General features: G+C 38.6%; 2 protein-coding genes across 2 annotated transcripts; one reads left to right on the plus strand and one right to left on the minus strand.

The window, feature by feature from the left end:
• The first annotated feature begins 9,431 nt into the window (after window positions 1–9,431).
• DHX9 (DExH-box helicase 9) lies at window positions 9,432–61,261 on the plus strand. The gene is made up of 27 exons (XM_065873680.1): window positions 9,432–9,542; window positions 10,846–10,986; window positions 23,288–23,402; window positions 26,427–26,539; window positions 27,142–27,290; window positions 29,687–29,733; window positions 31,486–31,622; window positions 31,908–31,997; window positions 32,103–32,264; window positions 32,403–32,480; window positions 33,022–33,213; window positions 41,182–41,323; window positions 41,768–41,850; window positions 45,988–46,144; window positions 48,249–48,349; window positions 49,659–49,872; window positions 50,054–50,148; window positions 50,452–50,525; window positions 51,729–51,881; window positions 54,174–54,334; window positions 55,158–55,269; window positions 55,859–56,020; window positions 56,135–56,262; window positions 58,369–58,598; window positions 58,772–58,887; window positions 59,627–59,827; window positions 60,964–61,261. The coding sequence occupies exons 1-27, from the start codon at window positions 9,432–9,434 to the stop codon at window positions 61,259–61,261; spliced, it is 3,762 nt and encodes a 1,253-aa protein (XP_065729752.1).
• A 9,222-nt stretch (window positions 61,262–70,483) lies between these two features.
• Window positions 70,484–114,772, minus strand: SHCBP1L (SHC binding and spindle associated 1 like). Its single transcript, XM_065890449.1, has 10 exons — window positions 114,329–114,772; window positions 112,638–112,787; window positions 104,175–104,389; window positions 103,186–103,272; window positions 102,898–103,116; window positions 93,210–93,315; window positions 74,061–74,214; window positions 72,588–72,838; window positions 71,625–71,747; window positions 70,484–70,776 (listed from the first exon to the last, which is right to left on the minus strand). Exons 1-10 carry the CDS (start codon window positions 114,734–114,736, stop codon window positions 70,525–70,527), a joined length of 1,965 nt encoding a protein of 654 aa, XP_065746521.1. The 5' UTR covers window positions 114,737–114,772; the 3' UTR covers window positions 70,484–70,524.
• Window positions 114,773–144,179: the final 29,407 nt, after the last annotated feature.

Below are 144,179 nucleotides of genomic sequence, written 5' to 3' on the forward strand. Positions count from 1 at the left end.
TAAAAGCTGATTTTTAACATCTTTTCCAAAGTGGAAATCTGAGATTAGTTCATTGGAGATGGTTGGAAGGTCAAAGTGATTTCAGGGACTGGTTTTGTTACTGAGTCCAACAGCACCTCTTAGCCAGTGTTATCCATAAGATTTCAGTCCAAGGAGTAGTAGAGAGTTGGGTTCAATATAGTATGAAATGGAAAACAGTATAACATGGTTTTGTGGGAGGCAGGGTTGGCCTTATGCTTCTATGTCTGACCTCAGGCTGTGTGGGTTCAAGTCCCAGCTCCACCACTTACTATCTGTGTGACTACAGCGTTATGTTTTTAAATATAAATTTATTAATTTTATTATTTTATTTCATTTACTTTGGGCTGAGTTGGGTCTTTGTTGCTGCTCGGGAGCTTTCTCTAGTTGTGTCGAGCGGGGGCTACTCTTCATTGCGGTGCACGGGCTTCTCATTGCCTTGGCTTCTCTTGTTGTGGAGCACGGGCTCTAGGCACGCAGGCTCAGTAGTTGTGGCACACGGGCTTAGTAGTCGTGGCTCACAGGCTTAGTTGCTCCGCAGCATGTGGGATCTTCCTGGACCAGGGCACGAACCCGTGTTCCCTGCATTGGCAGGTGGATTCTTAACCATTGCGCCACCAGGGAAGTCCCTACAACATGTTATTTAACTTCTCAGCCATTCATTTATCTCATTGATAGCATGAGAATTATAATATCTATCTTCTGGGGTTATTATGAGGATTACACATATGAAGAAGGTCTCAGAATAGTGTCTGGCACATCTTAGGCACAGTGAAGTGTTAGTTATTGTTAGTTTTTATAGCTATCCAAGGCATTCGGTGTATGTTCTTTATACAACAGAGAGAAGCATTACATTGCTGCTAAACCTTTTAACTCAATAGGTGCCAAAATAAAGTCGAAAATGATATGAAACCCAAGAATTGAAATTTGCATTTATTATTACTGGAGTCCAGATCATAGTGCCACCCTCAGATTTTTTCGTAGGTTGGGAATTTCTGACTGTGCTTCTAACAGCAGAGGATGGGGAATGGAAAATATCTGTGGGTTCTTGAATGATCCATGTATCACTATTTGGAACAAACAAAATGAGAGAATGACTTTTGCTAAGTGATTTCAGAGGAACAAGCAGGTCAAAGAGGCATAGATGAAAAAAGTCATCATCATTGAAAGATTTGAAGTATTTATGTGTGTATGGGATAGGAAGGTATGTGACATGACTTTTTGTTTTAAAAATGACACTCTTGAAGCAGTGTGATGAGTAGATTGGAAGACAGACTGGGAACAGGTAAACTGTTAGGTGGCCTATTGTGATAGGTAACCAATGGTGGAGCCACTAAGGAAGTGGCAGCAGGGATGGAGGGGAGGGAATGGAACGAAAAATATTTAGGAAGAATCAACAGAACCTAGATATGGAAGATACAGTTGGCCCTCTGTATGCGCGGGTTCCACATCCAAGGATTCAACCAACTACAGAAGGGAAATATTAAAAAAAAAAAAAAAAAAAAAAAATTCCAAAAGGTTCCAAAAAGCAAAACTTGAATATGCCTCATACTGGTAACTATTTACATAACATTTACATTGTAGGTATTATAAGAAATCTAGAGATGATTTAAAGTATACGGGAGGATATCCTATAGGTTATATGCAGACACTATAGGTTATATGCTCAAGGAACTTGAGCATCTGTGTATTTTGGTATCTGCAAGGGTCCTGGGACCAATCCACTGTGGATACTGAGGGACGATTGTACTTGCATTTGTTCTTTATTTCATGTAACAAATCACCCCTAAACTTAGCAGCTTAAACCTGGAAACATTTATGAATTCACACAATTTCTGAGGGTTGGGAACGAGGAGCAGCTTAACTGGGTGGTTGTGGCACAGAGGTTGTCAGAAGGTTGCAGTCAAGCTATCGGCTAGAGCTTTACTCATCTCAAGGTTCAATTGGAGCTGGAGAACCTGCTTCTAGATTCACTTACCTGTAGTTGTGGGCAGGCCTCTGTTCCTTGCTGGCTCTTGGCCAGAGGCTTCAGTTTCTCACAACATTATGGCAGCTTTCTTCGCCCAGAAAGGGAGATCTGAGAGAGAGATCCACGAGAGAGAGAGAGATGGCACACAAGTGAGCCAGAGCTCAAAATAGAAGCCACAGTCTTTTAAAGCAATCTCAGAAGTAGCCTACCATCCCCTTCTGTATGCTATTAGTCAAAAAGGACAACCCTAGGACAATGTAGGATGGGACTACACAGGGAATGAATTCCAGGAGGAGAGGATCATTGTTGGCCATGTTGAAGGTTGCCTACCACAATAATAAAAGAATCAGAATTGACACCCAGGAATCAAAGCCTGTGGGACATCATGTAGAGAGGCCCACCAAGCATTTATGTATATTGATCTGAAGTTCAAAAGGTTTGGATAGGAGATAGAGGTTTAGAGGGTATCAACACATAGATAGTAGTTGAAACCATGGGAAGAATAAGATTGTCCAGGCAGAGCATATATAGAGTGCTAAGAACAGCAACTGGGCATGATTGGCATTTGGTGTGCTTACAGAGGAAGTTGCATAGGAGTCTGAGATGGACTGATCGGAGACAAGAGAGCAGAGCTGTGCTCGGAAGAACTCCAAAGTCCTCAAATGTGAGGGGTGGTGATGCTCAGAGAAGATTTGCTTCAGGAGTCTTATCCTTAGAGGAGAAAGCAAAGTTCAGAGGAAAATGGGCAGCTGGCAAATGTCACCAGCCCCAAAGGACCAGGGTCTCCCAGCCACCGTTGAAGTCCTCTTTGAAGCGTGGAAAGCCCTGGAACCTCAGCAGTTGGGTACTATGTAGGTTCCATTCCCAACCACCTTGTTGCTCGGGACACAGACTATAGGGCAGCTCAGAAGCAGCACAACTCACCATTGACTTCCCAAGCTGCAGGGCAGGAGGCTGGAGCTGGAAGACTAGCATCCACCCCACCCCTGGCTCAAGGGAAGGGAAGACTAAACCCAGGGCAGCTGAAGGATCTGCCCAGACCAAGGCCAGTGGTGAGCTGGTAAATGGTTAATAATGCTCTGGCAGAGGATGCAGGGGAAAGGGCCCAGACTTGTAGCATTTGCCTATTTCTATGGGTAGATACTCCCACCATGGGATGAGGATCAAGATGGCAGAGTAAGAGGATGTGGAGCTTACCTCTCCCTATAAATACATCAAAAACACATCTATGTGTGGAAAAAGTCTCACAGAAAACTAACCGGAAACTGGCAGAAGAACTCCTGTGCAACTAAGGCTGCAAGAAAGATTCCCGTGTAATCAGGTAGTGTTACCGAGTCCAAGCTCGCTCTGCTTGTCGCACGACACGGCAATAAATCGGGAGCGAGGTGCTGAGGCAAGGTACATAAAGTCGGCAGACCAAGAAGATGGCAGACTAGTGTCTCAAAAAACCATCTTATCGGGGTCTGGATGCCAGTTTCTTTTATAGAACAGAGAGGGGGAGGAGGTGAGGAAGTAAAGTAAAAAGGCCACAAGTTCTGCAAATATCCCTTGGAATGCCCAGCCTAGGGGAGGGGATGTGTTAATTTCTTCTTTCTAGCAGCGATTCCCAGGTGGACAGGGTTGGGATGTTTCCCTGAACAAAGGCACTTTGGTTTAACATTCAGGCAGAGGGGCAGGGTTCCCTGGGGCAGGCCATTGTGTAGACAGTATCCTTTTAGTGAACAATTAGCAACAAAAAGCAAACGTTAAAGTAAAGAAGCAGGGCTTCCCTGGTGGCTCAGCCTGCTGAGGCAGGGGACACGGGTTCGAGCCCAGTCCGGGAGGATCCCACATGCTGCGGAGCGGCTGGGCCGTGAGCCATGGCCGCTGAGCCTGCGCGTCCGGAGCCTGTGCTCCGCAACGGGAGAGGCCACGACAGTGAGAGGCCCGCGTACTGCAAAAAATAAAATAGTAATAATCATAAATAAAGTAAAGAAACAGATCCAACATGGAGTCAGGGTTGGGTCTTCCCTGTTACAGTAGGTTGGGAAGAAAGGCATCGGGTGGAGACCTGTGACTTTGGGAGGGGACTAAGGAAAAGGGATATCGCACAGGTGGACACTAGCCCTGAGGAGTGATCAGGTCGAGCCACACACTGGGCATTCAAGTCCTGGGGTCCTACGCAGAAGGATAAGCCCCTTTGGCTGCTTGGAGGACCACTGGGACAGATAAAAAGGCTGGAGGAGCCTAGACTCCACTTGAGAAGAGTGCGCAGGTGCTGGTTTGCCATCAGACACGGTGGAGAGAGGTCTGCCCTAGCGGCTGCCTCCTTGCTATGCTCCCCAGTCTGAGCTAAGAGAACAAACACCCTGGCCCCACTTATTCCACACCACAGCTTGGCAATGGACCTAGGGCAGCCAGGACCTGGGAAAAGACTTGATCTAGGGATGCCTAGGTAACCCAGGGGTCTGGGGTGTGGTCCAGGAGGGGCAGCAGTGGCCATTGTTGGCACTCACTCAAACAGAACCACAGAAGCAGTCCAGACTTCTCATGGCAGCCCAGCCACTTAAACCACTATGACCCTCAGTCCCAGCCTGGTGAATGCGCTGGCCCCAACCACTCCATACCGTAACTTTGCATTAGATGTGGGATGGCCACAACTGGGGAAAAGACATGACTTTGGGCTGCTTCTGAGCAGAGCTGTAAATGCCTACAAAGGCAGCACATTGAACATCTGTAAGCACACGAGCCCCATTTACTTCACCACTCCCCTCCTTTGAGGCAAAGGCTTCAGTGCGGGGAGGAGTAAAAACATACACTTAAAGAGAACAAAGCCAGCCTGACTCCAACCCTCAGGGCTCTCGCTCCAGCAACTCGGAGCAGAGCCCACCCCTGACAGTGTGGTTACAGCCACTGAACAGAGAGGAAGTCCCACCTCACACCGTGCACAGGCTCTAGCTCCTACAGCACCAGTCACACCCCTTATCAAGGTGATAGTGGCCAGCACACCCTGAGAAAAGATGTGGCTGGTGTCCGCATGAAATCCAGTCCTCACACCAGAGACACTGGGCAAACAGTCTACATAGGGATGCTCCCACATAAAAACACCTATTCAAGACTACAACAGTTAACTGTTTTCACCTAAATTCATAAAGACAGAGAAAGTTAAGTAAAATGAAAAGATGGAGGAACTACTCTCTGTAAGGCCAACTGGCCCGAGGCAGGGGAACACAATCAGATTCACAGGTTGCATCAGACCGAATTCTCCGGACCACCCAGTTCCAGAAACTGACCTGGGGACTTTGAACCCGGCCCAGCCTTACCGCCTTTCGAGGGGCGGGACCAACGGTCCCCCAGGATACCCGAAAAGACCACCAAATAAGGAATACCCTGCGCCCTCCCAGATTCACCACAGCCCTTTCCCTTCTTCCCCTATAGAATCTTGCCCAACCCTCGCCCGGGTGCGACTTCTCTGGCCCCTTTCTCTTGGACCAGTGAACCTCGCCCGGGAGCGCTCCCTAATAAAGGTCACTTGAAGCTTTCCTCTGTTTCGCGGTGCCGTTTGTTAAGATCCGACCTTACACTCTCAATTGAAAAAGCAGCAGAAAACCCCAGAAAAAATAATGAAACATATAATCAGTCTATCAGACAATGAATTCAAAAAGTTGGTAATAAAAATGCTGTGTTCATTATCTGCTACAAAACACTGGCAATTCACTTATGCTAGTTGGGTTTCACTTATCATAAAAAAAAACCCTGCTGCTTTAAGCACCCTGGAAGGGGACAAAGAAACAAAAGATTAACGTGTTTCCCCGAATGATTTTGTTCCTATTTGAAGAGCGCAAACACATGGAGAAAATAAAAGAATGAGTAATGCTCGAGAATGCTGTGTTATTCTGATCATGGGAGCAACAGAGTTTTAAAGGGATTACTCACAGTAAGCTAGAAGAGTTGGGAAAAAACGTACTGAAAGAGGTGAAATATGAGGATGAGAGGTATGATGGGGCCTGATAATTGATTAGCCTGGATTCTGTGGAACAACCCCAGGTGAAATATTTTGTATTGTTGCCTCCGTGGGAAGCACTAGAGTTCAAAAACTTAAGTGACTACTACAATCGTTAAGAATCCAATTTATTCCAAAGACTCTGAAGACAAGAGGCTATCCAATGTGAGCAAAAACAACCTTGCAGTTTTTGTCTATTCATTAAACTAGTTTTTACTGAGCACTGGATGTACCAAGCACTGCTGCGAGCTAGCCAGGCAGGGTTCCTGCCTTCACTGAGCTTATGTCTTTCAGGAGACGTTCACGTTAGAGTATCTGACTCACTCCACCACCACCTACTGAACACCTATTGTGTGCCACATACACATGATAAGCTCCCTTCACATGTCACCCTGTTCAATTGCCTCAACAACCCTATAAAGTTAGCACCTGAGATTTCCAGTTCTGTCTTCGAAGGGCACCTCATCTACCACAGGTCCCTATGACAGAAGCTGCAAAACATTTTGCTGCATTAAAATGCTACAGGTCCCCAACTCGCAAAAAACTTTCAAAAGTAGGTATTGCACTACAGGAAGAAGCAGGGCTGGGGCGCCCGGAGCCAGGCGCAGCGGATCGCCCAGCCGACGAGACTCTACCAACCGCTTGGTAGCTGCAGCCCCGCCCCTCCCTCTGGGCGCCCTTTGTCCCAAGCTCGCTTTCTGCGCATGCTTAGCGTAGTGACCCCGCCCTCCTTGGCGCCGCGATCGGAGCCATTTCGCCGCCGCTGCTGCCTCTGACTCCGTGCGTGTGGGTTTGCGTTCGCTGTGTGTCCGTCGCTAAGGCCGAAGCCACGGACGGTCCTAAGAGGGCTGTGCTCTCGGGTACCAGGAAGCGGACGCCGGTAAGGGAAAGACGTCCCTGTCACCCGTTGGGCCCCGCGGCTGTGCCGCCTGGCTTTGTTGCCAGGCGCGGGCGGCGGGGGCGGGGAGGGGGAGGGGAGCCGCCCCGCCGGGTTCCCGGATTGCGCGTTGCGTGCTGCTGGCCGCGCCGCGCTTGCGCTGTTCGGGGCCGCGAGGTGGCCCCCGGTTCTCCGCGCAGCTGGTCACGGTCCCGGCTCCGGAGCAATCAGACCCCACTTCCTCCTCCTCCTTGCTCGCGGCAGTGGCGCTGTCGCCACAGAGTGAAAGGGGGTGAATCGTCTGAGGGTGAGCCCGTCGAGGCGCCATCCACGCCTAGGGCCCATGCCACAGATACTGGGTGCTGTCCTGCGGGTGCTGTGGACAGAGTAAACAGGTTAGGCACAGTCCTTGCCCTTCCCTCCCAGAGGTTGCGGTCGTGGCGCGGGGGTGGCAGTAGGGAAACAAATGTCTGCAGGTTTCGGTAAAAAGATCATGAGGAATTAGTGTAAAGGGAGGGAGCTACTTTAGATAGGGTGGCAAGGGCAGGCTTTTCGGAAGAGGTAGACTTCTGAGCCGATATCTCGGCCATCGGACGGAGAATGCGTCAGCTATGAAGACGCGGAGGAAGAGCAGAACTGCAGAGGCAGAAGGGATTAGTTAGTGTTTACTGGCAGGGATTGGAAAGAAACTGAAAGAAGGCCATGTGACTGGGGTGTGGTGAGAATTTAAGAGAAGAATGGATTTAGGGGTAGCTAGAGTGGAAATGGGAATTATTTAGGACGTTCTTGCCGTACTCCATGTGGGCAGTAGTGGTAGCAGGGAGAAGGGAGAGAAGCGAATGGATTGGAGACATGTTTTGGAGGCAGAAGTGCGCAGTAAATCAGTAGTAGATCAGGACTACCTGGCTTGGAATTCTGGGTCCCCCAGTTAGCTCTGTTTCCCGGGGCAGGTTATTCTTTGGCTCAGTTTACTCACCTGTAAAAAGGGAATAATAGTAATGTATCTATACAGTGTTGTAAGGGTTAAGTAAAATAGTTCACATAGATGCTCCTTTAAGGATACCGACTGGCACATAATAAGGGCTCTACAAGGGATAGCTATGGAGGATCTTGAGGGACTGGGAAATTCCCAAATGGTTACGTGAGTAACTTGGTGGATGGAGGTGCCATTTAGGGAGCTGGGAACACTGGGATTGGCGGGAAGAGGAACAGGTTTGGGAGGAAATTTAAAATTCTGTTTGAGATCCCAAGTTAGCATTCAGATGGGTCCGTTAGTGCTGCAGTTGGATGAGCTTCATTTTGGAGCTTAAAGAGAAAAGACTGAACTTTCAATATATATTTGGGCATCATTAGCATATAGTTGATATTTAATATTATGGAGTTAGAAGAGACTACCGAGGGAGGAAGGAATTTGATAGTGTAGTCCTTCATATTTCATGCTACTCATTCACGCTGAGGGCTTGTTTTTTAATTATTAATGGTTGGAATTTGTAGATAGACATCATCAGCGTTCCACAGCTTTTCATTAATAGAATGTCCCCAGGGTTAACCTATGACTACAGAATAAATTTTTTATACTAGGGTGAGGTTGGATGACACAAGGCTTAGGTGCTAACAAAATGCACTAAACATTAACAGAAGACAGAGACAATGCTCTAGCAGTGGGGTTTCTTCTCACATCACAGCAAACTAAATTCGTAGCATATTTTCTCTGGTTCTTAATTTACTCTCAGATACCTTGCTTGTAACTCAGACTCAGGCTCCATCTCTTTTGCTATCTTATAACCTGGAGTAGAGGGAGAATGCCAACAGGTATGGTATGTTGCACTTCAAAAAGACATAATATTCTCAAATTTTAATGAATAACAAGGCCTAAAGGAGAGATTTGGCACAGGATATTTAAGTTCATTGATTACTGTTTCCAGTTTAAGTGCTGTATTTGGACTTACTAACATAATATATTGCCTGCAACTTTGAGGGCAGTCTGTTACGAGGCATAATCCAAATGAGGATAAACTATTGGATTTATATATAAAATGATTGATGACCATTTCTTAATATAGTAGTTTGGGTTTGAATTTAGACCTCCACAGTGGATAACTTAGAAAAGTTACTAAAACTTTCTATGCCCTATTTTCTTCCTCTGTAAAAAGATGATATAGTAGGATCTACTGTGTATAATGTTATCTACCATTGTTGTAAGGATTAAATTAGTTAAAACACATAAAGTGCCTTTTGTAAAAAGTAGGACGTTCCATAAAATGTCTTGTAAAAACCACTTGTAGTTACCTGAAGATAACGCTTGGGGGGATATGTCTTTTCCAGTCTTGATTTACCTATGCATACTTTTTGTGTAGTTTAGATCATACTTTAGTATCCTGCTTTTTCTTATAACATGTCGTAGACTTTCCAGTTATGTCATTAAAATTTCTTCATAGGCAGTGTTAATAGCAGCGTGATAGAATATCCTGTACTTAGCCTAGTTTTTCAGTAAATTCCAGGTTGGTAATTTCCAGTGTTTGTTCTTATAAATAATGCTGTTTTTAACTAACTTGTTTCTTAGGTCTGAAGAAGACACTTGAATCATGGGTGATGTTAAAAATTTTCTGTATGCCTGGTGTGGCAAAAGGAAGATGACTCCAACCTATGAAATTAGAGCAGTGGGGAACAAAAACAGGCAGAAATTCATGTGTGAGGTACTAAAAAAATACAGTTTACATTTATGTGACTTTTGAGGCTTATTTTATTATTAAAAGAACAATGTTTTCTGTTTGAAAATGTTAATGTGTTGTACGTTGGGGAATCTTCTTTACTGTGACTTGCTTGTTATGTCTCCTTCATTGTGAATCATTTTCAAGTGAGCATAACTGTTTTTTTGGGTTTTTTTGTGGCTGCACCACACAGTTTGTGGGATCTTAGTTCCCCAAGCAGGGATTAAACCTGGGCCCCCTGGCAGTGATAGTGCAGAGTCTAACCACTGGACCTCCAGAGAATTCCCTGAGCATTACTTTTAAAACAATCTGATAGGTAAATTATTCTAATTAGAACGTGAATCTTCCACAGCTTCCACAGTACCAGTAGTGCAGATTAGAAAAGTTGGACCAACGGTTTGTAGTTTTACTAGTTCCAGTAGAAAGTATATCAATTCTTTTTTTTTTAAATTTAATTTTATTTTTTTATACAGCAGGTTCTTATTAGTTATCCATTTTATACACATCAGTGTATACACGTCAATCCCAATCTCCCAATTCATCCCACCGCCACCACGCCCCTCCCCACTTTCCCCCCTTGGTGTCCATACGTTTGTTCTCTACATCTGTGTCTCTGTTTCTGCCTGGCAAACCAGTTCATCTGTACCCTTTTTCTAGGTTCTGCATGTATGTGTTAATATGCGATATTTGTTTTTCTCTTTCTGACTTACTTCACTCTGTATCACAGTCTCTAGATCCATCCACGTCTCTACAAATGACCCAGTTTCATTCCTTTTTATGGCTGAGTAATATTCCATTGTATATATGTACCACAACTTTATCCATTCGTCTGTCAGTGGGCATTTAGGTTGCTTCCATGGAAAGTAGATCAATTCTTGATTGCTTCAAGTCAGAGTACTTTAAAATAAATACAAATAGAGAGCTTGTTCTTGGGTCTTATAAAGTCAGATTTTAATGTGGAACATTTCTGTTACATGAGACGAGATTGGGCGCATTCGGGGTGGTAATGGCCATAGACTGGAACATTCTGTTACGTGAGAAGAGAATATCTGAACCACATAAGTTAACATTCTTGTTTTTGGATTAGTTTATTACTAGACAACACGAATTAAGCTTTTTTAAATAAGACAACTGGTGAATTCTCTTGTGTGTTATTTTCAGTGTGTTTATAGAGTATATTTCCAACAGTTAACTGTAGTCTCTTAATGGACTAGTGAATTATGAATTTTTTAAATACCAGAATTACGCAGGTCAGTCTCTCAAGGTATTTTTTTCTTGACTGTTAAAGGTTCGAGTGGAAGGATATAATTACACTGGCATGGGTAATTCCACCAATAAAAAGGATGCACAGAGCAATGCTGCCAGAGACTTTGTTAACTATTTGGTTCGAATAAATGAAGTAAAGAGTGAAGAAGTCCCAGCTATTGGGGTAAGTATGGCCAAGCACTTAGACATATGTTATAAGGTTATGCTAATCCAGTATGTATGGAGGCCCAGGGTGATAATTTTTCAGTGTTGTTTTCAAATAGTATTTTAATGTGTTCCAGAGTGAACCTTGGCATTTTGTTTTCTCGGAGAACTAGGATGATTTCCTGAAGATTGGGATTTTATTCTCATTATGTACCTGACTTGTGGGCTTGGGAGATCCCTTTAATCTGTATGTCTTAAGGTTTTATATATTTCATTCATTCAAAACTGATTTTTCAGAGCCTGTTGTATTCTGTGTACTTACAAAGATAACATTTCAAACAGAATATAAAAATCAGTAACTTTAAAAAAAAAAAATCAGTAACTTTTAAAAAATATTTATTAATTGGCTGTGCGGGTCTTAGTTGCAGCACGTGGGATCTTTAGTTGCAACATGCAGGATCCTTAGTTGGGCATGTGGGATCTAGTTCCCTGACCAGGGATCGAACCCGGGCCCCCCCTGCATTGGGATTTTGGAGTCTTAACCACTGGACCACCAGGGAAGTCCCAAAGTCAGTAACATTTTAAGATACATTTCCTCCCATTGACATTCCCTTAGATAGTAGAGACAAAATAGTATTTGGTGCAATGGAATATCATTCTGGTGTTTTTGATACCATGATCATTTTAATTATATTGGAAGTATGCAGCAAAAACCCCTTTCCAGTAATGTTTTTAAGAAATAAAGTTTGTCAGTTAATTAAAAAATGAAAACTTGAATTTTCACAAAAATTCAGGTGGTGTTGATATTATAAAAAGATTCACATTATGATTTAAGTAGATGCCTTAGGTAGTACCCAGTTTTTATAAAACCTTTAGGAATAATCTATCAATTTTAACACTTTTCACTGAGTTTTTGTATTCTGACTTGCTTATAAAGGTAAAAATACATGGTTTTTTTCCTTCCATTGCTTTTACCCAGAAATTGAGTCTTACTTTCTAGTCTACTGTACCACTAGATAATTACAGGATTTTTAATTAGATTGGTTGAGCCGTCTATAAAATGAAGGGGTTGGACAAGATGACCTTGAAGACTCTTTCTGGCTATGAAAAGAATGTTGCAAATATCTTTCAAATGTTTGAAGCTATTGGCCTTTGCTCCATCTGTTATGACCTATTCTGTTTCTTTTAGCCTCTTCCTCCCTCTTGTAGTGTAGGTCTGCCTGTGGCAAATTCTTTTTAATTCTTTTATGGAAAACTATTTTTATTTTACCTTCTTTCTTGAATATTTTCGCTGGATATACAATTCTGAGGTGCCAGTTTTTTCTTTCAGCACTTTAAAGATAATGTTCTGTTGTCTGATGAGAAGTCAGCAGTAATCAAATCATTTCCGCCTATATGTAATGTTTTCTTTGGTTGCTTTCATTTTTTTATCTTTGGTTTCTAGCAGTTTCACTGTGATATAACTATGCATGGTTTTCTTTGTACTTATCCTGCTTGGGGTTTACTGAAATTCTTGAATCTGTAAATTTATGTCTTTCACCCAATTTGGGAAGCTTTGGGCTATTATTAAAAAAATTTTTTTTTCTGCCTCATTTTTTGGTCTTCTTTTTCTGGGACTCTTATGTTACGTGTATGTTAAACTTTCCGATATTATCCCAAAGGTCCTGGAGGCTCTCTTCTTTTTCTCCTCTCTCTACTCTTCAGATTAGATGATTTCATATATATATGTATGTTCAGTATATGTTGAAGATAATCAGTGTATTCAGGTTCACTGATTGCTTTCTCAGTTCCATTTTGCTGTTAAGTCCATCAGTGATTTTTTTTTCAGATTTTTTTTATTTCTAGAATTATCACTTTTTTTTAACAGATTTCATTTTTCTGATAGCATTTCTTACCTTTTCATTTATTATAAGCATATGTTCATAATATGACTGTGAATTTCCTTTATGTCACTGACCATAGTTATAATAGCTGCTTTAAAATCCTTGACTGCTAATTCTAACATCGGGCCATCTCAGCTTGGGCTCTGTTGATTGTGCTTTCTCTTGAGATTTCTCCTCTTTGTATGTCAAGTAATTTTGGATTATATCCTGGGCATTGTGAAAACTATGCTGTGGAGACTCTAAATAATGTTATTCCTCCAAAGAGTATTTATTTTGTTATTGTGTTGTTAAGCAATTAATTTAGTTGGACTCAAACTGCAAACACTGTCTTTTGAGTGATAGCTCAAATCTCACTTCAGTTTTCTGATCCTACGCTAGGAGGCTTGGAGTCTTTCCTGTATATATGTAGTTCAGGGGTTAGCCAGAGATTTGGGGAGAGTTTATACACAGAATTTGAGATTGCTCCTTTCCTTTCCAGGATTCCTTTCGCACTGTATAGCAGCTTTGGTTTCCCCAAATTCTTATCCTCTGATATGTCAGGCCAGGAAGACTGGGTTTTCTGTTGAGTTTTAGCTGCCTCACATGGTCTTCCCTAGAGCTAAAAGGCATAATAAACAGGAATTATACCCTTGCTATTTCTTGCTTTCTCATTTCAAGTTCCTTCCAGAATCTGCCAGCTTTTGTTTACTTTTTAGTGCCTGTGTATAGTCGAGGGGCTTTTAGGGGTGTTTTAGTTCTTGTTTTTATTTTCCTAGAGCTCATGTTATCTGCAGGAGTCAGTCTAGTAGGAGCTTACTTGGTCATACCATAAACAATATCCTACTTTCGGTTTTTTCTTGTTAGCATTTTAGCACATTCAGATTTTTCCCATTAAATGCTCTGAATATGCATTTTCTGCTTTCTCCCTCACTTCTTCCAGCTACACTGGCCTTCTTGCAGTTCCTCAAATATGCTGGCATCTTTTCCACCTCAAGACTTTTGTACTTAACTATTCTTTCTGCCTGTAGTGCTCTTCCTCAGCCATCCTGTTTAAAATTGCAAATCTGCTGTTACACTGGTACTTCTTATTTCCTTTTACTGTTGCATTTTTCTTCATAGCACTTACTAACTTCTAGCCTGCTGCTTCTCAACTGGAAGTCATCTTGTCCCACAGGGATGTTTGGCAATTTGTGGAGACATTTTTGTTGTTACAACTGGAAGGGAGTGGTGGTGACACTGACATCTAGTAGGTGGAGGCCAGGGGTGCTGCCAAATATCCTACAATGCACAGGACAGCATCCTACAACAAAGAATTATCCAGCCCAAAATGTCAGTTATACTAAGATTGAAAAACCCGCTTCTAACCTAGTTTTTCCCCCTAGATCCTCATATTAGAATTAAATTCATGAGAGCAGAGGATTTTTTTTGTCTGTTTTTAGTTCATTGCTGTGTCTCTAGCATCTAGAATAGTTCCTGGCCCATATAGCAGGCATTTAATATTTTTTGGTTAGATGAATGAATGGATGAATTTGGAAAAATATTATATCACAAGGCAGTCTTTACTTTTAGATACCATCTTTATTTCACCTCCCCATCCCTGCCAAACCCTGTTTGTGTCACTTCACTTGCGTTTTCACTCAACAGAATGCACTTGCCAAAAATGACCTGTTTCTAAATGCAAAGGATACTTAAATTTTTTTTATTTCTATTTTTTTTATTTTTTGTGGTATGCGGGCCTCTCACTGTTGTGGCCTCTCCCGTTGCAGAGCACAGGCTCCGGGCGCGCAGGCTCAGCGGCCATGGCTCACGGGCCTAGCCACTCCGCGGCATGTGGGATCTTCCCGGACCGGGGCAAGAACCTGTGTCCCCTGCATCGTCAGGCGGGCTCTCAACCACTGCACCACCAGGGAAGCCCTACTTAAATTTTTTATTGTGGAAAATGTCAAAAGTGTATCAAAGCAAGTATAGGTATGATATGAACCCCTGTGTTCCCATAATCCAGTTGCAACCCTTTTCAGCATGGCCAATCATGATTCATCTCTATAATTTCTATCTATATTCTTCCTTCTGGATTATTTTGTAGCAAATCCCAAACATCCTGTGATTCATCTGTTACTGTTTCAGTTTGTATCCCTAAAAGATAATCCTTTAAAAAACATAGCAATTCCATTATCAAACCTAAAAAAAAAAAAAATTGAAGAATAGTTTCTTAATATTCCCAAATACCCTCAGTATTCAGATTTTCCTGATTGTTTCATAAATCCATTTTTAATAGGTTATTTAAATCATGCTCCAAATGATGTCCATATACTACAATTGATTGATATCTAGTCTTTTAATCATTAGATTTTCTCTCCCTCTTCCTTTGTCTCTAATTTTTCTTTGGAATTTGTTGTTGAAGAAAGCATGTTATTTATTCTTTAGTTTCCCACAGTTTAGATTTTGCAGCTATATCCCTCTGGTATCATAAAACATGTTTCTCTGTTCCTCTATTTCCCATATTTAGTGGTTAGATTAGAGACTTGATCAGATTCAGATTTGTTTGGGGTAGAGGGGCAGGAGCAAGAAATTTCCAAAGGTGATGGTCTGTACTTCATCAGGAGGAGGTGCATGATGTGATGTTAGCAGCCATTGATATCACCGTGTAGATTTATTTCATTAGCACATTCCTTTGATTTCTGGCTGGAATACTTTTATAACAAGAAACCGCCTTAAAAAAATAAAAACAGAACCTCTCCTTATCAATAATTTAGTCACTCTGAGATATAATTTATACAGGAAAAGCAAGATAAATGTTTTGATTCTTTCCCTTTAACAATTAAAAGAGGGCTTCCCTGGTGGTGCAGTGGTTTAGAGTCCGTCTGCCGATGCAGGAGACACGGGTTCGTGCCCCAGTCCAGGAAGATCCCACATGCCGCGGAGCGGCTGGGCCCGTGAGCCATGGCCGCTGGGTCTGCGCGTCCGGAGCCTGTGCTCCGCAACGGGAGAGGCCACAACAGTGAGAGGCCGGCGTACCGCAAAAAAAAAAAAAAAAAAAAAAACAATTAAAAGAAATGTTTGTCCCTAGCATCTTCCAAAGGTTACCAGCTAGGTTTTTTCCCACAATTATTACGAACTCATTGATTCAAATATATAACATTTTAATCCATTATTTTTATTGTTGATGTTTATTTTAAGTTGTCCCATTTTGGACCAGTAGGACCCTCTTCACATTGATTTCTAAGTTCATTTAACCTTAGTCTTTGATCACTTTCATGCTTTGTGGCATACCATATGTTTGGCTCAACTTGAATTTTCCTATCTCAGATCTGGAATCAGCCATTTCTTAAGATCCCTGGTTCTTTTCACTGGGGGTTGATTTTTAGAGGCCACAAACTGAGTGCCAGAAGTTACTACTAAATTGGTCATTGTTTTAGCTTTTTCAGTGTACACAGCTTGGGAAAAATTTTTCCAAGACAAGATATATTTTGAGTTCAACCTGATGCTTCCAGTTTAAATTCAGAATTGCAGGGCTTTTGCTTAAGTCCAGTGTAGATCTGTATGTCCATTTTCCCCCAATCCAAAAACCATGGTTCCTTGCAGTGCCCCAACATAATTACTCTGTTGCTTTATTCAATATACATGTACAACAGTCTCCACTGTAAATTCCACTGCTGCCACCAATAATACGATTACTGAAAAGTTTAACATTTTTTGCAATTCTTTTCATATTTAGGGTGTATCCTACTATAGACATACAAATTACTGCACTTTAAAGTTTGAAATAATTCCTGTTCGTGATCATACTCTCCGCTCTATACTCAGGTTCATCTGTTTCATTTTGCTTTTGATTTTTAGGGATCACCTTTTTAAAATTGGAGAACTGAATTAAATAGTTACGTAGTTTTGATGTTAAATTAACAAAAGAAGCATATTTAGAAAAGTCTGGCTTCTGTTCCTGCCTCCTCCATCCTTTTTCCTGTCTTCCAGTTTTTTGTTTTTGTTATATAGTTTTGGGTCAACCTTTTTCTAACTATAAGCAAAAAAAGAAAAAACTGTATATGTATTACTATCCCTTATCCCAACTCTTTCTTAAATTAACACTATCTTATTGTGTACACTTCTCTTTTTCTTTACCTACCTGTTTTTCACTTCCATAGTACCATAGTTTATTCAACTAGCCTCTATTGATAGAGTTTTGTACTATCTTTTTACTGTTACTTACAATGCTGACATGAATAGCCTATATATTATATTATGCATATGTATGCATATGAATTTTTGTATTTTTGCTAATCTGTCTGTGGGACAGATTCCTTGAAATGGGATTGCTGGGTCAAAAGATACATGCCCATGTGATTTTGCAAGCTATTACAGTTTTCTCTCTCCATAGGATAGGAATTGTATTATTTTGCAATTTTCACCATTTCAGTCATTTCCAGTGGTTCTCAATAGGGGCAGCTGCCCCCCACCGGGGTGAGGTGTCAGTGGCAATATATAGATAACATTTTTGACCAAGGGGGCAGGGGTGGGCTGCTACTGACATCTAGTGGGTAGAGGCCAGGGACAGTCCCCCACAACAAAGAATTAACTGTCCAAAATGTCAGTAGTGTCAGGGTAGGGAAACCTCAGTCTACCACCTCACCACTGCTCTATTTTTGTCAGTCTGTGGTAGATATCTCAGTATACCTTTAATTTGCCTTCCTTTTATTTTGAGTGAAGTTGAAGATCTTTTGGCATTTAAGGGCCATTTGCATTTCTTTTTCAATGAACTTGTTCATATATTTTACTCATTTTTCTGTTATTTTTTAAGTTATTTGCATATTAGCAATAGTAATCCTTTATCTGTGATATGTTACAAATATTTTTTTTCCAGTTTGTCCTTTATATCTTTGTTTTTGCGTGTGGTATTTTCTGCCATACCAAAAAAAGATGTTCTTAATGTAAACTGAATACTCCCCCACCCCTCCCTTTTTTTACCTAATCGGTGTTCAGCTTTGTTTTTCACATCCTCCATCTCAACACACTCTTCCTTTGTCTCCTCTATTTCCCCATCTTCGTGATTTTCTTCCTGTCTCTCTGACTGCTCCTTAATTTTGTGTTCTGTCATTCCCTCACTTAGTAGGGTATGGTCCTATACCCTTAAGTATTCCATACCATAGTTATCTCATCCTTTGTTCAGTTCATACTACTCTGTAAGCTTTGCATTCTATCAGGTATTGGTACTTGAATCTTTTTTGTAATGAATGCATCAATCCTTAACTTCTACTTAGACTAAACCATAAGTAATTTTTTGATATCACTTGACATTGAGCTTATATTTCTTCATCTTGAACAAAACCGTTCACCTCAATAGATCAACTTTAAACAAACAGGCATTCCCCAAAAAAGTGACCGCAGTGAGAATTTATGAAACTTCCCTGTACAACTTGTATCTTTTCCTAAACTTGAATTTTTAAATTATGTACAGTGAACAGTTTTTCTGGCCTTGCTTCCTTCTGTTAGATGAAAATCTTTTTGGTTTTTGATGGGGATTTTGTTTGATTTATTCATAGGAACAGTATGCCCTCTGAAATAATGAACCTATTTTGTCATCTGTGTTGGGCGGGGGGGTTGGTCACATCAATCTGTAGGTGAGTCTACGTCGAATACTGTGTTGAATTCTTAATGTAATATTGCAAGATTATCAGAATGCTTGAACCATTGTACATTTCACTGTACCACCTATATCAACAGATTTAGTAGTTTTGGTAGTCTTTTTTAAAATTATTTAATTTAAGAGAGAAAAAGTGATAGTGTTTTAATTTGTGTTTCTTTCGTTATTAATAAGTAGACCATTTGTTCTAAATGTTAATTATTTCTAACTTCCTTCTTTGAATTGTCTGTTTGCTTATCTATTGGTAGTTCATGTTTTACTTTTAGTTTTCGAATTTAAAAAAATAACATTTTTTACAGTGTTTAATACATGTTCATTGCAGAAATTTTAGAAAGCATAAAGATTATTAAAAAGACAACATAAAAAGACAACATAAATAAACCATAGTATTGCCAGTGTCGCTAAAATCTGTATTTTTATTTAGATATTTAAATGTGTATTTTAACATGATAGGATACAAATTGCGTATACTATTTTATAACCTTGTTTTTTCGCTTATCTTAATATAATAAACATTTTCTCATGTCATTAAACCTTCCTTAGGGCAGAGCCAAGTTTATGCACGATGACACGCCTTTTAATACCCCTTTCTGCATCTTAATCTTAATAGATCAGTAAATGTAAAAAAGGAAATCCTTCCTGTCTTAGTGCTGCTATAACAAAGTACCATAGACTGAGTGGCTTACTTATCACACTTACTTAAGCTGCGAAGTGGTAAGATAAACGTTCTGTCCGATTCAATGTCTGGTGAAAGAGCTCGAAAGAGCTCTCTGCTTTGCTTTTTTTTTTTTTTTTTAGTAAGGGCACTGTACCCTTTCAGGTGGGCTCCGCTCTCATGGCCTTATCACCTCCCATAGGCCCTGACTTCTGGTACTATCACATTGGAGCTTAGGATTTCAATATATGAATTTTGGGGAGACACAGGCATTTAATCCATAATACTCCCCATCACTGGAAAGTAGGGGGTTGTCCCACTAACAAAACCTCAATCTTGAAGAAATTTTTTCTTAAGTTGATGTAGATAGAGAGTGAGGTAGAATGGAATTGTGGCCCTGGAGTGGCAAGGTGGTGGAAAGAGGAAAGACAAGTAAACATTGTGGCACCAGTGCTGCTCACTGGTTTTTTGCTGGGACCTGGCTATTAATGGTGTCCCAGGAGTAGGCTGTACTTTGCCTCAAGCCCTATGCTATCTGTATAAAGAAATCTTTCAGTCAAAAAGATTGAAAATAAAGACATAAATAAAGCTGTACCAGGCAAATGAAGTACAAAATAAAGTAGAAGTAGCAATATTAATATCAGAGCAAACTTTAAGGAAGGAAGCAGCAAAGACAACAAAGACAAAGAAACATCAATTCAGTGTGTCAGTCTGTCTAGCATTAGAAATACTAATGTTTGTATTGGCAAAACCAAGATGGTAATGGGAGACAGTGGCAAAGGGACCAAAAAATTACAAACACTTGGAAATTTGAATTCTTAGTTCTAAGTGAAAATATAAAATTACAATTACAGACTGTTTAGATAACATTTTCTATCAAAACTCTGGAGTGCCAGAGGAATATTCTATTCAAAGGAACATCATCGAATGCTTTTATTTTTATACAAGGAATAGTTTTTTAAATGAATGGGCTAATAAGTTTCAATTCAGGAAGATACACCAGATAAAACAGGAAGAAATTAATAAAGGCAAAATCAGAAATTGCTGAATTAGAAAGGAAAAAAGTATCAATAAAAGTGATAAGTAAAAATTTTTGATGTTCTTTGTAAAAGATAAATAGTCCATCCCAAGTCTAATTAAGAAAAAAGTAACTAGATTCACAGTCCTTTATCAAAAACTCACGTGGTTAGATGGGTTTGAGAATGCAGCATGTTTCGTAGTTGAGAAAAGTAATTTGTTGCACATACCATACCTTATGACACCTCTAGCAGATCTGAGTCAGAACTCTGTAATCCGACTTTTTTACTATATCACATTGATGAGTCTAGAAGAAATATCTACTCAGTGATCAACTTAATAGAGGTTTTAAAAAACACATGTGACAGGATTAAGTGCTTATTACCAATAAGGTACTTAGGAAATGGAGTAGAAAAATACTTCCTAGACATGCTAAGAGGTATCATCTAAAAATAATAGTGAACACTGTACTAAAAAAGTGCTGCTCAAAGTGTTTGTTACAGTTTGTGAGGAGGTAAATACAGAGATGAGTAAGAATTTAGAAATACTTAATGATGTTTTGACAGTAAACTTGTATTTGTTGAATCTAATCATTAGAAAACTTGGGCATGTATTTTATGTTTTTCTATTTCATATTTCCAGGAATTTATTTTTGGTATATTTTACAAAAATATTGTTCCCAGTGGATTAGGGGAAAAAACTCAAAGCCAGTTCTTCATTGCGGATAGTTGGAGATGCCCTGCTCTAGGGGAACTTCTGTAAAGTTAAAACAAGACCAAGGTGTCCACTGTCACCACCATTACTCAGTGTAATGCAGTAAATAAAAAGGAATATGTAAAAAGAAATGAGGTGTAAATATTATAAAGAATTTAATTGGACACATATCTTACTATAATAGTAAAAATTATAAAGAACTTGTGCATATGTAGTTTGTAGGACCTGTAAGAACAGTGCAATGGATTTTCACTGAAGGATAGCATCAAGAACTCTTGAGTCTGAGATTTTACCATACTTGTAAGCTAACAGTTCAGACTGCCACAGTTTCATAGATACTGACAGAAGACACAAGACTTCTGAGTCAGAGACAAAAGATGTTACTCATGGGATAGTAGGCACCATACTCTTCATGTTTGCCTCAGTTCCCCCTTGTCCCTGAACCCCTTGGGGGACGGTGTGGAGTAGGTCCAGGTGGATGCTGAGGACACAGTGGGTCTATATCACAGCTGAGGCACCTGAGCTTAAGGAAAGCCCCCAGTGTTGGGGGGCTGCTGGCAAACCTGCCGGCTATCTTTATCATACTTGTTAGGAAACAAACCTGCCTCCTATCTTGGAGGAAGATATTGTCTTCATCTTGCAAGTTTATTTGCTCTCCAAGCATCCTTGAAAAAATGTTTAAAACTTGAAAAAGCTTGAGATATCTGTGGGGAATTGTCTCAGCAGATAGAAAAGTGATGAAATGTAGAGCCACATATTTGGGCGCGCGTGTTACTGGAAGATGTCAGCCGGTGGGAGTGTTATTGTAAGACAGCAGCCAGCTCATTGTCAGGAAGTCCGTTCTCCCTGAGTAAGTTCTATAAATTTAACATAATATTTGGTAAATTAGATGAAAAGGGTAATTAGGAAAAATTGCTGAAGAATTTGAAGAAGTTAAAAGTATTAGCCATTCCTACTATATATTAATAAAGATTTTTAATTATTTTTAGTTTGCAGTAACTAAATTTGCATGATACTAGTTTCAAGATGGGGAGGGATGGTATATGCATACATGTGCCTATGTGTGTATGCAAATAACGTAGAACAGGTCTCAGGATAGGAAAGGCCATTTTACTGAGGTGTCACAGCAGAAACTAGATTTGACTGCGGAAACAAAAACAAAATAACGTTAAGCAGCGTTTAACAAAGTTAAAAGGAAAAGGACAAATTATTTTGCAACGTGTATGACACAGTGAATAGCACTGAAATATTAAATTCTTAGAAATTAGTGGGAATGATGAATTATCCAGATAGAGTATTGGGCAAATAAAATGTAAATGAAAATAACCGGTCACCATAACAACAAAACAAAACTAATACTGGTAAAGATGTAAGACGTATGCTGTAATTCCGAGGATTGGTGAGGCTGTGGGGAAGTAGGTTCTCATAGAGTGCAAGCTTGGAAGTCAGCCTTTCTGTAGAGCGCTATGGTGCTTTTTTAAATCTTGATGCCTTTTAACCCAGGAAGTTCCCTTTCGTGAATTTTTCCCAAAAGAAATAAGCCAAAGTACAAAGAGTTTATGGCAATGCCGTTTTATGATTTAAGATTGGCTACAATCTGAATGTCTGCTAACATGGAGACTGTGATCTCTAACAGTTCCTATTTTTCTTTTCTGGTAGTATTGTATTATACTTGACATACTGTGTATTTATTTGTTGTTTATTTAGCTCTGTAAGAATACAGAATTAGAATGTTTGCTGTTTGAATATAGCTCTGAAACTACAGAACATCTGGTTGGTTCATTATTTTATCCTCAGTACCCATAATAATGTCTACCACGTAGACGTCTCTTAACAGATGCTTCTTGGAAGTTGAACATATTTATAAAGGTATTAAGTGGAGGGACTTCCCTGGTGGTCCAGTTGTTCAGAATCTGCCTTCCAATGCAGGGGATGCGAGTTCGATCCCTAGTCGGGGAACTAAGATCCCTGTGCTGTGGGACAGCTAAGCCCATGCATTCCACAACTACTGAGCCTGCGCGCTCTAGAGCCCGAGCACCACAACTAGAGAGAAGCCCCTGTGCCGCAACTGAGACCTGACACAGCCAAATAAATAAATAAATAAATATTTTATTTTAAAAAAGATACTAAGTGGAAAAGGTAAATTAACTATACAGCATAAACTTTTTGTGGAAAAAAGATCCCACTTTTTGTGGAAAAACTGTATTCATCTACATAATTATATAATCTCCAGATGGAGAATTATGACTATTTTTACTGCCCTATCCTTTTCTGCCTGAAATGAGAGCATAATAGTTTTATAATACTGAAAAAACAAAGATGTTAATATTATGAGGAAAGGAGGGGTGACACGTGGACCTCCTTTAAGAATAAAAGAATTTAATAGTCTCTGAAGGCGAAATTACTGACACTGCCTTGACTTTTCAAACTCTTGCAGGTAGCACCCCCTCCGCCCCCAATTACTGATGCACCTGACAGCACAGCAGATACTGGTGGAGGTTTACCAACAACCATGGGAGGACCTCTTCCTCCACATCTGGCTCTCAAGGCAGGTAAGGGACTTGAATGTGTGCACATGACTGAGAATAAGATACACGATCTTGCATGGTCATCATCTTTCTTTCTCACTTGGATAGATAGAAATAACTATAGTAAACTCATAATTTTCAGAGAACCTAAGAACTACATAATACCACCAGATTATTTAATCTGTTTTATAAATTGGTACAGCTCAATTCCTTGCTGTCGTTAGCTTTTACTAGTTTTTGATCTCTGGATAGATTTTGCACAGGCTAGAACATTTGGTTAAAGGGGTCTTATTTACTGCCCTTTCTTGTTTGTAACTTATTTCTACCAAATATATTGTAGGCTTGTTTGTTTGCCTTTTGGATCCCAGTCATTGCTGAATTCTATATATACCAAAACTTTATTAGTGTGTCCGCTGTAGGGTAGATTAAGTGGAATATTTGTCAAATTGCCTAAGTCTCAGATCCAGTGTTTATGAAACAAGAATAGCAGTAGTATTTACTTATAAGATTATTATGAAGAGTAAACTTTTGAAAAGCATATAATAAACTTGATAGAGTTTCAGTCAATATTAACTACTATTTTTAGTTATTCTGCTTTCTCGTCAAGATTCATCACTTTTCAACACCTTTTAAGCTTCTCCTTATTTCCGTCTCTAGCACTAGTAGTTAGCTTTCTTTCAGGATCATACTTAGCAAAGAAACCATTTTATCATTTAATCAGCTATTATTGGGTTGGCCAAAAAAGTGCCTTTGGTTTTTAAGTAAAAATAAAAGGCACATTTTTCATTTTCACCAAGAACTTTATTGAACAACGTATCCACCCTTTTGTTCCACTACCTTCTACCATAGGCAACTTCATAATTCCATCTTCCCAAAACTTCAGCTTTTTGAGCAAAAAACTGTTCTAGGTGCCCTTTACAGTCTTCCAGGGAATTGAAATTTTTTCCATTAAGAGAATTTTATAAAGAGCTAAATAAATGGAAATCTGAAGGTGCAATGTCTAGTGAATACGGTGGATGAATCAGAACTTCCCAGCCAAGCTGTAGCAGTTTTTGCCTGGTCATCAAAGAAACATGTGGTCTTGCATTATCCTGATGGAAGGTTATGCGTTTTCTGTTGACTAATTCCAGACGCGTTTTGTCGAGTGCTGCTTTCAGTTGGTCTAATTGGGAGCAGTACTTGTTGGAATTAATGGTTTGGTTTTCTGGAAGGAGCTCATAATAGAGGACTCCCTTCCAGTCCCACCATATACACAACATCACCTTCTTTGGATGAAGACAGGCCTTTGTTGTGGTTGGTAGTGGTTCATTTCGCTTGCCCCATGATCTCTTCCGTCCCACATTATTGTACAGTACCCACTTTTCATCACCTGTCACAATTTGTTTTAAAAACAGAACGTTTGGGGGCTTCCCTGGTGGCGCAGTGGTTGGGAGTCCGCCTGCCGATGCAGGGGACGCGGGTTTGTGCCCCGGTCCGGGAGGACCCCGCATGCCGCGGAGCGGCTGGACCCGTGAGCCATGGCCGCTGAGCCTGCGCGTCCGGAGCCTGTGCTCCGCAACGGGAGAGGCCACACAGTGAGAGGCCCGCGTGCCGCAAAAAAAAAAAAAAAACAGAACGTTTGGGACTTCCCTGGTGGTACAGTGGTTAAGAATCCGTGTGCCAGTGCCGGGGACATGGGTTTGAGCCCTGGTCCGGGAAGATCCAACATGCCATGGAGCAACTAAGCCCATGCGCCATTACTGAGCCTGCACTCTAGAGCCCGCGAGCCACAACTACTGAAGCCCGTGCGCCTAGAGCCCACACAGTGCAGCTAAAGAGCAGCCCCCGCTCACCACAACTAGAGAAAGCAGCAACGAAGACCCAGTGCAGCCAAAAATAAATAAATAAAATAAATTTTAAAGTAATAATTAAAAAATAAATAAAACCGGAGCATTTTCATTATGTTTAAGTAGAGAATCACATGCGGGAAGTACAGTCAAGAAGCTTTTTCTGCTTAATTTACGTGGAACCCAAACATCAAAGTGATTAACATAACCAAGCTGGTGCAAATGATTTTCAGCAGTTGATTTGGATATTTTGAGCATGTCAGCTATTTCCCATGTGGTATAACATTGAATGTTCTCAATTAATGTCTCGATTTGATCTCTGTCAACTTCAACTCGTCTACCTGACCGTGGAGAGATCTCCAGCACGAAATTTCACAAACCGCTTCTGACACGTTCGAACAGTCACCGCACCTTTTCCATACACTGCACAAATCGTTTTTTGCATTTCGGTAGCGTTTTCACCTTTCTTGAAATAATAAAGCATAATATGCCGAAAATGTTGCTTTTTTTCCTTCCATCTTCAGTATTAAAATGGCTACACAGGGCTTCCCTGGTGGCGCAGTGGTTGAGAGTCCGCCTGCCAATGCAGGGGACGCGGGTTCGTGCCCCGGGCCGTGAAGATCCCACATGCCGCGGAGCGGCTGGGCCTGTGAGCCATGGCCGCTGAGCCTGCGCGTCCGGAGCCTGTGCTCCGCAACGGGAGAGGCCACAGCAGCGAGAGGCCCGCGTACCGCAAAAAAAAAAAAAATGGCTACACAAAAATTCACCAATTTTGATAAGTCTTTTATTAAATGCTCGCTGATATAACAGCTGTCACATACAGTCTAACAAAATTGTTTTAAATGAAGTTAAAGACAACTTTAAGTGCTCCTAGAGCCATCTTACAGGAAAAATCTGAATGAACCTTTTGGCCAACCCAATACATATGCAACAACTTAAAGCTACATTGATAACGTATGCTGGGTTATCAGTCACTTAGGATCATTACTTGTAGCACCCTCCTGTATACCATCTTTGGAATTAGCAATTTAGACCTGTATTCAGTCATGTAACACTTTTCAGGTAAGTCATAGAGATTTCAGGCCCATTTCCAAATAACTGAAACGTTGGATTTCTAATAATGGAGTGCTAAAATCTAAATTTAGGAGTATTTTTAAAAAATACGTAGGATCTTCATACAGTCTGATTTATCAAGGGAACAATCATTTTCTTCCCGTAATAGAAAATAATTCTGGAATTGGGGCCTCTGGCTATGGTGCTCCTGGGCCCACCTGGGATCGAGGAGCCAATTTGAAGGATTATTACTCAAGAAAAGAAGAGCAAGAAGTACAAGCGGTAAGGCTGTAACCCTGTGTTACACCTCCTGGAATGTGATTTAGGACTTGGTTCATGGCAAGGTTTAAGATATTTGCAACTTAATAAGTTGGTGATTGTTTTAAGTAGTTATTTGAGACTGATTGTTCACCCAAAACACCATAAACCTAAGCTGCCTGTTAAATCTGGTCATTAGAATTGCCTGTGAAATAAAACAATTTTTCATGGTGTTAATAAAAGATCTCTTCATCTGCTTTGTAGGAAATGTAGGTGCCTCAGTAAACGTCCTTTCATGAGCACTCATAGTAAAGGCGTTTTTGTAAGACAGAACACTTACTTTTCCACTTGATATATGTAAAGTGTTAAAACCAGCGTAAAAAATTTTGTCAAAGGTTTCTTTGGAACAGTTTAAATACAGTACATTAACTAATAGCTTGTTTATACAATAGGGCCATCACATGGAGTAAAAACTAAATTCTGGCTCAATTTTGACTAGGATTAGAAACTTAAAAAAACAACTTTTGCATTATAAAGCATGGTACAAAACAGTTATTAATTTATGTGCGTTAAGTGTACATAACTAAACTTAGTGGAGCCAAATTTAATTATCATTGATTCAACAGACCCTTGAATCCGAAGAAGTGGATTTAAATGCTGGGCTGCATGGAAACTGGACCTTGGAAAATGCTAAGGCTCGTCTGAACCAATATTTCCAAAAAGAAAAGATCCAAGGAGAATATAAGTACACCCAAGTGGGTCCTGATCACAACAGGTTTGCTTGTTTCACTCTTTGCCTTCTGTAGTAAGTTAGGGTTTTGTATAGTCATTCTATTTTTGTACGTGCTATCTGGTTCAGTTTGTGGATTAGCAGCAAATTGAGAAAAGATATGTTACTTTGCCCAAGAAAAATTGTTATTGATGTGTAATGCGCAGTTTACCATGGTTTTCACTTAGGAGTGTGATTTTAGCTGTGTAAGAAGTTCTGCAAAAATCTGCTGTTTGTGTTGCTAGACTTTCAGGTTCTCGTATGAATCTGAGAGGCAAAACTCGTAGCCACACGTAGTGGTTTGTCCATAATTGACTTAAAAATCAGCCAGAGGTAGTGAGTTTATTGTTCACTGTGGTATTAGAGGCAGTTATAATGTTTATTTCTTCAACGCGTCAAGTTAGACACTTAAGTTTAGAGTGTTCAGGGGTAGATGGCATTGCATCTAGATCCAAAGTTCCCATCAGCTTGGAAAGTTGCCAGCTCTTCAGTCCTATTATTGAAGTTTTAAGGGCTTATTGTAAAGCTGAAGGAGAGCCTCAATCTTTGTATGTGAGTTAAATTAGCACACTTTTATTCTGTTAAATTTATAAAACTGAACATAAGGGAGGAGGTTGTTCTAACAGTGACAGTATGTTTCTCAGCCTGCTTGCTGTTCTTCCTGAGAGCATTCCAGGGTGTAGTAATTATTACTCCCAGGAAGGCTCATATGGATTAGACTCTTCTGGGGGCACTATATTTTATTGGAAGGGAGGGAATGTTACAATGGAAATCTGGATGATTTAATTTGCTGTCCTTATATGAAATAAATTCAAAATACATCAAACTTTTTTCCCTTGAAAATCAAAGGGTTCTTTGGTTGCATCTAGCAGCCCTAAAATAATTATAACTAACAAAAAACTTTGACACTGGTCAAAATGACGTTCAGAGCATGGTTCCCCCTGCTTCGCACTGTTTTGTTCAATCCTGAATTCTCAAATACTTAAATTTAATGTCTGACTTTTTTAAACCCTCAAAGATCATAAAGGAAAAAGATTCATTTGTTGATGATTTTTTTAAAAAATATTTTGTTTTTCTGCACTGATTGGGCTTAGTAGCACTTGGTGACTTTAAGAACAGTTAGATAATTTAAGTATGCCTCAAGCTTATTATAAACTTTTTTTTTTAAGTGTCTTATTGGCTTCTGATACAAAGTTGAAGAATTCAGGCTATGATGAGGAAGGCAGAGAAGTTGGGGGAGCTAGGACAGCATTGCTCTTTATATGTCCTTTATTTAAAGGCATAACAGACAGCAACACCAGAGGTCTGTGTTCATACACACATGTGCTGCTGCTTAGGCTGAACTAAGCAATCACATGGGAAACTATTGTAAACTGATTTCTGGTGTTGCTGTTCCCCCTAGGTGGAGGAGAATGAGATTGAGTGCTGACTTTAAGCCTGGCTGAGAAACATACTGGCATCGGTGTCATTAATGAAAGGGTGGATGTTGTTCCCTTGAAAGCCAGTGGCCTTTGACCCCTGAAGCCGCTGTGCCTGAAGGTCAGTTCACATGAGGTATAGGAAGGAATCTAACATTTATTTTTTTTCTAAAGTCTCACCTAACCTTTTATTCACAGCACAAACTCAAGGTTAGAATGTACATGAGTAGTGGAAGGGATCAGAAAGCATAGTTTTCAAAGGGCATTTTTGCCCTTGTTAAAACCTAAATTTATTCCCTAGAATCTGCTAGCAATTTTAGCTATAATTTTGAAAAATATTTGGTTCTCCAGGACCTGATTTAAATAAAGTGTGATATAAGTAAGCTAAATTTTTTGTTATCAAGGGCTGCTTCCAACTGCAGGCAGATATCAGACACCCCCCCCACCCCCCCACCCCCGCCTCAGGAACCACTGACATGTGCACAGTGGTTGTACACCCATGTGTGTGTGTGCATACCTGCATATATTTAGCTTATCTTAGCAGATTGAAATCGTTAGTGGGTGGCCCATGCAAAGGAATCTTAAAACAATCACAACTATAATTTAAGGAGTTTTAGGCCTATTTTATTTCCCAGCCTCAAGCTGAGTGGAAAATTCCTTTTCACTGAATGTATTCTAGCTATTCAGACTGCAACCTGTGAAATAAGAGTTAAAAGTAAGTAAATATAGAACCAAAAACCCTAACATTTTCTTTTTGTGAACAGTTGGTTCATCAACTTTGATTACAGCTGTCTCGTGCCATGTTGTGCATTATTTGAAGTTTATGTACTTCATTTGTTCTAGGATTGAACAGGCATAAGTGTTTACAGTGGTTTTTTGCTTTGATTTGCCTAAGCAGTTGGAAAGCCTGCCTGATTGGGGAGTCCTGGATTTAATAATTTCTAAGAGTGAAATTTCTAACCTTGTTTATATATATTCTTACAGGAGCTTTATTGCAGAAATGACCATTTATATCAAGCAGCTGGGCAGAAGTAAGTGCTTCCCTGATACTCTGAGCCTTGTATAGTGGAGTAGTATTCGCTTTAAAGTCTTGAGCCACATATATGTAAGCTTTATTAATTTGATGGAGTCCATGATATAAGGTAGCATTTAGGGTATTTTAGAATATTAGAAGGCCCACTTTCCCATTTTTGCATGTGAAAAGAAAGATTGTGTTAGTTTACATTTCAAAGGGTAAGAGGTGGTAGGCTACTGAAGAATCTGCCACTGTCATAGAATTTTAAAATGTTTTTTTATCTTTCTACGTAAAAGATATAATTCCTTTGGGTAAGGCTAGCTAGGTGACATTTAGAAAGGAGTTAATCAGATGACAGGATTGGAGGCCTAAAAGTGAATGTGAGCATTTAAGAGTCACAGAGTCAAGAAGAAAAGGAGAGAAGGTTACCCTGAGGAAGCACTTAAGGAATAGGTTGGGGTTATTCATAAAGGAAGTAGAAAGGCAAAGATATATTATTGCCTTTATTCTTAGTAAGTTTAAAGCAAGCAGTGTGCCATGCTTGAAAGTATGGAATAGCCCTGTGTACCTGGTTTTGTTACTAGCGAGTATTGTGACTTTGAATAAATCACACCTACATTGCTGGGACTCAATTTACTTCACTAAAAATTGGGAGAAATGGCTGAAGATTCTTTCCAGCTTGAGAATTCTGCAGCTAACTCTGATGACTTAAATTTAGTATATCAAAGACTTCTAATAGAATCAAGCCTTTGAATGAATCACGAGGAGATGATGTTGAATTTTTTTATCCTAGACCTTAAATATAAATTACTCTGTGTGAATGGGAGTTTATTTTAAACTTATTGGAACACAGCTACAGACATTTGTTTATGTCAGGGAAGAGCAAACTTCTGTAAAAGTCCAGATAAATATTTTAAGCTTAGTGGGTCACATATATCACACATTATTTCTGTCTTATATTTATGACTCTTTAAAAATTTTACAATATTTTTAGTTCCTGGGCCCATAGGTTTGTCAAACCCTGGTTTAAGTATTGTCAGTGAATGCTTTCACACTTGAGAGACAGAGCTGAGTAATTGTGACAGAAACGATGTGGCCTGCAAAGCCTAAAATAATTATTTTCTGACCCTTTATAGAATAAGATTGGTGTCTCCTGGTCTAGCCACTTTGGGCCCATTTTCTTTCCTTTGATTTGCTTTTTTTTTTTTTTTTTTTTTTTTGTGGTACGTGGGCCTCTCACTGTTGTGGCCTCTCCCGTTGCGGAGCACAGGCTCCGGACGCGCAGGCTCAGCGGCCATGGCTCGCGGGCCCAGCCGCTCCGCGGCACGTGGGATCCTCCCAGACCGGGGCACGAACCCACGTCCCCTGCATCGGCAGGCGGACTCTCAACCACTGCGCCACCAGGGAAGCCCTGATTTGCTTTTTGATCCTTTACTTTTCAGAAGTTAAACTCTCTTTTCTTCCCCTGTTTTAATGCCAAATGATGTTAATAATAACAACTTTGTTGAAATAGGTTATTTGCTTTGATAATGATTTGTATGTGTCTTAGTGTGTGCCTGTAATCAAGATGGTTGGCTATTTAGTTGATAAGCTGTTAAAGTATGGCTTTTGGTTAACAGTTAGAATGAAAAGGAACTTAGAACTCATAACGTACTCTGTATTTTAGGGCAGCTTTTGTACCTTACCTCCTAGTTGCTTATGTTGAGATGTTTTCTTTACTTAGACGATTTATCCTTCTGTCGTTGGTAATCCTGACCTTAAATTATAGGGATTTTTGCACGCGAACATGGATCAAATAAAAAATTGGCAGCACAGTCCTGTGCGCTGTCACTTGTCAGACAACTCTACCACCTTGGAGTGATTGAAGCTTACTCTGGACTTACAAAGAAGAAAGAAGGAGAGACAGTGAGTCTTTAGACTTAGTAGCCCAAAGAGATATTGTAAGATTCAATTTAGCTTCTGTTTAATATTTGGCTAAAGAAGTTGGATAGTTCTGGGACTCTAGCCTCAAGAAATGGAAATGGCCCTACTAATCATCATTAAGTAATTCTTTCACGAGGGAACTGACTTGCTGGCTTTAGGACGATTGTAGACCTAATGTTGACTGCATACTCTTAACCCTACTGTAGTAGATTTGAGTAGTGTTTGTGTGTATGTTACATGATTTTCATGGCCATCCCTCTTCTGCAGGTGGAGCCTTACAAAGTTAACCTTTCTCAAGATTTGGAGCATCAGCTGCAGAACATCATTCAAGAGCTAAATCTTGAGATCGTGCCCCTAGTAAGCATACAGCTATTTAGTTTACCTTTGTATTGTACTTCTCTAGTCAGACAAACAACTAGTATTGTTTTTTGGTTTTGTTTTGTTTTCTCTTATTTTTAATAGCCTGATGATCCTTCTGTGCCTGTTGTACTCAACCTTGGCAAATTGGCTCATTTTGAGCCATCTCAGCGGCAGAACCAAGTGGGCGTGGTTCCTTGGTCACCTCCACAATCCAACTGGAATCCTTGGACTAGTAGCAACATTGATGAGGGGCCCCTGGCTTACGTGAGTGCAACATTATTTTTGAGATCAGACTCTCGTGTTTTACTTTTGAATATATTTCATTAGGATATCTAGATAAAAAATGATTCATTTTGAAGCTGAATTATGCTTTTGTGTGATTGTTGCCTTCTCATTTTACAGGCTACTCCAGAACAAATAAGCATGGACCTCAAGAGTGAATTAATGTATCAGCTGGAACAGGATCATGATTTGCAAGCAGTAAGTCTGTGAAGTATTTAGACATAAGGTGCTCGCAGTCTCAGAACTTTCTAGGTATGGGCAGAAGGACAGCGAATAATATGTTTTTGCCGTTTCTAGTAAGGTAGATCAAAGATACTAACCTAACTGCTAATCCTAGTTACCTCTGAGGGTAGTTGTGAGTTAAGGGCCTGTGATTCTTAAAGTGGAAGATGTGGGATAATAACTTTTTTTTTTTTTTGGTAGTTTTTTGGTATTTTCTGAATGAAACAACTTAAAATGTTAGAAGAAAGGGAATGTATATGTAATGTCTAGGGAGAAAAGGAGGAAAATAAGGGTGTGGATAAGGCCAAAAGATAGATTCTTCAGAAATTTAATGGAAAGATACCGTTCAACTAGAGGTATAAATATATACATTCTTTTATGAAAAAGTATATTTTGAATATGCAGCCAGTGGAAAGGAATAACTTTTTATAGAGATGGCAAATTTTTTTTAGAATTAAGATAGTTGTTTCTAATATGTATATTGGTAGAAATTTGAGGTGTAACTTTTCTAATACAGATCTTACAGGAGAGAGAGTTACTGCCTGTGAAGAAATTTGAAAGTGAAATCCTGGAAGAAATTAGTCAAAATCCAGTTGTTATTATCCGAGGCGCTACAGGATGTGGTAAAACCACACAAGTTCCCCAGTTTATTCTAGATGACTTTATCCAGAATGACCGAGCAGCAGAGTGTAATATTGTAGTAACTCAGGTAAGTAGCAAGCCAGCTTACGAGGTGTGTGCCTGGTGTGGATAGGGTTTGAGAGGTGGAAACACCTAGAAGCCTGACCATTCCTAATTCTTCGATCAACTCCCCTTTGTAGTGACATAAAATTCTGAAAGTGGTGTAGAGTGTTGGGCCCTTTTAAATTAAAAAAAGAAAAACAAAGGTGTGAAAGGAGTTTAAGTCTGTGTTAATCTCCAGTGTAACTCACGGATAAGCTAAACTGAACCATGTGAAGGATTCTTTTTGTCTGGGCTAGAGGGAGTCTTTGGGCCTAGAATTGAACAAAACAGAGTACTTTCTCCTTAAGTTTACATCCAAACCTTGGTTCTCTTTATCTTATCACCTTAGTGTTCAATAAAAACCAGTCAGAGACAAGATAGAAAAACAGAAAAATGGTTGGCTTTAGCTGACTGCTTACTCTACACCAGCTTCTGTTTTGTTTGTTTATTTGTTTGTTTTAACATCTTTATTGGAGTATAATTGCTTTACAATGGTGTGTTTGTTAGTTTCTGCTTTATAACAAAATGAATCAGTTATACATATACATATGTTCCCATATCTCTTCCCCTCTTGCGTCTCCCTTCCTTCCACCCTCCCTATCCCACCCCTCCAGGCGGTCACAAACCACCGAGCTGCTCTCCCTGTGCTATGTGGCTACTTCCCACTTGCTATCTATTTTACGTGTGGTAGTGTATATATGTCCATGCCACTCTCTCACTTTGTCACAGCTTACCCTTCCCCCCTCCCCATATCCTCAAGTCCATGCTCTAGTAGGTCTGTGTCTTTATTCCCGTCTTACCCCTAGGATCTTCATGACCTTTTTTTTTTCTCTTAGATTCCATATATATGTGTTAGCATACGGTATTTGTTTTTCTCTTTCTGACTTATTTCACTCTGTATGACAGACTCTAGGTCCATCCACCTCACTACAAATAACAATTTCGTGTCTTTTTATGGCTGAGTAATGTTCCATTGTATATATGTGCCACATCTTCTTTATCCATTCATCTGTTGATGGACACTTAGGTTGCCTCCATGTCCTGGCTATTGTAAATAGAGCTGCAGTGAACATTGTGGTACATGACTCTTTTTGAATTATGGTTTTCTCAGCATATATGCCCAGTAGTGGGATTGCTGGGTCGTATGGTAGTTCTATGCAGCTTCTCTTTTAAACAGTTGATATTTTTTTAACTCATTTAAAGTTTATGATGCTAAGATGTAAGTACTATATTATTTAATATTTCTCTTTTAGTAACTTAAGGCACAAAGAGATTTAAAATTGTCCAAGGTTAACACAGGAAGTTGTTGAAACTAGGATTCATAACCAGACAGTTGGCCTTCAGTATTCCCCCTTTTGACTGCTACATTCTGTTGTTACCTTGCTAGCAGTAAGCAGTGCCTGCAAGTTTATTGCAGTGCTTAGGGAAGAGCAGTCTTCTTAGGTTAAAGCAGTTCCTGTCAGCTCTAACCCTGTACTTCTGGCACTTGAAAGGAGAGCATTGCAAGTAGCCAGATACTACCTCTCAGGCTGGCTCAGACCTTGACTTAGGGATTCTTAACCTGGGAAGCTTAATTGATACTCAGGGGAGAGTCATGAATCTTGAAATAGCAAAAGATGTTTTTACACGTGCATTTACGTGGACGTGTACAAACCATATTTTTTTAACATGTCTGAAATGAAGTATGTCTTAAAATTGGCCTCTATATTTTACAGGAGAGTTGGGTTTGGCGGGGCCTTTAAAAGATGACTGAAGGAATGCATTTAAAATGGATGATATTATAAGCTTGAAAAAATATGATAGGTCTCCATTTTTCTGGGATAGGACCCTTAGCTTTCTTCTTCTCAAAATGTTCTTTGATTGCCCTTCTCACTCCCAAAACTGGTTATGATTTCTTTGCCTCACAGCCGAAGTTCCAACCTCAAGTACATCAATAAAATATACTTGCTCTTAATGCTTATCTGATTTTTCAGGAGGTGTATTGTTCAGGAGGGCGCCATTTTACAGAAGAACTTTGAGCTCTGCTCTGCCCTCCTTCCTTACTACCACTCTCCATTTTTAAATTCAAAACAATTCAGCCATATACACAGAAATGCTGAATTCACCAAATGAGCTGAACACCTATGGTCTCACTCAGAAGTTGTTTGCATGTCATGAGTATGAAAAAAACTAACTCCCGCCCAAGTGAGAAGTGATTTTTTTTTGCCTGCTGTCTGACTTATCAAATCCAAATTGTTCCAGACAAAAATGGCTTCTGTTTGTTCCAGACAAAAATAGTTTTTGTACTGTGGTCTTCAACTTTGTATAATTTGCTTACTAACTTGTGTCCCTTCCCAAATAATTTGGACATTTCTGGTGGTTTCATCTGTAAAATGAACAGATTTCTATATGTAGGCTGTAACAAATGTACTTCTTTTGCGTATAAAACAGCTTTCACTTACCCACTAGTTCTTTATTTATATTGCTTCATAAAGTGATCGATTTATGAAATTGAAAGATACTTCACAGAATTATTCCATCTTTCTACTCAGGGTGGAATGTTTATAATAGATGGTCACCTTACTTCTGCTTGAAAATTTCCAGTTGTGTGGAGATGTAGCCTGTGTCTTCTGATTTCGGACAAATGACTAACCTGTCACATGAAATTGACATTCTGTGGCTTCCATGTTTTTGTCCTAGTGCTTGTCCCCAAATCAGTCTCTGATTTCTCATACCTCTAGTAAGTCTTCAAAAGTTTGTATAGTGTCCTAGTATATCTCCTTTGTTTTATAAACAACTATAGTTCAGCCATGAAGGTAGAGTCTAAGGTTGTTAAGCACATTCGAAGCATCAGCATCCTGCCTGAGAAGGTAGGCCTGAACGTACTGATTGGTCATTGTAGAATACAGTTCTTCATAATTGTGGTATTATATAGTACTTCTGTTAAGGCAGTTTGAGACAGCATTAATAATTTTTGTAGTAATATCACTGTTGTATCATCTTTTGATTTATTTATTCATTCATTTGTTCATTTATGGTTGCATTGGGTCTTCGTTGCTGCCTGTGTGGGTTTTCTCTAGTTGCGGTGAGCGGGGGCTACTCTTCATTGCAGTGTGCGGGCTTCTTATTGTGGTGTCTTTTCTTGTTGCGGAGCGTGGGCTCTAGGTGCGCGGGCTTCAGTAGTTGTGGCACATGGAGTCAGTCGTTGTGGCTTGCGGGCTCTAGAGTACAGCCTCGGTAGTTGTGGCACACAGGCTTAGTTGCTCCACAGCATGTGGGATCTTCCTGGACCAGAGCTCGAACCCGTGTCCCCTGCATTGGCAGGCAGATTCTTAACCACTGCACCACCAGGGAAGCCCTCATTTTTCCTTTTTCCTCCACTTGCAGTCATATATAGGAAACCACATGAAGTCATTACCTAAGTTTTTTATGTGCTTGGTTAAATGTGTTATTTCAAGTCATAGAGCACAAGTTGAGAGATATTATGAACTAGAATAAAATAGAATGAGTAGCTCAAACCTTAACTCGTAACCTTACCACCAGCTTTAGTGTAAATTCTATACCAAACTCACTGTATCCTTTTTGTGCCTTCAGGCTATTCATACTCAAGCCACTTAAAACTTAGGATGTGAGTGTGCAACAGTTGAAAATAGGAAATAGTTATTTTCTGACCTTAAAGATGTTGAGAGAGGTGAATTAAAATTGCTAGGATGTTGGGCTTCCCTGGTGGCGCAGTGGTTGAGAGTCCGCCTGCCGATGCAGGAGACATGGGTTCGTGCCCTGGTCTGGGAGAATCCCACATGCCGTGAAGCGGCTGTGCCCGTGAGCCATGTCCGCTGAGCCTGGGCGTCCGGGAGCCTGTGCTCCGCAACAGGAGAGGCTATAACAGTGAGAGGCCCGCGTACCACAAAAGAAAAAAAAAATTGCTAGGATGCAAATCAAGTATGTTAAATTAACATCTGTGAATATTTTGGCAGTCCTGCACGTACCCCAAGGTACCATCATTTCAGGATACAGCTGTCTGTCATGTAAAATAAACTCAGAACTTAGAAAATAGAGAAAGTGGAGTCTGGTATATTTTGTGATATCTGATGCCTTAGAAATCTTGTATTTTATTGCAGCCTAGTTCTATTATCATGTATTTAAATACCTAGATGAGAAATAGAGGTGCAAAGTTCTGAAAGCAGTACTCTTTCAGTTACAGATTGCTAAGAAGAGAAATTACAGTTCTGGATAAATGTCAAGAGGGGTGTAAAGGATGCAGATTTTGAATACTGCAAAAGAACACTTTGAGACAGGTCTTTAGCTGCTTGTGGTATGGAAAGTTTTACCGGTAATATTAGCTGTTTTAATTAATTAAAGTGAACATAGAATTGTGAAGAAGAGGTAATCACTTAGAACTAACTACTGCTATGGCTGGTCTCCAGGCAAGAGTAATAAGATTGTACAGAGCAAATGAGAGCAGATAAATACGCAGTGAAAATGTAAAAAAAATCTCATATGCTGGAGGATAATTTGAAGTATTCTGTTGGAATGACTTAACATTATCCCTTGCTTTCATCACCACTACTTTTTACTAGTCTCACTTAAATGGGTTATTCTATTATTTAATCCAAATACAACATAAAATTATAACAAGAGGCAGAATAATTGGGAAAAGGCTTAGTTGGGAGTAAAGAAAATTTGTATTACATCTGAAGTCATGTATATGAATTTAGGCAAAATACCTTTACCTGTGAACTTGTGTTTTTATCTATTAGAATGGAAAAAAAATCTCACTGTTATTCTGAAGCACAAATAAAATAGTAAATGCAGTCGTGGTTTTTACTGTTGTTACACAGATGTTAATTATGATTGTTCTGGGGGGTCTCTGTAGTCTTGAATCTTTATTTATAGAATATAGAATATTTCTATATACTATAGAATATTTAAGAGAGGATAAGTTAAACCATATGTGGAAAGGTAGTTCTGCGGGTGTAGAAAGAAGGTGAACCTTGCTTTGTATTTATTCATTGTAGGACAGTATGTAAAACAGTTATTGAATATCCAAGGGAAAAGAGAGAAATTATTCAGGGGATAAATAGAGCAGCCTATTTATAGGTTATCAGGTAGCATGCAGTCTGAGAAGTGTTTAAACATTAAGTCTTTTACATTAAGCATTGTTCTCCCACACAAAATGCCTATCCTGTGGATATTTATAATGAGCTAAGAATTATACTGAGAATAAGATTTTATTTTTAGTTGCTTTTTTCTGACTCTAAAAGTATTATATACCCATTGGGGAAAAAATTAGAAAATAAAGTAAATTTTAAAAGAAACCAAAGCCCATGCAGAATCCCACCATCCAGAAGTAATCATTTTTACTTTTGGCCTTTATCCTTTCAGACTTCATGTACATATACTGTATGTACACCATCCTAACTTGTCCCCTTTATGTAACAGCACACCTGCTATTAAAGCAACAGAATAATTTTCTAATGACTTCATAATTTTCCATTTTATGCATAAACGTTTATTTTATTCTTAAATGATGGAGATACTTTAAGATTGTTTCTAATATTTTGATATTTATGTATGCTGGGATGAATATACTTGTACATACATTTTATACTCTCATTGGATTATTTCATTGGAATAAATTCCTAGACCTGGAACTGTTGGGTCAAAGGGTATGCATATTTTAAGTTTTATGCATTTTGCCATACTCCCCTCAGGAAGAATCATACTGATTTCCAGTTGGATCAGTTATGAATAAAAGAAGCACTTCTCTTTTTAATATGTATTTTAAATGTTTATTTTGAAGTTAGGGCTGTTGAAATTGGAAGGCGACAAGTTAGAGAAGCATACAAAACATGCAAAGGAGATTGTAGGGTCATTTGTTTCTTTGCTGTTTGAATAGTCACCTTGATATTGATGTTTTCTACTTTTACTCAAGGAAATTTGGCCAGTAGGGCTTCTGAAGATGGTTGTTTTAGCACTTCTTATGTTAATTTGTAACAGCCTCTGTCATGGATGTCTTGGGAGGTGAGGACTGTACCCATATTCACTTTAAAAGGCTGGAAACTACAAAGGTGATTGACCTGAAAGTAGCCTCAAGCTGGTAAAAGCAATCCTTGAGTATCCAGTAGCATAGAAATAAACCTCAGAAGAGTCCAATATCCTAATTGAGTTGAAGTTTTTCTAGAAGCCAGCTATTTAGTGGAAATGTTGAAAACTATAGGAAAGACAGAAGGAGAGAAAAGCGATAATAGTGTTGAGCATTTACCTATTCTTTGTAGAATGCAAAGAACTTCTTGAAAATGCCCAAAAAACTTTGTATTTTATACCTTCAGTGGAATATCATCTTCACATTCCCTGACATAAGTATATAGCAGAATGCTTCTCTTTATGGACAAATGCATAACTCAGTCCTTCATGTAACACTTTTATTCAGAGTTAGTGAGGTGCAGAGAACTGGTTGGCAATGGTCATTAAAAGCTAGCATTGTTCAGCAAAACAAGGCACATAAACCAGAAAGAATATAAGCTCAGGAAAATGTACGGTATGTTTGAGATGGCATCTTTTAATCCTTTACCTCGCTGAACAGGATAAATATGAACTAGGTGATTGTACACTTCACCTGTATGTGTTACTAGCCACATACCATAAGGGGCTCTTGTGTTAGGGGATATAGAAATTAATATATCGTGTTTTATATTAATTCAAAGGATGTTGAGGGCTTCCCTGGTGGCGCAGTGGTTGAGAGCCCACCTGCCGATGCAGGGGACACGGGTTCGTGCCCCGGTCTGGGAAGATCCCACATGACGCGGAGCGGCTGGGCCCGCGAGCCATGGCCGCTGAGCCTGCGCGTTGGAGCCTGTGTTCCACAGCGGGAGAGGCCACAACAGTGAGAGGCTCGCGTACCGCCAAAAAATAGCTCTAGTGAAGCTACTGGTTTTTTGGTTTGGGGTTTTTTTTGGTTTGGTTGGTTTTTGTTTTTTAAGATTGTATTAGCCTCTGATTTCCTAAATGGTCATGTCATATAGCCTGGGGTATAATCACATAGGTACTTAACTAAATATGGAACTTGGAAAAAACTTTCTCAGTCTAGGAACTAAAATACAGTCTATCATCAGGAACTTTTTGACAAAGTCAAATACAAGGCAACCTGGAAGCATTTAGTCTAAATCTGCATGTACCTCCATAGCTATACATTCAGGATATCATAATAGCCATGGTATCCACCAAGTAAATGCTGTTTTGTGTATTTAGAAGACAGGGGACACTTTGGAAGTTTTCATAAAAGTTAAGGTTGAGCACTTAAAATTTTAACCCATAATTGTCCTTAGGGTTCAGCATATTTATTGCTAACAGCATGTATATTGCTGGAAAAGGTAATATACTCAGTTTTCCCAGCTACATAAGCTCATCAAAACGAGGAGTGATTTCATTGAGGTGTTTTTTTATCTCTAGCACCTTTTGTGGCACGTGATATCAATACAGATAAGCTATGACTGCTTTATGAGTTAATAAGTGAATGAATTGTAGATATGGCAAAGGAGGTTGTTCACCTTCCTAATAACCCGTACATCTCAGTTAAATAGTTCTTTAAACACAGTGCAGTGTGCCTGCACTGTGGTAGGAAGTTATAAGAACAAGCTCTCCATGTGTGATCTGTTTCCCTACTGAAAATCACTTGATACCATTTAAGAGTTAGGGCCAATGGTGAAGAAATTTTATTTTCTATAAAACCTTGGAATCACTTTATATACAAAATGAAAAACAGCATTTTTAACTGTCTACAATAGAATTAAGTGGTATTTTTGTTTTTTTAATAAACTTTGGAGCTTCCTAAATGTTATCACTACTATTATTGTTTCTGTTGATTACTGAGCTGGCAGTGGGTCAGATTTACGACAGTGATTTAATAACCCTAATAAACAAGTGTAACTAATTTTGTATCTTTTAAATCACTTTTTTTTTTGTCTTGTCTCAGCCCAGGAGAATCAGTGCAGTTTCTGTGGCAGAGCGAGTTGCATATGAGAGAGGAGAAGAGCCTGGGAAAAGTTGTGGCTATAGTGTTCGATTTGAGTCTATACTTCCCCGCCCTCATGCCAGTATAATGTTTTGTACTGTGGGTCAGTAATCTGTTTTATTTTGGCCTTTCACTTGGGGTTTACATTGTGTTTGTGAAGAAAACTTGATAATAGCACAGAATGACTGGAAATAATAAATCAAGAACCCAGTTTCAGAATTCTTGTTTAAATAGAACTTTTGGCAATTTCTTTCTTCATGGAGGGTGTTATGTACCTGCTGGCTGTTGTAGTGCAGAGCAAATGAAATCAGCTTACGTTGCTGGGACTGTTAAATATGTTTTCATTAGACAAATGTGTTACAGACTACATGATCACTTCTTTAATAATTTAAATATACCAGTGATTATTTATTTCCTAAAACGCTGGGGTTATAGTAGTTGAAGCATAGTTGATTGTCTAGAAATTGGTTTCTTTGCACTTTTCCTTACCTCCCTACTTTAAACATAGAAACTCATCTCCAGTGTTTACTCTGATTTTCTTTTCAAGGTGTACTCCTGAGAAAATTAGAAGCAGGCATTCGAGGAATCAGTCATGTAATTGTAGATGAAATACACGAAAGAGACATAAATGTAAGTAACTTGAGAGTGATGGTAAGGTACCAGCGCTAAAATTCTGAATAAAGAGAAATGAAGTAGAATGTCTTTATTTTATTTCCATTTTCCCATAGCTTACAACTTCTATCAAAATTATGAACTTCAGTCACTAAGATATTGGGCACCTTTTTTAGCAAAGTCATTAAACCCTTTTTTTCCCTTTGTTAAAGCACAGAGTTCTAAAAGTAAAGACCTCTTCTTATTGTAAAGTAAGTATTATTGCAGTGATCATTAAGTTAGCATAATTCAGCAACTGAACTAATGATTTATCACTGAATAGCTGATGGAATTTTAATAATGTTTTTCTTTGAATTGAAAATTTTTCTGTTATAAACTTTACATTGTTTTCCCCCCTCCACCTGGCTTGTGGGATCTTAGTTCCCTGACCAGGGATCAAACCCGGGCCCATGGCAGTGAAAGCCCTGAGTCCAAACCACTGTACAGCCAGGGAATTTCCACAATTTTAAATTTAATATAGTTAATGGTGTGTTTTCGGATGTTTGCAGCTTTAGTCTTTTCCAACATTAATGATGATCATGCTAGAAATAAGAAAAAACTAGAATTTTTTTCACACCCTATCCTCTTTTGGTCCTTGGCAAAACTTGTATAGAATTAACTTATTATACAATTGTATAATTCAGAGATTGATACCATAAATCAGTGACTTGTTTTTATGGCACTGTTTTACATATCCACACAAAGGTATTAGTGGGTGGACAGTATGTCATTCAAACTGTTTCCCGGCTACTGTTACTTAAAACATTCATTGGAGCTCATCCTCTTTAGAAAATAATTCCATAGCTGTTGTTGTTCATCATACTTAGTTTTAGCAAAATTTTGATCTTTATGGTTGAGCTAAAGCAAGTAAGAAAGTTTGCATGGTCTTTCAGATGACCTTTTTAAATCAAATCTGTTCCGTAGGATAAAATTTTTGCTGCTTTTGTCATTCAGAATCTTTTGAAAACTAATGTTCCCCCCCCCCCCCAGTTAACTTAATCATAATAAATGTTTCAGTATTTTCTTTACTAGCATGGTAACATACCAATGTTCTTAGAGTTTAAATTATTCCAGGTCACACTAGAAACATCATGGATCATCATTACTATTTCCCCCCAAAATAAGTGGCTTTGGTCAACTTTCCTTGAAAGATTGTCTGTTTATATTAATGTATTATTCACAGTAAAAATGGAAAAACACCTTTGCAGAAACATGTTCTTTTTCAGATGAACCTTATCTAAACATCACTTTACGGGGAAAACCCAAGAGAACTTAAAAGACCAATTATTAGAAATAAAAGGGGACTTCCCTGGTGGTCCAGTGGTTGGGACTCTGCATTTCCACTGCAGGGGGCACGGGTTCAATCCCTGGTCGGGGAATAAGGATCCCACATGCCGCACGGCCATAAAAAAGAGAAACACTTAGCAATATGGCTGGGAAAAAAAGTTAATATACAAAAGTCTGTTGCATTGTGTACATTACAAACAGCTAGAAAACAACTAAAGATACCACTGCGCTAGTCAGAATGTCAAACACCTAAGACTAAGTCCAACAAAAAGATACGCAGAACCTATACAGGAAAAATAAAACTTCATTACAAGACATTAGAAAAGGCCAGATTGTGTTCACGACCAATATAATATAGATGTCAGTTTGCCTGAAGTTGATCCACATCTGAATGCAATTCTAATCCATTCCCAGTAGGTTTTGTTAATAGGCTGATTATAAATACCTATAGGGAAGATTTATGGCCAAAAATAACAAGGACTCCTGTAGAAGAGCAGAATGAAGGGTCTTGCTTTACAGATCTCAGGACTTAATTTGAACCTAAAATAATTAGACAGTATAGTAGATGAGATGACAGTTTGACCAACAACAATACAGAGTGTAGAAGCAGATTGTGTGTCGCATGCAGCTTCGGTATAATAGAGTGAGTGATACATGGCATGTCAGACCAGTGGAAAGGGAATGGACTGTTCAGTAAATGGAGCTGATAACAGTTGGTCATCCATAAGGAAATACTTGAACTTGGATCCTTACCTTATAACCAGATACAGAAATCAGCTCCAGATAAGGACTTAAATGCCAAAGCAGTTTTAAAACTCTTGAGTAGAATATATAAGTAGACATCTAGACAGCACTATCCAGTAGAAATATAATGTGGCCTACACATGCAGTTTTTAATTTTCTAGCATCATATTTTAAAAGGTGAAAAAAACAGGTAAAATTAACTCAGTATATCTAAAATATTTTCATCATGTAGTCAATATAAAAAATATATTGACTTTTTGGCGGGTTTTTTTCATATTAAGTCTTCAAAATCTGTCTGTGTATTTTACGCTTAGAACACATCTCAGTTTAGACCAGGCACATTTTATGTGCTCAGTAGCCACAACTATATTGGGCAACATAGTTCTATACCTTCTGGAAGAATTTCTTAGAACCTGAAATGCATTAACCATGAAACAAAAGACTGAGGTATTCATCTATATTAAGATTAAGATCATGTATTCATTCAAAAGATACTTTAAGGAAAACCACAAGCTAGAAGATTCCAATATAGCCAACAAAGGATTAGTATAGAAAATATAAACACCTCCTACAAATCAGTAAGCAAAGTACAGATGACTCAGTAGAAAAACAAGGAAATAGGCATTTTACAAAGAGGAATGATACTTGGCTAGTACATATGATGGGGTGTTCAGTCTCATTGGCGAATAGGAAAGTGCACACCAAGACCATAATAAGGTATATCTACTTTATATCCATTTGGTTAATAAAATTTTAAGTGATGATGCCAAGTATTGGAGAATATAAATATCAGCAGCATCTCTTATCCATTGCTCATAGTGGTTTATGAACTGGTGGAATGCCTTAGGAAAACAGTTGAGCATTATCTGCAAAAGTTCAACATTGACACATCCTATGAGTGCAGTTCCATACCTACACTTACCCACAGAAACTTGGCGTATGTACCGTAGGGGACATGAACTAGGATGTTCAGAGTAGCAAATGTTTGTAAGAGTAAAATCCCGGCAACAACCCACATACTTGGCAGTAGTTAGCACCAGAAATCTACTGGTGAATTAATGGGTACATACACACATTGGGATATTTAAATAGTCATCAGAAAGAATAACTCTGGTGATTCACACGTGGGTGAGTGTTAGCAGTGCTATAGGATGTGAAAAAGGAAATCCCCAAAGATTACATAAAATATCATACCTTCTCATAAAGTTAAGAATAGGTAAATCAGGGCTTTCCTGGTGGCGCAGTGGTTGGGGGTCTGCCTGCCGATGCAGGGGACGTGGGTTTGTGCCCCGGTCCGGGAAGATGCCGTGGAGCCTGCGCATCCGGAGCCTGTGCTCCGCAACGGGAGAGGCCACAACAGTGAGAGGCCTGCGTACCCCAAAAAAAAAAAAAAAAAAAAAAAAATAGAATAGGTAAATCTTAAAATATATGTATGCATGCATATATATGTATGTATGTCTCGTTAGATATGTATATAGTTCAGAGAAAAGGTATATGAAAAGGACTAAAAAGATTCAGGATGGTGGATTTCTCTATTTGGGGAGACAGAGTGACGGACTTGAAGACCCCATAGCTGGAGAAAGGTTTTATCAGAGTTCTAGCTTTCATGTTGTTGTTTGGTGGGTTGATGGAAACTTTACATTATTAAATAATAAATGTCTCGACCATTTTGTTTGAATGGACTAAATATAGCCTTTTCAGCATTTGTAAGATTCACTTTACAGGTGATTGGAAAACTGATTTTTGGCCCATCATGGCTTTCCCCTTTTCTCTAGTAGTTTGTGCAACTGAAAATATAAATTTCATTGAAAATTTCCTCTCGTTAATGTTTGTTTTTCTCTTCCCTTCCTTTCCCATACCCTAGTAGTGCTCATTTCTAATTCCCACGAGTAGGCTACAACTGTTCTTAAAAATACTGTTACCGTATCCCACTGTAATCCTTCATCTTACTTCTACAAGCCGCCCAAGAAACTGAATTTCACTGATATCTTGTGGCTTATTAACACAAGAAATCTTTTAGCTGTACCTTGTGAGCAAGGACTTTTCAATGCATTTATTTTTCCATTTGTGTTTGTGTTTTAATAGACTGACTTCCTTTTGGTAGTGTTGCGTGATGTCGTTCAGGCATATCCTGAAGTTCGCATTGTTCTCATGTCTGCTACTATTGATACGAGCATGTTCTGTGAATATTTCTTCAGTTGCCCAATCATTGAAGTTTATGGGAGGACTTACCCAGTTCAAGGTAAATATTGTGGGAGTGGGATGGGAGGGTGAACATTTTTTGTAGTGTGTGGATTTTCTTAATCCTAGAGATTGGAGTAATAGTTTAAAGGATATTTAAAATAAAATCCAAATCAGGGTATCAAATGCATCATAGCGTTCTTGGGGTTTTAGTCAAGCAGTAGTGAGTTTCATTTACAACTTGAGGACTTTGCATATCCAGTGAATTTCCTGTCCTTACAGCTAAAGTTAACTTGTAAGATTTTATAGTCAAGTGTAAATTAATATGCCTATAGATGTTCATGGGAAATAACTGTTTAAGTTTAAGCAGCCGGGGTCAGATTAACTAGAGAATCAATCTTTCCTAGAGCCAGAGCAGGCAGATTTTGAAGTGAGATTAAAATGAGAGTTTCAAGGTCAAATATTTCTGATTGTTAAGAGTTTATTTAGAAGATTTTGTCATCACCATTTTCTAGAATAGTCATCTAGTAGCTTGGTTTTAAAAATTAATTAGAGCACAGTTTAATTGAGGGCATGAAAATAAGCTAAAAATTTTTCAGTGTACATATGAAATGATGAATGGCTACGTTAGGATGCTAACTTGAAATTCAGAAGGTGAGGGTAGCTCTGAAATAAAAGTCAGTGCGCTCATATCTCACGAGGGTTAATAATGGTTAATAATGCTGCAACTGCTTTGCATGCGTACTGGCGTTGAAAAAATAATTAAATGGATGACAGATGGTGGGAACCAGGTTTACTGCTGGAGTGGGAGGTTACAGGTAAGTATGAAGGAAGGCTTGAGTGAACCCTGTGGTACTGGATTACAATTGGAGACATTAATGAGAACTCGTGTTTAGATAGAAATGGATAGATACAAAACTAAATATACATGTGTATGGATCCATGGATTAGCATACATAGATATATTTTCTAGCTCTGTCTGCTGAGCAGGCCTAGAAGTAATGATATCCCAGTAGCAAGGATCATGCCCAACACCCAGATCATGTTTCCAATACCACTCTCCAGTTAAAGGAACCAGATGCCCTTGAAGAAATGACTGATTTGAAGCTGAGGCAGGGAATATACAAGATGAGCCTGAAATATCTTATAGTGACAGAAAGTAAGGAAGTGCTTTAAAAAAATAAAAAAACAGTGAAGGGAACAAAGGGACATAGGAGTCAACATGAAAGCTCTCAGTGCCCAAAAATGGAATAGTTGGAACAAAAAAGTAGAAAACGTAGTATTGGATTATAACCTAAAGTATAGAATAGATACCCATGAATTTATATGGTGGTTGAATAAATAAGTGGGTAATAAAGACAAAGCTGTCATGTGGAAGAACTAGAAAAAAATTACGTAGATGCTCTCTCTTACCTCAGCAAAGTGATGCGTAACTCCTTCAGTGTGTGCTGTGCTTAATGACTTGCTTCCAAAGAGTAGAGTATGGAAAGGGGGAAACGAGTCACTCAACGATGGAGTTAACTTGGCAAACACTACCTCAGGTTGATCAAGTTTAATATCATCATTGATGAGTCATGTTGATAGTATGTACCTTTGATATAATGAGATGAGAATGGTACTTTGGGGCTCTAAGGGTATAAAGGGGAAGTGTTTAGATTATGAGATACTTCTGGAACACTTCAAAGAACCTCAGGAGCATAATTGATCAGTAGATGTTCCAACCTTCGCATTGAAATCCTTTTTTAAGAGTAATAACTAAAAGTAACCCATTTTTACCTGTACATCCTGATAGAGGAAGGATGGACTATGGTATATTATTGTATTGATAGTAATTTCTCTCTATATATAACACCCACACTGTGGGAGTATACAACATAGAGCATGCATTCCATGAGTGTTTGATTGAATATTGTGTATAGCGGATACCCTGACTGGCTTTGTGGGAACATGTGTAAGAGATACCTCACCCTCCTCCAAGGTCCAAGAGATGGAAACACTGAGTTTGATTGGAAAAAGAGTTTATTGACACTGAAGTTTCTTGGCAGTTGTGAAGAATCAGATGGAAGGGTATGAAGTAGTTTTGAATTATGAATTAGAAAATGAGTTTTAAAGACTGCTCCGTTCTGCAAGTTGATAGTACTTACCTGACTGCATTGTCCTGCCAGAATATTTTCTGGAAGACTGTATTCAGATGACCCACTTCATTCCTCCACCAAAGGACAAGAAGAAGAAGGATAAGGATGATGATAGTGGTGAAGATGATGATGTAAGTGAATTTCATGAAGAATTTTCATTGTGGGCAAAAGTGTTATTGCAGGGAGTGATTTTAGTAAAAACATGCAATGAGTTAGCATTACAAAAAACTTCTAAAAATTGACTGTAATGTCTATCTTTGAATTAATTGGTATATTTCACTCCAAAGAATTCCATGTTCAGTGAAAAGCGCTTTTCATACCATGAGTTAAATCATCTCTGGCATAAAGGTTAAAAAAAGAGAAAGGAGTAAGATATTTAATAACTCCCATTTTGTAAGGCTTTGCTGCTCAGAGTGTTTTCCATGAGCCACAGCACCTGGGAAACTGGAAGAGAGGTGGAATCTTGTGCCCCACCCCAGATCTCCTAAATCAGAATCCACACTTTAACAAGACCTTCAGGTGACCCATATGTACAATAAAGTTTAAGCAACAGCAGCTACAGTCCTAGGTTACAGAGACTGTATGGTAATGACATTAGCAGATGGAGAGAGTAAGTGGGGGATGATGAGGGATTTCCTAAGAAACGGGAAAGAAAAGTGACACTTATTTCGTAGTGCTTCAGAGTTGGACCAGTGATATTTAAAAATGCATCTTGAATCTGGAAACATGAACAGAATGAATGCTACAAGGCAGCCAGCAATGCAGAATATGATAAACATAACCTAGGATTGGGTATTTTTAATCAGATTTGAGGATATAAATGAATTATATTATGAATTATATCCTCAAATCCGATGAATTAAAAAGTTTCTTAGGGGGGGAAAATCAATTGTAACAACTTCATTTCCCGTTACTGAAGGTTTGGTTTATCACTGGTTCTCAGGCAGACTTTTTGGAAAATACAGACCACATTATTTCAGATGTAGATGAGGTGATCAAATACCCTGTCTGCCGGTATGAGTGAGCCTGGGAATTACACAGGAAGACATTGTGTATATATAATTACATGATAATTGATACAAAGAGAGGATCATAGGAGCAGTTTATTAATCAGTAAGGAAAATATTTTTGAAAAACCAAGAGTTTATAGTCATAAGATAGAAATAAGCTTGGTAGAAGGAGCCATTAGAATTTTTAGAGTCAAATTTAAGAGTTTGTGCTTGAATTTTAGTCATGTCCTATGGGAAGTATTGGTCAGTAGAAAAATTCAGTATGTCAACGTGCAGTAGTTTTTGAAAATTAAATTTCTTCTATATGCCAGATAAGACTAATCAGCTGGAATCAATAAGGACATTAGGTGTCATGTGAACATTAAGGAGACTTAACTCATGAACTGTACTGATGGAGACAGTCCAAAATATGTCTCCCTGTTTTTTGCAGGCAAATTGCAACCTGATCTGTGGTGATGAATATGGTCCAGAAACAAAGATGAGCATGGCTCAACTGAATGAGAAAGAAACTCCTTTTGAACTCATCGAGGCTCTACTTAAGTACATCGAGACCCTCAATGTTCCTGGAGCTGTGTTGGTTTTTCTGCCTGGCTGGAATTTGATTTATACTATGCAGAAGCATTTGGAAATGAATCCACATTTTGGTATGAGTCTTCTTTGAATTCTCAACTATTTGAGTGAAAAATGAATGATTTTGCTTGCACCCTAGCCAATATGTGAAAACAAAATTTAGTGTTGTATCAATTTTGATTAAAAACATGCATAATGTAGAAGTTTTAAACTCGGCTCCTATTTTTAGACCTTAACTTTTCCATATTTTTATAGGAAGCCATAGGTATCAGATTCTACCTCTGCATTCTCAGATTCCTCGAGAGGAACAGCGCAAAGTATTTGATCCAGTACCAGGTGGAGTGACCAAGGTAAGTAGTAAACATTACAGTTACGGGGTTGGAAGTAACGTAGATATTAGACAACTATTACAGACCTTCAAAGAGCTATCCAAAAAAATTGTAATCCATCTGAATTGAGGAAGAAAAAAGGGGTCCTTTCTTCATGAGCTTAGTAGGTTTTTCAATTATCCAGTCAGTGAATGAGTGATTTATTTGAAGATTTCTGTAATTCTGTTGTCATTTGTTACATAAGCAGACCATTCCTTTTAAGTACATAATAGGAAAATATTTTCTGAAGTGTAATTTTTCTTAATACCATTTCTTTCTTCACAGGTTATTTTGTCCACAAATATTGCTGAGACAAGCATTACCATAAATGATGTTGTTTATGTCATTGACTCCTGCAAGTAAGTTCCCAAGGAACCCATTGCCTTGAATACAGTAAATCTTTACAATGCTCCATGTAGTGTCTAGAATCAGTTAACAGAATCAAAAACACCTATTTTTAAAACTCTTGTGTTCTCTTACCATCAGAATTACTGTGCTGCATCTGTGTGTACTGAGTTATAGTGTAATTAATGATTCTTGGTGTTGATCATCATATCAGTTATGGTAGAAAGTGACGAAGCTTAACACTAACTTCTGACTGCTTCCCACTTATTCTTGTCTGCTGGTGTTTTGCTCATTTCCCATTGGGTGTTTCCATTGACCACTGCCACACAGTGGCATGCTCTTTGGTGTATAAAGATGTCCAATATTTAGCTCATGACAAGTGACCTATTTGTAGGACACTACTTAAGAATTAAGACTTCATATTTGGTATGAGATACCCTGGGAAATACACAGGGAGGCATTGTGTATAGGTAAAGTAATTACATGCTAATTGATAAACAGAGAGGACAAAAACGTCGAAACATTGTTCTGTCTAGCCAGTTTGTGCCTCATGTCTTCTCTCTGTAGCCCCTAAGCCTTTCCTGGCAATTGAAGAAGATTTGCCAGTGCCCACTTTAGGGAATGGTGAATAGCATGCCCCTCTTTTGTGCCAATCCCAGTCATTTAGTGCCAGCTGTCTATGTGTAACATTGACAAATTCTGAGGTTGCTTAGGCGTTCAAGAGGACCGTGCCAACACCACTTGGTGAGGTCATCAGAAGTGCTACATGTTCCAGTTTAGCACATAGCCTTTAGATCATAGATTGCCTAAAAGTTAAACTAAACTTGGGAATAGAGTTGGCTTTGGATAATTATCACTCACTTACCTGCACGTGCCAGATCCTGTTTAAGCGCTATATGTTCATTAATTCACATAATGTTCATAAATAAAAACACTGCAAGGTAGGTGGTAGTATTATACTCATTTTCAGATGAGGCACAGAAAGATTAGTAACTTGGCCGAGATCATCCAGCTGGTAAGTGGCACATGTATATTGTATTGCCTCCTAGCAGGTTGGCAGCCTGAAAGAGTGCAGAGTCAAATTCTTAGCGGTGCTGTTCACAGACAGACATCGCCAGTAGGCATGACTGGAAAGCGTCTGCCACTTAGTGGAAATGTAATAGTTATGTATTGATAGTACACGTGAGTTTTAGAATTAACTGCTCTTTCCTATTTAGGCAAAAAGTGAAGCTGTTCACTGCTCACAACAATATGACCAATTATGCTACAGTTTGGGCATCCAAAACAAACCTCGAGCAGCGGAAAGGACGAGCTGGCCGCGTACGGCCTGGCTTCTGCTTTCACCTCTGTAGCCGAGCTCGTTTTGAGAGGTAAGACCAATTCTTGAGTAAAGAATGAAGTTGGTTTTGGGGGGGCGGTTTTTTTTTAGCCTTTTACACACACACCCCTCCCCACACCTCTCTGCCCTTACATAAACTTAATGAACTCAGAACATAAGTGCTTCCAGTTAATTGGAGGAAACTTAGCTTAGGTAGTGAGATTGTGGTAAGGATGAAATCAGAAATTATCAATGGTGGCATGTTTGATAATAGTAATTAGTAAATTTACTATTTACTAATAACCTTTTAAAAGCATAACATGTTTTCCACACCACACATCTTTATCACTTTGGGATTACTGATATTTATGGAATGGTTAACTTTTCTGAAAAATAACTTCAAAATAACAATACTCTTGTATTTATAGACACCCTCCCCTACCCCCCCATTAGCACATCACCTCTGTCATATGATCCTCCTTATGTACCTGAGAAACAGAGGGCATTATTTAGGTAAGGAAGCCAAAGCTTAAGAAGCTTAGCTGACTTCTCCAGGACTGAAATCCAAGTCTGTTAATACGTTGTCCGTTTCCGTTTATACCACAGATCCTTTTGGAGAATGTTTGTGGATGAGACCAATTGGTTTAAAAAATACTTCTCTGGGGTGTCAGCTCACCGTCTTCTCAGTTTGCTAGCTTTCCAAATAAAGTCGTTATTCCTTGCCTCCCACCTCACCCCCCAATTTAAAAAATAAAAAAATAACTTCTCTCTGAATTATAGGCTTAAGTTATGTATTTAGTTGTATGTTTCTGGAAATCAGTGTGGTATACATTAGCTTTAACCAGTTGATAATAAAGGTAGAGTTAGGAGGTGTGTTTGTGTGTACCACAATGAAGAATTGTGGGACGGACTAATTTAGGTGACCAGATGTATATAGCACACTGAAGAAAGGTCAAAGCTTTGATTTGCTTTTATACTGGTAACATATGGCTCCCTAGTAATTACAAATGTTAGTTTATTTGAGCATCAGAAGTTGATGCAGGAGACTGGCTGCAACGTTTGGAAGACATTTAGTTCTTTTTAAAGGTTGGCTTGTCCCTTGACCTGAATAAACAAGTACTATACTCTAATATTAGAGTAAAACCAGCTCCGAATTAGTTAACAGCATGATTAGATCTGTAAGGGATTTTTGTTCTTTTCTCTGTAGGATGAGGAATAGATATGCTATATGCATCTATGTAAACCTGATTAAAGCTGATCTGGGTCTTACCAGCAATGTTGGAATTCACCTCTAAATGGTTCCTATGAATCTTCATTATAAATAGTTTATATAGAATAAGCCTGAATTGGAAACGTAGAGACTTGGATTTTATACTATTTGTGCCTAGTGTATCACATAATCTTAAACACTTACACTCTTTAGGCCTTTGTTTCCCCATTCTACAAAATGAGATTAAGTTACTTAACCTTTCTGTGTCTCTTTCCTCAGTTGAAAAAGGAAGGTAATACAATACTAATCCCGTAGGATTTGTGAATTAAGTGAGTCAGTAATGGAAAATACTGAGAACAATACTTGGCACGTAGTAAACTCTCAGTAAATGTTAGCTATTGTTATTATTGTTAATATTGATTTATATTAATAGTTTTTATTCTTAAAAATTTAAAGGGTTAGATAATCTGTAAGATCCTTTCCGGTGGCACTAAATTTATACAGACCAGGAAGTAGGGGAAGAGGTAGCAGGGAGATATTAAAATTAGCCTGCATCTCCCACAGAAGGTCTTGCTACCATTTTTTTTTTTTTTCTTTTTTTTGCGGTACGCGGGCCTTTCACTGCTGTGGCCTCTCCTGTTGCGGAGCACAGGCCCCGGACGCGCAGGCTCAGCGGCCACGGCTTACAGGCCCAGCCGCTCTGCGGCATGTGGGATCTTCCCGGACCGGGGCGCGAACCCGTGTCCCCTGCATCAGCAGGCGGACTCTCAACCACTGTGCCACCAGGGAAGCCCCTTGCTACCATTTTTAAGCCATGTTTGTCAGCAGCCAGACCTGAAGAAGCCATGGGTGGGGGTAATAACATTAGAGATTTGGGATAATTTTTCATCCTCCTTCACTCAGCTGAAAGTGCCTTCAAGCTATAAGGGTGAAGTCGTAAGTCACTACTCAACCACTTAAGAGGGTCTTGTCCAGAGAGTCTTTGTAGTAAATATAAAACGTTCTTTTGTAATTGTAAAACGATGAGGGAAGGGCAGCTCTATATATTCCTGATTATCTCTCTGCGAAGTTTTTGTTAAATAAACGTTTGTGTACACAAGTGAAGATGGTTATTTTATGCTTATTTTCTCTTAGACTCGAAACCCACATGACCCCGGAGATGTTCCGAACACCATTGCATGAAATTGCTTTGAGCATAAAACTTCTGCGTCTGGGAGGAATTGGCCAGTTCCTGGCCAAGGCAATTGAACCTCCGCCTTTGGATGCTGTGATTGAAGCAGAGCACACACTTAGAGGTACCTACAAATACAGACCTGCCTAACACCTGCTAACTATACCATCTGTCTTGTCCTGGCAAGTAACACTTAACAAATGAGTCAAGAAGAGGATATAGTCCACAGGGCTGTGATAACAAAACTTCCGGTGTTGCTTAATGTACTTAGTGTGGTCAGTATATAAAATGAGCAGCATAAGGTAAGAAAAGGATGATGTGAGTCTTATTTGGGGGAAAAAAATGGAGAAAAGGCACGCGTTATCTCTTAACCAGTGGTTAATGATCAGAATGTGAATTATTCATGATACCCACAGTGTTTTATGTACATTTCATAGACCATCTATTTATATTTTATCACACTTACAGAAGCAATGTAGTATAGTGGAAAAAAATAAGGACGTTGGAGTCCAGGGGGATCTGAATTTGAATTTTGAATCTCGTGCTCACCTGCTGTATGAACTTCAGACTTTTATTCTCCAGATTTCATTTCTTTCTAGAAATTATCAACAGATGCTATCAGACTTGTTAGAGCATGTAGCTGTTTATGCTGCTATTACAGTTATTACTGTATTTATAGACTTCTCATGGACGGTACTCAGCTTTACAGCCTACAGGGCCTAATTCTAGTACCTTCTTCATGTTAGGTGCTCTAGAATTTGGTTTTGTTCTGTTTCTGAGTGAAGAGAATTGTTGGCTATGAGCATGGTGCTGGCAGTTGGCTTGACAGTTGAGGAAAACTTAAGTGCAGTATCTGAACCTTAATCTATAAACAGATGTTTCATCTTTGCCTAGATTAAAGGGGTGTTCATTACTGTTTCTGCTCACAAAGAAATATCTCCCCACAGAGCTTGATGCATTAGATACCAATGATGAGTTGACTCCTCTGGGACGAATCCTGGCTAAGCTCCCCATTGAGCCTCGTCTTGGCAAAATGATGATAATGGGGTGTATTTTCTAGTAAGTGCTTTGTTTTATTGCTGATAGTTAAATGGTAAAACAGTTTTAGAATTTTATCCCCCTCCCAATAAAAACAGGATGGGCTCGAATAGAAGAAAAAACTAAATATTCTTCAGTAGAGAAGTGGCATACTTTAGGTACTGAGAAAAGTGTGAAATGAGAAGAACAAACAGTCAATGGATGGACACCTGGGTCCAACTTTTTTGGGGAAAGAGCACAGACTTCTCAAAAGAGAAGTGCAGTTAAGTAGATTAAGTAGTTTTCCTTCAAAGAGAAAGATTAGGAAAACAGGTATATGTTATTAGAAGGTTTTGAAGATTAAGAAATTTTGTAAGATGAGGGAGAATGGGAAAGGAAAAATATAATACTTGGTCAGTTTATGGTAAATATGCTTCCATTAATATCAGAACTCATTTTTTCCCCTTTTTGCAGCTGTTAAGAGAGCAGCTGTAAAATTCTTTTTGTTCAGCCAGTTTCAGTGCTATTAAAGCAATATCATAGCCAATAAAGACTGACCCGCAGTTGACAGTACTGCCCAAGTTGCTGGAACAAGAATGTGATCTAGACTGAATTTTCCTGTCTGTTTCAGTGTGGGAGATGCTGTTTGTACCATCTCTGCTGCCACCTGCTTTCCGGAGCCTTTCATCAGTGAAGGAAAGCGACTGGGTTATATCCATCGAAATTTTGCTGGAAACAGATTTTCTGATCATGTGGCCCTTTTATCAGTATTCCAAGCTTGGGATGATGCTAGGTATGGGCTTGAAAGAGGAGAATTACAAGATTTGGGTGAACTGTCTGTAGTTTTGTAATCTGTATCTAGTTCTTTAGGCTTTGGGAATGACTCTTAACAACCTGTTTGTTTTAGAATGGGTGGAGAAGAAGCAGAGATACGTTTTTGTGAGCACAAAAGACTAAATATGGCTACACTTAGAATGACCTGGGAAGCCAAAGTTCAGCTCAAAGAGATTCTGATTAATTCTGGATTTCCAGAAGGTAAGAGTCTCACATTCTTAAGACACATCTGAAGTGACCTTAATGTAATACATGCACATTGACAGTGCAGTATATTTTAGCTTCAAACATTAGACCCTTTGCTTTTTCTATGTTCCTGGCTATTTCTTATTTCTTTGAACTCTGGTGATAATCAGTTTTTCATATTAATTCAGTCTTTTACAGGATGCAAAAGGTTATAATGTTCAAATTGTAATTTAGTACAGAGATGATTAATAGACCTTTTGAGAATTGTGCTACTTTGGGAGGACTTTTTGTGTTTACTAATTTTTATTGGAGTATAGTTGATTTACAGTGTTGTGTTAGTTTCTGCTGTACAGCAGAGTGAATCAGTTGTACACATACCCACTCTTTTAGATGGGAGGATTTTTTAAATCCATCCACTTGTGAAGAACACAGGTCTAGCTTTTAGCACCTTTTGAATGAACAGTTTGTTGAAATACCTCAAGTAGTGGTTTGTGAGGTGATTTATTAATTTGCCCATCTGTTCAGTTTTAGATGTGAAGTAAACTCTACTGTGTTAAATTTTAATTGGCTTTAAATAAGGTTTTAGTGGACAATTACAGAGGACTTTGATACGTGATATAGGAATAGTAATCCGGCTGTTCATTTCTTGTGTGAATTTGAACTATTGTACTTTTCTCCAGTTAGATTGAGACAGTTACTTCCTGAAACATTGAAAACTGGAACACATAAACAGAAACAGCTGTTTAGTTGAGAGACAGAAGGTAGTTGGGCAGTATCTAGATAACTAAAGTAATTCTCTTCTGTTGTAAACTGACTAAAATTTTTAATTTTTTTTTTAAGTGTATTTATTTTGGCTGTTTTGCGTCTTCGTTGCTGCACGCAGGCTTTCTCTAGTTGTGGCGAGCGGGGGCTACTCTTCTTTGCGGTGCATGGGCTTCTCATTGCGGTGGCTTCTCTTGTTGCGGAGCACAGGCTCTAGGCGCACGGACTTCAGTAGTTGTGGCTCGCGGGCTCTAGAGCGCAGGCTCAGTAGTTGTGACGCACGGGCTTAGTTGCTCTGTGGCATGTGCGATCTTCCCGGATCAGGGCTCGAACCCGTGTCCCCTGCATTGGCAGGCGGATTTTTTTTTTTATTTTAATGGCTGTGTTGGGTCTTCGTTTCTGTGCGAGGGCTTTCTCTAGTTGCAGTGGGCGGCGGGGGCCACTCTTCACCACGGTGCGCAGTCCTCTCACTGTTGTGGCCTCTCTTGTTGCGGAGCACAAGCTCCAGACGCGCAGGCTCAGTAGTTTTGTGGCTCACGGGCCTAGTTGCTCCGCGGCATGTGGGATCTTCCCAGACCAGGGCTCAAACCTGTGTCCCCTGCATTGGCAGGCAGATTCTCAACCACTGTGCCACCAGGGAAGCCCAAGCAGGCGGATTCTTAACCATTGTGCCACCAGGGATTTCCCAATTCGTAGCTTTTTAATCAAAATCAAAGGAAAAGAGAAAAACATTTTTGTGTGATAGACCCTTCACAACAGTCCTGAGATGCATATATTACTACCCCATTTTATAGATGAGGAAACTGACACAGAAGCTTAAGTTACATGTCCAGACTCAATTAGGAAGTTTATAAGACTAGGATTCAAGTTTTTTAGAACAAAGTGTATCCGCTCTCTTACCATCGTACTTTCCATGTGCCTAAAGCATAGTTTGGGTGAAGATGTCCACCACCTTCTAGTGGGTTCCTCTTAAGTTGTCACTCCATTTTCTGTAGAAGGAACAGCTTTTTAAAAACAGCATATGGAACACTGTGGTCATATCAGTCTAGCTCTTATTCTGAGAGTAGATGGTTATTGGGGTTTTTTTAAAAATAGTTACTCCAAGCTTATATTTTATTGAGTCTATAAGAGAATACAGACATTTTAATTTTCTTATTGTGGCTACTCAGCAGAATTTCTCTTGCATTTCATCTGAGTGCAAGAGTTCTGAGAAGAGAGGAAGTTAGACAGGTTATTTGAAAAAGGAGGGTGGAGGAGGAGTTAATTCTTCTAATTGTCATCTAATTCTGGTAAATACATGCAATGTGAGGATTAGCCAGAGACCTGATTTTTTTTTTTTAATCTCCTTCCTCTTAACAGAGTGTTTATTGACACAAGTGTTTACTAACACTGGACCAGACAATAATCTGGATGTTGTTATCTCTCTCCTGGCCTTTGGCGTGTACCCCAATGTGTGCTATCATAAGGAAAAGAGAAAGATTCTCACCACTGAAGGGCGTAATGCGCTTATCCACAAGTCATCTGTTAATTGTCCTTTTAGCAGCCAAGACATGAAGTACCCATCTCCCTTCTTTGTTTTTGGTGAAAAGGTAAGAAAAGATTAGTTTAGAAAAGTTTACATTTAAAATCCAAATTATCTTATTAATGTGCAGTGGGAACATGAGTTTTAATTTTCAAAGCATAGTTCATTATCATTATATATGGTAGTTGATTGACAGTTGGAATGTCAACTATTTCCTCTTGCCTCTTTCTCTGTCTTCAGATTCGAACCCGGGCCATCTCTGCTAAAGGCATGACCTTAGTCACCCCCTTGCAGCTGCTTCTCTTTGCCTCCAAGAAAGTCCAGTCTGATGGACAGATTGTGCTTGTAGATGACTGGTATGGATTTTCATATGTGAACTCAACTGAATTCTTAAATTGAAATGTAATGGGATTCAGCTGCTAATCTAACTTAATTTGTGAAACATGGCAAAATTTGATGGCACAAGTGAGATGCTTTATAACACTGTCTTTTCTTGGCGAGTAGTATATCTTAGGAGTATGGTTCATAGTTGGTAGTAAAGTCAAGTCTTAAATTGACTGTACCAGCAGAAGCAGATGCTTTAGGCATTGGAGCCGCATCCACTACCATGAATACTACGCTAAGGAATTAGAGTCTGATTGGAGCTTGGGCACTTCTTTTTTCTGTATACTTTATAGTACTTAGAGACTAGTGGTGAGTGGGTAGTAAGCACTTGGCAGAAATTGATAGAATATAACGAATGGTTAGTAGGCTCAGTCATATTCTTGAAAACTTGCAAAACTAACAATCTTAGTGTCTTATTTCATTCTTCTGTTGGAGGCCGAGTGATCTGTATGGTAAGAGTGTTTGGCTCGATAGACTTTGTGGTTCACAACTCCTGCCAATAGCTAGCAGCGAATTTCAAGAAGTTACCTTAGATTATTATTCTTCCTACCGTGTTTGCCTAATTCTGGGGCCATTACATTAGTTGAAAGTATTGGTACTTGGAAAGAAGTTAAATTTATCCCATCACTTGCCATGTGTGAAATTGAAAGATAATAGTCTTTTTCTATGTGTACCACGTCTCTCATTTTTAATCATTTTTCTCTATTTTAGGATCAGACTGCAAATATCTCATGAAGCTGCTGCCTGTATCACTGCTCTCCGGGCAGCCATGGAGGCTCTGGTTGTTGAAGTAACCAAGCAGCCTGATATCATCAGCCAGTTGGACCCCGTTAATGAACGTATGCTAAACACAATCCGCCAAATCTCTAGGCCCTCAGCTGCTGGTATCAACCTTATGATTGGCAGTACACGGTGAGTACCACAGTAACTTCTCTTTGAACTAAGCAGAGTACAGTAATCTTATACTGGCCTAAAATTCCCACTGTTAGTTAATAGAGGCCTTGTTATTTGAGTTACAGTTCTAGACAAATGCTGAATATGAAGTCTAGTTCTGGTTAGCACACTCAGAAAAAAGGGTGTTACTTTTGTGTTAATGATTTATTACACCAGTGCGTGCTAGAGATAGAAGGAGATCTTTAAAGTACATATAGAGCCCAGGATAGGTCACATGACAGGAAAGTGAAAGACCCCAGACAGTCCTCTTCTCAGTACTGCTTTGCCATCTCCAAAGAAAAAATGATGAGGTGTTAAATTCATTCTTCAAATGAAAAGCATCAGGTTTATCTTAGGGAAATACAAGAACATAGCTATCTAAAAGTAAAGAAGTATGAAGTTTCTCTTAATTCTTAAAATGTTTTATCTGCTTCAGTTTTTTTCACCTTCAGAAAGTTTCTTTGCCCACAGCTTTTTCTTTGGAAATACTTGATGCCTGCAGGCAGAACAGCAGTACAGTCAACTCCCATATAGTCTCTTAGGTTTCACTCATTGTCAGCATTTTGTGACACTTGCTTTCATATAAATGTTACACACTTCTTTTGCTTAATCGTTTGTGATTAAGTTGCATTTTACGTCAGTATGCTTCATGTATCTTTTGAGAACATAGCATAAACAATACTAGTTCACACCCCAAAAATGTGTTACAATAACACGATCTAATATACAACCATTAAAAGTTTTTTAGTCACTCAAAAATATTCTTTAATCTCCCCAAGATTCGCTTACTGCGTTTGGTTATAAACTGTTATCTTAATGTATAGAAGTGCTGTGTGCTTTATGGATTCTGGCTTCTCGTTTTGCCTATAACTGAGTTAACTACTTCTTTAAACTAATGAAACATAGTACTTAGGGTGTGCCACACTGTGTTAAGTGCTTTTCTGATATTAACTCATTTTAATATTTAACCTCTCTGATGTATTCAGTATTTGTGCCTTTGGCTTCATTCCCTTTATGCATTAAATTTTTGAATGTGACTGAATGTTTATATTTTGTGACTAGTTGAGAAGTACTAAGGATGCTTTGCTAAAGTGGTGGTTTTGTGCTCTTGCTAGGTATGGAGATGGTCCACGTCCTCCCAAGATGGCTCGATATGACAATGGAAGTGGATATAGAAGGGGAGGTTCAAGTTATGGCGGTGGAGGCTATGGGGGTGGTGGAGGCTACGGTGGCAGTGGCTATGGGGCTGGCTCCAGCTCCTACCGGGGAGGCTACAGAGGGACTTCCCGAGGTGGCTATGGAGGTGGCCCAGGGGGAGGCTACAGAGGGTCTGGGGGGTCCCAGCGAGGAGCTGGCAGAGGGGGCTATGGGAGCGGCTACTTTGGACAAGGAAGAGGAGGCGGTGGCTATTAAAGCTTGCGAGTGTCAGTGCCTGTGCACAGACAGGTAAAATAATGCATGCTGCCCATTTTCCCAAGTTGTTTATGTGCTGCCAATAAGTAAACCCATTTTTCACCCGTTCTGTGGTTTGTCGTAGTTTAAGGAAACTAAACATTTAGGTATATTGGTGATTTTGTTTATATTATGTAAAATATCATGCTCTATTATAAAAGTACTACAGTTTGTATTTTTTCTTTAAGGAGTAAAGATTTGCCTTTAAAGTTAACTTGATATTTTCTTGACTTTAGTTTAATACAATAGAAATAAAATATTACATTGAATACTGGCCATGTAGTTAATTATTGATCTTATATACACATTAGAAAAATTTTACAATGGCACTTAATTACATCTGTTAGTTTTAAACATCAGAGGAAAAACTGTACTTCGTTTCACAAGTACACCAATTGATGTTATTTACTTACAGTAGTTAGAGTAAATAACCTTGAAATGCAGTTGTTATTCTTGCAGTAAATATGGCCAGTACACAATTGACATGGGCCTCTGTATCTGAATAAAACTTTTGACCTAGCTTTGTCTTTGAAAAATCTAAGACCAAGGTCAGCGTTCTCTTTTCTTAAGTTAGTTTCCAGTGTAAAAATTATTTTAAAATTTTAAGCAAAATTAAAAATTAATCTACGTAACCCTTGAATAAAGATTATATTTAGGAAAAGAAGCTTCACCAGTGCATAAAGTTTAGATATTTGACAAGTTACTCTACATTAACATGTATTTCAAAGGATATTTGTTAAGCTAGTCTATTTTAGTGGAGATGTTTATACGCTTATAACACTTTATAAGTTTCCAATGAATTTTCACATTTCTAATTTCATAATAGCACAGTATAGTAGAGATTACAAAGTTTTTGGATGAGACAGAACTGAGCTCACGTCTTAATGCTGCTGACACATGAATGACCTTGGGCAACTTATATTTTGTGTTAATGTCATTTTCAAAATCCTCTTCTCGTGATACATATGTTCTTTAGATCACCTTTAGCAGTTACTGTTGATAAGCTGATTAGTCCAGTTTAGAGACTCTCAAATCTGTATCTCCAACTGAGATGTTCTTTCTGAGCATCCAGACCTTGGTAAACAACTACTTACTGGACATACATTTCTGTCCAGAAATTTTTAAAAAGTACTTTACAAACTGAAGAAAACCCCCTAACTCATCCTAAGCTCTATACTCTGTTCACTGTTCAAATGGTTTTTCTTTGTTTAAACGCAGATAGGAGTTTCTGCCACAGATAGGAGTTTCTGCCAAAGCCATAAATATCACCACATCTAGTCAATTCTTCTTCCAGAACACCTTCCAGTTGTGATATTCTAAACTAGCTGCCTCTGTTCTATTCAGGCTATCATTAACTTGGATGTACACTGATGCAGCCTCTTAACTGATCTTCTTGCTTATTTAGTTCTGCCTGTCTACATACAGTCCATTCTCCACACTACAGTTAGATTAACATTCCCATACAAATCTAAGGTCACCACTGCACCCCTCTTTGCATAAGCCAGTGGTTCCTATTGCCTTTGGAGTAAAGGCTAAGCTCCCTTCTTATGCCCTCACTCCTGCCCTACACTCAGTTCCATTTAGTAGCCACACCGAAGTTCTAGCCTCAATCAATGGCTTTCTTGTGTCCTTTGCACATGTTGTGAAAACTCCCATAAAAGGTATAAATTTAGTAATGCCTCACCTGACTGGTACGTATTCCTCCAACTTCAGCTAGAAATGGGAAATCAGAAATGGCCAAAAGGGATATCAAATTACATTTTCTGAAGCTTGAAAGAACCACTCAGGCAGGCATAGTTCTCAGAATTTAGCTAGAAACATAAGGCAGTTGCTATGCAGATTTCTAGAACTCTTCTCTTTGCAGCTGTGTCCTGTATTCTGCCCCACAAATTTTAACTACCCTCCTCAAACTCCAGTGTATTAACTCAGTGAGACTGCTCTCCTCTGCTTGTTCCTTTCTCGCTTTGTCATGATCCAGAGTGCCTCCGCACAAAGTCAGGGTGGTCTTAGGCTCATCGAATTTTCCCCCTTATTTTGGGGGTCACAGTTCTACATTGCCTGTTGTCCAATGTCTGAAAGCAGTTGACTCTCATAATATTTTGTTGTCATTTCAACAATCTTCACAGCATCTTCACCAACCAGGCGTAGATTCCATCTTAAGAAATCACTTTCTTTGCTCATCCCTAAGAAGCAACTCCTCTGTTCAAGTTTTATCATGAGATGGCAGCAATCCAGTCACATCTTCAGACCCCACTTCTAGTTCTCTTGCTGTTTTCACCGCAGCTGCAGTTACTTCCTCCACTGAAGTCTTGAAGCCTTCAAAGTCATCCATGAGGGTTGGAATGAACTTCTCCCAAACTCTATTAATGTTGATATTTTGGCCTCTTCCCATGAATCACAACTGTTTTTTTAATATATATATAAATTTATTTATTTTTTTGGCTGCGTTGGATCTTTGTTGCTATACGTGGGCTTTCTCCAGTTGTGGTGAGTGGGGGCTCCTCTTTGTTGTGGAGCACAGGCTCTAGGCTCACAGGCTTAAATAGTTGTGGTTTGCAGGCTCTAGAGCACAGGCTCAGTAGTTGTGGCGCACGGGCTTAGTTGTTCCGTGGCATGTGGGATTTTACAGGACCAGGGCTTGAACCCACGTCCCCTGCATTGGCAGGCGGACTCTTAACCACCGCGCCACTAGGGAAGTCCTACAAATGTTCTTAATGGCATCTAGATTGGTGAATCCTTTCCAGAAGGATATCAACTTATTTTGCGCAGATCCGTCAGACGAATCACTATCTGTAAGACTTGAAAGTTGAAATTACTCCTTGATCTGTGGTCTGGATAATGGATGTTGTGTTAGCAGACATGAAAACAATACTAACTTTCGCACATCTCCATCAGAGATCTTGGGTGCCCAGGTGCATTGTCAGTGAGCAGTAGTATTTTGAAAGGAATCTTTTTCTGAGCAGTAGGTCTCAAAACATTCAGTAGACCATTGTAAACAGATGTGCTATCATCCAGGCTTTGTTCTGTTTTGAAAGTAGATTTAGCATAATTGTTAAGGGCCCTAGGATTTGCAGAATGGTAGATGAGCATTGTCTTCAACTGCATTATCCCCTAACAGGAGAGTTAGTCCTTTGAAGCCACACATTGGCTCCTCCTCCAGCATCTTCCTCCAACATAAGGCTGTTCTGTCTACATTGAAAGTCTTGTTCAGCGTAGCCACCCTCATTATCTTAGCTAGACTTCTGGATAACTTGCTGCAGCTTCTATGTCAGCAGTTGCTGCTTCACCTCGCACTCTGACAGAGACTGCTGCTTTTCTTAAACCTCATGAACCAACCTCTGCTAGATTCAAACTTTTCTTTAGCTTTTCACCTCTCTCAATCTTCGTAGAATTGAAGAGAGTTAGAACCTTGCTGTTGATTAGGCTTTAGTTTGAGGGAATGTGGCTGGTTTGATCTTCTATCAAGACCAGTAAACTCTCCTTATCAGCAGTGAGGCTGTTTCACGCATTCACTGGAGTAGCACTTTTAATTTCCTTCAAGAACTTTATCTTGGGGCTTCCCTGGTGGCACAGTGATTAAGAATCCACCTGCCAATGCAGGGGACACGGATTCAAGCCCTAGTCCTGGAAGATCCCACATGCTGCGGAGCACCTAAGCCCCTGCGCCACAACTACTGAAGCCACTGCAATGAGAAGCTCACGCACTGCAATGAAGAGTAGCCCCCGCTCGCCGCAACTAAAGAAAGCTCATGCGCAGCAACAAAGACCCAGCGCAGCCAAAGATTAATTTTAAAAATTAAAAAAAAAAAAAAAAAGCCTTCCCAGGCTTCCGTGGTGGCGCAGTGGTTGAGAGTCCGCCTGCCGATGCAGGGGACACGGGTTCGTGCCCTGGCCCGGGAAGATCCCACATGCTGTGGAGCAGCTGGGCCCGTGAGCCATGGCCGCTGAGCCTGTGCGTCCGGAGCCTGTGCTCTGCAACGGGAGAGGCCACAGCAGTGAGAAGCCTGTGTACAAGAAAAAAAAAAAAAGCCCCTCCCATTGAATACACTCATATGTTAAGTAATCTATTTTAAAAAAGAACTTTACATTCACAACTTGGCTAACTGGCGCTGGAGGCCTAGCTTTCAGCCTCTTTTGGTTTTTGACATGCCTTGTTCGCTAAGCTTAATCATTTCTAGCTTTTGATTTAAAGTGAGACATGTGACTCTTCCTTTCACTTGAACACTTAGAGGCAGGCCATTTTAGGCTTATTAATTGCCCGCATGTCAATATTGTGTTTAAGAGAATAGGTTAGGCCCAAGGAGAAGGGAAAGAGAGGGGTATGGCCCATCAGTGGAGCATTTATCAGTTCAGTTATTGAACTCATTTATCAGTTCACCATCTTTTATGGGCATGGTTTTTGGTGCTCTAAAACAATTAGAATAGAAACATAAAGATCACTTATCACAGGTCTCCATAACAAAATAATAATGAAAAAGTTTGAAGTATTTCGCGGCTTACCAAAATGTGACACAGACATGAAGTGAGCAAATGCTTTTGGAAAATGATGGCAGTAGACTTGTTTGATGCGGATTTGCCACAAACCTTCAATTTGTATAAAACCCATCTGTGGAGTGTGTTAAAGCTAAGCGCAATGAAAGGTATGCCCACACCATTAAATCTCTGATTGAGGTCACCTGAATTTATCAGACTACTTTAGTGATAATTTAACTTTTAAGAAAAGAATCTATTTCCTAGGAACTAATTAGGGTGACCAGATGTTCCCAGTTTACCCAGACTGGTTTTCTGAGACATGGGAAATGCTAAAACAAAGTTGTAGGCAAACTAGGATGAGTTGGTCACATTAACCTTAATGGGGGAATCTTTCAGAAATTTCAAGACTTTGAAATTGCATATTTCTTTCAAACAAATTTAAGGTAAAGGCAACAAAGGATTTGGCTACGAATCCAGTATTTTAATGTTTCTCAACTGGTAAACCTGTATAATACTTTTCATGTTAATATGTAAAAAATGTGAAATATATACTTGGTGGTTATTTTTAATACTATAGTAATTTTAACTTAAATAATTGAAAATTTTAGCTCTTTTTAAAATAACAGGAAGCATAAGAGGCTTAGGTTAACCTGCTGACCTAAACAGAACCTAAGTTATAGGGCATTAGTAGTAGTACTAAGCATTTCCAAATTAAGCTAGTATTCTTATGATACCTGCCCATGGCTTCAGAATTTTATTAGGAAATAAAGTGAATTTAGCTTGTGTAACTGCAAAATCTGAAAAATATCAAAATTACCGAAAAACACATGGCATAATGTTTAGTATTAAAATAATGATATAAAGTTGCCTGAATTTTCTACGGAACAAATCAGTATTCTGTAGACAAAGCAACACATTTTGTTAAAAGCTGTTTTAGGCCTCGGTTGAGTAATAATAAAGAATATGTAAAAGGAAACTTAAATACTACCTAGTTCAGTTGGCTTAAGCTTTTGGTGACTGAGAGGCTCCTTTGAGAGTATGAAAGTTATGGACTCTCTCCGGCAAAGAGCGTGTACACAAAGTTTTTAACTTAAAATTTCAGGTAGTTCACAGACTCTTGGCGCCTGTACTTCAGTTTAAGAATGGCTGATTTGATTCAATCACTGAAAATATAGTATATTTGTATAATTTTCTCATTTTCTACTTTAATACTTTGGAAGAATTAGACCCCTGTCCTCAAGTTTATTGCTTTCTGATTATAACTGTTAAATCTATAAGGTAACATGCATCTTGGGTGTCTCACAAAGAATAGTAACTTGCTCCTATTTTTTTTTTTTTTTTTTTGGCCATGCCGGGCAGCATGTGGGATCTTAGTTCCCTGACCAGGGATTGAACCCATGCCCCCTGCAGTGGAAGCATAGATTCTTAACCACTGAACCACCAGGGAAGTGCTCCTATTATATTAGCAACTTTTCTGTACCTTGTGCTGCTGAGGAGTGCCTCAGTCCCTTGGTTTGTAGCCACCTGCCACTTTTCACTGCTTCTAATAAACTGACAAGAGGCTCTAGCATTATAGTTCCCATTCTTTTCTTCAATTGAGAGTTTACGATAGCTGCTACTGGCATTGCAGCAGAGCAAAGGAAATCTCCACTCCTACTGCCAGCTCCTTACAAAAAGGCAGAAAGGGGTTCTAATTCATCCCCTTTCATTCCACACCAAGGCCACTCTTCTAATCTTGATTTGTCCAGTCCTCACCTCCAGAATCCTAACATTTCCATCCCCAGCAACTGTGATGAAATATCCTTAAAAGTCCTAGATTGTAAATCTCATTTCAGTCTTTTGCATAAGCAGAGACCCATTGGTAGCATTCTTTTTAAACTGTTAGCAGTTATTACTTGGAATGCACAGCACAGTGGGGAATATAATGGTTACTAAGACCCAATGCCTATACTACAAAATTAGTGTCCAGTAGGCCAGCCAGATATGTGCACGAATGAGGACAGAGCAGAAATATGGAACCACCTCTAGGTTCTAAATTAGAATCTCTTATTTTTATACATCTTTGTTGGAGTATAATTGCCTCACAATGGTGTTAGTTTCTGTTGTACAACAAAGTGAATCAGCCATATGCATACATACATCCCCATATCCCATCCCTCTTGCATCTCCCTCCCACCCTCCCTATCCCACCCCTCTAGGTCATCGCAAATCACCGAGCTGATCTCCCTGTGCTATGCTGCTGCTTCCCACCAGCTATCTGTTTTACATGTGGTAGTGTGTATATGTCCATGCCACTCTCACTTCACCCCAGCTCCCCCCCACCCCGCACCCCCCACCCCCGTCCTCACAAGTCCATTCTCTACGTCTGCGTCTTTATTCCTGCCCTGCCACCAGGTTCATCCGTACCACTTTTTTTTTTAATTCCATATGTATGCATTAGCATACAGTATTTGTTTTTCTCTTTTGACTTACTTCACTCTGTATGACAGAGGTCCATCCACCTCACTACAAATAACTCAATTTCGTTTCTTTTTATGGCTGAGTAATATTCCATTGTACATATGTGCCACATCTTTATCCATTCATCTGTCGATGGGACATTTAGGTTGCTTCCATGTCCTGGCTATTGTAAATCGTGCTGCAGTGAACATTGTGGTACATGTTTCTTTTTGAATTATGGTTTTCTCAGGGCATATGCCATTGTTCTAAATTAGAATCTCTTTTAAAATGTATAAGAGCTATGCATGGGTTGGTCCTGGTAGAGGAAACTTCTTAAATCCCATTTGAGGAGTAGAATTAGTATTTGTCTTCCCTTGACCTAGAAAATTGGTTAAGACAAGTGGTAAACAGAATAATGGCTCCTCAAAGATGTCCACATGCTAATTCCCAGAGCCTGTGAATGCATATCTTACATGGCAAAAGGGACTCTGCAGATGTAATTCAAGTTAAGGACCTTGAGATGGGGAAATTATCCTGGATTATCCGAGTGGGCTCAATCTGGGCTCAGTCTAATCATGAGTCCCTAAAAGTGGAAGGGAGGGAGCAGAAGAATTGGCTCAGAGAGATAAGATTGAAGACAAGGCAGAAGAAATTAAAAGCAGAAAAGGGACTCAGTCCATTGTTGCTGGCTTTGAAGATGGAGGAAGGAGGACGTAACCCAGATGCAGTTGGTCACCAGAAGCTGGGAACAGCCCTCAGCTGACAACCATCAAGAAAACAGTCCTACAACTGCAAGAAACTGAATTCTGCCGACAACCCAAATGAGCAAGGAAACAAATCCTCCCCTAAAGCCTCCAGAAAGAAACAAACCCCTGTCAACACTGATGTTAGGCCGGTGGGACCCATGCCAAAACTGCAACCTACAGAACTGTTTGATGATAAATTGGTGATGTTTAAACCTCTAAATTTGTGGTAGTTCGTTATGACGGAGAGAAAAATAATAAGGGTGGGAAGGTGAAGGAGGGAGAAAAATAACTATCAAAGTTCAGATTTCTTAGAAAATCTTAAAAATGCTTTGTGCATGCTTTAGAGATAGGAGAATAGGAGAAAAAAAACAAAACCCTGTATTCTGAAGTGGGCCTGGGGAAAAAAGTAATTGGTTGGAAACCAATGGCAGCAACAGAAAGGAGGCAAGTAACCAATGAGTGAGAAGTTTGCCCCTGTGAGGCTATTGCTTTCTGTTTACTCAAAAGAGCCTATCTTTGTCCATCACATACTCTTCCTAAAGCGAAAAACAGGGAAGTAGAGGAAGAGGATTGTGAAGGAAAATCCCCACTTTTACAGCTTATAAAATTCATTATAGAGAGATTGTTCTTGTTAAGGCCTCCTCCGTGGAATTATGTCACCTGGCTAAGAAGACCTTGTGTTTAAAAAAAAAAAAGCTATTCAATGAAACACTGAAGAACAGCTACTATACTTCATTCAACTCTCAGCCTCAAGAGATTCTCTATAGCAACACAGGGTCGCCTTTGCTAAGTTACAGATAACACAAAGTACTGAATAAAAGTCAAATTGTGGAAGGAAAGATTGGGGGCTGAAGCCTGAGTGCTTATTTTCTTTTATACCCTGAAGTCAATGTAAGCTGTGCTTTGTGAAAAAGACCAGTTTTTTCTTACAAAACAAACACCCTATTTTAGAGGACTCATGCCATCCAATTTAAAGATTATATTTCCTAGCTTCATTTGCAGTTAGATGCAGCCATGCAATCAGATTCTAGCTGGAGGGAGGCATGAAAGTTGAAATAATGTGTGTGACTTTGAGGGAGAAATACATTTCTTTGTTTTTTGCCTCTCTTATTTTGAATTTTCTTGTTTCCTATAGTTAAGCCTAAACATAGTGCTATCTTATCTTATTCCAGTTACCTGCACAGATAAATGGGAATGAATCAGATATTGTCCATAAACTTTTTTTATTTTTTCAATTCTCTACATAAAGCACCTAAAGCTTCTTATTGGACTCAGACTATATAAAACAATATTTAAAACCACAGTTGTTTTTGGAATTAATGATGATGGTATATACTAAAAATATACTAAATACCACTGAATTATATATTTTAAAAGTGAATTTTATGATATGTAAATTATATCTCAAAACTTATTTAAAAAACGTTAAAATGAATCATTCAATGAAAGCATTAAATATTTAAATTTTAAAATTAAGTTTCACATTTAATTAAAACTACCATTTCTGTGGGATACGAGAATTATTAAATATCTGAAACATAAAACTTTAACATAGATCCAGATGCTTTAACTTGTTACTATTCTGATAGCCCCCTTTAGGTTTGCTTCTATTTTATTATTATTCATTTCCAGATTCAGATTTTGCATTACTTTGGAGAGCATATTATCATCTTTTTTATCTCCTGAAGCAGTCCCTTTGCTGAGGGTTTCTTCTGCTACAATAAAAAACTGTTCAGTTGGTTGAAGAATGCTTACTCCGTAGCCATTGTTGTTGTAAATATGATTATTGGTCATCTTCAACTTGGGTGCTGGAAGAACCTGTTAAATTATTCAAGGAAATTAGTTTTTCAATTTCTATAAAAATAAAATATGAACTAATGAACATCTCATAAACTCTAGAACTTAAATTCTTGAGTTTACACATTTCTTTAGAACAACAATCTCAGTTTTGAACAAGTATTATTTTCCTCACTGGATTAATGTAATACTAACTACAAAAGGTTTTAATATTAAATGGAGTTTTCAATTTTATCCATTATTGATAAAGACAACTGATTCTAGATGGGGATACAGCAATATCCCATGAAGTTGACTTTTAATATAACATGATAAATATGAAAATAATTTCAGATAATGAAAATGCTAAAGATGAAAATAATTTAAAATAATGATATGTAAATTAGTGTTCTAGGGAAAACTTCATTAACTATACGAGTCTAGAGAGGGACCTAGAAAGGTAGAATTTATAGAAGTAGAAAGGAATGGGAAGGCATTTCACTTATAAATTATTGCTATTAATGTTTTAATTGGTTAGCTTAAATTATTTTACAAAGTTTGAAAGTAAGACTTAAAATATTTAATATATTTATCCTCTTAATTTGCTTTACCTTGGAAAATCTATTACAAGTCTGCTCAGTGAAAAATTAAAACATTTATAAGAGTACTTTCTCATATTCAAAGTTATTTACTAAGAATTTAAGTTGAAATTATTAAATAAGACTAAACTTGTTTCCTATCAACCATCATTTAAACCATATTTTAATTACTTGTACCATACTTTTCCAAATCAACAATAACATTTAGACTAAAATTTAAGACTGAAGGTATCTTTCTAATAATTATTTATAATTCTTACAACAATTCTATGTTAAAAAATGTGAAAATACCTTCATATTAACTCCACCTAAGGTGCTTTTTGAACTGTCAGTTGTTCTGAGGTTATTACAGTGATGAATTTCGTTCCTTTCCAAAATGGCTATGCTTCCAGGATACAGTTCAACACCAGCACCCTGTAAATTAAAAGCAAATAAAACAACCTATAAAACACATGCACCTCTCCAAAATTTTCTTTAGATTTGAAAGCTGTAATTCTGTATTAGCAATCTAAACACACTAAGTTACATGATAGTGCAAACAACAATTTTGTGGAGATAATGTTTAAAACATTTGTGTCAGAGAATCATTGGGCCTAGAAGGAAGGTTGAAGTCATATGGCGTATAACATTCTCTCCTACCCAAATCAAGTCTTAGAAGGGAGTCAAAGACCTCTTTAAGCAACTTTCAATAGTTACAAAAATTCATTTATATATACTCTAAATCCCTCATAATTCTACTTAAGTATTTCCTTATTTTAGTGGGAACTAAGAAAAAGTCATTCTATAAAAAGGTCTTATTTTTCTGCTTCCTTTAATCTTTTTTTCATTCAATTTTCTAGTCCTTTAATGGTCTTTGTGATTGTTATCTTTAGACTCAAGCTGTCAGAACTAATCACAATACCTTACAGCAATGTCTGATAGCTTATAAGTACTTACATCTTTTTAAGTAAACGATCAAGTAACTGACTCATGATCTGTTTTACAGCCACTGATACCTATATTTTTTTAAAAATCACACATAAACCAAAACTAGTAATTTCTTACTTTGGACTTAGGCAGTTTACTTTTCCTAAGTGTACTAAGTGTATAATGACACACATATACTTGTTCTCACTTTATTTACTTTTGTCAGTTTCTAAGTTTAATTATAATTCAATTAAAAGATAAAATAATTGTTACCCTTTGTTTCCATATTAAGATCAGTCAAAGTTATCAATAGCCAAATAAACCCATAAATTTTATAAAATAAAATACCTGGGCACCAGTTATTTCACAGTCTGTAATTGTCAAAGCAGCTCCTGTAAGAACACACACTCCTGTTCCTTCACATTTTAATACACAGTTTTCTAGAGTCATGTGACCAGACTCCACCACCACAATACCATCAACTGTCCCTTGTTGTATCAAAGATAGATGCATTAATTTCACATTATCAGCTTTGGACACCACAAAACTGTCATAAGAAGGTTCAGAAGTAATCATAATTTCCTCTCTCTTTCCAATTCCTGATGTATAAAGACAAAAATACATAATTAAATCAGTACTCCCAAAGCTTAAAGCCCTTTAGTCATTCAATAATACTTGTTCTTACTAAGTTTTTCTTTTCACACATTTTAAATAAGTAACATCTGTAATTATTCAGTCAACTAATTAGATACTTAACTATAATGTAGTCTTTTGTCCTTATTTTGATGCCATGATGGAAGAATCTGGGTTTATAATCAATCTAAATGTACCTATGGTACTTATTCAACATATTCCTTCCACTATATATTTCCCTATATTATATAGTGAGCAGTCATCTACAAAATGTGTAAGATACAAAAAGTATCTTACCAAAACCTGGTTTCAAAACCATTATAAATTACCGTAACAAAAAAGACTGGCAGAGACTTGAATTAGGTTACAAGATTAATGTAATCATATCCATAATTTTGTTCTAGAGTAGTCTGAGCAATCTTCTAAATTTAACATCAATCCAAAAATGGGTTGGATCTTTAAGAAGACTACCAATTTTTAAAATTACAAATATGATCCTTATTACCCATATAGTTCAGCAAAATATAACTGACTACAGTCATCAAAATCTAGTGAAAATTTTGCTCAATTTTTGAATTGATAGCAAAGTTTAAGTCATCTGTCTTTTCTTTTGGCTAGACAAGGGGAATAACCTTACTTTAATGTAAAAGGGCAAAATTAAATATGTTCACTAAATATGTTCAGAACCTAAAAGAAATTTAGTAAACTCTGCTTTTTTACTTCTTGAGTTTCCATGTGAATTAAACTTTTTGAGAAAATGCTGAGCATATTTTAATATAGCCTTACATTTAGCTTTCCCTACTAGAGTGCTATGAAGTGCTATGGAGACAGGAGAAAAAAGTAGTTTAGGTAAAAATATAGAGCTAATAGAAGATATTGTGAACTGATTTTTTTTCCTGATTTTGAGTATTTATTTAGAATCTCTGCTTGTAGTGCTACATTATCATGGGGAAAAAGTAGTCTCATTGATTGATTTGCTCTGGTACAGTATGTCCAAACGAGGTCACCTGTACAGATAATATACTACTGAACAGGTGAGAAAATCTTAATTGTAAAAAGCACATAAGGGATTTTTGTGAAACATAAAACCCTGTTCTAATTTCTAGTAATCTGATTAACCATGTTTATAAAATACAGATTCTCCAGCATACATTGCTGTTAAAAAATTGCAAAGGATGCCTTGCTAACCCTTTATAACGATGTCATCAGTCAATAAAGCAAGATTTACAGCTTGATATTCTCCTGGAAAAATAACTACTGTATCTCCACTATAACAACTATCCAAAGCCAAATCCAAATCATCATGCTGTTGGAGAAGTGTGTCTGAAGATAAGTCCTTCACCTGAAAAAAAGAAGTAAAACAATAGGTCAAACTGAAACAGGTCATTTTAATCAGTTAACTCATTGGTAACGTGTGCTTTTCCCGAAGACTTACTTTGTATAGGTAGTGCACTGTAAATACTCTAGGTATTTATGTTCATTAAATGCTCAAAGTATCAGTCCATCAATTAAGGAATGATGAAGAGATTTTCTCATTACAATTACATTCACTAGTGAATGATTACAATCACTAGTAATTTTACAGCTATTAAATACAGCCAGAAGTCATATTTTGACCTTTACATATTACCTCCTAAGCCTCACAACAGTTCTTTGAGGTAAAGTATTATTATACCCTTGTAATGTTAAGAAATTGAAACTCTGTGAGAGTAAATGATTTGCCCGCGGACACAGAGTTAGTGGGTGGTGAAGCTAAGTTTTAGATCTAGATGACACCAGATCTCTTTCCTACTGGAAACTACTACTTTGTTTTAACTCAAACTGACTCTAAAATTTTGGTAAACCAACAAAAATTTATATATTAAGGATTCTAGAACTAAAATCAAAAAAGTACCAGAAATTTGCACTGGGAGTAGGAAAGGGGAAAGAACTTCATTATTAGTGCCATGAAGAATGAGGAACTTTAAAAATAAAATCTGGTAACTAAAAATATACTCTGAAAAAATGCCTATTCTTTTATCCCAATAGAAATGGCATCATCATTCATATATCATTTTTCTTATTATATAAGAGGCACTTTTTGTAAAAAACAAAATGAAACAAAGCATAACAAAAATGGAAATTTTAACCTAAATAAAATATATAGATATTTCCTTGTCTTTCTCCCATGCATATATTCATTTATTCATAATACCAATATATCATACCATAGATGCATATGGTTTTGAATCCTGATTTTTCTCATTTCATTATATCACATTTCCCCATGTCTTTAAATATTTTTTCAAAGCCTAAATTTTTTTTTTTTAATTGGGGGTATAGTTGTTTTACAACGTTGTGTTAGTTTCTACTGTACAGCGAACTGAGGTGGAGTTCCCCATGCTACATAGCAGGTTCTCATTAGTTATCTATTTTATACATATTAGTGTATATATGTCAATCCCAATCTCCCAGTTCATCCCACCCACCCCCTTACCCTCTTGGTGTCCATATGTTTGTTCTCTACGTCTGTGTCTCCAAAGCCTAATTTTTATGATTTACATAATACATCATACAGATGTGTCATAATATGATTTTCTTACCCTCATTTAGATAGCTTACAATTTTTTTCAATATTACAAAAATACAACCACAAATAAATTATGCACATCTCTAGTTATTTCTTTAGGATAAACTAGATTGAGAATTACTAAGTCAAAAGGTATAAAACATTTTAAGCCTCTTGGATACATATTGCTAAACCACCCTCCAAGAAAGTTTAACCAATTGACACTTGGTCTGAGAACTCACTTTTCTGCAAGCTCATCAGCATGGGGTATCTTTTAAATGTATAAAAATATTTGCCATTTTAATAGGCTCACTGCCTCATTTTAATTTTCTTTGATAAGCAGGAGTGAACATTTTTTTCCCAGATATATATATGAAACTCTTAAAATCCTCACTAAATCAGCAAACCAATACAGTCATTTGTGCTTGTATTACATCTTACATACTCTAAATACTTCTGTAGCAGACATTACAAGGACTACCTCTGTAAATACTTTGGAAGAACTCTAGAATACATCTCATTTATATATATATATTAAAAAAAATTTTTTTTTGGCCATGCCATGTGTGCGGCTTGCAGGATATTTGTTCCCTGACCAAGGATCGAACCCATGCCCCCTGCAGTGGAAGCTCAGAGTCCTAACCACTGGACTGCCAGGGAATTCCCATCATTTATATTTGCCTTACTCACTGAAACAGGAAACATGAGAAAAATGTTTGATGGGGGAAGATAATGAGTTTAATTTTGGTGCCAGTTAATTTGAGGTACCAGTGGAGTCACTCAGAGATATCCGGTAGACCATCTATATAAGGATCTAGAATACAGGACTGAAATCTGACAAGGTATAAAGATCCTAGAATTGTTTACTTGTATGATAATTCAAGCATGGGAATGGGTGAGATTAGCCATAAGAATGTATAAAAAGGAAAAGGTAGCACCCTTGTACGGAACACTGAGGAATAACATTTAAAGGATAGGCAAAAACAAGATATTATAAAGAAAACGGAGGAGTGGCCCAAGAGGTGGTAAGAAAATCAGATCAAGATGTCATGAAAGGAGGAAGTAGTTGATCATGTCAAATGCTGCTGAAAGATTAAAAGAGATGGTAATCCCTACTGCATTTAGCCACAGCTTGGTCCCACATGACCACAAGAGCATTTTCACTGGTGTTCTGGAGGCAGAAACCAGATCACAGTGAGTAGAGGCATGAATGGGAAAGAAGTAAAGACAAGTGAAGCCAAATATTTCAAGAAGTTTGGCTCTGCAAGGGAAGAGACAAAGATGTGGTATTTAGGGTAGATATTGTTTTGTTATTTAAGATAAGATAGAACTGAGCATCTCTCAATGCATTCAGGAAGGAGCGAGCAGGGAGAAAGATACAAGAAAGAGGTGACATCCTGGAAATAGTGGAGTAAAGAGCTCCAAGAATTAGTTCTTCTTCTAAAGCAAACAAATTGGCAAAAAATGACAGAATGTTTTTTTGTAACTCTGAAATCTAATTAAACATAGCAGCCAAGGAAGTGCTAGATGAAGAGGTGGTTAAAATTCAGTAAGAAAGTGTTCTGGTGTCTTTACTTACTTGCCTACCATATCCCATTCTCCAGACTGGCAGCAGTTGAGTGAATAGCAACAGCCCGTATTTCTGATGTGGCTTGCTGGCACTGGGATGGGTGAGGGGTGGGGGAAATAGGGACCTTATTCTCAAAAAAATTGGACTGCATTTTGACCTGTCTGATGATCAGTATCTCAGGAGAGGGACTGGCAAAGAAACTGACCTTTGTTTCACCTCCCTCAGGATGGAGCAGCTTTATAAGTAGCATCTGATGAAAGCATTTAAAGACATGCTCTACCCAAAGCTACCTGGGACAAAGGATGAAGGAAGGGCAAGGAAAAGCCTACAAATGAGGAGGCTGAAGAGGAAGATTCTTGGGGAAATAAGAGCTACCTTATATACTGGGGAATCTACAGTAAAATGCACAATCTCAGGGATGGATGCATACTCAGAAGGGATCTGTAAAGACCTTAAGCTTGTGCTTCTGGCTGGTCACTGGGCCCTGTGCAAGCAGGAGGTGAAAACTAAGGCAGAGTTGTGGGCAGCCTGGCTTCGTTTGAAGGAGTGCCTCAGCTCAGAGCTAATCTGCAAAGACAAGGAGTTTTTTGGTTTTGTTTTTCTTTTTAGCTGCAGGTGTTTAGGGAAATTTCTGTCAGGTCACTGACTAACTGCTGAGATAACAGAGACTTCAGCAGCCACACACAAAAAAGAATACAGCCTTTGCAAAAACAGTTTGGAAAATTCACTAAACATATGGACAACTGCAGTCCTAAACAACCAGTACAGCAAACCCTGGGGATGGGGTAGAATCCAATTTCCAGAGTTACCACATTATAATATTAAAAATACCCAGTTTTCAACAAAAATTATAAGACATACAAAGAAACAGGAAGCTATGGCCCATTCACAGGAAAAAAAAAAAAAGAAAGAAATTGACAGAAACCATCTCTGAGGAAGTCCAGAAAAGACTTTGGACTTACCAGACAAAACTTTAAATCAATTGTCTTAAATAGCCTCAAAGAGCTCAAGGAAACCATGGATAAATAATTAAAGGAAACCAAGAGAACAACAGATGAATAAATAGAGACTATCCATAAAGGGATAAAACTTATAAAATTGAACCAAATAGAAATTCTATAGCTGTCCAGTAAAAGTACAAAAAGTACAATAGTTGAAATGAAAACCTCACTAGAGAGGTTCAATATCAGGTCTAAGCCGGCAGAAGAATAACAAACTTGAAGATAGGACAATTGCAATTATTGAATCTAAGGAGCAGGAAGAAAAATGAACAAAGTCGAAAGGACCAGTGGTATCCCATCAAGAACACCGATATTATGGGAATCCCAGAAGAAGAGAGAAAGAAAAGAGCAGAAAGAATATTTGAAAAAATAATGGTTGGAAACTTTCCAAATCCGTTGAAAGATGTGAATCAACACATCCAAGAAGTTTAATGGATGCAGAATAAATACAAAGGGATCCACACCAACATACATTATAATCAAACTGTTGAAAGCCAAAACAGAGAATCTTGAAAGCAGCAAGAGAGAAGCAATTCAATATGAACAAAGGACTGGCAATAAGATTAACATGATTTCTCATCAGAAACCATGGAAGCCAGAAACCAATGAGATGACATATTTAAAGTGCTGAAAGGGGGGAAAAAAACACTATCAACCAAGAATTCTATATCTGGCAAAACTATCCTTCAAAATAAAGAAAAACTTAAGACATTCCCAGATAAACAAAGGCTGGATCTTCCCTGTGCTAAAGGGAGTCCTTCAGACTGAAGGAAAAGAACACTAGTTAGTAACTCAAAGCCATATGAAGCAGTAACTCCAGCAAAGGCAGCAAATACATGGGTAAATATAAAGCCAGTATTATTATAATCTTTGTTTGTAACTCCTTTTCTTTGTTTCCTGTATGATTTAAAAGAGCAATGCATGAAACAGTTATAAATCCATGTTAATGGGCAGACGATGTATAAAGATGTAATTTGTGACAACAGCAACATAAAGTAGGAATGGAGCTGTAAAAGAACAGAGTGTTTGTGTGCTATTGAAGCTAAGTTGGTATCAATCCAGACTAGATTGTTATAAATTTAGAATGTTAATTGTAATCTCCATGGTAACCACTAAGATGATAACTAAAAATATACAGAAAGGAAATGAGGAATGAGTCAAACAAAACACTAGAAAAAACTCATCAAATACAAAAGAATATGACATACAGAAATCAAATGGCAAATGGCAGAAGTCCTTTCTTATCAGTAATCACTTCAAATGTAAATGGATTAAGATCACGAATTAAAAGACAGAGACTGGTAGAATGGATAAACATGATCCAATTATATAATGTCTACAAGGGACTCACTTTAGGTCCAAAGACACAAATAAATTAATAGTAAAAGGATAGAAAAAAACATTCCATACAAACAGTAACCAGAAGAGAACTGCAGTGACTATACTAATATTAAACAAAATAGACTTTAAGTCAAAACTTTTTACCAGAGACAAAGAAGGACATTATATATTGACCAAAAAGGATTTATTCATCAAGAAGATATAATAAGCACGTATACAGGAAACAATGAGGCTCCAGAATATATGAAGCAAACACTGGCAGAGCTGAGGGGAGAACTAGACAGTTCTACAATAATATAATAGTTGAAGATTTCCATACTCCATTTGCAATAATGACTAGTACATCTACAGAAGATCAATAAGGAAACAGGATTTGAACAACACTGTAATTCAGCTAGACCTAATACACACAGAACTCAATACAGAAGAATACATATTCTTCTTAATTGCACATGGAACATTCTCCAGGATATACCATATGATAAGCTACAAAACAAATTTCAATAAATGTATCCTCTCTGACCACAATGGAATTGATTTAGAAATGAATAACAGCAGGAAAAACTGGAAAATTCACAAATATGTGGAAATTAAACAACATTCTTAAACAACAAATGGGTCAAAGAAAACCCAAAGAAAAAATAAGAAAATGAGGTGAATGAAAACAAAATCACAACGTACCAAAACTTCTGGGATGCTCAGAGTGGAGTTCAGAGTGAAATTTATAGTTATAAATGCTTACATTAAAAAAGAAAGATCTTGGGGCTTCCCTGGTGGCGCAGTGGTTGAGAGTCCGCCTGCCGAGGCAGGGGACACGGGTTCGTGCCCCGGGCCGGGAGGATCCCACGTGCTGCGGAGCGGCTGGGCCCGTGAGCCATGGCCGCTGAGCCTGCACGTCTGGAGCCTGTGCTCTGCAGCGGGAGTAGGCCACAACGGTGAGAGGCCCACATACCGCAAGAAACAAACAAACAAAAAAGAAAGATCTTGGGGACTTCCCTGTTGGTGCAGTGGTTGGGAATCCACCTGCCAATGCAGTGGACACAGGTTCGAGCCCTGGTCTGGGAAGATCCCACATGCCGCGGACCAACTAGGCCCGTGCACCACAGCTGCTGAGCCTGCGCTCTACAGCCTGTGAGCCACAACTACTGAGCCCGTGTGCCACAACTACTGAAGGCCTCATGCCTAGAGCACATGCTCTGCAGCAAGAGAAGCCACGGCAATGAGAAGCCCGTGCACCGCAACGAAGAGCAGCCCCCGCTCACCACAACTAGAGAAAGCCTGCGCGCAGCAATGAAGACCCAATGCAGCCAAAAATAAAATAAATAAATTTAAAAAAAGAAAGATCTCAAATCAGTAACCTAACTTTATATCTTATGGAACTAGAAAAAGAAGAACAAACTAAATCCAAAGTCAGCAGAAGAAAGAAAATAATAAAGATTAGAGCAGAGATAAATGGAGAACAGAAAAACAACAGAATTAATGAAATCAAAAATTGATTCTTTGAAATGATCTATGAAATTGACAAACCTTTAGCTAAACTAAGAAAAAAGGGAGAAGGCAAAAAATAACATCAGAAATGAAAGTGGAGACACTACTACTGAACTTCTAGAAATAAAAAGGATTATAAGAGAATATTATGAACAAATGTACACCAACAAATGCTCCAACAAAATGAACAACAAAATGAAGTGTACAAATTTCTAGAAATATACAAATTACCAAAACTGAGTCAAAAAGAAATAGAAAATCTGAACAGACCTAGAACAAGTAAAGAGATTGAATCAGTAATCAAAAACCTCCCAACAAAGAAAAATCTAGGACCAGATGGCTCCATTAGTAACTACTACAAAACATTTAAAGAATTAACACCAATTCTTCTCTCCAATTCTTCCAAAAACAGGAGAGAACAACTCCTAACTCCTTCTATGACACCAGCATCCTCTGATAACAAAGCCAAAGAAACCAGAAGAAAACTACAGACCAATTTCGCTTATGAATATAAATGCAGAAATCCTCAACATATTCTAGCAAGCCAAACCAACAGTATTTTAAGAGTTATACACTATGACCAAATGGGATTTATCCCAGGAATTCAGGGGTAGTTTAACATATAAAAATCAATCAATGCTACATTAATAAAATAAAAGGGGGAAAGAAACTACAGGATCATCTCAGTTGATGTATAAAAAGCATTTGAGGGCTTCCCTGGTGGCGCAGTGGTTGAGAGCCCGCCTGCCGATGCAGGGGACATGGGTTCGTGCCCCAGTCCGGGGAGATCCCACATGCCGCGGAGTGGCTGGGCCCGTGAGCCATGGCCGCTGAGCCTGCGCGTCCGGAGCCTGTCCTGTGCTCTGCAACGGGAGAGGCCACAGCAGTGAGAGGCCCGTGTACCAAAAAAAAAAAAAAAAAAAAAAGCATTTGACAAAATCCAATACCTTTTCATTATAAAAACCACTCAAAAATTAGGAATAGAGGGGAACTTCCTCAACACAATAAATGTAATTTACGAAAAGCTCACAGTTAACATCATAATCATAAAAGACTGAAAACTTTCTCCCTGTATTAGTTTCCTAGGGTAACAAAATACCACAAATTTAGCTAAACAACAGAAATTTATTTTCTCACAGTTCTGGAGGCTGCAAATCCTAGATCAAGGTGTCAGTAAGTGTGGTTTCTTTTGAGACCTCTCTCCTTGGCTTGCACGTGGCCACCCTCTTGCTTCCTCTTCACGTGGTTGTCCCTCTGTGCACGTGCACCCTGGTACCTCTCTGTGTGTCCAAATTTTGTCTTCTTATAAGGACATCAGGCAGTTTGCGTTAGGACCCACCATAAGGACTTCATTTTAACTTAATCATTTCTTTAAATACCCATCTCCAAATACATGTAGTTATATTTTGAGGTATGGGGATTAAGACTTCAACATACGAATTATGGAGAGACACAGTTCATCCTGTAACACTTCCCTACAATCAGGAACAAAACAAAGACACCCATTTTTACCACTGCTATTCAACACTGTACTAGCCAGAAGAAGTTCTAGCCTGAGCAACTAGGTAAAAATAAATAAAAGGCATCTAGACTGGAAAGGAAGAAGTAAAACTATTTCTGTTTGCAGACAACCTGATTCTACATATCATATACATAGAAAATCCCAAAAGAATTCACCAAAAAAGTATGATAGCTATTAAATTCAGGAAAGTTGCAGGACACAAGATCAACACACCAGTCAGTTTTGTTTCTATATACCAGCAATGAACAATCTGAAAAGAAAATTAAGGAAATAATTCTATTTACAAGAGCATCCAAAATAATAAAATATCTAGGAATAATTTTTTACATACATATAAGGTGAAAGCCTTTATGTAAAAACTACAAAACTTTGCTGAAAGAAATTAAAGAATGCCTAAGTAAATTGGAAGTCTCCATGTTTATGGATTGGAAGCTTTTCATATTGCCAAGATGGCAATAATACCCTAATTGATCTACAGATTCAATGTAATTCCTGTCAAAATTCCAATAGCCTTTTTAGAAGAAACGGAAGATCTTATCCTCAAATTTATATGGAATTGCAAGGGACCCTGAATATCCAAGACAGTACTGAAAAAATTTGGAGAACTCACACCTCTGATTTCAAAACTTACTACAAAGCTATGGTAATTGAACTGTGTGATACTGTCATAAGGATAGACAGTATCTGAAACAGAACTGAAAGCCCAGAAATAAACCCATACAGCCAAGGCCAACTGATTTTCAACAAGGGTGCCAAGACTATTCAGTGAAGGAAAAAACAGTCTCTTCAACAATGGTGTTGGGACAACGGGATATCTACATGCAAAGAAATAGAATTGGACTCCTCACTCACACCATATACAAAAATTAACTCAAAATGGATCAATGACCTAAATATAAGAGCCAAAACTCTTAAGAGAAAACATAAGGTTAAATTTTTATGACCTTGGATTTGGCAGTGGATTCTTTGGTATGATACCAAAAGCATGAGTAAAAGAAATAGATAAACTGAACTTCACCAAACTTTAAAACGTCTGTGCATCAAAGAACATTATTAAGAAAGTGAACAGGCAACTATGAAATGGGAGAAAACATACATAAACATACATCTAATATGAATCTAGTATCCAGAATATACAAGAAATTCATAATCAGTAACAAAAAAACAACCCAATCAAAAATGGGCATAGGGGCTTCCCTGGTGGCGCAGTGGTTGAGAGTCCTCCTGCTGATGCAGGGGACGCGGGTTCGTGCCCCGGTCTGGGAAGATCCCACATGCCATGCGGAGCGGCTGGGCCCGTGAGCCATGGCCGCTGGGCCTGCGCGTCCGGGGCCTGTGCTCCGCAGCGGGAGAGGCCACAGCAGTGAGAGGCCCGCGTACCGCAAAAAAACAAAACAAAAAAACCCAAAAAACTTAAAAAAAAAAAAAAAAAAAAATGGGCATAGGACTTGGAAGAGATATCTCTCCAAACCAGAGATACAAATGGCCAACAAGCACATGAAAAGACGAAATGAAAATCAAAATCACAATGAGATACCACTTCATATACCATTAGGATGACTTTAATGAAAGAGACAGATAAGTGTTGATAAAGATGTGGAGAAATCAGAACCCTCAAACATTGCTGGTGGGAATGTAAAATGGTTCAGCTGCTGTGGAAAACAGTTTAGTGGTTCTTTAAAAAGTTAAACATGTATGGTTTAACATATGTAGTTGACTGGAAGGATATTTAGGACATTAATTCAATAGAGAATACAGGAGGACTAGGGATGGGATTAATTAATAAGTTAAAAAAAATTAATGAGTTCAGGTCAAGGAAACACACCATGGCAGAGTAGAAGGATGTGCTCTCACTCCCTCTTGTGAGAACACCAAAATCACAACTAGCTGCTGGACAGTCATCGACAGGAAGACACTGGAACTCACCAAAAAAGATACCCCACATCCAAAGACAAAGGAGAAGCCACAATGAGATGGTAGGAGGGGCGCAATCACAGTAAAATCAAATCCCATAACTGCTGGGTGGGTGACTCACAGGCTGGAGAACACATACCACAGAAGTCCACCCACTGGAGTGAAGGTTCTGAGCCCCATGTCAGGCTTCCCAACCTGAGGGTCCGGCAACAGGAGGAGGAATTCCTAGACAATCAGACTTTGAAGCCTAGTGGGAATTGATTTGACAGGACTGGGGAAAACAGAGACTCCACTCTTGGAGGGCACACACAAAGTAGTGTGCACATCAGGACCCAGGGGAAGGAGCAGTGACCCCAGGGGAGACTGAACCAGACCTACCTGCTAGTGTTGGAGGGTCACCTGCAGAGGTGGGGGGTGGCTGTGGCTCACGGTGGGGACAAGGACACTGGCAACAGAAGTTCTGGGAAGTACTCCTTGGCATGAGCCCTCCCGGAGTCCGCCATTAGTCCCATCAAAGAGCCTGTAGCCTCTAGTGCTGGGTCGCCTCAGGCCAAAAAACCAACAGGGAGGGAACCCAGCCCCACCCATCAACAGTCAAGTGGATTAAAGTTTTACTGAGCTCTGCCCACCAGAGCAACAGTCAGCTCTACCCACCACCAGTCCCTCCCACCAGGAAACTTACACAAGCCTCTTAAGATAGCCTTATCCACCAGAGGGCAGACAGCAGAAGCAAGAAGAACTACAATCCTGCAGCCTGCGGAACAAACCACATTCACAGAAAGACAGACAAGACGAAAAGGCAGAGGGCTATGTACCAGATGAAGCAACAAGATAAAACGCCAGAAAAACAACTAAATGAAGTGGAGATAGGCAACCTTCCAGAAAAAGAATTCAGAATAATGATAGTGAAGATGATCCAGGACCTCAGAAAAAGAATGGAGGCAGAGATTGAGAAGATGCAAGAAATGTTTAACAAAGACCTAGAAGAATCAAAGAACAAACAAACAGAGATGAATAATACAATAACTGAAATGAAAACTACACTAGAAGGAATCAATAGCAGAATAACTGAGGCAGAAGAACAGATAAGTGAAAGACAGAATGATGGAATTCACTGCTGCAGAACAGAATAAAGAAAAAAGAATGAAAAGAAATGAAGACAGCCTAAGAGACCTCTGGGACAACATTAAATGCAACAACATTTGCGTTATAGGGGTCCCAGAAGAAGAAGAGAGAGAGAAAGGACCAGAGAAAATATTTGAAGAGATTATAGTCGAAAACTTCCCTAACATGGGGGGCTTCCCTGGTGGCGCAGTGGTTGAGAGTCCGCCTGCCGATGCAGGGGACGCGGGTTCGTGCCCCAGTCTGGGAAGATCCCACATGCTGCGGATCAGCTAGACCTGTGAGCCATGGCCACTGAGCCTGCGCATCTGGAGCCTGCGCGTCCAGAGCCTGTGCTTCGCGGCAGGAGAGGCCACAATGGTGAGAGGCCTGTGTACCACAAAAAAAAAAAAAAAATTAACTTCCCTAACATGGGAAAGGAAATAGCCACCCAAGTCCAGGAAGCACAGCGAGTCCCAGGCAAGATAAACCCAAGGAGAAACACATCGAGACACATAGTAATCAAATTGGGAAAAATTAAAGACAAAGCAAAATTATTGAAAGCAGCAAGGGAAAAACGACAAATAACATACAAAGGAACTCCCATAAGGATAAAAGCTGATTTCTCAGCAGAAACTCTACAAGCCAGAAGGGAATGGCATGATATACTTAAAGTGATGAAAGGGAAGAAGCTACAACCAAGATTACTATACCCGGCAAGGATCTCATTCAGATTCAATGGAGAAATCAAAAGCTTTACAGACAAGCACAAGCTAAGAGAATTCAGCACCACCAAACTAGCTCTACAACAAATGCTAAAGGAACGTCTCTAGGTGGGAAACACAAGAGAAAAAAAGGACCTACAAAAACAAACCCAAAACAATTAATAGAGTAGTCATAGGAACATACATATCGATAATTACCTTAAACGTGAATGGATTAAATGCCCCAACCAAAAGACACAGGCTTGCTGAATGGATACAAAAACAAGACCCATCTATATGCTGTCTACAAGAGACCCACTTCAGACCTAGGGACACATACAGACTGAAAGTGAGGGGATGGAAAAAGATATTCCATGCAAATGGAAATCGAAAGAAAGCTGGAATAGCTATACTCATATCAGATAAAATAGACTTTAAAATAAAGAATGTTACAAGAGACAAGGAAGGACACTACATAATGATCAAGGGATCAATCCAAGAAGAAGAAATAACAATTATACATATATATGCACCCAACATAGGAGCACCTCAATACATAAGGCAACTGCTAACAGCTATAAAAGAGGAAATCAACAGTAACACAATAATAGTGGGAGACTTTAACACCTCACTTACACCAATGGACAGATCACCCAAAATGAAAATAAATAAGGAAACAGAAGCTTTAAATGACACAATAGACCAGATAGATTTAATTGATATTTATGGGACATTCCATCCAAAAACAGCAGATTACACTTTCTTCTCAAGTGTGCACGGAACATTCTCCAGGATAGATCACATCCTGGGTCACAAATGAAGCCTCAGTAAATTAAGAAAATCGAAAGCATATCAAACATCTTTTCTGACCACAACGCTATGAGATTAGAAATCAATTACAGGGGAAAAAAACCGAAAGAAACACAAACACGTGGAGGCTAAACAATACGATACTAAGTAACCAAGAGATCACTGAAGAAATCAAAGAAGAAATCAAAAAATACCTAGAGACAAATGACAATGAAAACACAACAATCCAAAACCTATGGGATGCAGCAAAAGCAGTTCTAAGAGGGAAGTTTAGAGCTATACAAGCCTATCTCAAGAAACAAGAAAAATCTCAAATAAACAATCTAAACTTACACCTAAAGCAACGAGAGAAAGAAGAACAAACAAAACCCAAAGTTAGCAGAAGGAAAGAAATCATAAAGATCAGAGCAGAAATAAATGAAATAGAAACAAAGAACACAATAGCAAAGATCAATAAAACTAAAAGCTGGCTCTTTGAGAAGATAAACAAAATTGATAAACCTTTAGCCAGACTCATCAAGAAAAAGAGGGAGAGGACTCAAATCAATAAAATTAGAAATGAAAAAGGAGACGTTACAAGAGACACCTCAGAAATACAAAGCATCCTAAGAGACTACTACAAGCAACTCTATGCCAACAAAATGGACAACCTAGAAGAAATGGACAAATTCTTAGAAAGGTATAACCTTCCAAGACTGAACCAGGAAGAAATAGAAAATATGAACAGACCAATCACAAGTAACGAAATTGAAAGTGTTATTAAAAATCTTCCAACAAACAAAAGTCCAGGACCAGATGGCTTCACAGGCAAATTCTATCAACCATTTAGAGAAGAGCTAACACCCAACCTTCTCAAACTCTTCCAAAAAATTGCAGAGGAAGGAACACTCCCAAACTCATTCTACAAGGCCACAATTACCCTGACACCAAAACCAGACAAAGATACTACAAAAAAAGAAAATTACAGACCAATATCACTGATGGATATAGATGCAAAAATCATCAGCAAAATACTAACAAACAGAATCCAAAAACACATTAAAAGGATCATACACCACGATCAAGTGGGATTTATCCCAGGGATGCAAGGATTCTTCAATATATGCAAATCAATCAATGTGATATACCATATTAACAAACTGAAGAATAAAAACCATATGATCATCTCAATAGATGTAGAAAATACTTTTGACAAAATTCAACACCCATTTATGATAAAAACTCTCCAAAAGGGGGCATAGAGGGAACCTACCTCAACGTAATAAAGGCCATATACGACTAACCCAGAGCAAACATCATTCTCAATGGTGAAAAACTGAAAGCATTTCCTCTGATCACGTACAAAACAAGGATGCCCACTCTCACCACTATTATTCAACATAGTTTTGGAAGTCCTAGCCACGGCAATCAGAGAAGAAAAAGAAATGAAAGGAATACAAATTGGAAAAGAAGAAGTAGAGCTGTGACTGTTTGCCGATGACATGATACTAAAAATAGATAATCTTAAAGATGCCACCAGAAAACTACTAGAGCTCTTCAATGAATTTGGTAAAGTTGCAGGATACAAAATTAATGCACAGAAATCTCTTGCATTCCTATACACAAATAATGAAAGATCAGAAAGAGAAATTAAGGAAACAATCCCATTCACCATTGCAACAAAAGGAATAAAATACCCAGGAATAAACCTACCTAAGGAGGTAAAAGACCTGTACTCAGAAAATTATAAGACACTGATGAAAGAAATCAAAGATGACACAAACAGATGGAGAGATATACCATGTTCTTGGATTGGAAGAATCAATATTGTGAAAATGACTATACTACCCAAAGCAATCTACAGATTCAATGCAATCCCTATCAAATTACCAGTGGTAGTTTAAACAGAACTAGAACGAAAACTCTTAAAATTTGTATGAAGGCACAAAAGACCCCGAATAGCCAAAGCAATCTTGAGAAAGAAAAACAGAGTTGCAGGAATTAGGCTCCCCGACTTCAGACTATACTACAAAGCTCCAGTAATCAAGACAATATGGTACTGGCACAAAAACAGAGATATAGATCAATGGAACAAGATAGAAAGCCCAGAGATGAACCCACGGACCTATGGTCAACTAATGTATGACAAAGGAGGTGAGGATACACAGTGGAGAAAAGACAGTACCTTCAGTAAGTGGTGCTGGGAAAACTGGACAGCTACATGTAAAAGAATGAAATTAGAACACTCCCTAACACCATACACAAAAGTAAACTCAAAATGGATTCGAGACCTAAATGTAAGACCGGACACTATAAAACTCTTAGAGGAAAACATAGGAAGAACACTCTTTGACATAAATCACAGCAAGATCTTTTTTGACCCACCTCCTAGAGTAATGGAAATAAAAACGAAAATAAACAAATGAGTCCTAATTAAACTTAAAAGCTTTTGCACAGCAAAGGAAACCATAAACAAGATGAAAAGACAACTCTCAGAATGGGAGAAAATATTTGCAAACGAATCAACGAACAAAGGATTAATCTCCAAAATATATAAACGGCTCATGCAGTTCAATATTAAAGAAACAAACAACCCAATCCAAAAATGGGCAGAAGACCTACATAGACATTTCTGCAAAGAAGGCATACGGATGGCCAAGAAGCACATGAAAAGCTGCTCAACATCACTAATCATAAGAGAAATGCAAATCAAAACTACAATGAGGTATCACCTCACACCAGTTAGAATGGGCATCTACAAACAACAAATGCTGGAGAGGGTGTGGAGAAAAGGGGACCCTCTTGCACTGTTGGTGGGAATGCAAACTGACACAGCAACTATGGAGAACAGTATGGAGGTTTCTTAAAAAACTAAATATAGAGGGTTTCCCTGGTGGCACAGCAGTTGAGAGTCCACCTGCCAATGCAGGGGACACGGGTTCGTGCCCCTTTCCGGGAAGATCCCACATGCCGCGGAGCAGCTAGGCCCGTGAGCCATGGCCGCTGAGCCTGCGCGTCCAGAGCCTGTGCTCCGCAGCGGGAGAGGCCACAGCAGGGAGAGGCCCGCGTACCGCAAAAACAAACAAACAAACAAACAAACAAAAAAACCTAAATATAGACTTACCATATGATCCAGCAATCCCACTACTGGGCATATACCCAGGGAAAACCATAATTCAAAAAGACACATGCCCCCCAATGTTCATTGCAGCACTATTTACAATAGCCAGGTCATGGAAACAACCTAAATGCCCATCGATAGACGAATGGATGAAGAAGATGTGGTACATATATACAATGGAATAATACTCAGCCATAAAAAGAAATGAAATTGAGTCATTTGTTGAGATGTGGATGGATCTAGAGACTGTCATACAGAGTGAAGTAAGTCAGAAAGAGAAAAACAAATGTATATTAACGCATGTATGTGGAACCTAGAAAAATGGTACAGATGAACCAGTTTGCAGGGCAGAAGTTGAGACACAAATGTAGAGAACATAGGTATGGACACCAAGGGGGGAAGGCCATGGGGGGATGGGGATGGTGGTGTGCTGAATTGGGTGATTGGGATTGACATGTATACACTGATGTGTATAAAATTGATGACTAATAAGAACCTGCTGTATAAAAAAATAAATAAAATAAAATTCAAAAAATTTTTAAAAATTAATAAGTTCAAATTTAGGATTGTTGTATGTTAGTGAGACATAAGGTAAAGATGCTGAGAAGAACTTGTAGTAATGTTGGTCAGCAAAGAATACAAGCAAGAAGGAAAAGAGAAAAGGGAATGAAATTACTGAAAAACCACTGTGTGCCAGACACTGCTAGGTATTTTATACATAGCATCTCATTTCATTCTCAAAAAACCCTATAAGGTGTCAGTGGTGGTGGTAGCCGTAATAGCAGTAATAAAATGTTTATTTAGTACTTACTATGTGCTGGCCATTATTCTAAGCACATCACATATATGAACTCATTTAATCTTCGTAGCTCTATAAATAAGGAACACTTATAGCTCTATAAATAAGGAAATAAGGTATTATCCCCATTTTACAAATGAGGGACTAAAGCACAAATGGGCAAATAACTTGTTGAAAATCACATAAGTAGTAAGTGCCAAAGCCAGAATCTGAATCCAGGCAGTTTGGCTCCAGAGATCATCATCCTCATCAGAACAGTACACAGTTTTTTCTCTTTTTAAAGCACTCTGCAAATAGAAATTGAGGTTCAGAGGTTAGGCAGCTTGCCCAAGACAGGCTATTTACCTGACTACAAAGTCCATGCCTTTTCGCTATACTACTTGTGAAGATCACCAGCATAAAGATGGTGGGCATGGATAAAACTGTTTAAGGAGAGAGTATAGAGGAGGAAAAACACCAAGTAAAGAATCTTCAAAGTTGAGAAAATTGTTAAAGGCTTATGTACATAGCTGCAACTACCGTCAAATTAAAATTTTTTGTCAACCTCAAAGGTAAATCTAAAATCAAAGATCCAAGCAAAGTGGAAGTTGATGATACTGCCTTCTCAGAGTAGCCTTCCTCTCATTATCCTGTCCTCTGAAGTTCATGGATATTTACTTACACAAATGAAGAAAGGGTTGCAAAGCACTGAATAAAAATCAAGTAAATTTCTTACTGCCATATAGGAAAATGAAGCCAAAAACAGATTTAAAAACAAAAAGAAAGATAAATAAAAATATTTTAAAAGGCTGGAGATAAAAGCAAAATCTATACCTTACTTTACAATGATGTTTTAAAAGATGTTTACAAATATAATTGGTGGAATAATGAATGTTATTGAAAATCTGATCTAATAAGCAAATCAAAGTAAAGTTAAATTTTGTTGAAAATAATAAAAATGGGTAGAATAGCAGATAAGACCAGTCTAATAGTCCAGCTTTATCTCTAACCACTCTCCTCCTAGGAATTAAACACCATCCTTGCTGGACTTCTTTTAGTTCTTCACATATACCCCATACTCTCTTGTCAAACATGCACTCATTTGCTAATTCAACAAAAACTGCTCAGCACCTACCTCGTGCTAAGCATCATGCTAGGTGATTGGATGAATGGTAAACATACACCCCTTGCTCTCAAGAAGCTCATATTCTAGTAAAAGAGACAGACATGCAATAGATAGCCACAAAAGTATTTAATACAGTCATGATAAGGAAAAGTGCCAATAAGAGAAAGTGCAGGGTACATGGGAATATGTAGTAAAATGTATTCTGGAAGGTTGAGAAAGCCTTTTTCTACGGAAATGACATTTAAATTGAGACCTAAAGGATGTGCAGTAGCTCTCTGAAACAACATGGTGTACACCAGGATATGGTATTAATGAGGAATAAAAGAGGGTACATGAAGGTGATGAGGGATAGGATTAGGCTAACTCTCAGAAGATTGTAATTAACAACTGGGTAGATAGTGGAGCCATTTACTGAAACAGAGAACTCTAGTATATAAACAAGTCAATGGATAAGATCATGAATTTAATTGTGGACATGTGAGTTGAAGTACTCATGAGGTAATCAAGGGGTGATGAGTAATAGGCAGCTAGACATATAGGTTTGGGGCTCAGAACGAAAATGTGGGCTGTGGATACACATTTTAGATTATCAGTGTATATAACTGAAGTCATGGGAAGAGATCAGATAAATCACTTAGGGACATTATAGTGCAGAAAAAAGATAAGTTCCAAGCATTTAGAGGACAGAAGGATAAAAAAAACTAGACAGACTGAAACCAGCAAAGTATTGTAACAGAAGACAGTGAAAAAGAGTATTCCAAGGAGAGAGCTGTGAAATGCTGAGAGATCAAATGAGATAGAAATATTTACTCTGACTTAGAACACTTTCCCCTCTTTGGCTGGTTAAATTTACACTCATCCTTCAGGTTTCATCTGGTGATTTCTTCCAGCCAGCACTGCCAGAATTCCTAACTCTGGCTTATGTACCCATCTTATATGCCTTCTGTACATACTCCTATCATAGCATTTATCATTTTGTGTTGTAATTGTAATAGCCTATTTACTTGTCCATATCTCCACCATAATTCAAACTTGTCAAATGTATGGAAGAAGCAAGACTGTGGGTCTGGTTCAAAACTGTATCTCCCTCAAATGCAGTATTTCTCATATTTGTCTCCCATAGCTACTAGCATAGCACCTGGCAACAAGACTAGTACTCTGTAAATAGTTGCTGACATATATTTATTTAGTACCTATTAATTGCCAATCTCTGAGCTGGACGTAATGGAGGAAATAAGGCATTACTGTCAGATAAGAATCCAACCTTCAAAGAGCTCCTTTTCTGATTATATGGAGCTATATAAATGAACAAATAATAATAGTGTATTTCTTACCATGTCAGTAGTCATCACTTTTGCTACGATATGTGTTATAGTCTTTCCAAAGTCTCTTTTTCCTTTCCTACGCCTCAGAATTCTTGGAAAGAAAGGCCCATGAACTCTGAAGTTGAAAACATTTATTTATGATTAAATTAACATGAAAAAGACAACATATACCTACTTAGAAAATTAAAACTTGGTACTAAGCATCTTTGAGAAATAGGTTTCACTAATTTTAAGCTTCTTGAGAGCAATGAGCAACTTGAGAGCAATGCAACAATTGAAATATTTTAGATAACTGAGTGTTTAAAGCTTTGAATTCTAAAATCTTTTCATTTTAATGAAAATCTGCGTGCAACCCACTACAATCATCTCAACTTTTCAATACAGTAGAAATTTTCTTGATCGTACTTTCATAATCCTCTGAATTGTAGACACTTGAAGCAGCGATAGGTTGTCTGTGATACTGAGGTATAAGAATGTTTTGGGACATGCCTAATTTGAGATACTATGTTCATTTAACAGAGTGTTTTTGTTTCAAAGGTTAAGTTCTCCATAGATATAGTTGGCTGCTGGCCTCCCAGCAGAACAATTCTAGCTTCCCTCTTCATTGCTTTTTAACTGTTTGATGTTCAGCACTCTTTCTCTTCTTTCTGCTTTTCTTTACAGTTCCTGTTTCCTATCAATCATTTAAATGTCATCAAAAGAAAGAAAGGAAAAAAAAATTGAGTATAACTTTTACCGTTACTGTCAGCCAAGAGGGATACTCCTTTTTCACCATATTTACCAGTAATCTCCTTAGGTGTAATCTTTTGGGTTCTCTGCAGCACTTTGATTATTGCTTGATGCTAATGGGATGCAGCATTAATACCAATATTTTTCAGCTTATATTTCAATTGTTAATATTTTTGTAAAGCTTAAAATTTCAGAAAACTGTTTCTAAGAATTTATGACACCAATTATTAAATTTTGAATTTTAAGATACTAGCAATGTCCTTCAAAGCAAAAGTTTCATTTAACATTTCAAAATCAAACCCATTCAGCATTTTTATACCTATTTAAGCAATTGGTTTTGATTTTGAGAGAAATACTCATATATTTTTTTCACTGTATAGCTAATTAGTAGTTGCTCAAAGAGTAAAGCATCTTACATGCAGGAAATAAGTAGTTTCTCATACAATCCTAGTTTTGAAATTAAAGGTATATGTGATTTTTAAAATTATACCTTTATTAAGGTATAATTTACATCACAGACACTCATTTTAAATGAACCATTCTATGAGGTTTCACAAATGTAAACACCCGTTTAACTCAATCATAATAATCAAGATATAGAACATTCCCATCACACTGATAAGTTCCTTCATGCATCTTTGCAGTCAATCCTCCACACCCACTCCCAGAAAACCACTGATCTGCTTTCTGTCATAGATTTCCCTTTCTTGGAAGTGTTTTTTTTGTGGTACGGGGGCTTCTCACTGTTGTGGCCTCTCCCGTTGCGGAGCACAGGCTCCGGACGCGCAGGCTCAGCGGCCATGGCTCACGGGCGCAGCCGCCTCGCGGCAGGCATGTGGGATCTTCCCGGACTGGGGCATGAACCCGTGTCCCCTGCATCGGCAGGCGGACTCTCAACCACTGCGCCACCAGGGAAGCCCCCTTTCTTGGAATTTTTAAATGGAATTTTAAAATGGAATATGCTATGTACTCTCTTGTATCTGGCTTTTTTCAGTCAGACTATTTTGAGATCCATCATGTTATTTTGTGTATCAGCAATTTATTTCTTTATAGCGCAGAGCAGTATTTCATTATAGGATTTTCTACATACAAGCATGTCATCTGCAAGTACAGATAATTTTACTTTTCCCTTTCTGATCTGGATGACTTTTATTTCTTTTTCTTGCCTACTGGTCTGGCTAGAAACTCTAGTACAATTGAATACAAGAACGGACATACTTGTCTTGTTCCTGATCTTAGGCAGGGAAATATCTATTCTTTCATCAGTAAGTATGATGTTAATTATAGGTTTTTCATAGATGGTCTCAAACAGGTTGGGAAAGATCCATGCTATTCCAAGCTTTTTGAGATTTTTTGTTGTGAAAGAGTGTTGAATTTTGTCAAATGATTTTTCTATAACAATTGAGATGATAATATGGTTTTATTGTGTATTACATTGATTTATTTTCATATTTTAAACCAACCTTGCATTCCTGGGATAAACTCCACTTGTCATAATGTATGATTCTTTTTATATGTTGCTAGACTCAGTTTGTTAAAGTATTACTGAGGATTTTGCATCTATATTTATACGGGATAGTTTATGTAGTTTTCTTGTTATGTCTTTCTATAGTTTTAGTATCAGGGTGATTGATAGTGGCCTCATAGAATGAGTTAGGGAGGTGTTCCCTTCTCTTTTTATTTTCTGGAAGAGTTTGTTAAAAAAAAAAAAAAAATTGGTGTTAATTCTTTAAATGTTTGGTAGAATTCACCAGTGAAGATATCTGGTCCTTGGCTTTTCTTTGTGGATAGTTTTTAAATTTGCTAATTCAATCTCCCTACTTGCTATAGGTCCATTCAAATTTTCTGTTTCTGTTTGAGTCAGTTTTGGTAGATTGTGTCCATTTGATCTAGGCTATCTAATGTGTTGGCATATAATTGCTCATACTATTCCTTAATTATCCTTTTTATTTCTGTTCATATTTTCAACTTATTTGGGTAAATACCAATGGTTTGAATAAGTTTAGCTTTTAAGAAACTATCAAACCATCTTCAAAAGAGGCTATACTACTCTGTATTCCCATAAATAATGAGCGTTCCTATTGCTCCACATCCTTGTCAGCAATTGGTATTGTCAGGTTTTTGCTTTGTTTTGTTTGTTTAGCCATTCTAATAGGTTATAATGAGATCTCATTTTAATTTGTAATTCCCCAATGACAAATGATGTTGAGCATCTTTTTTAAATTTATTGATTTATTTATTTTTGGCTGTGTTGGGTCTTCATTGCTGCGTGTGGGCTTTCTCTAGTTGCAGCGAGGGGAGTCTACTCTTTGCTGCGGTGCGCGGGCTTATCATGGTGGCTTCTCTTGTTGTGGAGCATGGGCTCTGGGCACGCAAGCTTCAGTAGTTGTGGCACGCGGGCTCTGGGCACGCAAGCTTCAGTAGTTGTGGCACGCGGGCTCAGTATTTGTGGCTCACAGGCTCTAGAGCGCAGGACCAGTAGTTGTGGCACACGGGCTTAGTTGCTCCATGGCATGTGGGATCTTCCCGGACCAGGGACTGAACCTGTGTCCCCTGCATTTGCAGGCAGATTCTTAACCACTGCGCCACCAGGGAAGTCCCTCGAGCATCTTTTTATATGCTTATTTACCATTTACCATCTATATATTTTCTTTGGTAAGGTGTCTGTTTAAGTCCTTTTCCCATTTTTAATTGGGTTATTTGCTACTTATGAATGAATTTTAAGAGATCTATCTATATCTATCTATCTGTATATCAGATATGTCTCTTTTTTTTTTTGGCCACACCACATGCCATGCAGGATCTTAGTTCCTGACCAGGTATTAAACTCGTGCCCACTGCAGTGGAAGCGCAGAGTCCTGACCACTGGACTGCCAGGGAATTCCCCTAGATACAAATCTTTTATAAGATATGTGCTTTGCAAATATTTTCTCCAAATCTATGGCTAATCTTTTCATTCCCTTAACAGTGTCTTTCACAGAGCAGAAGTTTTTCATTTTAATGAAGTCTAATTCATCATCTTTTTCTCTCATGGATCATACTTTTGGTGTTGTATATAAAAACTCATTGCCAAACCCAAAGTCACATAGATTTTCTTCTGTTTTATTCTAGAAGTCTTAGTTTGTTTACATTTAGGTCTACGGATCACTGTGAGTTAATTTTTTGTGAAAGGTGTAAGAGAAAATATTCTTGCCTTATTCCTAGAGGGAAAGCATATAGTTTCTCACCAGTGAGTATGATGTTAGCTGTAGAGTTTTTGTAATGTTCTTTTTCAATAAGAGGAATTCTCCTCTAGATCTATTATTATTATTGCTTGATCTATCAACTACTGAAAAAGGGATGCTGAAGTCTCCAACTATAATAGTGGATTTGTCTATTTGTCCTTGCATTTCTATCAGTTTTTGCCTCACATACTTTGATTCTCTGTTGTTGGGTGTATACACACATTAAGGATTGTCATGTCTTCTTGGAAAATCAAACCATTTATCATTATGCAATTCCTGATAATTTTACTGGTTCTGAAAGCCTACTTTGTCTGAAATTAATATAGCTACTCCAGCTTTTTAATGGTTGTGTTAGCATGAAGTATCTTTCTCTAACCTTTTCCTTTGAACATTTCTAAGCCTTTATGTTTAAAGTGGGTTTCTTGTAGATGACATATGGTTGAATCTTGTCTTTTTATCCACTTTGACAATCTCTTATCTTTTGATTTATGTATTTAGATCATTCACATTTAAAGTAATTATTGAGGGACTTCCCTGGTGATCCAGTGGCTAAGACTCCGTGCTCCCAATGCCAGGGGCCTGGGTTCAATGCCAGGTCTGGGAACTAGATCCCACACGCTGCAACTAAGAGGTCACATGCCACAACTAAAGACCCCACGTGCCACAACTAAAAAGATCCTGCGTGCCACAACTAGGACGCAGCACAGCCAAATAAATAAAAATAAATATTTTTTAAAATAAATTATTGATATCATTAAATTAATATCTACTACACTTGCAACAGTTTTCTATTTGTTGTACCTCCTTTTTGTCTCTAGTTTTAGCTGAGCATTTAGTAATTCCATTTTATCTTCCCTCTTAACATATCAATTATTTTAAAAAGTTTTTTTAGTGTTTGCCCTATAGATGGCAATATACATTTTAAACTAAGTCCACCATCAAATAACACTATACTACTTCATGTATAGTACAGGTACCTTTTAACAGAGTTTTCCCATTTTTTTCCCTCCTATCCCTATGATATTACTGTCACTTATTTAACCAATCCATAAACAATTACCACCCAATACCATCATAACTACTATTACTTTAAATAGTTATCTTTTAGATTGATAGAGATCTATTGAGAATAAGAAAAAGAAAAGATTTAATCTTCATTTATTCCTCCTCCAAAGCTCTTCTTTTGTATAAGTAGATCTGAGTTTCTGACCTTTAATAATTTTTCTTCTCCCTGAAGAACTTCCGTTAGCCTTTCTTGCAAGGCCAATCTACTGGTGACAAATTCCTTTGGTTTTTGTTAGTTTGCTCTTCTTTTTTTTTTTTTTTGGCCTAAGGAAGCTATTCCCCTTCACTTTTGAAGGATAATTTCACTAGACATAGAATTCTAGGATGGTGGTTTTCTTTTAACACTGAATATTTCACTCCACTATCATCTTGTTTACATGATTTCTTACAAGGAGCCCATTGAATTTCTCATTCTTGTTCACCTATAGTTAGGGTTTCCTTACCCCCCTAGGCTTCTTTCAAGATTTTTTCTTTATCTTTGGTTTTCTTCAGTTTAAATATAATATGCCTATTTATACAATTTTGGGGTATTTATCCTGCTTGGAGTTCTCTAAGCTTCCTGAATCTGTGGTTTGGTGTCTGCATTTAATTTGGAAATTTTTCACCATTATTTTTTTTTTTTTTTCCTGCGGTACGCGGGCCTCTCACTGCTGTGGCCTCTCCCGTTGTGGAGCACAGGCTCTGGACGCACAGGCTCAGCAGCCATGGCTCACGGGCCTAGCCGCTCCGTGGCATGTGGGATCTTCCCGGACTGGGGCGTGAACCCGTGTCCCTTGCATCGGCAGGCGGACTCTCAACCACTGCACCACCAGGGAAGCCCTTTCACCATTATTAATTTAAATTTTTTTTCTGCTGCATTTCCTTTTTCTCTTCTGGTATTCCAATTACACATATGCTACATTCTTTGAAACTGTTCCACAGTTTTTGTATGTTTTGTTGTTTTTTCATTATTTTTTCTCTTTGCATTTCAGTTTGAGACAATGCAATTGACATATCTTCAAGCTTTCTGATTCTTTCCTCAGTTGTGTCCCATCTACTGGTGAGCCCTTCAAAGGTATTCTTCATTTCTATTTACAGTGTCTTTGATTTCTAGCATGATTTTTTAATTTGTTCTTACAGATTCCATCTTCTGCTTACATTAGCCATCTGTTCTTGCAGGTTGTGTACTTTTTTCCCATTAAAGTCCTTAACAAATTAATTATAGCTTTTTTTTTTTCTTTTTGGCTGTACTGCACGGCATGCAGGATCTTAGTTCCCTGACCAGGGATTGAACCTGTGCCCCCTGCAGTGGAAGCACGCAGTCCTAACCACTGGACTGCCACGGAAGTCGCAATCATAGCTATTTTAAATTTCCTGTTTGGTTAATTCCAAAATCATACTTGAGTCTGGTTCTGATGCTTGCTTTCCCTCTTCAGACTTAGTTTTTTCTTGCCTTTTAGCATATCTTATAATTTTTTGTTGAAACCCACACATGATGTATTGGCTAATAGGAAGTGAGGGAGATAGGCTTTTAGTGTGAGGTTTTATATTAATCCAACCAGGAGGTAGCCTGTGTTTGTTTGTTGTAGCTTTAGGTGTCAGAGGCTTCAAATTCCTGTAGTTTCCTTATTTCTGTCTCCTCTCCTTTCCATATTTCTGTCTCCTCCTCTTGCTTTAAAACTACTCTTGGAAGAGTCTGTGTCTTACAGGTCTTTTAACTATAATCCAGTTATTATACTGGAATCCTGTTGGTGTGGTTTTAAGTTTCGGCAGACAGGAAATGTTCTATATTCTTATGATTGATTTTCAGGCTTTTACTGAGTCTATATCACCAAACTGTAACCCTCACAAGTGTTTCTTAGTCTGCTCTTTCCCCAGACAAGAAGGCTAGACGGGGCTAGAGTCTGGAAATGCCCTTCCTCTAGGTGGGAAAAAGCTCTGGTAAAGTCTCTTCCCCTGGAGAATAGATCTTTGTTATGGAAAATGCTCGGGGTATATTTCACAATGGTTACTTTTCCCTTCACCCTGCCACAGTCAGAATGGGATCTTTCTTGGCTCTTCACCTGAGAACCTAGTGAGACTCCTCCTGGAGGTTAAACCCCACAAAGGTATGAGGTCTCCATAAGAACTGCAGCTCCCCAGGAGTTTCTCTCATACTCTTTAACATTCAGCCTCCAGCAATCTATCAAAATTACCATTTAAGTCTTTTACAAGTTATGGCTCTAGTGGATTCTGTTCGAGGTAAGCAGATCTTAGCTGTGACTCTTATCTTTCTCCAGATTTCAGGGTGGCAGTTTGTCCTGTGACCTCAGTTCTCTGATAGTTCCAAGAAAGTAATTTTCAAGTTTGTTCAGCTTTTTTCTTGTTGTAAGGATAGGACTAATAGCTCACGAGCTCTTTGCATGTCAGAGATGAATCTGGAAATCCTTGGTTCTATTTTATAGTTTTCATTTCTCTGCTGAGATTCTCTGTATACTTATGCATTCCTTTAGTTCTCTGATATAGTTATAACAGCTGCTTTGAAGTCTTTGTCTGACAAATCTAACATCTGGGCCCACCCAAAATCAGATTCTATTAACTTCTTTTTTTCCTGAGGATAGATCTAAATTTCTGGTTTCTTTGCATATCTATTAATTTTGGGTTGAACACTGGAGATTTTGGATAATATACTCTGGTAACTCTGTGTTATGTTCTTCTGAGGATTGTTAGTCTTGTATTTTAGCAGGCAGTTAACTTGCCTGGCCTCAAAATGCAAAATGTTTTCCTTGAGGTATGTAGCAGCTGACATCTCTGCTCAGTTCTCTCACCTTCCATGTTTCGCTCTTATACTTCCTCATTTAGCAGAGTTCCCTGATTTCTCTCCCCTGCTGTTGCTAGCAAAGTTTACTGGACAGCCAAGGATCTGAGCAGAGTTTATGCTCAAATTTTGGGTCTCACTCCTTTTGCAGCTCTCTCACTTTCAGGCTATCCCAACTAAATTTCCAGCTGCTCTGCCAGCACTGTCCTTTGTCATCTTGAAACAGTAAGATGCCATTTTTTTTGCTGCCTGGGCTATGAGAACTGGTGATGACCCTCAGACCAGAATGCCGCAAGTTCCCATTTCTTACCCATTCCAAGGATAAACTTTTCTGGTTCCTGATGCTTTTGGTCATTTCATAGTGCCTTAAAATATTTGAAGACTTTTAACATATTTTGCCAGATATTATAATTGTTACCTATGGAAAGGTTTGACCAATTAACTCACTCCACCACCCATGGAATAAGATTCTCTGTGATTATAACTTTTAAGATGAGAGGACTCTGTGTTGCCCTATACCATTAGAATATAAAGTCTAGTGACGATAACTTGTATTAAAATTCAACTTTCATTGAATCTGGATTTCTAGATAGGTGGATTTCAAAAATCTTATCTATACTGATTCCCCAAAGTAATCCTAAGATTTTGTTACACAGGAATCCCACTAACAATGAAACATCAAAAATGGGCACTAGAATGAGATTCTTAGTGATTTTTAAAAAGGGCAAACTTGGGGACTTCCCTGGTGGTGCAGTGGTTGAGACTCCACACTCCCAATGCAGGGGCCTGGGTTCAATCCCTGGTCAGGGAACTAGATCCCACATGCGCACCACAACTAAGAGTTCGCATGCCGCAACTAAGACCCGGCACGACCAAATAAATAAACAAATAAGTAATTTTTTTTTTTTTTTAAAGGTCAAACTTGAGGGCTTCCCTGGTGGCGCAGTGGTTGAGAGTCTGCCTGCCGATGCAGGGGACACGGGTTTGTGCCCCGGTCTGGGAAGATCCCACATGCCGCGGAGCGGCTGGGCCTGTGAGCCATGGCCGCTGAGCCTTTGAGTCCGGAGCCTGTGCTCCGCAACGGGAGAGGCCACAACAGTGAGAGGCCCGCGTACCGCAAAAAATAAATAAATAAATAAAAATTTTAAAAAGTCAAACTTGAAAGAAAATAGAATAAGAAAATATTTAGGCTAATAATTAATTGTTAGACAAGTAAAATATGGCTCAGAATTCCTAAGGCAAACAATGAGTAAAGGTGGAACACAAAGGAAGGAGCTTAACAGCTTAGTATGAAAAAGCCAAAAGTCCTTTGGCTCCAATCAAGATTTTCCATTAATTTTGGGGTCATGAGCAAGAATTCCTCTTTCCCCTCTATTTCAAACAAAGACAGAAATATATACTTTACTGCACAGTAATGTAAAAATATTTTAATACATTTTGAAGTATTCTGGAGAATGATGCCAGTTAAATCTGCATTATTTTATTTAACATCAAAAAAACAACTTATTTTGGTTAGAAAAGAAATTATGAGGCAGTCAAATTAGTCAACTCTCTCTCTACTTTTCATTTTATATGTAGATGACATCTACTTACTCTTTTCTTATGCTTTGGCCAAAATTAAGAAGGTAAAGAAGAAAGGTAAGGAAAGGACTAGATTTATGAGATTTTTTTCATCAAAAAAACCCAAAACACTGATTTCAGTGAATTCAGCTAATATAAAAATAATTTTCCAATATTGGTAGTTGCACCTGTGCTTATAAATTGGACATCTACTTTTTTTTTTTTTTTTGGACATCTACTTTTATAATCTATTTCAATTAGGGTAACATATATGACAAGTGATATGATAAAAGAATGACCATGCAATCTTTTTGTTTCCATTTAAAATAGAACAAATTATTACCTGAGGCGTAAATCTTCCCACATTTTCAATAATCCACAGAGCATTACTATCTCATAGTACTTTTTCCAGCATTCAACAGCCTCTGCTGCAGATGGATCTTCTTTAATGTTGCTCTGATACTCAATGAGCTCGATTCGCTTGTTTTTATACTTCTCCAAAGTTTTTTTGAAACGTTGTGCAATAGGACCAGGTATTGTTCCATCTTGTATATCACACCACCTGAAAAGTATGAGTATAGTTACAATGTTTATCTTACATAATGTGATGAATGCTTTTAACTATACTTACAAATTAATTCTTTCTTCAATCAAAGCAGTATAATTCTCACAACTTTCTTCATCATCCCAGTCCCTCCAAAGAAAATCATAAAAAAACCTATGATAAATCAAATTGAGATGACAGTGATCAAAATCAGCCAGTACATGTTTAGAATTAAAAAGACATTCTGATGTCAGAAATCTTTATATGAATCTTAATTGTTAAGAAAAATATTTCAAAATGATCTTTCAGTGAACTAATATTAAAAGTAAAACTTTATACATTAGATGATCTGCATTCTATTTCAAGTTACTACAGATAAGATAATGTTTCTTGAAGTGGGATTGTAAAATTCATGTTCCACATTTCACAGATTGTGGCTATGGTTTTGTTTACCAAAGAAATAATACTTGAGATATCATCATATTTTTATATTGGGGGAGCATTAGGAAAACAAAAACATGCCCCCAATATTCTGTATTATGCTTACGTATAGCTTCTCTCAAATTATATCAACTTGTAAGAAGCAATCACAATGAGGATGAAGACATCAGGTATTTGTAATGCCTTTAAATGTGAAAAATGAAATCTAATATATTTAAGATGCTTAAATATGAACAGAATTTAGTGGGGTTTTTTTTGGACTTTGGGTTTTTTTGGCTGCGCCATGCAGCTTCCCAGAACTTAGTTCCTTGACCAGGGATTGAACCTGGGCCCCGGCAATGAAAGTGCTGAGTCCTAACCACTGAACTGCCAGGAAATTCCCTAGAATTTAGCATTACTTATCTCTAGAACTGTTCAAAATTCAATTTTTCTAAAATGCAAGATCAAAAAACAGCAAACTTCCACAAGAGAGAATATTTTAAGTAAAAGTTACAAGTATGTTCATTAAAAATAGAAAAATTGAATTCAGCAGTGAGTAAAAGTTAAATAAAGTGCCTATATGAACAAAACTTACATATTAAATTAACTTTTTGAATATGAGAATTTGAACTTTCAGAAGAAATAACCTCTAATACCTTACAGCTTCCAAGGCCAAAGCAATATCATGTAAATCAGAATCTTGTCCTTCAACAGGGTACACTTCCAAGAGAGGCACACTATGCTCTAGTTCTTCCAAAATCTCATCGACCAAATCCCTTGGAATATTTGCAATGTTAGAAGAAAAGGGCTCAGCAACAGAAACAGTAACTTTGAAACAAGATGATGCGCTTTGGCGTAGTTTACAAGTTACCTAAGATAAATATTATAAAATTTGTAATTATAAATGAAAGTAAACCACAAGAATTCTTTCTCAAATATGACCTACTTATAAAATTTCTTTTTAAATTTTTATGACTTCGCTAACAATCAACATACATAATAATAATAGATCAATATTGAATAAAATACAAACAATTTTTCAAACTAATTCTTAAACAACATTAATTTTAATGTTCATGAGAGGAATTGCCTATCTCCCACATTATTCTAAGTTTGAGTTGCCAGACTTTGGGATTTTATAAAATAGTAGTATTAAAAAAAGTTTTTGGACTAATTTTGCCATAAAAGTATGTTTTTTAAAATCCTACTATCTATATTACATTATTTTTAAAAGAAAGGCTAATAAAGTACCAAAAAAAGTAGAATGGACATAATCAAAAAATGAAGTCCTAAAAAAAAAAGGTAAAGTCCTTAGGTTGAATAAATTTAGCTTCATAAACAGCACACTATATTGTGGTTACTTGTCTCATTTCACCACAATAGAGTGATAACCTCCAGCACGTCTGAAAATCAGTGCTTGAGAACCACTGAGTTGACAGTAGCTTTAAAAATTAATAAATTATGCTAAGTATTAACACAAAATTTAAAATTACAGAAGCTGGTAAAAGGGTACAAACTTTCAGCTATAAGGTGAATAAGGTCTGAGGATCTAATGTATAGCATAGTGACTATAGTTGATAACACTGTAGTATATATTTGAAATTTCCTAAGAGAGAACTTAAATCCTTTCACCAAATAAGGGGGGGGGGTAAATATGTGAGGTGATGGATATGTTAATTAACTTAATGAAGGGAATCCTTTCACAATGTATATGGGTATATATATATATATATATATATATATATGTATATAAAATCATCATGTTATACACCCTATCCTACAATTTTGTTAGTTAAAGCTCAATAAAGCTGAAAAAAATACACTTCCAATAATGAATTTTAAACATTTTCAAGTACATCTCCAACAAAATTGTTTATTTTTAAGTAGATTTTCTTTACCTAATGCTACTTACAGCAGCTTTATTCATAACTGCCAAAACTTGGAAACAACCAAGATGCCCTTCAGTAGATGAATGGATAAATAAACTGTGGTACATCCAGGCAATGGAATATTATTCAGTGGTAAAAAGGAATGAGCCATCAAGCCATGAAAGGACATGGAGGAACCTTAAATGCATATTACTAAGTGAAAGAAACCAACCTGAAAAGGCTATATACTATATGACATCCTTGAAAAGAGAAAATTTTTTCTACTCTTTTACTAAAACTGATAGTGTGACTGGGTACAGAATTCTAGGTTAGGATATCACTTTTGTTGACAATATACTTACATAGCTTTTTAAAGTTAAGAACTTACTTTTGAGAAGTCCAATGCTATTCTGCCTCTTGATCATTTATATGAACTTATTGTTTTTCTCTCTGTAATCCTGCTCAACTTTCTCTTTGGCCCTCGTGTTCTCAAATTTCACTATGTGCTAGACAATCAGTGGGCCTTTTCAATTTAGAAATTCATGTCCTTTTGTTCTAGGAAACTTTCACAACTTGACAATTTTCTTTCCTCTGTTGTTCTTGTTTTCTCCTCTTCCTATTTCTCTCTCTCTCTCCTTCTCCTCTTCTTTTCTTCCCTCCCTCCCTCCTTCCTTTTCTCTCTCTAGAACATTTAATTGGATGTTGGACCCAATCCCCTAACTACTCTCCTCTCTTTCCTTTCCATTTCTTAGTCCTTCAGCTCTACTTTATGGGAGATTTTACTCCAACTTTATCTTCTAATGCTTCTAATCCTTCTATTCAGTTTTTCACTTGCTGTTGTATTTTTATTTTCCAAAAGCTCTCTTTCTTTCTTGGAATTTTCCCATCATACAGGATCCAGTTCTTGTTTCATGAATGCTTTAGCTTGTCTCTTCTTTCTGAGAATATTAATAGTTTTATATATGTGTGTGTGTTTTTCTTCTCCCTGTCATCTGTTTCTTCCAAATGTCTTCTTTTCTGCTGTTTTAACCACTGTTTTGATATTTAAGTTTCCTCAAATGTCTGGTGACCCTTGGCTGTCTGCTCATATTTAAGAGTTGAGTACTATAAAGGTAATTGGAAGGTCTGTGTGGAACAAGTCTACTATGGATCCACTGTAAGATGTTCTGCCCAGGCTCTTTCCATGGGAACTTCATGTATCAGTATCTTTAGATCTTTTCTTTTGAACTGATCATAGAAGAATCTTTCAATTTTAATGCCTAGAGAGATATGCCTTAGCTGCCTGTGTTCTAGAAGGAGAATCAGCGTAGAAGACAGAGGATCCTAACATTCAGTACCAATGAAGTATCACAATCTTTTTTTCAGTGGGATACTCCCATCTTTAACCATGCTTCTCAAGCCAGCTTCTTAAATCTGTAGGTTTATGTCTTTTGCCAAATTTGGGGAATTTCAGCCATTATTTCTTTGAATATTTTTTTCAGCCCAATCTTTTCTTCTAGGACTCTGAAGACATGAATTGTTATAGTCTAACATGGCCCTGAGGCTCCGTTTTTCATTTGTGTATTTTTTGGTTTTGGGGGTTTTTTTCATCTATTTTCTCTCAGGTGTTCAGTTAGGTCATTTCTATTATTCTACCTTCAAGTTTACTGATTGTTTCCTCTGTCTTCATTCTGTTGTTGAGCACATCCACTGAGTTTTTAATTGCAGTTACTATATATTTTTTAGTTTTAGTTCTAGAACTTTGTTTCGGTTTTTCTTTACATCATTTCATTTTCTTTATATCTTTCATTTACTTACTTTCTAATTCTTTGCTGAGACCTATTTTTTCATTTTGCATGTGTTCATAATTGCTCATTGATGCATTTTTATGATGGCTGCTTTAAAATCCTTATCAGATAATTCTAACATTTGTGTCATCTCAGTGTTGATGTCTATTGGTTTATCTCATTCAAGTTGAGATCTTCCTGGGTCTTAGAAGGGATTGAGAGTGATGACAAGTAATTTTCTATTGAAACCTGGACATTTTGTGTATTACATTGTGAGAGTATTGATTTTATTTAAATCTTTTATTTTATCAGTCCTCTTCTGACACCAATCTGGCATGGAAAAGGGGCTTTGTTACTGCCAGATGGGGATGGAAGTCCAGATTCTCTGCTCAGCCTCTGTTGACCCTGGAGGGTGAGGGGGTTGTTCATTACTGCTATTCAGGGGTGGGGGTTCAGGTTCTCTATTAGGCCTCCACTGATACCACCCTGGCTCAGAGAGAGGAGAGCACCTCATTACTGCTCCCTACGTTGTCTCCACTAACATCATGGGGGTGGTAGTGAAAGTTCGGATTCTCCACTAGACCCTTTCTGACACCATCCTTGCAGGGAGTGGAAGGAGTCCCTTTACCAGTGGGGGTGGTAGTCCGGGCTTCCCATGTAGTCTATACTGACATCATGGAAGGCAGGGAAAGTTCCTTTTCACCCAGCTCCCCATTTTCTTCCCACTAGATCTTCTCTAACACCACTCTGGGAGTGGGGTTAGTGTGCCTTGTTACAACTTGGCAAGGGTGGAAGTGTAGGTTCTTCACGTTGTCTTTTCTTGCAAGATGGGAGTGAAGAGCAGCAGTTTTTTTTCTGTATTGTTTGGCTGTCCCTTTCCTGACTTTGACTAGAGAAAGCAGGCTTTTGAGGGGAATTAAAAATTTTTTTTCCTACACCTGTTGGTGTTTCCAGGTTTCCAGCTCCTCTGGTACACAGTCTAGGATATATGAAGCAAAGCCCAGGGAACTCATCATCATGTCATTCCTTGTGTCACAAGGTCCCTAGACAATCTGCCTTCTCTCCAACTTTCAGAGTCTCATGTTTATTTATACATATAATCCAGGGTTTTTAGCTGTACTTGATAGGAAGAATAGGGAAAAGTTTGTCTTCTCCATCTTCCTGGAAGGGAAGTCTCTGTTTCTTAAATAGCTTTCAAGCTATTCTTCTTGAATTCAAGCTCCATCTTCAAGCCAATTCAAGTTCTAAGTACAGTCAATTCCTAAGCCTTTGGGGTTATGCAGTGTAAATCAAGTGGTTTTTTTTTTTTTTCGGCTTTCCCTACTGTAAACAGAATTCAACTTTCTTAGCTCTACTAAGTCAGTTGTCATTTATTTATATGTTTTACACCTTCTAAATTGTGTTGCTATTGTCTCCTTTCTATCTCTTGTCCTTGGGTACCTTTTTTTTCTTTTTTTTAATTTATTTATTTATTTATTTATTTATTTATTTATTTATTTGCAGTACGCGGGCCTTCTCACTGCTGTGGCCTCTCCCGTTGCGGAGCACAGGCTCCGGACGCGCAGGCTCAGCGGCCATGGCTCGCGGGCCCAGCCACTCCGCAGCACGCGGGATCCTCCCGGGCCGGGGCACGAACCCGCGTTCCCTGCATCGGCAGGCGGACCCTCAACCACTGTGCCACCAGGGAAGCCCTGTCTTTGGGTACCTTTTAAAAAATCCCTTTGCTATCATTTTGATGAAGGACTCTGGGGACAATACTATAAGAGAAGATACTATAAGTTGTCAGACAGGAAACAATATATCATCTGGACTTCCCTAGTGGCACAGTGGTTAAGAGTCCACCTGCCAATGCAGGGGACACGGGTTCGAGTGCTGGTCCAGGAAGATCCCACGTGCTACAGAGCACCTAAGCCCGCGAGCCGCAACTACTGAAGCCCACAAGCCTAGAGCCTATTGCTCCGCAACAAGAGAAGCCACTGCAATGAGAAGCCTGCGCACCATAATGAAGAGTAGCCCCTGCTCGCTGCAACTAGAGAAAGCCCATGGGCAGCAACGAAGGCTCAACACAGCCACAAAAATATATACATATATTTTATATCTATATCTATATCTATAGATATATATATCATCAAAGAATCAGTGACACTGGATTCTCAACCAGCAACACTGGAAGTTTGAAGACAATGGAATAGAATTTTACAAATTCTGGGCATGAAATCAAACCTAGAATTTGTGTATCCAGTTAATCTGTCAAATAAACTTGAAGATCTGTAAAGATATTTTCAAGCACACAATATCACAAAAATTTTATCTACTTTGTGCCCTTACCCGTGAAGCTATTAGGATAAGATCCTTGGCCAAAATGAGAGAATAAACTAAGAAAAAAGGAATTTGAGGAAATAGGTTATTTACACAAGAGAATGATGAAAGAAATTTCTAGGATGATGATGGAGGGAGATCCCAAAACCTGTCCAGCAGGTCTAGAGATCACCAAGTTTTAAAACAGGCTTTAAAACCAAGGAGCCTATTACTGGAGTTGGGAGTGTGTGGAAATAGCCGTGATGCAAGCTGTGAATGTTGAGCACAGCCCAAAGTTACTATTTTCTCTGTACAACTATGATATAGCAGAATCAGGTAAATAACCAATTTCCAGAATCCACTGAGAATTCCCTTAAACATCTGCAAATTAAAGATTCTCTAAGCCTTCATCAAGGGATATAAACAAAATTTTAAAGCATGTTGTCCAAGAAAGCTTACTGATGGTGACTAGACATGCTTTTTTTACAAAATTTTTAAAAATCAACCAAAATTCTGTCATCAGAGATAATCACTGTTAACCTTTTGCTCTTTATCTTCCAGTTTTATTCCTATGTACTTCGTTGGATCATACTGTATATTTAGTTTTGTGTCTTCTGTTTTACTTTATGTACACAATGAGCATGTTCCAAGTAATTAAGAGATTTTTTGTTATCATAAGTTTTATAACTACATGATATTCTATCTTATGAATAAATTATCATTTATTTGACCCATATCCTATTATTAAACTTTTATGGTCTTCCCAATTTTTTATTTTATAAATATGACTTGATTACCTTAAATACATAAATCTTTTTCTACATTTATGATTTCTATAGAACGAATTTCTAGAAATAAAATGAACATTTTAAATTTTTATTTATTTTTCTGTGCAGTGGGGTCTATTTATTTATTACTATTTTTATTTCTTCCAGCTTTATTGAGAAATAACTGACTTACAACAAATAAACTATTTTAAAGTTCTTAATATATTTTACCAAATTGCTTTCTACAGAGGTTATAAAAAAGTTTCCTTAATATTTGGCCCACTTTGTAACAAAGAAGGATATGCTAGATTTCCTTCCAATCAAATATTATATTTCCAAGTCTTTTTTCTTTGTTGTATGGATCTGTATTAGGCAGAATAATGGCCCTCAAATGGTCCCCTAATACTTAGAACCTGTGAATATATTACTTTACAAGGCAACAGGGACTTTACAGATGTAATTATGGTTAAGGAATTGAGATGGGGAAGTTCTCTTGGATTACCCAGTTGGGCCCATTCTAATCATGAGTCTTTTAAAATGGAAGCACCTTTCTAGACTGTAGGGAACCAGAGAGATAGTGTGAGAAGGACTTTGAAAATGGATAAAGGGGGCCACAAGTCATGGAATGCAGGTACCTTATAAAGGCTGGAAAAGACAGGGAAACAGATTTTCCCCTAGAGCTTCCAGAAAGGAATAAGCCCTGTCTACTCCTTGATTTTAGCCCAATTAGTCCCATGTCAGATTCCTTTCCTATAGAATTGTAAAATAACAAATTTATATTAAGCCACCAAATTTGTGGTAATTTGTTGCAGCAGCAATAGAAAAACTAATATAGCATCTAAAGCTAAAGCCAGAGATTGAGGTCCATAGGAATAAATTATTGTAACTTCAGAACAAGGAGCATTATACAGCACTGTTGATATTTCGATCCAAGTAAGACTAAAGAAGTAGAGGCAGACAAAACCACCAAATGTGAATCGGGCAGCACAATCTTAAGAGGTCCCAAGAGCTAGTCTCAATGCCTTGTAATGCAAATTAGAATCTGCCAATATGTTATTCTGCTTTTCTTCTGTTCTCGCTTTTCTTCCCACCTTTCTAATGTTTAAAGGACGTTAGCATTTCATAGAGGATTTTAAAGCAATCTAATTATGTGTAATCTTGTCTGTTATTTTTGGAATAAGGAAGAGAGCAAATATATTGCATGTAAAATCTTAGAACTTGATAGAATTTTTGGATAACCTAATCCAATGAGTTTCCATGTAACTTTAGGGATCTTGAAAAGTTTTATGGAATGTAGGGGCTATCATGTGATATTGAGAGAGAAGCCAAGCAATTGCTATGTTACCATCCCTCATTTCAATCAGGAATGTTCCACTTTAATATGTTGTATATGTGGGACTTCCTCATAAAACTTGACTGAAAAAACCCAAACTTATACTGTTAAAAATTTTTTTTCAGATACTATAGAGTCCACCTCCTCTTATTTTATCCATGTGAAAAAAGTCCAAAGAAGTTATGAAAGTTCTAGGCAAAATCTACTCAAAATCTGAAGTTGGTCAAACCTCAAAGAACCACTAAAAATAGAGTATTATTGGAAAATTAATCCCAAGACTTTCATATTCTTTTGTAGCATCTATGACTGAAAATATGCCATCCTTTACTGTAAAAATACCACGAATTTACTTTTCCATATAACACAGAATTGAATTGTTTTCAGGCAGTGTGCAATGTAATGAGTTTCAAACACAATTTTTTCTTGTCACCGAAACCACAAATTTGAAATATCTATCTGAAACAGGGGTACCATTTGTGATTGTAAATATTGATTTCTATACAAGGATAATTAACCTTTAAGTGAATTGAATTTATCATGTCAAATATGCTACAATATTTAACATATAGACCTATAAAAGCAAAATTGTATCAGCTGAAGGTTTGGAAGTGGATGTATTATACTAAAAGGGCACTTTTCATAGGAAAATATTTCAAATTTTACCAATAGTTTTCTGATCTATTTTTTTCTTTCCTAATGTAACTAAACCTCATAATTCAGATAAATGAAGATTAAAGAGAAATGATGGGGAAAAAAGGCCCAAGTTAATTAAAGCCTAAGTTACTAAATTTTAAGAAATGCACTTTAGTTATTTTTATGTTATTTGAGCAATTGAAACTAGGCTAATAAATATTATGTAATACTACTAGATTTGATTTAATGACAACTGTTTATAGGTAAATGGGTGCTAATATCCCTCCTTACCTTCTTTTTACACTATTAATTTGCTTAGAAACTTAAAATAGAAGTAAACTTTTGTCAACCTTTGTTTAAGTATCAAAGCTTCAAATTAATAAGGTTACATTTTGGTCTTAAAAAGAACTGATAATTTCACTCAAAGAACAAGGATCAGGTGAAAATTATTTACCTCAACCAGTATACCAACAAAAGAAATAGAAGCTTCTTCATATTTCACAAAGAATAACTCAGGATTAGTTTTCCAGACTCCAAGCCATTTGCCTTTCAACTTTAATTTTTCTGACAGGTATCTACACATAGCATCATCAGCATCTTCTGCCTAGCAAAAGAAAAAATAGATACATATAAATATATGAGATTATAGATTTATATATTTTTTTACTGATTTCTATTTAAATATGAAACCAATATACCCTTAAATAATGAAGAACCTGGGAAATAATAGATTTTTAACTGAATCTATATTTAATGGAAAATAGAAACATTAAAAAAATTAAAATAAATTTAAAAGAGATCTATTCACTCAATAGAGTAATTCAGAGATGAGACATCTACTTATTATGTTTTAAGTAATTGGGTTTATTAATCCACTGAGCAAAAAGTATACTGTAATTATACATATAAAAACATAGTTATTATCATGTTAAAAAACAGTAATGATTTTTTCTGAACTTTAAAGATTTACTGACTTTATTTAAAATTTATTCAGTACATAAAAATTTAAAATAGAAATCCACTCTATAAAACAAATGAGCATATTAAGCATTCAATAAATATCTGCCCATTTGATTTTCTACATTTCAATTCAGCGACCTCAGGATGACAGATAATATAAACTATTATGAAACTCAGTCATTAGACACTGACTGATTAATGACACTGTGATTTATATAAATGTTTTTCAATTGCCTTTAAGAGGTCTAGCCTTCTCCAACCTTGAATATCAAATATAAGTTGGTCATTAAATACCATTCTAGTTTTATGGTAACAGTATTTTTAAAATTTTTCTTCTGATTATAAAATATGGTTAACCTACAGAAAATCTGCAAAATACAGATAATATAAGGAAAACAAAAACCACCCCTAATCCTGACAGCCAGAATAACCATTGTTGATATTTTGGTGCATTTCCTTCCAGTCTTTTTTCTATGCATATATTCATCCATACATATGAAGCATATGTTTTGTCTTCTGATTTTTTTTCCTTAACATTATAGCATAAGCATATCTATAGTTTCTGAAAACATAATTTTTACAGCTGCATGATTTTCCATTACATGAAGCCACCACAAGTTCTTTACAGCCCCCATAGTTGGAAATTTAGTTTCTAGTTTTAAAATTTTATAAACATCGGTGCAATGAAATCCTTGTACACAAATTCTTCTGCTATAACTTAAAAAAAGAAAAAACAGGTTAGAAAAAACAATATTTGCTCTATTCAGTATTACCAAGTATGTATCTTCTTTACAAAACCTCATTCCACATCCTAGACTGATGGCTGGGAACCACTCTTAAAGTGTAAACGTTTTGAGTTCTTGTAGTGTAAAAGTCAAGGCTAAGTAACCTTATCCTTATGCTTGGGCATAGATTGTTAACGAAAACACTAAGATGCATACCTGGGCACTGATAACCTCTCAGAAAACCAGAAAACAACTATGTGATCTGTTTGAAAGAAAATCGAATTGGAACTCCTTTAACAGGGCCTGGGAACCTCCAACAAGGTGGAAGCCCTGGAAGTGTGGAGTAAATTTACTTTTTGAAATGCAGGGTTTCTTTGTGCCCTCTGTACCCCCATCAGCATAGGAAGAAGACCCGAGTCCCTCGGTGCTGGATTCCCGTCCGTTTTCTTCTCCTCCTCACCTTGCAGCCCTGCAGCACCTCGTCGCAATACAGCGCCACCTTCTCCTCCCGCCACATCCCCCTCATAGGGGCCACGCAGACTGGGGGCAGTGGCTGCGCCTTCTCGTCATCCTCCTCCGGCACCGACAGAAGGGTCTCCTCTTCCTCCTCCTCGGGCCCCTGTCCCCGGCCCTCGGCCTGAGAGCCCGGCAGGAGCTGGAGCCGCCGCTGGGCCGCCTCCTGGACGTCTTTCCGCTTCACGGGGCGAGGGGAGGCCACCACCCACCGCACGGCAGACGCGGCGCTCTTCAGGGTCCCCGCCTCCACCGAGTCCCCGGTGAGCTCGGAGACAGCCTTCTCGCCTCGCCGCCCGGGGCTGACGGTTCGGACCGAGTCTTCAGGAACCGTGGCTCTGGGTCCCGACGCCATCTCCTCAGCCCCCTGCGGGCCAGCGGCAACCGTTAGTCGCTTCACGGCCCGGATCGCGCGGGCCAATGGGCGAGCAACGAGCGCGGCGGCTCGAGGGGATCCCGCCTGGAGGGAGTTGGGGGATGGGGTGGTGGGCGCGGGTCCGGGTGTCGCGGGTGGTTCTGGGGCTTGGAGGTAGGTAGGGATACTGTGGGGCGCGACGGGGCCTGGGGGAAGGAAGGTTCTGGGCCAGCTGTTGGCGGGCGGGGGAGGGGCGCCACTAGATGATGCCCACTCCGCGGGCGCTGGCTCTAACCTCACCCTGCTCACCTCAGAACCATCCAGAGACAGAATTCTCTCTCCATGGAGGGTTTTCATGGGGTCCTCCTCACACGTTTTCAGGGTGATTGTGCGTCACCCTCCAGGTCCTCATGACCTAACGAATGTAGGTGGTACCTAACCCTCTACACACGCGTGTCTGCACAAACACAACCTGGAGGAAAATTTATTTTTATACTGGGTGGTGATGATAACTACAACTTTCTGGTTATTACTAGAGTTAACTCCAGTGTCAAATCCAACGACGTAGGTTTCCTCCAACATATTCACAGGGTTCCCAAAATAAAATTTCTTTTACATTTTAAGCAAGACATTTTCTGCCAAGAAGGATAGGTTAGTCTATTTTCATGCCCCTATTGTGTTGCTCAAAATTCTCACGTGAAAGATTATATTATGTAACTGTTAAACTGGACGCAAATTTCCAGCTGGGAGTAATGTATGCAAACTATAATACTTTCATAATAAAAGTCTGCTCAAGATAATACTTTGGAGAACAGAGACCATTCGTTTCTGTGATTTTACTATTGAATGTACGTTGAGCCAACTGGAATAACTTTTGTTTATAGTCTAGCTGTGAAATACTGCATAGGGGCTGACAGCACCCAAGGAGAGGAACACAATTGGGAAAACACCTGCCTGCCTTACCCCTGATCTGGAAGGATACTGTGTTAAATTTGGAATCTATTTTAAGGTAAATATTAGTATTAATATCGTGTAACTATAGTTCAGGGAATAATTACAACATTCATCATGTTTAACTCTAAGTTTATTTCTTTTGTCAGAAGTCCTGGATTTTTTAAAAAAATGATCCCACGCTGTAGATTTTACTCACCAAAAGTAAAATCAGTTACACAAGCATCTTTTGAAAAAGTTTGTTTTTAATAAAATTTGGGTTTTTTATTCTTAGGTTCAGAATAATAGAGACCACTTGTCTTAGTCAGAAGTTCGAAAACAACGACCTCCCACCAAAAAAAGAGAAAGACAACAAATATTTGTTAGGAACCTGCTACGTGCCAGGCAATGCATAAATGCCAAGTCATAGAAATAAAAGACAAAATTCTTATCCTCATAATCGTAGTGAAGGGTGCAGATAGGTGAATAGATGATTGTATTTGGTAAGGACCATGATAAAAATATATATACATATATAAGTATACACATATATATGTATATACAAATATATGTATATATATATATATTTTTTTTTCCACATTGTGAGAAAAAGGGACTTTTCTTCCCAGAAGGGATACTTAACCTGAATCTTGATTATGAAAGCAGTATCTGTTCCCTGAGCCAATTTTGCAGTACAGAAAAGCATAAGAAAGAAGAAAATTTAAATAACTTTTTCTTCTTATTGCAATGCCTGGCAATAACAGCTGCTAAATTTGGTAATATTTTCTTTCAGTATTGTTTCCTATCATATTATTACAAAGTTTTGGTCCTATTAACTTCATTTTGTTTTTTATTTAGTGTATCATAAGCATTTTCTTATCATTACAAATTATTTAAACACATCATTTTCAATAGCTACATACAATTTTTTGTATGGATGTAATTTCCTTAAACCTATACTTTCAGATATTTGGGTATATTAATTTTTATAATAATAAATATGCCATTTTTAATATCTTTGTGCATAAATTTTTGAAAATTTCAGACCCCCTCACACCACCCCCAGGGAAAAGTGGGATTCCTGAACCAATTTAAGGCTCTCAGTATTGCAAAATTGTTTCCAAAAAAGGATGCATTAATTTCTACTTCACTTAGCAGATAAGATTCCCAGATGGGCTGTTACGAAATAGAAGTAGACTATAGGTGCCTATGGCGGGGTAGAATAGGGGATGGAGTAGGGTGAACATTCTAGGAAGAGAGAGTTGTTAATGGTTTTACAGAGGGGTAAAATAACTTGGCCTAAGTAGGTTGGTATTGCTGGAATAGAGGGGACAAATTGAATAAAACCTCAGGTTGGAAAACACACAAAAGCCATATCACAAAGGGTCACATATATGATGTCTGTAAGGAGTTGAATTCTAACCATACTGATAAATTGTCCCTTATCCTACTTTATATTCCACTCTCTGATCCAGCACCCTCAGTATCCATTCCCATATAAACTTTCCCACCTCCTTCCATTACATATGGGCCACTCCTTCAATGTCCTTGTCTTCCCTTAGCAGAACCAATACTCCCCTGGCTGAGTTATGTTGTATCTTTTTTTTTTTTTTTAATCACCCAAAAGATCTCCTATAAAATAAATTCTTAGGCAAAGAGATAGAATATGATTAAAGTACACACACACACACACACACACACATCATAGAAAAAACAGTTAGGGACTTCCCTGGTGGCGCACTGGTTAAGAATCCACCAGCCAATGCAGGGGACACGCGTTCGAGCCCTGGTCTGGGAAGATCCCACATGCCGTGGAGCAACTAAGCCTGTGTGCTGCAACTACTGAGCCTGTGCTCTAGAGCCTGTGAGCCACAACTACTGAGCACACGTGCCACAACTACTGAAGCCAGTGTGGCTAGAGCCCATGCTCTGCAACAAGAGAAGCCACCACAATGAGAAGCAGACGCACCACAATGAAGAGTAGCCCCCGCTCGCTGCAACTAGAGAAAGCCCACGCGCAGCAATGAAGACCCAACGCAGCCAAAAATAAAAAAATAAAAATTAATTAATTAATTTAAAAAAACAGTTAATAGGAGTATACCTAGAGATGAACCAGATACTGAAATTAACATATGAAGTCTTTTTTTTAATTTAATTTTTTTATACAGCAGGTTCTTATTAGTTATCTGTTTTATACATATTAGTGTATATATGTCAATCCCAATCTCCCAATTCATCCCACCACCACCCCCCACCCCCGCTTTCCCCCCTTGGTGTCCATACCTTTGTTCTCTACATCTGTGTCTCTATTTCTGCCTTGCAAACCAGTTCATCCATACCATTTTTCTATATTCCACATATATGCATGAATATACGATATTTGTTTTTCTCTTTCTGACTTAGTTCACTGTCTATGACATTCTCTAGGTCCACCCGCATCTCTACAAATGACCCAATTTCATGGCTGAGTAATAGTGCGTTGTATATATGTAACACATCTTCTTTATCCATTCATCTGTCGATGGGCATTTAGGTTGCTTCCATGACCTGGCTATTGTAAATAGTGCTGCAGTGAACACTGGGATGCATGCGTCTTTTTGAATTATGGTTTTTGCAAGGTATATGCCCAGTAGTGGGATTGCTGGGTCATATGGTAATTCTATTTTTAGTTTTTTAAGCAACCTCTATACTGTTCTCCATAGTAGCTGTATCAATTTACATTCCCACCAACAGTGCAAGAAGTTTCCCTTTTCTCCACACCTGCTCCAGCATTTGTAGTTCGTAGATTTTCTGATGATGCCCATTCTAACTGGTGTGAGGTGATACCTCATTGTAGTTTTGATTTTCACTTCTCTAATAATTAGTGATGTTGAGCAGCTTTTCATGTGCCTCTTGGCCATCCGTATGTCTTCTTTGGAGAAATGTCTATTTAGGTCTTCTGCCCATGTTTTGATTGGGTTTTTTGTCTTTTTAATGTTGAGGTGCATGAGCTGTTTATATATTTTGGAGATTAATCCTTTGTCAGTTGATTTGTTTGCAAATATTTTCTCCCATTCTGAGGGTTGTCTTTTCATTGTGTTTATAGTTTCCCTTGCTGTGCAAAAACTTTTAAGTTTCATTACATCCCATTTGTTTATTTTTGTTTTTATTTTCATTACTCTAGGAGGTGGGTCGAAAAAGATCTTGCTGTGATTTATGCCAAAGAGTGTTCTTCTATATTTTCCTCTCAGGGTTTTATTGTGTCCAGTCTTACATTTAGGTCTTTAATCCATTTTGAGTTTATTTTTGTGTATTGTGTTAGGGAGTGTTCTAATTTCATTTTTTACACGTAATTGTCCAGTTTTCCCAGCACCACTTATTGATGAGACTGTCTTTTCTCCACTGTATATCCTCGCCTCCTTTGTCATAGATTAGTTGACCATAGATGCGTATGTTTATCTCTGGGCTTTCTATCCTGTTCCATTGATCTATATTTCTGTTTTTGTGCCAGTACCATGCTATCTTGATTACTGTAGCTTTGTGGTATAGTTTGAAGTCGGGGAGCCTAATTCTTCCAACTCCGTTTTTCTTTCTCAAGATTGCTTTGGCTATTCGGGGTCTTTTGTGCCTTCATACAAATTTTAAGAGTTTTCGTTCTACTTCTGTAAAAGCTACCACTGGTAATTTGATAGGGATTGCATTGAATCTGTAGATTGCTTTGGGTAGTATAGTCATTTTCACAATATTGATTCTTCCAATCCAAGAACATGGTATATCTCTCCATCTTTGATTTCTTTCATCAGTGTCTTATAATTTTCTGAGTACAGGTCTTTTACCTCTTTAGGTAGGTTTATTCCTGGGTATTTTATTCCTTTTGTTGCAATGGTGAATGGGATTGTTTCCTTAATTTCTCTTTCTGATCTTTCATTATTTGTGTATAGGAATGCAATAGATTTCTGTGCATTAATTTTGTATCCTGCAACTTTACCAGATTCATTGAAGAGCTCTAGTAGTTTTCTGTTGGCATCGTTAGGATTATCTATGTTTAGTATCATGTCATCTGCAAACAGTGACAGCTTTTCTTCTTTTCTGATTTGTATTCCTTTTATTTCTTTTTCTTCTCTGATTGCCATGGCTAGGACTTCCAAAACTATGTTGAATAATAGTGGTGAGAGTGGGCATCCTTGTTTTGTACATGATCAGAGGAAATGCTTTCAGTTTTTCACCATTGAGAATGATGTTTGCTCTGGGTTAGTCGTATATGGCCTTTATTACGTTGAGGTAGGTTCCCTCTATGCCCCCTTTTGGAGAGTTTTTATCATAAATGGGTGTTGAATTTTGTCAAAAGTATTTTCTACATCTATTGAGATGATCATATGGTTTTCATTCTTCAATTTGTTAATATGGTGTATTGCATTGATTGATTTGCATATATTGAAGAATCCTTGCATCCCTGGGATAAATCCCACTGGATCAAGGTGTATGATCCTTTTAATGTGTTGTTGGATTCTGTTTGTTAGTATTTTGTTGATGATTTTTGCATCTATATTAGTGATATTGGTCTGTAATTTTCTTTTTTGGTAGTATTTTTGTCTGGTTTTGGTGTCAGGGTAATTGTGGCCTTGTAGAATGAGTTTGGCACTTTTCCTTCCTCTGCAATTTTCTGGAAGAGTTTGAGAAGGATGGGTGTTAGCTCTTCTCTAAATGGTTGACAGAATTTGCCTGTGAAGCCATCTGGTCCTGGACTTTTGTTTGTTGGAAGATTTTTAATAACACTTTCAATTTCATTACTTGTGATTGGTCTGTTCATATTTTCTATTTCTTCCTGGTTCAGTCTTGGAAGGTTATACCTTTCTAAGAATTTGTCCATTTCTTCCAGGTTGTCCATTTTGTTGGCATAGAGTTGCTTGTAGTAGTCTCTTAGGATGCTTTGTATTTCTGAGGTGTCTCTTGTAACGTCTCCTTTTTCATTTCTAATTTTATTGATTTGAGTCCTCTCCCTCTTTTTCTTGATGAGTCTGGCTAAAGGTTTATCAATTTTGTTTATCTTCTCAAAGAGCCAGCTTTTAGTTTTATTGATCTTTGCTATTGTGTTCTTTGTTTCTATTTCATTTATTTCTGCTCTGACCTTTATGATTTCTTTCCTTCTGCTAACTTTGGGTTTTGTTTGTTCTGCTTTCTCTAGTTCCTTTAGGTATAAGGTTAGATTGTTTATTTGAGATTTTTCTTGTTTCTTGAGGTAGGATTGTATTGCTTTAAACTTCCCTCTTAGAACTGCTTTTGCTGCATCCCATAGGTTTTGGATTGTTGTGTTTTCATTGTCATTTGTCTCCAGGCATTTTTTGATTTCTTCTTTGATTTCTTCAGTGATCTCTTGGTTATTTAGTTACATATAGTTTAGCCTCTATGTGTTTGTGTTTTTTTTGTTTTTTTCCCCTGTAATTGATTTCTAATCTCATAGCGTTGTGGTTGGAAAAGACACTTGGTATGATTTCAATTCTTTTAAATTTACCAGGGCTTGATTTGTGACCCAAGATGTGATCTACCCTGGAGAATGTTCCGTTTGCACCTGAGAAGAAAGTGTAATCTTCTGTTTTCACATGGAATGTCCTATATATATCAATTAAATCTATCTGGTCTGTTGTGTCATTTAAAGCTTGTGTTTCCTTATTAATTTTCTGTTTGGATGATCTGTCCATTGGTGTAAGTGAAGTGTTAAAGTCCCCCAATATTATTGCATTACTGTTGATTTCCTTTTTTATAACTGTTAGCATTTGCATTATGTATTGAGGTGCTCCTGTGTTAGGTGCATATATATGTATAATTGTTATATCTTCTTCTTGGATTGATCCCTTGATCATTATGTAGTGTCCTTCCTTGTCTCTTGTAACATTCTTTATTTTACAATCTATTTTATCTGATATGAGTATTGCTACTCCAGCTTTCTTTCGATTTCCATTTGCATGGAATATCTTTTTCCATCCCCTCACTTTCAGTCTGTATGTATCCCTAGGTCTGAAGTGAGTCTCTTGTAGATAGCATATAGATGGGTCTTGTTTTTGTAACCATTCAGCGAGCCTGTGTCTTTTGGTTGGAGCATTTAATCTATTCACATTTAAGGTAATTATCGATATGTATGTTCCTATTACCATTTTCTTAATTGTCTTGGGTTTGTTTTTGTAGGTCCTTTTCTCCTCTTGTGTTTCCCACTTAGAGAAGCTCCTTTAGCATTTGTTGTAGAGCTGGTTTGGTGGTGCTGCATTCTCTTAGGTTTTGCTTGTCTGTAAACTTTTGATTTCTCCGTCAAATCTGAATGAGACCATTGCCAGATAGAGTAATCTTGTTTGTAGGTTCTTCCCTTTCATCACTCTAAATATATTGTGCTACTCCCTTCTGGCTTGTAGAGTTTCTGCTGAGAAATCAACTGTTAACCTTACTGGAGTTCCCTTTTATGCTATTTGTCGTTTTTCCCCTGTTGCTTTTAATAATTTTGCTTTGTCTTTAATTTTTCCCAATTTGATTACTATGTGTCTAGGCGTGTTTCTTCTTGGGTTTATCTTGCCTGGGAATCGCTGCGCTTCCTGGACTTGGGTGGCTATTTCCTTTCCCATGTTAGGGAAGTTTTTGACTAAAATCCCTTTAAATATTTTCTCGGGTCCTCTCTCTCTCTCTTCTCCTTCTGGGACCCCTATAATGCGAATGTTAATGCATTTAATGTGGTCCCAGTGGCCTCTTAGGCTGTCTTCATTTCTTCTGTTCCACGGCAGTGAATTCCACCATTTTGTCTTACAAGTCTCTTATCCGTTCTTCTGCCCCAGTTATTCTGCTATTGATTCCTTCGAGTGTGTTTTCCATATTGGTTATTGTATTGTTCATCTCTGTTTGTTGTTCTTTAATTCTTCTAGGTGTTCTTTAATTCTTTTAGGTGTTTGTTCTTTAATTCTTCTAGGTCTTTGTTAAACATTTCTTGCATCTTCTCCATCTTTGCCTCCATTCTTTTTGCGAGATCCTGGATCATCTTCACTATCATTATTTTGAATTTTTTGTCTGGAAGGTTGCCTGTCTCCACTTCATTTAGTTGTTTTTCTGGGGTTTTATCTTGTTCCTTCATCTGGTACAAAGTCCTGTGCCTTTTCATTTTGTCTGTCTTTCTGTGAATGTTGTTTTCATTCCACAGGCTGCAGGACTGTAGTTCTTCTTGCTTCTGCTGTCTGCCCTCTGGTGGATGAGCCTATCTAAGAGGTTTGTGGAAGCTTCCTGATGGGAGAGACTGGTGGTGGGTAGAGCTGGGTGTTGTTCTGGTGGGCAGAGCTCAGTAAAACTTTAATCCACTTGTCTGCTGATGGGTGGGACTGAGTTCCCTCCCTGTTGGTTTTTTGGCCTGAGGCGACCCAGCACTAGAGGCTACAGGCTCTTTGATGAGACTAATGGCGGACTCCGGGAGGGCTCATGCCAAGGAGTACTTCCCAGAACTTCTGTTGCCAGTGTCCTTGTCCCCACCGTGGGCCACAGCCGCCCTCTGCCTCTTCAGGAGACCCTCCAACACTAGCAGGTAGGTCTGGTTCAGTCTCCTATGAGGTCACTGCTCCTTCCTCCTGGGTCCTTGATGCACACACTACTTTCCGTGTGCACTCCAAGAGTGGAGTCTCTTTTTCCCCCAGTCCTGTCAAAGTCCTGCAATCAAATCCTGCTAACCTTCAAAGTCTGATTCTCTGGGAATTCTTCCTCCCATTGCCAGGCCCCCTGGTTTGGAAGCCTGATGTGGGGCTCAGAACCTTCACTCCAGTGGGTGGACTTCTGTGACATAAGTGTTCTCCAGTTTGTGAGTCACCCACCCAGTGGTTATTGGATTTGACTTTATGGTGATTGCGCCCCTCGTACTGTCTCATTGTGGCTTCTCCTTTGTCTTTGGATGTGGGGTATCTTTTTTGGTGAGTTCCAGTGTCTTCCTGTCAATGATCGTTCAGCAGTTAGTTGTGATTCTGGTGCTCTCGCAAGAGGGAGTTGGGTTTTGTTGTATCTTAACTCTATTTATTGGACTGGTGGCCAGGAGGAAATATGGGGTAGATCGTCAGGAGTGGTGCATGTAAGGCAGAAGCGTATGCATCATCTACAAGCACGGGGGGACTAGCCTTTAATGGGTAGATGTATGCCCAGAAGGTTCAGGGGAACCTGGGGATTTAATATTTTCGAATGTATCAACCAAGATATCCCCAAGTCTCAGGTTCTCACTCCTTCCCAATCAGAGCCTCACTTTGATTTAGCAATCTTGCTCTGACTGAGAACTCAACCTTCTCTGAAACTTCATTGCTTTTGTAAAAACCTGGAGCTCAGTTTTTTCCTGCCCTTCTGCAGAAAATGAGTCTTTTTATTTGCTGCAGTGGAGGCCTCTCACCTCTCACCTTAAATTGGTGATTAATCACCTTAGCCTTTCTTTGTCTTAATGCCAGTGCATAGAATAAGTAAGACTCAGCAAGAGCCATAAGAGTCCTTATAATTACCTCTTCCACCAAACTTCTCAAACTCCTGATATTGTACCACCGGTGAAGCCCTTCCCTTTCACCCGCAGTGAAAGTTTTAACCATTGCACCTACACCTGCTGGGAGCTATTGGTATTCCACCTACCACCAATGACAGTGTTCTCATTGACAACTGGTGATGCAGCTCCAAAATATCATCTTATTATCTGCTTCCATACCAACTGTCTTAGGTTGGGTCTCCTGGGATTCAGGATCTGAGAGAATGATTTGCATAAAGAGAATTTGAGGGAGTGTTTTTGAGAACAACATCTGTAAGGGAATGAAGGAAGTGGGAATCTGTGCTTTCTTACAGCAGTTAAAACAATTCTTGCGTTTGATTAGTAATTCTAACCAGCAAGGCCTTGTGTGCTAAATGAGGCCAGCTCTATTCTATACTTTGCATGGGAGAGGGGTTGTGTGGGGGGGGAGGGGCGTATTTCCTCTCTTTTTGGAGGCTTTTCCTTGAATTGGATATTCCTTGCCATTGTAGTAGTAAGATGCATGATTTTGATAGTTGAGTGGTGCCCCAAGGTGGAAAGGATGTTTCCAGGCCTGTGTAGAGATTAGGGCTCAGGTCTGCCAAAAATGAGGAGAGAGTCTGTGGACCCTGCATACATGGGCTAGTTTCCACATTGGATTTTGTTGCAAAAACCTTGTCTTGTTTGTCACAAGGACCTTGAAGGGGATACCTGACTATAGCATAATTGAATTTGAGAAATTTAAGGTCCTGGATATCGTTCTTTCTCTCTCATTCCCAAGGATCTGATCAGTAGCCATTGTCCTACCTTGCTCGTGCTCTTTTCTTCACCTGAAATGCCTTTCCTGCTTGCCTCTACCTGTCAAAATTCCTCTAAGCCAGGTTCCAATACATGTCCCTTGTCAGAACTAAACTTCCTCTCTTCTGTGCTCTCAGAGTACTTTTTGCATAGTATTATAATACACTGAAAACACTTCATGTGGAAAGACAACGACATTTATAGTTTTTATCCCCAGTACTTAACCCAGTTTTGGCACATAACTAGTAAAAGTTTTAAGAATTACAGCACTCTAGGGGTACAATAAATATTTTTCCAACTTCTGAATTGTGAAGTGTGTGTCTGTCTCCCTTAGGTTATTACCTCCATGCTGCTCAGGATCAGGTTCTACTCATCTTTATGTTCACTACAGAACTTTTTTAGCACGGAGGTCTCACGTTGCCAGTTCTTAGTGCATGTGTGCTTAAATTCTTGAGATTAATGTAAATACTTGTATGCTGTTATTCTCTTTGGGTTGGGCTGTCTTGGGGAGCTCTGGGTTAAATCCACAGACTGTTTCCAATATACAAATCATCTAAATGACAAAATTTTATTTAAAATTTAGAACTCATTATTTTTTATTAGAAAAATATTTCTGATCAAAACTTCTTTTCTTCTTAGGTCACCGTGAAGTATAAAAAGTAGGCTTGTAAATTCTTTCAATCCTGCAGCCCCTGAACATTAGTTCCTTGGGATCTTCTTTTCTCTGTTTTGGTCTTAGAGGGAAAGAACAAAGCACTGATGAGTAATAACAGCTAGCCCTAAGCAAAACAAAGCATAGTTAAGGCTCACTGACATTTCAGAGGTCCACCCAGACTCAGGGTTTTCTTGATATTTCATTATTATATAGTGTAGGGGCTTGGAGTCAGGAGCAGTGCAGATCCACTTGACATAAATACAGAGATGTAATAGGGGCTGGAGTGTAATAAAACCAACTTTGGGATTGGAGGAATGTACTGGAGAGATAGCAGAGACCTGGAGGATTTGTGAAATGTGAAATAAAATAGAGTCACTAATGTCAAGCGGTTTTAAAATGGAGTCAGGGGGCTGTTAAGGAAGTGGACGTTACACATATCCTCAACAGGTGGCACCATGAAATTTTGAACTGAGCCAAACCACAAGTAGTCCAAAGATTCTGCAAAAACACCTGCAACTTGTCAGAGTAATGGACTTTTACCTCCCTCTAGTGATAACCTTGGCATTCAGTAATGTTTAGCAAAGACTAGCCTCTGCCTCCAGCTCCAATTAAAAGTCTTTGTAATGCAAACCTCCCTTCTTTGCCTTTAAAAGCCCCTGACTTTTTCTCCCTAGCAGGACACTGTTCGGGTTGCTACCTGAATTTGCATGCCTTGAATTGCAATTCTTTGATCCCAAATAAAGGTTTTTTGCCTGATTATCCCTTTCTAGTTTTGTTTAGGTCGAGGGGTGTCAGAAGTGGGATCTGAAGTGCTCTCAATGCCACAGGACTGATATTTCCTGGAATCAGTGTGGTACACCCAGACCGTCTTGCGTTCACTGTTTCCACAGACTGCCATCTCCTTCAACTGTGAGTCATCTCAGGCTCCAACCTCCCTTCTTTAAGTTGAGGTTGATCCTTTCTTTGGGATCAGGTGGGCAGTTGCCCTGGAGGACGATTGTCTCACTCTGCCAGTTCATTGCTGTGCTGCTAGAGGGGTTTCCCTTCTGCTGAGTGTTCTGATCTCTTTGCATGCTTACTTAATTATGGGATTGTACTTTTTTAAGTTCCCCCAAGTATCTTCCCCCAGGGACCCAAGCAGGTTTTATGTTTAAAAACTATGGTCCTGGGAGTTCCCTGGTGGCTTAGTGGTTAGGATTTGGCACTTTCACTGCAGAGGCCCAGGTTTGATCCCTGGTCAGGGAACCATCCCACATGCCACACAGCATGGCCAAAATCCAAAAAGAAAGAAACAAACAAAAAACAGAAAACAGGGCTTCCCTGGTAGTGCAGTGGTTGAGAGTCCACCTGTTGATGCAGGGGACGTGGGTTCGTGTCCCGGTCTGGGAGGATCCCACATGCCGCAGAGCCACTGGGCCCGTGAGCCATGGCTGCTGAGCCAGCGCATCTGGAGCCTATGCTCCACAACGGGAGAGGCCACAACGGTGAGAGGCCCGCGTACTGCACAAAAAAAAAAAAAAAAACCCAAAAAAACCAAACAGAAAACAAAACAAAACAACAACAAAAACCCAAAAACAACTATGGTCCTTTATTTTATAAATTTCTCTTTCAATGGACTGATAACACCAAATATGATTCAAAATTACAGTTGGCTACAACGGGGTTCTTTTGAAGTCCCTAAACTTATTTTTCTGCAGAATAAACTTAAGAACTGCAGAACTAAGCAAACTGAATGGGGCACTTACTTTAATTGGTATTTAGAAGCCTCTAAATGAGTCCAAGATTCCAAAATCACTTCCCTCCAAGATACAAATTCTAAACTTTCTGAAGTGGTTTCCCAATTACAAAAGACTCATAACTCTTCCCTGTCACCCCCTCCTGCTCCTCAAGTCTGCCCTCCACCCACCCATCCTCCACCTCTCCTGCTTCCCTTTACCCTTCCCTTGCTGAACTCCCATTTTATTCCAAAGACCTCAAGGCCTCCCTTGATCTTCCAGCCCCAGCGTCTTCTATTTAAACCATTTCAAATTCTCCCCTTTAAATTGGAACCCAATAATGAGGGCACCCATTTATTTATTTGTCCATGCCACATGGCTTGTGGGATATTAGCTTCCTGACCAGGGATTGAACCCTGGCCGACAACAGTGAAAGCATGAAGTCCCAACTACTGGACCTCCAGGGGATTCCCAGGGCACCCTTTTAAATGTCATTTATACACTTTGGACGAAGGCAGAATTGTGAGCTATAGCCAAGGAATTTCCCAAGGTTACTGAAGATCCTCACCATTTTGCAAAGGAATTTATCATTGTCATTCAAACCTATGAGCCTGTGTTTCCTGATCTTTAATAATTAGTCCACATGCTCATGGGAGAAGGTCAGGTCCAACACTAGATAGCTAATGCTAGCTGGAATCATCCTCTAGAGTATATTCAGTGGATCATGGCAGCTGATCCAAAGCCCAAGAAGCAGCAAAAACCTTATATGAAGGCATCTCCCAGGCCTTCCCAAAAACCGGTTGATAGGAATAAAATGCAAGCATGCAGTCAAGGACTGACAAACCTGTGCATGACTATTACAACCGACATAAAATTGTTTCAAGGAAAACTCTGGACTCCCTTTAGATGCAGAGTCACTAAGGTAGCCTGTAACTCCAGGTTCATAAACAGCCCAGATGAAGATCTCACAATTCCAGTAAAATGAGCACAACTTAATTGGGAAACCATGGTAACATCCAATTTGGTTAATCTGGCAAACCAGTTGACCTGGACTATTCAAAATTCAAATAAATGAAAAGCCACTAAAATCGTGAATTTACAGCTTCAACAGGTATAGGCCTCTTTCCAGGGGATTCAACAAACTAAATCAAAGCCTCACACTCTAAAAATGTCTGCCATTTTTGCAAGAAACATGGCCATTGGAAAAAGGATTGCCTTAAACTAAAACCCTTTCAACAATCCTCCCGTGTTAAACCTTCAGCTCCTCTTATGGACTGAGCCTGCTCGAGGACAAACAAGGGGTTTTTCCAATCCTTCCCTTTAGTCTTCTGGAGAAACTTCCCTATGATTGGAAATTTTTTTTAGATATCCTTACTGTCTTAATTGACACTGGAGCCACACTATTCATGCTCAACCACACCAACCTCAAACAACCCCTTCCTCAGAGCACTGAGGAAATTCAAATGGTGACCACATCTAATAAACCCCTGATAGCTTATAAGTCCCTTAACTTTCCTTTCCAACTGGGCTCCCTTCAGGACAGCTATTCCTTCCTACTGCTCAATTCTGCTCCTGTCAATTTCCTAGGAAAAGACTTTTTAGAAAAATATCATGCTGCCATCTTTTTTTCTCTAAAGAGGGAAATTATCCTCGAAATTGATTTAACCCTCTCAACAACTAATGGCATTCCAAGCTCCTCAATCCTATTAGCAATTTTTGCCCTTAGGACAAGCTTCTAAAATGACATAAACTTAAAACTCCTCAAAGAAGCCCTGAGAAACTCTGGGCAAGCAAAGTCCACAACCAACATTGGGTAGATTCATTCAGCTCTCCCAATTCAAATTTAAATTGACCCTGGTAAACCTTCTCCTAATATTGAACAGTATCCTTTAAATCTTGAGGCCTTAGCAGGGATTAAACCAATCATAGAGGAATATAAGACACAAGGCCCCATAGTCCCTTGCACCAGTCCTTGTATTATACCCATTCTCCCTATTAAGAAACCCGAGGAAGAGGATAGAGATTTGTCCAAGATTTGAGGGCTATTAATAACATTGTTATCTCCTTCTTGTTATCCAGTTGTCTCCAACCCTCATACCGTTTTAACGGCAATACCTACAGAGAATAAATTTTTCACCATAATAAATCTCTGTAGTGAATTTTTCAGCATACCCTGTGGATCCTGAAAGTCAATTTTTATTCACTTTCATGTGGGAAGGACAACGATACCCCCGACTATACTGAGAGCTTTTCTACTTTTCACAGATCCTAAAAGCAGATTTAGCAGATGTCGTTTTTCCACAAGGGTCTACCGTCTTTCAATATGTTGATGAACTTCTTTTCTGGTCCTCTTGCAAAGGAAGCAAGTGAGCAAGATAGCATCCGTCTCCTCAAGCTGTTAGTAACTAAAGTCTTTAGGTCTCTAAAGAGATTACTGCTTACTCAAATTCAGATCAAATACCCAAGACACTTGATCTCAGATCAAGGACTCCTTTTAGACTCTAAAAAGATTCAAAATGTCTCAAATTTCCCACAGACCAAAAGACAACTTCAAGGATTTGGGGGTCTGGCCAGATACTGTAGGAACTGGATACCTAACTTTTTCTTAATTGCCCAGTCTCTTTATGCGTTGCTCAAAGCTGAAAGACCAGATCCCTTAGAGTGGGAAGAAAACACCTTATGGCTTTCCAGAACCAGAAAAGCAGACTTCTCAGTCCCCCTGCTTTAGGACATCCTAATTACCAGCTTCCTTTTTTTCTCTTTGTGTAGGAAAGGGAAGAGAATGCCTTAGGAGTGCTTATTAAAAGGCACAGAGGTCAACACCGACCCCTTAGCTATTGCAGTCAACAATTAGACCCTGTAGCCAGAGGTCTTCCCCCATGAATGAGAGCTATTTCAGCTGCAGCAGCGCTTACAAAATCAACTGAAGAAATAGTTATGGGCTGTCCACTCATCGCCTATGTTCCCCATGCAATAAAAGCCTTGCTCAATTCTCATCACACGAAACACCTTTCTGCAAGCTGTCTTACCTCACATGAAATATTGTGACTAACTTCTCCTCACATAACTCTTTCCCACTGCAACGACCTTAACACTGCAAGCCGTGTCCCTTTACCTACTGAGGAAACTCCTCATGACTGTCTGATCCTGACTGATCAGTTATTAATCCTAAGAGCTGACTTACAAGAAACCATTATTGCTAATGCAGAGATTTTATGATTTATCGATGGTTCTTATTTGAAAAATGGCAAAGGAAAATATTGTGCTGGGTATGCAGTCACCTCATCTTTTGAAGCTATTTTGAGGCAGCTCTGCTGATGACTGCTACTTCAACACAACACCTAGAACTCCATGTTTTAACTAGAGCTTGCACCTTAGCAGAAGGCAAAACTGAGTATCTATACAGATAGTCACTATGTCTTTGGGGTAGTTCATGACTTTGGCATGCTTTGGAAAGTTTGAGGGGCAGGGGGAAACCAGATTAAGAATAGAAATTGGGATGATCCAACTTCCATTTGTTCTAGCCATCATTTAGGTACTTGTACGTTCGAAACTAAATTCAGATGAAACCAAAGGAAATAATTTGGCTGATCAGGACGCAAGGACAGCTGCCTTACAAGCTACCCAACCTGAAACTGTTATAGCAAACTTTAGATTAAAATTTAATTTAAAAAATTACTAACATCAGATGACATCTGAGGCTAACGGCTTTCCCAAGATTCAGGACCAGGCTAGTATATACATACACACTGCTCTAACCTCATTACTGATCCTTTTCATATTAGATCTGCTCTATCACACTGGATAATTTACTGAGTTTAATGATACTAATTCAACATTGTTGCTAAGGAAGGCCCACTCAATTGGCTGGTGGTTTCGGAATATCACTTAATGACTTCCTTTATTATGTCCAAGATGGTGACATTTTGTTGGAATCTATTTAATCTTAGCTGAAGTTTTTACCTTCGCTGAGGGTGCCTCTTTTGAAAAATGGGAAAGATATTATTCTCTTTGAACTATTGAACTATTCCCAAAATAGAGCAACTGGGGGACCTCTCTCTGAGTGCTTTGGTATGTCTCCAAAGACCACAATCATCCAGATCTAAGGGCTTCGTAGTTATACTCATCACCAATAATTTCTCCTTGGTTTCCAACACTCTGGTAGATTTTAAGCATCCAGCCCTTAGACTGTCTGCAGAGTAAGACTATATGATAAGGTGTCTCCACCTTGCTTTCAGTTGACACAAAACATTTCTCTAAAGCCCTATTCCTCTAACGTTACCACCTGTACCCTCTTTTTCCTTTACCTCTGGCATCAAGCAAATGACTGACCAAAATTTGTAAGAAATGTGATGTCATCAGTGTATGCCAAGCCTTTTGTCATACTGGGATCAGATGGTTGTCAGCCGACCCCTTAATAGTCTGTAAAGGCCGCATTGATCCTTGGCTAGGATGGATCCCTAAGTTCATACCTGTCACTGAAAACATGAATAACCACACTCTTGGCAGCATACTATGTGCCTCTTCTGGATACACCTTTGTATGTGGTTACAAAGGAGAACCGTGGGCTTATGAATATCTAGAAGCTGGCATATGACAGGACAATACCTTTGGGAATACCATAAATTTAGTTTCAAGTTTTTGTTAAAGAAAAAATCCAAGGAGAGACTTGGCAGCCCCTTTTTATACCCAATCTACTCTCCATTGATTACCGTTGCCAAAGGACTTGTTCCCTGGATTGGTGCCGTCCATAATGACCTGCTGATAAAGAGTTTATCCCTAAGCATAGCTAAATTAGAAAATTCTACCGCTCGAGCCTCGGCTCAACGGCAACGATCCCTGAATTCCCTAGCAAGGGTTACATTTAGATAATCGAATAGCACTCGATTATCTCCTTGCAGAACAGGTTGGTATCTGTGCCATAGCCAACACCTTCTGCTACACCTGAATCAACGCTTCCGGTGAAGTTGAATTAGAACTCAAAAAAATTAGAAAAGTAGCACAAGACCTCTCTGGTCCAATATCCTCTGGTTCCCTATTGATGTTTTCAGCTGTTTCCTCCAGGTACAGGCTCTTGGCTAACATCAGGACTTCAAATTTTGCTCATTCTTTCATTACTGGAATTTTGCTATGGGTGCTTGATTTAAACTTCTTATGCTACTCCTCACTCTGTTCTGCTCCAAAACGTCTATGAAAACCAAGATTATGGCTGCTCAACAGATTGAAATGATAGATAAGTCTTATTCACCTGAACCTTCATGTAACTTGATGAAATTCCCAGACAAGGAAACTGCCTCAGAATCACTTCCTAAACATCTCCCTGTTGCTCAAATGTGGCCTAACCCTTAAGATACTGACTCCTTGAAATAACCACGGAAGATTAAAAATTCCCCCCAATGTAGGACGTGACTTTCTGGGACAGGTCCATCCCAGCAATGTGAGACAAAGCAAATCTGTAAGTCGATTAGCAATGTTTTAGAGAAAGATCTTGATCAAGAGGGGGAAATGTGAAATGTGAAATAAAATGAAGCCACTTATGTCGAGGGATTTTTTTAAATGGAGCCAGGAGGCCATTAAGGAGGTGGATCTTACGCATGTCCTCACCTGGTAGATCCATGAACTCTTGAACTGGGCCAAACAACAAATACATTTGACCCTGAACAATGTTGGGGGTTAGGGGCACCAACTCCCACACAGTCAAAAATCCTTTAACTTTATAGTAGGCCCTCTGTCTCTACAGTTCTGCATCTGCAGATTTAACAAACCAATTAAAGTATTTGTAATGCAAAACTCCCTTCTTTGCCTTTAAAAGCCCCTGACGTTTACTCCCTAGTGGGAAACCGAGTGGGTTGCAATTCTTTGCAATTTTTTGATCCCAAATAAATACTTTTTGCTTGATTATGTCTCCTAGGTTAATTTACGTCTACAGACTCACCTTCCTTTCTTCCTAGTGATGACTCACCTGACTTTAGGCGAAAAGTCGGAACCAGAATTAAGAGGAACCGAGGGAGCCCATGCTGCAAAATATTGTCTTCCAAAAAGGAGAGAGGAAAACAATTCATTCATTTTTACAGGTATGTATTGAGCATCTACCTTATGTTGGCATGGTATTAGGTGCAGGGGATATAGCAAAATATTCAAAAATCTCTGAACTTGCATTCTTGTTGGGGAAACAGACAACAAACATGATTTTTTTAAAGGAAGTAAAATTCCCAACAGAAATGAAAACATACATCCTCACAAAAACTTGTACATGAATGTTCATAGCAGTATTATTTACAATAGCCAAAAAGTGGAAAGAACCCAAATGTCCATCAACTGATTAACAGAAAAGGAAAATGCGGTATGGCCATACAGAGGAATATTATTTGGCCACTGAAAGAAATGAAGTACTGATGCACGCTGCAACATTGAAGAACCTGGAACACATGCTAAGTGAATAAAGTCAGTTACTAAGGTCCATATAACATATGATTCCATTTATATGAAATGCCCGGAACAGGCAAATCTGTAGAGATAGAAAGTAAGTTAGTGGCTGCTTAGGAGTAGGGGCAGTGGGATGGTTTGAGAGGAAATGGGGACTGACTGCTAATGGGTTCAGGAATTCGTTTGCGGACAGTGAGAATGCACTATAATTGATTGTTATGTTGGTTGTACAGCTCTGAAAATAATACTAAAAACCATTGAATTGTATGCTTTAAGTGAATGAATTGCATGGTATGTGAATTATACCTCAATTTGAAAAAGTAAAATTTATAGTACATTCAGTGGTGGTAAGTACTACGGAGAATGTTAAAAAAATAAGGGGGAAGGGCATGGGCCGAGCAGGGATGGGGGAGTTTCGGAGGGTGGAGCTGGGATCCAATTTTTATACAGAGTTGGGAGGGTAGTCACCCATTGGTGACTTTTGAGTAAAGATCTAAAGGAGGTCAGAGGAAAACCTTCGACTCTGACAGCTGCAAGGGAAGGAAAGCTTTTTCCATCACTCAGTCATTCCCAGAGGGCAATTCAGATATAACGAACACTAGTAAATGAAGAGTAACTACAGTTTTATAAAGTTCCTAATATTGCTAGCATGTTATTTTCACATTTTTCTACATGTTAAGCATTTAAATAAGGCCGGTATTGGTCAGAAAACACTAAGTGAGTGCATCTGATGATTTAGGAATTTTAGAAGTTTTGTATGGTGGAGATTTGGTTTTTATTGTTTCGAAGGTGCACACAGTAGGATGCTGTAAAATGTAGTTGTATTTTTTTTTTCTTTTGGCTTTCTCAATTGAAAAAATAAATATTAATAAACATGGCAGTCAGTAATTTTTCTCTCTTTTTTTTTTTTTTTTTTTTGCTGTACACGGGCCTCTCACTGCTGTGGCCTCTCCCGTTGCAGAGCACAGGCTCCAGATGCGCAGGCTCACGGGCCTAGCCGCTCCGCTCATGGGGCACGAACCCGCGTCCCCTGCATTGGCAGGCGGACTCCCAACCACTGCGCCGCCACGGAAGCCCAACTTTTCTTTCTTGAAACACTGAATTTTCCCTCTTCCTTAACTCTTTGACGTTAACTTTGTAAACAAATACTCTGAATGTTGGGACAATACAGGAAACGTTCTCCGGTTAGCAGGTAACTCCTCACTTTGGCCAGAAGAGGGCACTAGAGAGCTTTTGGGCTGCTTAATCCCAAAGGGCTGGGTGGAGCCTGAAGCATTCCTTTAGCCCCGCCAGCTCCAGCCCTGACTCAGAAGCAGGCTACCCACCAGTTTTCTGAAGGACAAGCTCAGACACATTCTTTAACGTCTAACACTTCTTTAACCTCAAGCGTGATGTTCTGCGAAATCTTCAGACTCTGACAATATGTGCTTATCCCCTGATACTTGTTTTGTGTTCTGCTTTTGTTTTTAGCTCTTTTTGAGGTAAATACAGGATTTTAATTTCATTTTACATAAACCACACAAAAGAAGCACCAGACATGTTTCAGGGCACATGTGTCCCACTAAAGAGAGGCAATACCGGATATGGACAAAGTACAGCCTAAAACCGCTGACTATAGCTCCTCTGGTAAAAATCTGGTGGCCTAAACTTGCCTTGATACCCAACAGAAGTCTTACATTTCAGTCTTGACAGTAAAGGACACTGAGAATGACAATAGCTAATTAGCCTAAGTTTTGAAAAGTGCACAGATGTCTAATAGTAGAGCAAACATATTTAAAATTGATAGTGACCAATGTAAGATAGGCACTCTTAACTACCGTGGATTAAAGTAGAAATCGTTAAAGACTTTTAGGAAGACAATTTGGCAAAACCTTTCAAAAATTTAAATGTGCTTAACTTCAACCCAGTAATTCCACCTTTAGAAATCAGTTCCCTTGTATATGTGCACAAAGATGTTATATATAATAATTATAATAATGATAATAGCGTTTAGCTCTTACTATGTGCCAGACACAGTTGAAGAACTCTATATATGCTGACTAATTTAATTCTAAAAGTAGCCCCATAACCCCCACTTTATTTGTTTTGTTTTTTTTTTTTTTTTCGGTACGCGGGCCTCTCACTGTTGTGGCCTCTCCCGTTGCGGAGCACAGGCTCCGGACGCACAGACTCAGCGGCTATGGCTCACGGGCCCAGCCGCTCCGCGGCATGTGGGATCTTCCCCGACTGGGGCGCGAACCCGTGTCCCCTGCATCGGCAGGCGGACTCTCAACCACTGCGCCACCAGGGAAGCCCATAATCCCCACTTTATTAGTGAGGAGACTGAGGCACAGAGAGGTTAAGTAACAGCTATGAAGTGGTGGAGCCAGGATTCAAATGCACGTAGCCTGAGTCCAAAGTTCATGCTCTTAACCACTATGCCATGCAGTACAGGGTATTTACTGTTGCACTGTTTACAATAGTGTAAAACTGGAAACAACCTGTGACTATTGCTGGTGGAATTGTTAAATAACTGATGGTAACAACCATTTTATCAAAATAAATTCAGTTTAGATATGCTGACTCTGAAAGAGCCCTAAAGATATATTGTAGGGAAATGGGAAAAGGGGGAGAGAAGCAATTCTCAGAATAATACACATAATATCCCATTTATGGGGTTTTAAATTACAAATTTGTATTTGGACATATATAAAAGCATAGTAAAAGGATGGAAGGACCTACAGACATGAAACTATACTAGTTGTAGCCTTTGGAGAGGAGAGTGGTACTGGGGATGGGGGTGGTTGTAAAATGGAAATTTCATGTTTTACTCTATATAATTCTGTATTACTTAAATGTTTAAAAAAAATAAAATAGGGCTTCCCTGGTGGCGCCCTGGTTAAGAATCCGCCTGCTGATGCAGGGGACATGGATTCGAGCCCTGGACCGGGAAGATCCCACATGCTGCGGAGCGACTAAGCCCGTGCGCCACAACTATTGAGCCTGCACTCTGCAGCCCGCGAGCCACAACTACTGAGCCTGCGTGCCTAGAGCCCATGCTTTGCAACAAGAGAAGCCACTGCAATGAGAAGCCCGCGCACTGCAAAGAAGAGTAACTCCCGCTCGCCTCAACTAGAGAAAGCCTGCACACAGCAACGGAGATCCAATGCAGCCAAAAATAAATAAATTAAAAAAAAAAAAAATATATATATATATATGTTTATGTACTACAGTAACACCCTTTCAAAGAAAGAAAATGATATAATGTAAAAATAGAAGTGAATCTTAGCAAGCAGTCCAATCAACCCCTTCATATCACAAATGAGGAAACCGAGGTATGAAGAAGTGAAATGGAGTGTGTACTGTTATATGTACAATGACTGAGCAAAGCTAGAGCCTGCCAGCCTGACTCCTGCCTCAGGGTTCTTTGTGTTACATCATTTTGTCTTTCCCTCGTAAAACTTTAGAAAATGAGTTATGTACGATTTTAATGTGATTTCACAGTTACACTTTATTTCAGAGATTCATAATTATGTGGCCTTTAAAAAGTTTTGGAAGGATATATAATGTCAGTCATTCAATCAACTAATATTTGTTAAATCAAATAATTAGACATTACTAATTAGATGCTAATTGCTATATGCCAGGTACGGTGCTAGGCCCTGGAAATATAACGTTGATCCAAATAAACATAGTTGCTGCCCTCAAGAATTATGAGAAAATGTTTACCACATTACCATACATGAAGAAAACAAAATGTGAAGCTGTATATGCTGGAAGAAAATGCACAGAAATGTTAACAGTGTTATCTTAGGAGTTATGTGGTTCTTTACATATTTCCATGTTTTCTTTTTCTTAAAAGTTTTCGATTTGCATGTATTTCTGTCACAATCGGAAAAATATACATTAAAGAATCAAATAGTAATTCCTTGCTAAGTTTTGAAACACATTGAATTATATGAAAAGAGAAGAAGGCCATTGTACTAGAGGAAATCAAATGTTTCCTGGGGGAAAAAAGGCTTGGGCTAGCTCTTCTATTCCTGACTCTAAACCCTAAATCTATGGAATTCCCAGACTTCTCAGAGGGCACAGAATGGAGGTGGGAGACATCTTTTGTCGCATTACTAGGGAACATCAAGCGTAAACTTCAGAAGAAAGAGCACTGGGAACCACTTCAAGCTAGCAGTTTAGTCCTCAGGCTCTGGAGAAAGACAACTCAGCTCGGCCCCTTTCTAGCTATGCAACTTCGAGAAATGTACTTGCCTTTCTGAACTTTGGTTTCCTCCATCTGTAAATGGGAACAAGAGAGAAATTATATCACTGTGTGGTTATGAGAATTAAATGAGATAATGTCTGTAAAATGCTCAAAACCATGATTGTCACATAATTGTACTTAGTTTATGTTACCTGCTGCCAAGCTCAGCAGCAGGAGCTTATTCTCACTTCCCTGACCATCCCCCTGACTCTGACGTCCACACACAGTCCACACACATATATGGACCCATACACTGTAAAACACGGGCTAACCCATAGAGAAAATGTCATTAGTGCACTTTTAGGCCATCATACAAATTAGCTCCTCTACTTAACAATTGGACTAGAAAGAGAATTGCCCTGAATATTAAAATATAATAATAAATAGAGAATGATACATTAGAAGAAAAATTTCACATTATTGTTTAAGCTTCCTCTATGTCCATAGAAATAGGTCTTAATATTTTACAATATCCATTGCTTTATTTTCCAAGTCCCTTAAAAATAATGTTTTCTTTTTTTTTAAAGCATATATATATTTAAATTTTATTTATTTATTTTATTTTTGGCCACGTTGGGTCTTGGTTGCTGCGCGCAGGCTTTCTCTAGTTGCAGCGAGCAGGGGCTACTCTTCATTGCGGTGCACAGGCTTCTCACTGCAGTGGCTTCTCTTGCTGCGGAGCACGGGCTCTAGATGCATGGGCTTCAGTAGTTGTGGCTCACAGGCTCTAGAGCACAGGTTGTGGCACACAGGCTTAGTTGCTCCGCAGCACATGGGATCTTCCCAGACCAAGGCTTGAACCCGTGTCCCCTGCATTAGCAGGTGGATTCTTAACCACTGCACCACCAGGGAAGTCCCTAAGTCCCTTAAAAATAACCAGTAATGAAAGGACTCTGAAGAAAACTGGCCATATGGTAATGCAAGATGGCTTAGCCCTGAATTCCAGAGCTCCCAAATAAACAAAGGCTTGGTGCTCTCCTGACGTGGGACCAGCAGAGCTATCCAACTTGAAGAGACCACATGCGCCTGGACAATGTGGATGTCCACAGCCCCCATGGTGACTTAACCCTTATTCATTGTCCAGAGCCAGAAGTTGGTTCTTCAGCACTTTGATGCTTTGAAGAACCATTTGTCAAATACACAAATGCCATATGTGTAATAATGCAGCACCTGCTAGATTTTTTTTTTTTTGCGGTAGGTGGGCCTCTCACTGTTGTGGCCTCTCTCGTAGCGGAGCACAGGCTCTGGACGCGCAGGCCCAGCGGCCATGGCTCACGTGCCCAGCCGCTCTGCGGCATGTGGGATCTTCCCGGACCGGGGCACGAACCTGCGTCCCCTGCATTGGCAGGCGGACTCTCAACCACTGCGCCACCAGGGAAGCCCCAGCACCTGCTAGATTTTGAAGGAAAGTAAAAAAATTCAGTAAGCCTACAGTGAAATCATAAGATCATTTTCCAACATGTAGTCCTACTGCTGAGATCCCTCTTACAGCCACGAAGGAAGCCAGCACCAATAAGGACAGAAAGAAAGAAAACCAGAGCCCTGAATCAACAATGCTTGAAGCTTGGAACTACTCCTGGACTCTTCAATTCTATGGGCCAATAAATCCTCATGCTTTAAAAAAATTAACCTATAATGGATAAATAGTGGTGAAACAAGTGAGTTTTTTATTCTGGTTTTGAGTCATAGAACCAATTTTTTTTTCTTCCAGTTTTATTGAGCTATCACTGACATACAGCCCTGTATAAGTTTAAGGTGTACAGCATAATGATTTGACTTACATACATCATGAAATGATTATTACAATAAATTTAGTGAACATCCATCACCTCAGATACTGAATTAAATAAATTCTCGTGATTTACTCTCTTAACAGCTCTCATATATAACACACAGCACTGTTAAATTATATTTATCATGTTGTACATTATATCCCTAGTCCTTATGTATCTTATATCTGGAAGTTTGTACCTTTTGCCTTCATCCAATCCCCCTCCCTTGCCCCCTGCCTCTGGTAACCACAAATCTGACCTCTTTTTCTATATTTGTTTGTTTGTTTGTTTTTGAAGTATAATTGACCTACAACACCGTGTTAGTCCCCGTTACACAACATAATGATTTGATATTTCTGTACATTTCAAAATGATCACCATGATAAGTCTAGTTAAGATATGTCACCATACAAAGATATTGCATAATTTTTAACTATAGTCCCCACATTGTACATTTCATACTCATGACTCATTTATTTTGCAACTAGAAGTTTCTCCCTCTTAATCTCCCACACCTATTTCTTTCCTCTCCCCACTGTGGCAACCACCTATTTGTTCTCTGTATCTGTAACTCTATTTCTATTTTGCTGTGTTTGTTCATTCATTTTATTTTTTAGATTCCACATCTAAGTGAAATCATACAGTATTTGTCTTTCTCTGGCTGACATTTCACTTGTCATAATGTCTTCCGTGTTCATACATGTTGCTGCAAATGGCAACATTTCATTCCTTTTTGTGCTGAATAATATTCCACTGTGTGTATATATATATATATATATATATATATATATACACACACACACACACACACACACACACACACACACACACACACACACCCTACGTCTGTCATAGAACCAAATTTATGGAGCATGGACTTATGTAGAGTCACACCAACGTTTTAACAGTAGTATGTTTGTTCCCTAACACTAGGAATTCCAAATCCTATTTCTTTTGGAATACTTTTAAACTCAGATTCATCTCATATATATTGAAAGTCTAAGCCATAAGTATGTTTTACTGAGGAACACATTACATAAATCAGCTTGTTGTTTGCACATTTGGAAGGCTCACCAAGTGGAGGAATCGCTGCTGCGCGAGAGGTGCTGGAGTGCTGGGCTGACTGAGCGACTTAAGGCCCGAGGGAAGTGTGTGAAGAAGCACTGTTCCAGGGAGTCACTCATCCATCTTTCTTCTGGATTTGTTGCTGGAGGCAACATACCGAACACTGAGGCAGGGGGGAATGAGGTATCAATACGTTTTAGATAAGGAACTGCTTGACCTAAGCAGAATTTCTCCATTTCCTTCTCTTTGCTCTCAAAGGGAGTAAGAAGGAAATAATGTGCGAGTAAAGAGGTGAATGGGAGAGCGGTCATGTTTTTACCTTATAAGTGCTGAAAAACTTGAGTCGCTGAATACCTTTATCTGGCTTTTGCCTATTTAGATAACAAAAACCATATTCAGGCAGCCCAGGGAAGAATACAGTAATGGGGATTTAGAAAACTCCAAGCAAGGCCAGTTCAAAGCAGGTTCCAGTTTGACTTATAAATGTAATTCATTTTATCTTGCAGTCTTGAAAAGTTAATATCTTTCTAAAGAACTTGGAATCAGAGGGTAACTAATGAAGGAGAAGAAAATGGAATGGTCTGGGCCAGAATGATTTGGCCTGGGTTGGGAACCCCATCTCACCCGCCCCACCAGACAAAACAATTGAAGATTCCATTGTGTTCCTAATCAAGTGCATCTCCCTAGCCTAAAGTTGAAAGCACTCCACAAATTGGTCCGTGCTTATTTCAAGCCTTGTTTCCTGCTAAACTTTATTTAACCCATACAAACACAGGTGACTCCTTTCATACCATTTCTTAGCTTTGTGCTTTTGTTCAAGTTGCTCCACTCCTGCTTGGAATGCCCTCTTCCTCTCCCTCCCCCGAGTATCTGCCCATCAAATTTAAACTCTTTATTTAAAGCATAGCTCAAAGCTGACATGCTCCAAAGTGCCTTGCAAGGGTCTTCCAGCAGGAAAGAATCTCACCGTCCTTAATATTTCCATAGTATTTTGTATGTACCGATATTGTACACTTATTGCCATCTGTCTTGTATCACATTTATTTATGTGTTTATCTTCCACACTTGGTTTCCAGCTCAGAATGCAAAGGCCATGTGTCCCTTTCACCTTTGAGCCTCCATCTATGAGCTCTGCACATATTGTATAACTCCTAGACTCAGTACCTTCCTATTTCCTTACAGTACATATGTACCACCTATAATAATAACTCACTTGTACTCATTTAAGCACTGTTTTAAGAGTTCTACATATATTGACTCATTTAAAACACACAACACTGCTATGAGGTAGGTTACCATTATCATCTGCAGTATACAGTTAAAGACACTGAGATGTTACAATAATTTGCCCAAGGTCACACAGCTAACTGATTGCAAAACTGGGATTTGAATCCAGGTCAGTCTGGTTCCACAGTCATACTCTTGGCCTCTAAGAGACGTATATATATCACCTTTAATCTTTTTCTTTTTTTTGAAATCAGAACTTTATAAAAACTCAAGGTTTATATGTAACAGGGGCTGTGTTTGGGGTTTCTGTTCTTCTTCATTGACTGTTTATTCTTATGCCATCATTGCTTTGGTAATTGTAGCTTTGCAGTACATTTTAGTGACTGGTGGTGCCCATTACCTTTCATTAATCTACATTTTCAATTGTCCATGTCACAAGTATTTCATTCTTTCATGTGACCCTAACAATCATTTTTTTTTAATTTCAAAAATAAATTCATTGTTTTTTGTTAAACATTTTACCACAAAAATTTTCAAACACACACACACACACACACAAAAACAGTAAATGCTTTTCTGAGGCCCTGTATACCTATCAGCCAGATTCAACAGTCAACATTTTTCCCAGCTTTGTTGAGATATTAATTGACATACAACATTGTGTAAGTTTAAGGTGTACAATGCGATGACTTGGTACACATATATATTACATATCACCATAATAAGGTTAGTTAACACATTCTTTTTTTAAAAAATTTATTTTATTGATGTATAGTTGATTTACAATGTTGTGTTAGTTTCTGCTGTACAGCAAAGTGATTCAGTTATACATATATCTACATTCTTTTTCATATTCTTTTCCATTACGGTTTATCACAGGATATTGAATACAGTTCCCTGTGCCATATGGTAGGACCTTGTTTATCCTTTCTATATACAATATTTTGCATCTGCTAATCCCATATTCCCAATCCATCCCTCCCCCGCTTTGCCTCCCAGCAACCAGAAGTCTGTTCTCTATGTCTTCAAGTCTGTTTCTGTTTTGTAGATAAGTTCATTTGTGTCATTTTATTTATTTTTAATAAATTTATTTATTTTTGGCTGTGTTGGGTCTTTGTTGCTCTGTGTGGGCTTTCTCTAGTTGTGGTGAGCGGGGGCTACTCTTTGTTGCCATGCACAGGCTTCTCATTGCAGTGGCTTCTCTTGCTGTGGAGCATGGGCTCTAGTAATGTGGGCTTCAGTAGTTATGGCACATGGGCTCAGTAGTTGTGGCTCGTGGGCTCTGGAGTGCAGGCTCAGTAGTCGTGGCGCACGGGCTTAGTTGCTCTGTGGCATGTGGGATCTTCCCAGACCAGGGCTCAAACCCATGTCCCCTGCACTGGCAGGCAGATTCTTAACCACTGCGCCACCAGGGAAGCCCCATTTGTGTCATTTTAGATTCCACACATAAGTGATAGCATATGGTATTTGTCTTTCTCTTTCTGATTTACTTCACTTAGTATGATCATCTCTAGGCCCATCTATGTTGCTGCAAATGGCATTATTTCCCTCTTTTTTATGGCTGAGTAATATTCCATATATATCACATCTTCTTCGTCCATTCATCTGTCAATAGACATTTAGATTGTTTCCATGTCTTAGCTATTGTGAATAGTGCTGCTATGAACATAGGGGTGCATGTATCTTTTTTTTTTTTTTTTTGCAGTATGCAGGCCTCTCACTGCTGTGGCCTCTCCCATTGTGGAGCACAGGCTCCGGACGCGCAGGCTCAGCGGCCATGGCTCACGGGCCTAGTCGCTTCGCGGCATGTGGGATCTTCCTGGACCGGGGCACGAACCCGTGTCCCCTGCATCGGCAGGCGGACTCTCAGCCACTGCGCCACCAGGGAAGCCCATCATGTATCTTTTTGAATTAGAATTTTGTCCAGATATATGCCCAGGACTGGGATTTCTGGGTCATATGGCAACTATATTTTTAGGTTTTTGAGGAACCTCCATACTGTTTTCCATAGTGGCTGCACCAATTTACATTCCCACCAACAGGGAACACATTCTTTAACTCACAAAATTACTATTCTGTGGTGGTGGTTGTTGTTATGGTGAGAACATTCTTTTTTTCTTTTTTTTTTTCTTTTGTATCTGGGAT

Source organism: Phocoena phocoena, chromosome 1 (genome assembly GCF_963924675.1).
Source record: "Phocoena phocoena chromosome 1, mPhoPho1.1, whole genome shotgun sequence".
In the NCBI taxonomy this organism is placed as follows: domain Eukaryota; kingdom Metazoa; phylum Chordata; class Mammalia; order Artiodactyla; family Phocoenidae; genus Phocoena; species Phocoena phocoena.

What these genes read in the sequence shown, in the direction of transcription:
- DHX9 (XM_065873680.1), top strand. Translation starts at nt 9,432, where the DNA reads ATGGGTGATGTTAAAAATTTTCTGTATGCCTGGTGTGGCAAAAGGAAG. An exon ending in GAGGACTTACCCAGTTCAAG is followed by an intron (nt 46,145 to 48,248) that starts GTAAATATTGTG and finishes TTGTCCTGCCAG; the next exon opens with AATATTTTCTGGAAGACTGT. An exon ending in CAAGCTTGGGATGATGCTAG is followed by an intron (nt 56,021 to 56,134) that starts GTATGGGCTTGA and finishes TGTTTGTTTTAG; the next exon opens with AATGGGTGGAGAAGAAGCAG.
- SHCBP1L (XM_065890449.1), bottom strand. Translation starts at nt 114,736, where the DNA reads ATGGCGTCGGGACCCAGAGCCACGGTTCCTGAAGACTCGGTCCGAACC. An exon ending in TTGGCCTTGGAAGCTGTAAG is followed by an intron (nt 103,273 to 104,174) that starts GTATTAGAGGTT and finishes GATTTATCATAG; the next exon opens with GTTTTTTTATGATTTTCTTT. An exon ending in TGATGACATCGTTATAAAGG is followed by an intron (nt 72,839 to 74,060) that starts GTTAGCAAGGCA and finishes TTTATACATCAG; the next exon opens with GAATTGGAAAGAGAGAGGAA.